The 116,008-nt window shown below is 40.0% G+C and overlaps 10 protein-coding genes and 1 pseudogene across 10 annotated transcripts; 9 read left to right on the top strand and 2 right to left on the bottom strand.

Moving 5' to 3' along the window:
- The first annotated feature begins 9,678 nt into the window (after positions 1–9,678).
- On the top strand, positions 9,679–10,620 carry LOC123645653 (olfactory receptor 1361-like). Its single transcript, XM_045562105.1, has one exon. The coding sequence runs from the start codon at positions 9,679–9,681 to the stop codon at positions 10,618–10,620; it is 942 nt and encodes a 313-aa protein (XP_045418061.1).
- A 6,570-nt stretch (positions 10,621–17,190) lies between these two features.
- On the bottom strand, positions 17,191–18,111 carry LOC123645652 (olfactory receptor 1N2-like). The gene has a single exon (XM_045562104.1). It carries the CDS (start codon positions 18,109–18,111, stop codon positions 17,191–17,193), a length of 921 nt encoding a protein of 306 aa, XP_045418060.1.
- A 9,574-nt stretch (positions 18,112–27,685) lies between these two features.
- On the top strand, positions 27,686–28,636 carry LOC123645651 (olfactory receptor 1361-like). The gene has a single exon (XM_045562103.1). It carries the CDS (start codon positions 27,686–27,688, stop codon positions 28,634–28,636), a length of 951 nt encoding a protein of 316 aa, XP_045418059.1.
- Positions 28,637–36,985: 8,349 nt separating this feature from the next.
- LOC123646111 (olfactory receptor 1Q1-like) lies at positions 36,986–38,065 on the top strand. Its single transcript, XM_045562779.1, has one exon. The coding sequence runs from the start codon at positions 37,061–37,063 to the stop codon at positions 38,003–38,005; it is 945 nt and encodes a 314-aa protein (XP_045418735.1). The 5' UTR covers positions 36,986–37,060; the 3' UTR covers positions 38,006–38,065.
- A 6,280-nt stretch (positions 38,066–44,345) lies between these two features.
- LOC123645650 (olfactory receptor 1J4-like) lies at positions 44,346–45,317 on the bottom strand. The gene has a single exon (XM_045562102.1). The coding sequence runs from the start codon at positions 45,315–45,317 to the stop codon at positions 44,346–44,348; it is 972 nt and encodes a 323-aa protein (XP_045418058.1).
- A 16,996-nt stretch (positions 45,318–62,313) lies between these two features.
- LOC123646108 lies at positions 62,314–63,295 on the top strand (annotated as a pseudogene).
- Positions 63,296–69,206: 5,911 nt separating this feature from the next.
- LOC123646113 (olfactory receptor 1L3-like) lies at positions 69,207–70,106 on the top strand. The gene has a single exon (XM_045562781.1). It carries the CDS (start codon positions 69,207–69,209, stop codon positions 70,104–70,106), a length of 900 nt encoding a protein of 299 aa, XP_045418737.1.
- A 6,812-nt stretch (positions 70,107–76,918) lies between these two features.
- Positions 76,919–77,881, top strand: LOC123646110 (olfactory receptor 1L3-like). The gene has a single exon (XM_045562778.1). The coding sequence runs from the start codon at positions 76,919–76,921 to the stop codon at positions 77,879–77,881; it is 963 nt and encodes a 320-aa protein (XP_045418734.1).
- Positions 77,882–82,856: 4,975 nt separating this feature from the next.
- On the top strand, positions 82,857–83,834 carry LOC123646109 (olfactory receptor 1L3). Its single transcript, XM_045562777.1, has one exon. The coding sequence runs from the start codon at positions 82,857–82,859 to the stop codon at positions 83,832–83,834; it is 978 nt and encodes a 325-aa protein (XP_045418733.1).
- Positions 83,835–103,706: 19,872 nt separating this feature from the next.
- LOC123645648 (olfactory receptor 1L6-like) lies at positions 103,707–104,744 on the top strand. The gene has a single exon (XM_045562100.1). The coding sequence runs from the start codon at positions 103,809–103,811 to the stop codon at positions 104,742–104,744; it is 936 nt and encodes a 311-aa protein (XP_045418056.1). The 5' UTR covers positions 103,707–103,808.
- A 3,559-nt stretch (positions 104,745–108,303) lies between these two features.
- LOC123646112 (olfactory receptor 1L6) lies at positions 108,304–112,784 on the top strand. Its single transcript, XM_045562780.1, has 2 exons — positions 108,304–108,377; positions 111,840–112,784. Exon 2 carries the CDS (start codon positions 111,849–111,851, stop codon positions 112,782–112,784), a length of 936 nt encoding a protein of 311 aa, XP_045418736.1. The 5' UTR covers positions 108,304–108,377; positions 111,840–111,848.
- The last annotated feature ends 3,224 nt before the right edge of the window (positions 112,785–116,008 follow it).

The following is a 116,008-nucleotide window of genomic DNA, read 5'->3' as shown; positions in this document are numbered from 1 at the left end:
TGCATTTGTGAACAAAATAAAGCAGTATTTGGAGAGGGAGATGGATAGGGAGTGAAGGTAGGGCTATTTTAGGTAGGGAGGTCACAGGACACTCATTCTCTATCAAAGCAAATTCAGTTGTGTCATGCTGAAGTTTATCTTTGCATTGTCTTGCAAAAAGAGCAAATCTAGGAGGAATGTTGAACCCAGTTGGACAGAGTGATTTTTTTTTTCCTCTGGGCACAGAATGAGAGATACATCCTCCCTAGCTCATGACATACTATCATCGTCAGTCTGCACAAGTTTCCCCTTTTTGTAAATTGTTTTTCCCTTCTTTAATCCCCTGACCTAAACCATGTTTGTACAGAATGGGCATCCATTGTTAAGTATAAACTTTATGTTTTTTCTAATTCATCTTTCACATGTTTATCCAAAAATATCTATGCGTAACATGTTAATTTTTTATACATGTTTTTCCCAGTCACATCTAATTACCTAGCAATAGAATATCAAAGTGGCCTCCATTTCTTGCTACAAAAAGCTCTGCAGTGAAAGTTCTTATATCAGCAAAATGCTAAATGTTTAGAGCAAGCCGATTCATCCATACCTGTGAACAGACATATTACAAAGAAACTTTCAAGCATTTTAAAATCTTGGTTATTTATCTATTCTTGGCTATCATAAAAATACATGCTCGCACCAAGATGTTTAAAATAACTTCCTTAGAGTCCACATATTCTTTTGCACATTGTGAATGGATGTGATACATTGGAATTTTCCCATACTGAAAAACGTTGGTTATTTACATATTAAATAGTTTAAAAATTAAATGCCTATATTTGTATTGTAAGTTACTAAGCATTTTTAAATGTCAGTTTTCTAATGTGTAAAATCAAACACAAATATCTACGTTGTCATGAGGATTGAATGAGATAATGTATTTAAAGGACTTAGAAGAGGGACAAAAACACTGTAAACCTCAGAAAAAGCTATTGTTTACCTAAGTGCCTGTATAGGAATAACATTCATCGGGTGTTGGGCAGATGGGAGGGGGGAGGAGGGGATGGGTATATACACATATAATAAGTGCGATGTGCACCGTCTGGGGGATGGACACGCTTGAAGCTCTGACTCGGGTAGGGCAAGGGCAATATACGTAACCTAAACATTTGTACCCCCATAATATGCTGAAATAAAAAAGAAAAAAAAAAGAAAAAGCTGTTGTTCATTATCAACCTCAGTGTCATCTTCCCTTGTCTGCTATTCCTGGATGGTCTCCAAATTAATTAATTCACATGCTTGAGATATCATAACCCTTACTGCCTGTGAGACTAATTTCATGGTTTTTTAAAGATTTTATAGAAGAAATATTTGCTTATGCATTAAATGATTTGAGTGAATCAGTAATTAAGGTCCATAATAATAACCAATATTTATTGAAAAATTGTTAGTATCAGGTACATGATAAGCATCTCACTAAATCTCATAATAAGGGATTAGGAGGCACACGTGCTTACTATTAGCCTTTCACAAGCACAAGGCTTAGAAAGGTGAAGTGATTTTGGTCGGGCACAGTGGCTCATGCCTGTAATCCTAGCACTCTGGGAGGCTGAGGTGGGAGGATCGCTTGAGGTCAGGAGCTCGAGACCAGCCTGAGCAAGAGCAAGACCCCGTCTCTACTGAAAATAGAAGGAAATTAGCAGGGCAACTAAAAATTAAAAAAATTAGCCAGGCATGGTGGTGAACACCTGTAGTCCCAGCTACTCAGGAGGCTGAGGCAGGAGGATCACTTGAGCCCAGGAGTTTGAGGTTGCTGTGAGCTAGGCTGACGCCACGGCACTCTAGCCAGGCAACAGAGCGAGACTTTGTCTCAAAAAAAAAAAAAAAAGAAGGTGAAGTGATTTGTTCAATGTCACTTAGGAAGTGAATAGTAACGAGGGTTTGAACCCCAAACTTCCTTACCCCCCCCACACGCATGATTGTGATATATATCTCATTATATGTGTGTGATGTAGCACTATGTTTTCCTCATTTTGATAATTTTCTATTTGAATTACCCCTCCCCCACCAAACACAACTGACACACTTTCTCATCCTATGTTGGGAATCTATCCTTGTAGTTGCTAGAGAGATGACTCATCTTTCTGCGTTGTAAAGATGGTGGGATTTGAAAAATTCAATACCTGTGAGTGGCCACAATCAGGTGGGTAAAATGGGCCGTGCATGGCTGGGGCGGTCAGGGCCCGTCTGGGTGAGCAGTTGTCATGGTGCAGTGGACAGTGCCCTGCACTCGAGACAGAATATGTGGGTTTGATTTGTCCTCTATCACCTGCTCACAAGCTGATTCTTGATCTTTTATGAATAGCTAGTGAGATACCATGTCTGAAAAGCAGTTTGTCAAACACAGATTATTATTCAAAAATGAATCATTCATGAAAGGGCTGCCTGTGGAATGTAGAACAAAAGAAATGAGTGGAGATTGGGTTGAGGTTGGATGCTCGAGTCTAGGTTGCAGGCATGAGGATCACCCATGCTTATGACCAGAAAAAAGGAAGACGGTTTTAGACCTGAGAATCAGGGAGAATGGTTCTAAAAGCAGGGGGTGAGTGTGTGAGGCTGGGAATACAATAGGTTTTTTTCTTTTATACTGATGGGGTTTTTCTTCCCCCAAAACATGTGGCATTGATGGCTGAGATGTCAAGTTGGATGGACCTAAAACAAAAACCAGGTGAACATTTCAGTTGGACCCTATGACTTAATAATTCATGAGATATTTGAAACTATCAGAAAGGGAAGAGGAAGTGCCAAACTGGGTTGGAGTGGCCAAGTGGATGGACAGCACTGAGGCTCACCTCCATATCCAGAGGCTTTTCTTTGCTTCCAAGTTTCTTCAGAAGCCGATCTTCTGCACAATTCACATCTGTGAATTAATTCCAAGTCTGCTTCTCAGCCAGTGCTCAGCTTCCTCATGTTTCTCCTCCGAACTTCTGGGCCGATTAGCAAGGAGAATGGGAAAGGAGTGAAGAACTGCTACACTGCTCTCACGGGGTAGCATATTTTCCTTCCCTGGCCTCAAATCCCCATTTCTTTCCTAATCTCTGGTCCTTTCCAAGCTCCACATCTCAGAAGGTGGAGATACCCTGAATCAAGTGGCAAAAACTCTCTTGATTGTGGAAACTCAGTCATTTTCATGTGTTTGAGTTCTGTCCTCCTGGCCTCTGGGGCCCTTGTTAGGTTGAAAGAGTTGTGGTGTACTGACCTCTCAGGGGGGTTTGTCCTGTGGTCTGTTTAAGTGGAGAAGGCAGGATGGGAATCACAGTTAGCAGGGCTGACTCCAAGGAGACAGAGGATCCCTGAGGTTTCCTGTTGAGATGTTGGGACTAATTTCAGAGCTTCTTAACTTCACTGCAACATCTCAAGGGCATGTTTCCATTTCATTGAGTAATGGTTATCAAGGGTGGATAAAAATTTATGTGGGGGAATATTTTTATGTTTGGGAACTTTTATGTATGGCCTTTCTAATGGGCATGTAGTGGTATCTCATTGTTGTTTTAATTTAAATTTTCCTAATGATATACGAGGTAGAGCATCTTTTCATATGCTTATTTTCCATCTGTATATATTTTCCATCTGTTTATTAAGGTCTTTGGCCCATTTTTTAATTAGGTTGTTTGTTTTCTTATTGTTGTATTTTAAGAGTTATTTGTATATTTTGGATAACAGCCTTTATCAGATATGTTTTCTGCAAATATTTTCTTCCAGTATGTGGCCTCTCTTTCTATTCTTTTAGCATTGTCTTTCACAGAGCAGAAATTTTTAATTTTGATGAAGTCCAGCTTGTTAATTCTTTCTTTTATCGATCATGCTTTGGTGTTGTATCTAAAAAGTCATCACTAAAACCTAGATTATCTAGATTTTTCTCCTGTGGTATCTTCTGTGAGTTTTATAGTATTGCATTTTACATTTAGGTCTGTGATCCATTTGATTTAACATTTGTGTCTATGAAATAAATATGATGTTAATTCAGGGAATGGGGTGTTTACAAAGTCATTGGAAATGTTATAGAGTCACAGGTTCCAGGAATAGCCTTGCCAACAATAATAATCTGACTCACTTTGAGTACTTCTGTCTCTTACCCAATCAGGATGGAGGAGAATTGGAACGGTGCTATTGACGCTATTGAAATCAAGAGCTTGTTAGTGCAGCTGCAACCCAGGCATATATTAGAAATCAGCATCCAAACTACTTCGTGATTCCCACTAACTTGACTGTTCACAAAAAGTGGCTTCCCGTGGCCACTCCCAGTGCAGGTGCCTCTCAGCGCAACGTACCCGGCAAGTGCACAGTGCAAGGCTGCTGCAGAATAAAATGTTCCACCAATACTTCTGACAGCAGAAAGAGCAAAAATACAGGATGCCTTCCACCTCATTTCAATATTCTAAACTTTATGTAAGTTTATCTAATTGATTCACATTGAGGACTCCAAATGTAAAGGAGTCTGAAACACGTATTCTTTTTTCTTTCCAGCCTTTGACATACAGATAGGCTCACTAGAGCCAGGTCAGAATGGATGCAGAGTGCCAACTGCCATTGCTCAAACACTTACCAATAAAACCATTAAATAATAACTTTCTCTTTCCCTGAGTTGATATGTCTGACCTATAATGTTAATAATTTAGGTTTTCCTATGGTCAAGGCAGAGGAGCACCAGTGCTAAGATATTTATTACAGGCTCCATTTTAAAAGGTATATAGATTGATGCAGAAGATCATAAAATGCCAAGAGCACCCAAGAAGAATATGGGAAAGGAATTCCCAGAAAAAGGGGAAAGGTTTCAATTACCAAACTAATTTATTCTAAGTCCACTGATAATATACTCCCTACCCCATTGTCCATTAATAAAAAAGTGATTGTTGTGTCGTATTGGGAGGGGGTTAAACATGTGAGAAGACTGCTGGTGTCACGGTTTCTTTGCATTGTATTTGTTTTTCATTTTTGGCTTGTTAACAAATATGTACTTTTGTTCTAGGCTGGAGATACTATACCATGCCATGGCTCAATAAAACTACTAAAATCACCCAAATAATAACTATATCAGTGTTTTGCTTTCTTTCAAGTGATCACACACATTAGGACCTCAAACGATCAGTTGGTTTTCATTTATAAAGTCAAGCAATATTCAGTGTCTCTAATGCCAGTTTCAAAAAGCATTTGATTGGGCTGGGTGCGGTGGCTCACGCCTGTAATCCTAGCACTCTGGGAGGCTAAGGCAGGAGGATAGCTTGAGGTCAGGAGTTCGAGACCAACCTGAGCAAGAGCGAGACACTGTCTCTACTAAAAAATAGAAACAAATTATCTGGCCAACTAAAAATATATATAGAAAAAATTAGCTGGGTGTGGTGGTGCATGCCTGTAGTCCCAGCTACTCGGGAGGCTGAGGCAGAAGGATTGCTTGAGCCCAGGAGTTTGAGGTTGCTGTGAGCGAGGCTGACGCCATGGCACTCACTCTAGTCCGGGCAACAGAGCAAGACTCTGTCTCAAAAAAAAAAAAAAAAAAAAAAAAAGCGTATGATTGAACATTAAATGTAATTATAATGGCTTATATTTCTGTAATATTAGTGACAAATATTATACTATCATTGTAAGTTAAAGCAGTTATGGTTAAGTAAAAAGGCTGGCCATTATAACTAGAAAATAAGTTGAAAAATCTTTCTAGGACTCGTGTTTCTAGCAATTAGGCAAACTAAATACACAGAACACATTTCTACTTCCAAATTCCTAGGTATATACATTTCCCAGTAAGGAAAACAAGAAAAATTCTATCCTTAAGGGCTAAAAACATCAAGCATCTGAGGCACAGACTGAAGCAAATAGTGTGGCATTAGCAAGCCCCAAGCAGTGCCCCATTCTCTGAGAGTTCACAAGTAGAACAGGAATCCCACTTGGAAACAGCAGTGCACCTCCTCTCTTTAGGGATTCAGAGACAATTAGTCTCTGTTCCCACTATTAAGTCTGGGGCCTCCAAACCCAGTAAATATTCCCACCTGAGTCCCCTAGGGCCTTACAATTCCACTTATTACGACTCCAGAAATCTACTCCACAGGTGCCTACAACATTGCATTTCACTTCCATTGCATAAGGGGAAGATCTGAGCCTCCAGATGGGGCTGTGATGTGAATTTGCCACTGTCCAAGAGGAACGTGTCAAGGCTGCAGAACCCACAGCTCAGTAGTAGCCTCAGATTGGTCATTACCATGGGGTAAGTGCTGAATCAGATAGATCAGAGTTCAAGTCTGGGCTTTTCTGCTTACCAGCTGAGTCACCTTGGACAAATTACTTTACCTCTTTATACCTTAGTTTCCTTATCTGAAAAAAGAGTTTATCTTATAAAATAGTGAAAATCCAGTGAGATAAGAGAAGTAAAGCACTTTGGGCACAGTGCCTGGGCAGGATATTAACAGTCAATATTTGTTAACTCTTCTTGCTGTTGTCGTGGTAATCGAGATATTCTGTGATTTTCCCCTTACCTAACAAATGACAGGGGCAGGATTTACACCCAGGTCTGTCTTACACCAGAGTCTGCACTCTTGAGCACTAAGTTATCCCACGCCTTGTTATAGGGGAAAAAAGACTCAAGAGAATAAAATTAAACTGGAAAATCAACAGGCAGCTAATCTGTGTCTTTCTGGAACATCAGTCCTCTTGACTGCTCTTTTCTCCAAGTTTTTTCCAGTTTTCTGTCTGCAGTTACACCTCAAATGTTTATGCTGTGGTGGCCAGGACACTGCTTCTTTTACCAACTCTACAAGAATTTATGTCTTCAGAACTCAAATTACTGGCTAAACTCTCAGTAATTCCAAGTTTTGAAAAGACAACTCAACTGACTCAGTTTTGTTCAGCTGACTCCATGGTTCAATCACCTGTGGCCAGAGGGCCAGGGCCGTATTTCATGTAATTATCATCTTCTCTCCATTCTCCAACCACCCTGATCTTCTCATGCTGGTCAGGCCCTTCACTATAATACCTTGAGACTTTCACATATGCTGGAAAGTTTATAGCCCCACTCTTCCTGCTTTTACTCTTGTTATAGCTAATTACTATTTTAGGTCCCAAATTATATTTAACCTTCTCAAAGGTGTTATCTCTGAACTCCAATCAAAATTAGGTCCTCCAGTTATGCTTTCTCAGTGGCACTACCATACCTCTCTTTGCCAATGCTGATCAAAGTTTCTGACTATATACTTACTTGTTTAATTGTTTATTTTCAGTCTCCTCAATTAGGCTGTAAGCATGGGAACTGTGCTTGTTTTGATTATTCTTAATTATCCAGTAAGAACAGGCATTCCTGGCATTCAATAAATATTCAGGTAGGCAATCAACAGATATTTGAATATACGAAAAATTAAAAACACAGCTCCCTAGACCCACTATGGAAGCATTCTACAGAACGAATCAATTCCACAAAGTTACATTCCCCAAGTAGTTTACGAACATGTGTAGTACCCATGAAAGAAATGAAAGTCTGTCTGCCTCAAGGGTGGAATTGCATCAGGGACTAACTTCCAAGGTTTGGCAGAAGAAAGATCTTAATATGAATATTGATTTATCCCCTTATTAGCTGTGTGACTTAGGCTGATCAGTTAGCCTCTCTGACCTCTGTTTCCTGATGTGAAAATGTAGGGAAAAGAGGTATAGCACCTAGTTTGTGTGGATTAAATGATGTAAATCATTGGCACACAGTAAACACATCATAAATGATTTTTATGGTGCCAACCCGATGAATTGTCCCTGAAGCCTTTGGCTTTTTCGTGCTATCCTCTTCTGGAATAATTTAGAATTATCCACATCTCTGGCGCTCCCCCCCCACTCAGTTTTCTTATGTTTCCAGGACATTCCAGGTATTCTGCCATTTGAAAACTATTCTAGAGATCATTTATCAGATATTTTTAGCTATATATTTTTTTTTGTCTTTCTGTGCCTGGTTTATTTCACTTAAAATAATGTCCTCCAGATCTATCCATGTTTCTGCAAATGACAAAATTTCCTTCTTTTTCATGGCTAAATAATATTCCATTATGTACATACACCACATCTTTTTTATCCATTCATCCCTTGATAAACACTTAAGCTGATTCCACATTTTAGCCACTGTGAATAATGCTGCAATAAACACTGAAGTGCAAATATCTTCTGGTTACATTTTATGTCTTTGCCTCACCCAAGCGAGGTTTAGAGGCATGCCCTTCCCCTCTACAATGCTCACCGTGTCTATGACCAATTAGTTGTGAGTTTGCCCCCACCCAGTCCCTGTGGAATATTACTACTGTGTGAGTACCATAGTGTTGATCAGTTAGTACCAATTTGACAGCGAGTACATGTGGAGACTATGCGTCTGATCTTGTGATACCTCCCTGCGGATAATGGGCTCAAGATCAATTCAGGAAAATATAAGAGGTACTAGATCACTGTCATTTCCTATAATTGAATAATATTCCATTGTATACATATACCAAATTTTAGTAATTTTTAAAGGCCTCCATTGATAGAGGAAATCAGCTTAATTCTTTCCTGTTTACTTCAAAGGATTTAAATATTTATACCCTGAAGGGTGCAGCTGGAGGAGTGAAAAGCCTTTTATTACAGGGCCCAGGTCCAGCATGTGCAGTTCCTCAGACAGGTCAGCAAACTCTCTAAAACGCAGCCTACATCCCTCCACTTCCTGTCCCCCAGCTTCCACCCTGGGTCCTGGATGAGTTTCCTTGCTGGCGTTTCCTCCCTGCGTGCAGTCTTGCTCCTGCCATCCTTCTCCACACAGCAGCGGGACAATCTTTCCATGTCATAAATCAGACCACGGCCATCTGCTGCTTTCCCACCCATATGTCCCGAAATCCCCACGGGGCTCTGACTGTCCTGAGAATAAAGTCCAGACTCCCTAATCTGCACTCCACGGCCATAAGTCACCTGTCCTGCCCATCCTTCACTTCCTCTCCTACCACACTCCTTTGCTCACCTTTTTTGAGCCACACTTGCCTCTTTCCTCTCCAAATACATGTGCTCATTCTCAAGTCTGCGCTTACTGTTCCCACTTCTAAAATACTCTTTTAGACAATTCTTTTCCTTGGCTGTCTCCTTCTTATCCATTCCTTCATCCCTCCTTGAGTTATTTGTTATCCATTCAGTTTAAAGTAATCTGCTAACTGTCACTATATTTTGTCTTCATTTTAGCACTTCTTTTTTTGTTTATGTGTTAGTTTATTACATACCTCCTCTGATGAAAATATTATCTGCACGAGGGAAGAAGCCTTGCCATAGCCTTACCACTATTCTATTTCTCTGGTACCTAGAGCAGGTACACGTATTAAACACTCAGTGAGTGTGGAGTGAATAAATGAATTAGTTCCAGTTGCCTTATCAGAGGCAGGTGAGTAGAGAAGTTAAGATCAAAGACTCTAAAGTCAGAATTGCCAAGATTTAAATTTTACCTCTGCCTCTTTCTAGGAGACACAGTTCTCTCATCAATCAAATGGACATAACAATAACTCTCTCATAGAGATCATCAGGTTTCAATGAGATAATTCACAGCTATTAATATTCTGATGTCACTTTTATTTTATGCTTTTGTTTCCATTGAGACAATATTAGAGCAAGGAAAGGTTTTGAAATGTCATCCTTGATTTTATTCTTTAGTTACACAGTGACATGAAACTGGGAAACCACACCAGTGTCTCTGAATTCCTCCTCCTGGGCCTCTCTGAGCAGCAGGAGCAGCAGCCTCTCCTCTTTGGCATCTTCCTGAGCATGTACCTGATCACCGTGGTGGGGAATATTCTCATCATCCTGGCCATTGGCTCCGACCCGCAGCTCTACACCCCCATGTACTTCTTCCTGTCCAACTTCTCCCTCACTGACCTGTGTTTATCATCTACCACCGTCCCCAGGATGCTAGTGAGCATCTCAGCTCACAGACGTACCATCCCCTATGGGGGATGCCTGTCTCAGATCCATTTCTTCCTGTGGTTCATTGGTCTAGATGTCTTCCTCCTGGCAGTGATGGCATATGACCGGCTGGCGGCTATCTGCCATCCCCTCCACTACACCTTGGTCATGAGTCCCAGACGCTGCACCCTGCTGGTGGTCACATCCCTTGTTCTTGCCCATTCTTACTCTCTAACCCACACCATTCTCCTAGCTCAGTTATCCTTCTGCACCGACAATGTTATTCCCCACTTCTTTTGTGAACTTCTCCCCCTGTTGAAACTCTCTTGTTCCAACACTTATGCCAACCAATGTGTGCTGATGTACTGGGGAGGGGCATTAACCATCTCGATCCCCTTGCTAATCATCATTTCATATGTTCGCATCGTGGCTGCCATTGTGAGAGTCCCGTCAGCACGTGGGAAGTGGAAGGCCTTCTCCACCTGCGGCTCCCACCTCTCATCAGTTTGCTTGTTCTACGTGTCTGCTATTGGGGTGTACTTCATTCCTTCCACTGCTGACTCAGCCAGCAAGGACAGGATAGCAGCAGTGATGTATGCTGTCGTGACTCCCATGCTGAACCCGTTTATCTACAGCCTGAGAAACAAAGACATGAAGAGTGCCCTACGGAGATTCCTGAGCAGGAGGGCACTGCAATCTCCATGAAGCCAGAAACATTATTTTGCGAATTCAGGGGAAATCAACCTGTAGAGTTATCTTGGTGCCTGAGTTCAAATCCTGAATCTTCCACCTGCTAGCTTTCCAACCTAGGACAAATGAAATAACCTCATTGAGTTACAGTTTCCCCACTTGTGATCTCTATCGTAGTTTTGAACTATACATATCTCTAATATATATATATATATGGTGTCCAGAAAGTATCCAGCCATGTAATAGGTTCTTGTTATATTAACAATGGCTGGATACTTTCCAGATAGCCCTCATGTATGTGTGTGTGTATGATATATGTATATGCATATCATACATACATATATGTAAGTTTGCTTGTTCCAGGTCTTATTCTTAGATGTTTATTATCTTTAGCAATATTCAACATATTCTTTAGAGGTAAATATTTTCATCTTTTTCATTATACAGAAAAAAAAAGGCTCAAAGAGGTTCAATTACTTGCCTGAACTGAAGTTACACACACTAGTAAGTGGCGGAGCCAGAATTTGAATCCAGATATCTGATTCCAAAGTGCATACTCTTAATGATTACAGTATGCCTAAATGGACAGGAAATCTACATATTTCCCTCAATTACATCATTTTCTTTCTTTTCTTGCTTTCCTCGCTCCATTCACATATACTGCTCTAATCAACATTTTCTCTCAATAGGAGCAAGTGATTTGAAGATGGGACAAGGCAAATAAGATGCTAGGGGATAAAAGCTTAAAAGCCTTCAAAGATCCTGACACCTCCCCAAGGGAGTACACCCTCTGCTCGAGCATAAGTCTCTAGTTTGATATTCTGAAATGACTTACAGATCAAGCCATAGTCAGAAATAAGAGTACTTGAACCATATTATTTTGGCTCTCACTGAGCTTTCTTTCCCACTGAACAATTCAGCACTATGTTAACAGTCTATGTTTTTGTGTTTTATTTTGTTTTAAATATAATATTATATTTTGATGTGATATAAAAGGTTTAATGACTTTCATCCTAAGATATTTTCCTTTTTTTATATTCTTGTTATTTCAGCATATTATGGGGTAGAAATGTTTAGGTTACATATATTGCTCTTGCCCCACCCAAGTCAGAGCTTCAAGCATGTCCATCTCCCAGACGGTGAACCCTGCACCCATTAGGTGTATACATACCCATCCTCTCCTCCCCTCCCATCTGCCTGACACCCGATGAATGTTATTGCTATATGTACACTTAAGTGTTGATCAGCTAATACCAATTTGATGGTGAGTATATGTGGTGTTTGTTTTTCCATTCTTGGGATACTTCACTTAGTAGAATGAGGTCCAGCACTATCCAGCATAATACAAGAGGTACTAGATCACCACTGTTTTTTTGTGGCTGAGTAGAACTCCCCAGTATACATATACCACATTTTATTAAACCACTCAGTGTCCTCTGTTAAATAATAAACACGCTACTCTTGTGTTTATATTGCTTCATATATCTATTGCTGATGGAGGGAAACACTAGAGTAGTGTTTCTAGACACTGGCTGCACACTAGAATTGCCTGGAGAGATTTTTTAAAATAAAAATACTAGGGCTTCTGTCGCGCCGCACTCGCCTGCAAGGACGACGCAACAAACTGGAGTTCTTCCAACAGCAGTTTAATGAGGCATCTAGTCTAGTTACATGGCGAGAGACCCCGAACAGGAAGGACAGTGGGCTTATATACCATTGCAGGTAGTCGTGGCGGGAAGTGATTGGTAGAAGGCCCTGACAAGGCTCCCAGCAATGATTCTATTGGCTATGTGCTCACCCGTAATCAGAGACCGCTCCCAACAGCTCCCCCTTTTGTTTTGCAACACAAGCTTTGGGGACTCCAACCTCAAGGTCCGGATCCAGGGGGTGGAGTCCCTGAAGCAGGTGCAAAGGCCACCGTCTCCGGTGCAATGAGCAGAGACTCTGGGAGGTACAACGGCTGGTAAGGGGGTGACACGCCACAATCTGGTGCAATGGGGAAACCCCTCAGAGTGCATGGGCCATGTCACGCTGTGCGAGAGGGGAGGCAGTCTTGACCTTCGGAGCGTAACATTTGTAGCCAGATGCCAGGGGATTGACCACACTCGAGGGCGGCTAGGGCTTGGGTAACCACCACTCGGTCCCTGCGGCGCTGTGCACAAACGCGCAGGAACCCCCAGATCACGAAACCTGCTCCCAGGATCCCCATGAACCCTAGCGACCCCAGGCCAGCCCAGTCCCGAAGTCCTCGGACTATTGACTGAAATGTAGGAAAGAGACCATTGGTCACTGTCAAGTCCAGGCGTGTGGAGTTAATGTGGGTGATCTCCAATTGCAACTGCCGGGTCAAGGTGGTAAATTGACTAGACCAGTGTCCTGTCAACATAGCAGATAATTGACGAGACTTGTTGGCCGCGGCGGAAGCATTATCAAACGGTACCGCGGTAATGCATAGTCCTGTGAAACGCCATTCGCAGCCCAGCTGTGCCAGCTGCCATAAGGCATCTATTTGCTCCTGGACCAAGTCCACACGTTGGTTCAGTATCATGATACCACCCTTCAGGTGCGCGTTGATGGCGGATTGTGTGTCCAGAGCTGTAGCCACAGATGCCGATAGGTTGTTCAGCGTCTGTACTGTCTGAACAGAGCCTACCGCTGCAGCCGTAGCGGCTGCCAGTGCGGCAGTCACTGCCAATGTGGAAATTACAGCTGCAGTAACGCCAAAATCTCTTCGCTGTCGGAAAAGGGTCAAGGAGCTAGGAGCCTCCACCGGCCAAGGAATATGCCGAGGCATACGGGCAACAATTGCCATGGACTGGCTGGAGGCATTCCAGCAACGGGCATAGGAGCAGTTTGCCGTGGAGCAATTGAGAACACCAGGACCAGAGGAAGTAGCAGTGATCCAGATAAAAGGGGGCCAGAGGCAAACAGGTGTGGAGGGGAAAGACAGATTACGCTGCTGAATAGCGTGGACCGACGTCTCAAATGTTGAGGAGGAGTTCCATGTAAGATTGGCAAGGCCCAAAGAGGCATTAGTAGCGAACAGCCGGGGGAAGATCTGGGCATCATGGGTCACCGGCATCGGTCTCGGGAACACCGACAGGATGGCCCAGCGCCGGTCCGTCGTCACCGATGCGGCCAGCAGCAGAAAGGTCAGGAGCAGCAGCATCCCCGGCAGCGGACGCCCCATCATCTGCATCCTCCACATCCGCCAACCGCTGCACTCGCCGCGTTAAGCGTGCCGGGACCCACACTGGATCAGGAGTGTCCTGCGGGAAAACACAGACAGCTCCCCTGGACCGGCTCACAACCGGATCCGGGCCTTTCCATTTGTTAAGCAGGACATCCTTCCACAAGACCTGCTCTGATAAAGGGGAACCAGGGTTGGCATGGCGGTCCGCAGCAGAGCGCCCCTGATCATCCAGCAAAAGAAAATTTAAAGTGAACAAGGTGAGAGAGAGCACAGGCTTAGGGGTACGTAAGCCCAAAGGGCTCGTCCCCGTCTCCCCCTTTTGTTTTTTGAGATAGGCCTTTAAGGTGCCATGGGCACGCTCTATGATACCCTGGGCCTGGGGGTTATAGGGAAGGCCCGTGCGGTGCTCCACGCCTAGGCGTGTGCAGAATTGACGAAAAGCTTGTGAGGTATAGGCAGGGCCATTGTCAGTTTTGATAACCTGAGGTTTACCCCAGGCAGCCCAAGCCTCTAAGCAGTGGGTGATGACATGACTTACTTTTTCACCTGTCAAGGGAGTGGCATGAATTATGCCAGAGCAGGTATCAACAGAAACATGGACATAGCATATCGGCATCCCAGGCAGGCTGGCCCTGCTGCGCGTTCTGCCGAGCTTGATTAATACAGGCTTCTTGATATATGGATTTCCAATCTAAATATTGCCCCATGGATAGACAGGCCCGCGCGGTACCAGCCCAATCACTGGGGGTCATGGCATGCGCACTTAGCCGTTCCAGTAGGCCACGGGTGTAAGCGGCATTGCACCCATAAGCCTTGACAGCTTCAGCCAAAGCTTTTAGTTGCTTGTAATCTAGGTGTTCGTGAAAGCGATGTTCATTAGCGTCCTCAAAGACGGGGAAAGCAAACTCCCTCTGTATCTTCTTTCTAGCTCGGGGAGGCACAAACGAGGTTCCGCCCTCCATATTTAGAGGGGCGGATCCCGCAACGGGAAAAGGAGGGGCAGTAGCGTACGGGGGCGGGCGATTACGCTCCGCCTCATATCTAGCCGCCGCCTCCTCCAGCTCCGCCTTCTCCTGCGGAGACAGCCCCTCCTCCGCCTCGCGAGAACGCGAACAGGAAGAAGAGCGAGACGATGAAGAAGAACAGGAAGAAGAAGGACGAGAGGAAGAAGAGGAGGAAGCTGACATGTGGAGGGAGGCCATTTTGAGAGCCACCTCCTCCATGTCCCTTTCAGGCGGCGGGCGTCCCCGCCGTTCCTGTTTACCCGCGGACTTACGTTTCCTTTCCGGCCTTTTCCTCGGCCGCCCCGGCCGAGCCGGACCCACTTTGCCTCTCTCAGACATACTATCTTGATAATCACTGAGTACTTGCTGACCTTCCCGGACCGGACCGCTGCAACGGTCGTCCTCTAAACAGGAGCGCACCAGTGCCCACACAGGGAGAACACACTCCCAAAGGGGACCAGACTCTCGGGCACGGCGAAGGTCCTGCTCTAGCTTATCCCAACTCGGAATCGTTAAAGACCCCGAGTGGAGAAACCATGGGGCCACCCGGTCCACGTCCTGCACAAAATGGCGCAGGACACGGTCAGGGATACGAAGCTCCCGGGCGGCCAGAAGACCCCGCAGGGCCCGCAACAGGTGACAACTAGGAGAGTTCCCCATGGGGTAGGTCACAAGCACCCGGTGCCGGCGTCAGAAGAGGGCAGGGGTCCAAAATAAAACCGCCCCAGCTGCTGTGGTTCTGAACTCACCTCCAAAGAGGTCGTCTCCGCCGGTGCGAGAAGTTCCCGGGTTTCGGCACCACTTGTCGCGCCGCACTCGCCTGCAAGGACGACGCAACAAACTGGAGTTCTTCCAACAGCAGTTTAATGAGGCATCTAGTCTAGTTACATGGCGAGAGACCCCGAACAGGAAGGACAGTGGGCTTATATACCATTGCAGGTAGTCGTGGAGGGAAGTGATTGGTAGAGGGCCCTGACAAGGCTCCCAGCAATGATTCTATTGGCTATGTGCTCACCCGTAATCAGAGACCGCTCCCAACAGGCTTCATCTTCAGAGAGGTGTGTAGTGAGATTTGAGTTGTCAGTATTTCTTAAAAGACCCAGGTCATAATGATATGCAGTCATAACTAAAAAACATTGACACCTAAAAGAAGACACAGAAGCAAAAAGATAGACTCAAACAAGAGACTTTATGGAAACTGGACAGAAGATGCTAGGGCGTGACACATTTTCAGTGTAGAAATCATTTGCTAAGGGATCATTTCAAAGGTTGGATTGGGCTGGCTCCATGGACCAGCACGGCCTCTATTGCAAATAGCCTGTTCCTATGGAATCCTCACTCTCCCTCCTTCTTCACCCTTTCAAGTACTCACACTCTGAGGCCAAATAAAATATCACTTCATGGGTAAAAAGTATAACTAATCAACTCCAAGTAGGACTATTTTTCTTCCTTCTGGGCTCCAGCCCTTATTATGGCAACGCTCACAGTCTGACTTGAGAACCTCAAACTGATCACGTGTCTGTATCAGCACTTTAGGACAGAAATGGTATCTTACTCATTTTTACATTTAGCAACAGTGCATAGCACATTACCTGGCACATGATGGTTCTCTACACATACATACAGGATTTGTTGATCACGAATTTATCTCGTGGTACAAACATTAGTATTAGAAGCAGGATACATTAATAGTAGCAATGACTTACTAGCTAGAGTTTCTCCATCTCAAAACTGATAATTATACTTTCCACTTCAAGAGGGTCAACATGAGGGAAGCAAATAAGGTAATACATATCAACAGCTAAGTACATAGAATGAAATAAATATTAACTTCTATGGGGAAACCATCTTGACCACACCTGTGTTGTGATGACTTGCAAATATGCACAACTACCTGCCACATTAGGGTGAGTTCCTAAAGGGCAGAAGCTTCCTTATCTCAATAGCTCTCAGGCCTAACACAGTGCTTGGCAAAGGGTAGCAATAAAGAAATGCTTGTTAAATGGTATCGTGAAAAATATTCACATTTATTAAAATATCTAATAAGTAAAATAAAATAAAAATATTCACATGTATTAGAATATCTACAACTAAATTAAATTTTGATTGATCTTGCCCCAGAAAGATTGAGATCTCCCTAAAGCAGCAGAGTAAAAAGTGTAAAAATTATATGCAATGCATAAAAGCCCTCCATGAAATTATTATCACAGTACACTAAGCACATGCAGATTCGGATTTGAGCTTAAGGGGCTGTTTTTAGGAGAATTCTTCCCTAAAAGCTAAGCACAGGAGGGGGAGGGAGGGCTATTGTTTCCTGAGCAGGTCGGCCCTCCAGGCGTAACCTCCAAATGTGGACATAAGGTTAAAGTCCTCGAGAGAAAAGTGCATTCAGGTCAAAAGCCTTCTGAGTGCTGTCTTCATATCCTTGTTCCTGAGGCTGTAAATGAAGGAGTTCAGCATTGGGGTCACCACTGTGTAAAATACAGCTGCAACCCTGTCCTTCCCCTCTGACTGTGATGAAGGGGGACACAAGTAGACACCAATTGCAGCACCATAGAACAAGAAGACAATGGTGAGGTGGGACCCACAGGTGGAGAAGGCCTTTTGCCTGCCAGAGGTAGACAGGACCCTGAGGACAGTGGAGACGATGCGTGCATATGACAGAATGATCAGGAAGAGAGGACAAGTGAGTATCACGGAGCCCACAGTGAACAGGGCTACCTGGTTGGTGCTGGTGTCTGAGCAGGAGAGCTGTAGCAGAGGGACAACATCACAGAAAAAGTGACGGATGGCGTTACCTGCACAGAAGGAAAGCCTAGCCATGAGCAGGGTGTGTAAGAGGGCAGCGAGGTTGGTGAGAAGCCAGCATGCTGCAAGAAGGAGCAGGCACACAAGTGGACTCATGAGTGTGGAGTAGTGAAGTGGCCTGCAGATGGCCCCATAGCGGTCGTAGGCCATCACCCCCAAGAGGAAGTCGTCCAGTGCCCCAAACATCATGAAAAAATGCATCTGAGCCAAACATCCTCCATATGGTATGGTCTGACCATGTGGCTGGATGTTCACCAGCATCTTGGGGACTGTGGTGGAAGAAAAACAGGCATCAGCAAAAGACAGGTTGGCCAGGAAAAAGTACATGGGGGTGTGGAGGTGTGGGTCAGAGCCAATGGCCAGGATGATGAGCAGGTTCCCTACCACGGTGGCCAGGTACATGGCCAGGAAGATGCCAAATAGGAGACACTGCTGCTCTGGCTTCTCAGAAAGACCCAAGAGGAGGAATTCAGAGACACTGGACTGGTTATTTTTGTCCATTCCTCCACTCTCTTGAAAAAGAGGAGAGATACATGTCAGAACCTGTAGAGACAGTGGCACTGATAGCCCTCTTTAGTAGAGACATCCCTCACCCAATTCACCTATGTCTACAGCTGAAGTCTGTGAACCTTCCTTCCAGGTTCTGCCCAGTGTTCCCAACAGCTCAACCCCCCCTAGGAAGGGAGAACAGGCAGGCAGAGTGATTAAAACACAAAAGCAAGGCCAAGGATATCATTGGAGAGATGAATTTCAAGTTACTTTCATCCTTGCTGTATGTTCACTAACATCCACATTCCCTGGCTTCCAGGTGCTCAGCTCACCTGACACACAGGCAACAAGAGCTGCCATTTTGCACTGTAAGTACTACATCACAAAGTTTTCAAAACTCAGTAAAATTAAGTCACTTGTGCAGTATCACAAAGAGGGTAGTAGATACAAGTTGGGACTCTGAAGTACCAATACAATACAGTCACCTCTGATAGAAACCTCTTTCTCAGCAGAGGCAGACATAGGTGGCTCACTTTGTAAGGGCACAGTTCCCACTGCTCATCTCAGGAAGGTCTGAGAGACGGGAGGCATGAACGCTGACTGGGACCTTTGTAGGTCTCAAAGGGAAAGCACAGCCCTGCCCCTTGCTGGTAGTCCTCACCCTATTTTACTGTCTAACTAGCGTTCACTAACAAAGGAACCCACCTTGCTACTGCAGTTCTTTCTTTTGGTCTCAAAGTGCCCAGGGGTCTTCTGGGTCTACAATGAAAGAGAAGGATCGAAGGATCCAGGGCTGCAGGTTGCATTGGGTCGGATATAAAGCAGCTACCTCGATTTCAGTGATGGATGTCGTATGTTCTTTGTGCACATTGTCACAGGACTATTTCTAGGTTCTGAGCCTCTGGAGTACGATTCCCCTGGCTGCTCCTCAGAGACAAACAAGGAGTAATTGCTCTAGCTTCACACTTTGGTGCCCTGTGCTCAGCACTCACCACGGAGTATATAAGAAGGGAGTGGACAATATAAACTGGTGGTTTTCCATTTAACAAGTTTATCCTCAGGGATATGTGTGTATCTCTATTCTGGGGTTTGCTCTGGGGTATCTCCTGGGAAAGCCAGGTACTCTGGCGGAAGAAAATCAGAACCACAGGTGGACTACAGCAAGCTTTGATTCCAAACCCGGCCAAAAGGTGTCCGGGCCCTGCTACCTTAGGGGGGGCTGTTTGACTTCTCTGAGTCTCTGGGTTCAAGTTCTTGCTAAGATGGTGACTAATTTACCTGTTGAGTCCCACCCACTAAAATAATGTGGGAGGAAGTAAGGTAAACCAAAAATCCAGGAAATCACAAAAATGACATCAACAGTGAGCAGGAAAACAGTTACCAACTGGAATGTGGTGTGGGTACAGAAGACATGACTGAGACTTGGCATTAGGAAGGGGTCTGTTGCTTCCTTATGAGAGGCTATTGGGGCAAAAGTGGATTAAAGTATATTTTGCCCCCTTCCTGCTTTCCTTTGGGCAATCACGGCCTTCCCCTTGCTGCAGAAATGGGTGACAGGTTCATATTTCTACACAAAAGTCTTTCTGGAGGAAGAAGTTGAAGAAAAGTATAAAAGACCTGAGAAGACCATAAGCTCTCACCTACGGCTGGTCTTTAGGGTCAGCACAAGCAGGAAGTGAAGGCTAACATCACTGTAGAGGACATGGTTAAACACGGAAGGAGAGCCTTAACACGGAGTCAGTCTGCAAAGACCTGGAGACTCTGTCTTGCTTTCTATCTATCTCTTGATTGATCAACTGATCAATTTATTTATTTATTTAGGCTACTGGCATTTAAGGATATCTGAGTCAAACAAATAGGTATAGGATAGGGTAGGAAGAACAGTTTCGCATTTCCCACATCACCCCTTCCCCACCCCAGGCAGCACAGCACGCAGAGAGACACCATCCACGTGGGAGAAGGAGAGGGGAGTGAGCACAGGCCTTTACCCTGGGCTCCAACATCGGGCCTCCTAAATAGTAAAACCCAGCACCAGGCTGACCCCCACGGCCCCTGACCCCAGGCTGGTACCAGTGAACTGAACTGCCAGACTTCCCTTGGTACCAGGCAAGAACCCGTAGCCCCTGCCAAGTGGACTTGATCTGCGGTCCACATCATCACTGGCTAACAATAGCATCTTGGCTCCAGACAAACCGTAGTGGCAGACAAGCCTCAGTAGCCACAGGCTTCAGTCACACCTCAGTGATAAATTTTAACTTTTTATAATAGGTTTGTATACATTTTATGGTAGTAAATGATAAAAAGAATAGTATCTACATGTATATTATGCATTCATGACATATGTAATTTTCCTATTTTTTATATTTCTAGGCTATGTACTTTGTGAGTTTTTTCAACTTGTTGCGCATCTCCAAAAAAATTTCCAATGTATTTATTGAAAAAACTCTGAATATAAATGGACCTGCACAGTTCAAATTCCTGTTGTTCGAGGGTCAACTGTATTTTGTTGAGAATTTTTACATCTGTGTTCATCAGGTATATTGGCCTGTAGTTTTCCTTTTTTGTTGTGTCCTTGTCTGGTTTTTGTAGTAGGGTAATGTTGGCCTTGAGGAATGAGTTTGGAAGAACTTTATCCTTTTTGCTTTTTTGGAATAGTTTGAGAAGTATTGATATTACTCTTTCTTTAAATGGTTGGTAGAATTCAGTAGTGAAGTCATCAAGTCCTGGGTTTTTCTTTGATGGAAGACAAACAATACATACATAATAAGTGTGATGCACACCGTCCAGGGGATGGACATGCTTGAAACTCTGACTCGGGGAGGGGGTTGGGAGGATAAGGGCAATATACGTAACCTAAACTTTTGTACCCCCATAATATGCTGAAATAAAAAAAAAAAGAAATATCAAAAAATTAAGTACAACCACATGAGCATTACATTAAATGTAAAAGGACTAAATGCTCCCAATAAAAGACAGAGATTATCTGACTGGATTAAGTTCCTATGTGTACAAACACAAGCACAAAGTACATGCCATTTACAGAAAATAAATGCTGAATATAAAGATACAGAAAGTTGGAGGTAGAGAGACAGGAACACTCATACACTGCTGGTGGGACTGCAAACTAGTGCAACCCCTGTGGAAAGCATTATGGAGATACCTTGAACAGATTCAAGTAGACCTATCATTCGATCCAGCAATCTCATTATTGGGCATATACCCAGAAGAACAAAAGTCATTCTATAACAAAGACACCTGTACCCGAATGTTTCTAGCAGCACAATTCACAATTGCAAAGATGTGGAAACAACCCAAGTGCCCATCAATCCATGAATGGATTAGTAAACTGTGGTATATGTATACCATGGAGTATTACTCAGCTATAAGAAATAACAGTGATAGGACATCTCTTTGGTTCTCCTGGAGAGAGTTGGAACCCATTATATTAAGTGAAGTATCCAAAGAATGGAAAGACAAGCATCACATGTACTCACCAGAAAATTGGTTTCCCTGATCATCACCTAAATGCACATCGGAGAAGGATACCAACTGGATATCAGACTGAGATGGCAGGTGGGGGGAAGGGATGGGTGTATGCCTACATGATGAGTGCGTTGCGCACCGTCTGGGGAATGGTCATGGTTGAAGGTGCTGACTTGGGGAGGTGGGGGGGGTAGGGGATGGAGGTATGACTACATGGTGAGTGCCAGGCGCACTGTATGGAGAGTGGACACGCTTGAGGCTCTGACTCAGGGGGATGGGCGGGACACGGACAATGTATATAGCCTGAGCTTTTGTACCTCAATGAAGAACTGAAAAAAAAAAAAAAAAAAAAAAACCTGGAAACTGATGAAATACGAAGAAAAAAAAAAGTTGGAGGTAAAAGTATGGAAAAAATGTCATAAACACTAATCACAAGGAGGCAAGTGTTACTCTATAAATATCACTCAAAATAGATTTTAAGACTACAAGAGCTAAAGAAAGAAATTTCTCCATGATAAAAGGATCAACCAATCAAAAAAGCAAAAACAATCCTATATGTGTATGAACCTAATAACTGAGCTTTAAAATACATGAAGCAAAATTTGACAACTAAAAGAATACAAAAAAATACATGACTAGAGATTTTATGACCCCTTATTGAGCAGGGCCTGACAGTTCCCTATATCAAGATCAAGTATAATATTTGAAAACAATGGAGTTAAACAAGAAAACAATAATGAAAATAATAATCAGAAAATCACCAATTATTTGGAAATAAAGCTATGCATTTCTAAATAGCCCATGAATCAAACAACAATATCAAAATGAAGTATCACGTAGAAAATATTAAAACCAATGCTAATGAAAATACAATATATCAAAATTTGTGAGATGCAACTAATAGTGTTTAAAAGAAATTCCTAGCTCTAATAATAGGAAAAAGGGGTTAAAAATCAATGGTGTCTACTCCCACATTAGGTAAGAAAAAAAAGCAAAAGAAAGAAAATAATATGGACAAATGTGAAAAGCAATGAAATAGAAGCAGGCATACAATAGAGAAAAATCAACCAAACCAAAATTTGATCTTTTGAAAACATTACTAAAATTAACAAACTCCTACTACCAAGATTGATCAAAGAAAAAGACGAAAACGAAAGTTATAATTTTTGCTGTAATCTGACAAAGAGGACATCACCAAAGATAATAAATACATTAAAAGGATAATAAGTGATTTTAAATTTACTATAAAGTTAAAGTATGCAAGACAGTGTGGTATTTGCATGAAAATACACATCACACCAATGAAAGATTAAATAGAGTCCAATTATGGACCCACACTTATCCGGCTAATTGAAAAAAAGATTTTTTTTCCAATGTAAAATCTAAACACAAAAGATAAGATTTTAAAGCTCCTAGAAAAAAATGTTAGTATCTTCACATTCTTGAGTTAACTATATTTCATAAAGAAGACACAGTTTCCTGAAATCACCATAAAAGAAATAATGTGTAATTGGACTTCATCTAAATTAAAATCTTCTCTACCTCAGAAGGCAATGTTAGAAAAACAAAGAATTGAGTCATAGACTGGGAGAAAGTATTCACAATACATATAGCTGATGAAGAAGTCACATATAGAATATATGAATTAAGAATTCCTACTAATCATTATTAGAAGACAATCAACCCAATAAAAATGGGCACACAACTTCATAAAAAGAAGATATATGTAAATGACCAATAAGCAGATGAAAAGTTGCTCAATGTCATTAGTCAATGGGAAAATGTAAATTAAAATTACTGCTAATGAAAGATAGTGCTTCGTACACTCTACGGTGGCAAAATGTTAGCTATAAGACTTCTATTGAGAGAATATTTTGTTTTCTGAATTATTTACCTGAATAAACCAAAGTCCAAAGAGGATAAGTGAACTTCAGAAACTCACAGAGCAGTTCATTTAGAGTTTGAGGACTGAGATTGGCAATGAAACAGATTTTTCTTGCAATGAATACTTTAGAGACTGGTGTTCCCACATGTCTCTACAAAACCACTGGCAGAGAGCTCTGGGGATTGTGTCAGATGCTACATGCAAATATCTTCTCTTTTCCTGGGTTTCTGATCACTCTGGCTGACTCAGGATCTGGGGTGACCTGCTCTTATTTCTCCTTCCTTGGAGCAGAGGAGGGTTCCATGTCCCAGGAGTCCCTTCTGCCTTAAACAGAGGAAGATGCTGTCTTTTCATCTGGCCCTCGAATACGGCTTCTCCACTCTTAACAAGTGAGAACCTAGAGCAGAAGACTCAAACCCTTGCCTTAATATGAATAAATGAGGAACTCTTCTTGTCCCAACGCAGGATTGAGAGTAAGTCATTGGTCACACTTCTCATATGTTGGTGAATCAAGAGAAGCAGAATGGTCCATCAGAAATAGTTTCAGGAATTCTGTTTTTGATATTAGTTGTAGTGTTGATCTTGGATAGATTTCAGCAGCCCTTTAAGATTCTGTTTTCTCATTCATAAAATCAGGGAGTTTTATTAGATGGCTTAACGTTTTTTTAATCCCTAAAGGGCAGAGTGGCTAGGAAGGTAGCTTTGATCAGAGGACCATTTTATTTGTGATCTCTTAACCCCTAGTCCCTGAATCTAGTTTCCTGAAATTGCCGTACATCCCTGAGAGAGGCTTGACAGGTAGATGGAGTGTGTCAGGTCAAGTTGGCTAAGTTTTCAAATGTGGAAAAGCAAGAGATTTGGGGGAACGTTATCAAATTGGGAAGGATCATAAAGGAACAACCAGATATGTTCATATTAAATCTGAACCCCAAGCACTAATTTTCTCAGCATTCTTTTCTAATTAAAACAATATTTAGTTCAAATGTAAAATGTAAACAAATCATGCATTCAGTATTTGTATAAACATACAATTGATTAGACTGACTAATTCAACATCCAGCAATACTTTTTTTCATTTTCACAATTTTGAATATTTTCTATGTACTAGAACCTATGCTAGGCAACCTAAGATCTTCATTAAGGGCCATCTGTTTTATTAATGGTTTCTATAGGTAAAAGGCAATGCTTATAACTAAATAATTACATCATACAGTTTTATCTTAGCTTAAAAATTATGTGACTGCCCATATATCTACTATCTTATTCAATAGATGATTAATAAGAACATACTAAAAAGAAACAAGATGAATAGAAATGAGTCCCTGGCACTCAGGAACACATAGTCTAATGGGAATGCGTCCCCAGTTACAAGGCAATATGTCAAGTGTTCTACCAGAGCCCCATATAAAGGGATGTGGGAGCACCAAACATAAAACAATGAACTCCAACCAGAGTATGGAACATATTCTCAGAAATTGACACCTGAGCTCTTACCTGGTGGGGAGGAGGAAGAGACATCCAGGAAGGTGGAATAGCAGTAGCATATCATAGAGTCAGGAAGATGAGTTGTTTGGGGACTGTGAGTGGCTTCCTGGGTGAGAATGTGGGATTGCCTGGCATAAGAGGAAAATGTCATGGATAGATAGTTGGAGACAGAATCATGAAGGGCTGATTATGCCATGATAAAAAATAGCTTGAGCAACTTCCAGATGGCAGTGAGGAGCATCACAACAGCATGTAATGCAGATTCAGTTATCCCTCTTCCCAGAGAGGGAAACTGAGGTTCAGAGAAGTTACATGAATTATTCAAACCCATGTTATTAGGCTTGATGCAGAAAACTAATTAAGTTTTTCTTTAAGCAAACTGAAGATTTTTGTCTTTATTTTGCTGAACCTGAATATTCTCCTTAGAAAAAAATGAGTTCAATGCAGTATTTTTAAGTGTATAGATACAGTGGAGATCAGATTTTGAGGGGAGACTATAAGAAATGCTCCCAGGTTGGCTTAGACCCATCAGCCAGGGTGTTAGAGCATCTGTCATAATAATAAAATTAGAACCAAAGGACATATCTGTTCTCAAAAGTCAATTGTACAAAGTTTTATGAGTTTACTTGCCCAGAATATCAGAAGAATTCTGAGAATATTAATTCATCTTTATAAATTTTTCATTTGGAATCAATGTAATAGGTCTACATGTTTTTATTAAATAATGAAATTCCTGAAAGTGTGCATTCTTTGAGCAAGAAAAAGTTCAAAGTGGAATAAATGTTTGCTTATTTTGAATTCTTACTATAAAAGTGAAATAATTGAATGAATGTAACAAAATATATCACTGTACATCCTGCTATCGGCTTAGCTTCTGAATTTGGACTTGGTTGAAATCAGGGGAAGAAGAGATAGAGATATCAGAAAGGAAGGAGCCTGGGGCTTTCAGGATAGCTCCACCTCAGAGTAGAAATTATGGTTCTAGCCCATTAGCTTTGCAAATATAGAACTGGACCTTGTCCAGACATTGGATTGGACCAGAGTGGACTGACTCACATCAATCACATTCACAAAAGATTGAGGCATAAGCCAAAAATATCCACATCCTCATTTGCTATACGAGAACTGGAACTGCCAAACTGAATGGACATTTAAATTCCCTGACGTTGCATCCTTTCCTTGTGGAAAATATGCACAAGGCTGAATTAGAGTCAGAAAGTGACTTGGTGAATGTTGAAAGGCAGCGCAGCAGAGTGGTTAAGAACTTAGGCTTTGACTTAGATAAATTTCACTTCAATACCTAGTTGTGTGGACTTCAGCAAGTTATGTCACCAATCTCAGTCTCTACATCTTTATATTAAAGGTAGTCATGGTGCAGGTGCACAGGTTTATCGCTTAAGGGAATCCGGTGCCTGGCAACAGCTGGTGCTCAGCCAGTGCTAGCTCTTGTTATTACTCTGACTTTTTTCATAGAGGCAGAGCAAGGGCTGTGGATTGGATAAACTTAATGCCCAGTATTATCTCCTTATGAGAGCCTGGTATATCCTCACCGTGGCTACTATGGAAAAAAAAAGATATGCAAATCACAAATCAGGGTAATCTCTGAGCAGCGCTAGAGACAAACTAAGGCATGGCTCTGGGGGCAAACTAAGAATTTGATGCCTTCTATTTAGAAAACATATAAATTTAATAAATAAATAAATATAATAAGGCCATTTTAGAGTAAAGAAGGGTTTAGGAGCTGGAATAGACAGTCTAAAACTTAGGTTTTTAAATCCAAAGGGCCAGTAGAAGAGGAGCCAATCTGGGTGGAGAAGAACCTGTGAGTGAGGAGCATCGGGGTTGTCAGAGGGAAAGCACGGGTAATTCCCAGGCACGCTGGGGGAAATTGGAGCAGTATTTTATGTGTGCCCTATAGCTTTTCTTAGGGAAAGCTGGGAACATCACTCCAGAGTAGACTATGATGAAAAATTCTTGCTCTAAAACTTATTTTTGTTATTATTTCCACAGGGTCAAAGCCATTTGATTTTTGTTCTTCTACTTATCAGAGCTGCCTTTCAGAGAATAGACCCTGGCTAACTTGTAAGAACTCTGGGACTCTCAAAACTTCCATATTGGCTTCTGTATAACTGTGTTCCATCACAGTTAAAAGTAATCTTTTCATTACAAAGATAACAAGTGCAGGTAAAAATCTGAGTAATACAGAAGTTGACACCTATCACCCTTCAACCCCAACTCACTCTTCAGAAGTAAACACCTTTGGCGTATGTTCTTTCAGACAGTGTCCTTACATAGAAACATTTCTATGTTTTAATTTTACTAAAATGGAATTATAAATAGACAAACTGTTCTGGTGTTTTACCTTTTTACTTAATGTATTATTTACTTAATTATATTATTTTTAAGTGAAAATATTAGTGCATACTGCTAGGATATGGACACTTCAGGGCACACTTTTACATGGCGGCTGACGTGCATCATGGGGAAAGCTGAAATCACTGGAAGGAGCCTTAGATGTCTGATCAAGAGCTGACACCAATCTATAACTGGACAAATGGTCTGCTGCAAACTTTTTTTTAATGTGCAAATTATAAATTCAAACTTTACCGAAACAGAATTGTTTAAACCAAAGCATTTTTTAAAACGGGGATTTGAAGTACTTTTAATGCAGTATTATTTTACTTTTCTGATATTTATATTCTAATAAAATTTATTTCACACAGAATTCCAGATATGTACAGAAGCAACCAGACCAGCATCTTTGAATTTCTTCTCATGGGCTTCTCTGAGCACCTGGAGCAGCAGCCTCTCCTGTTTGGGCTCTTCCTGGCCATGTACCTGGTCACCGTGGTGGGGAACCTGCTTATCATACTGGCCATTGGCTCTGACCTACACCTCCACACCCCCATGTACCTCTTCCTGGCCAACTTGTCCTTTTCTGATATTGCTTTTATCTCTACAATAATTCCCAAGATGCTAGATAATATTAGCTCAGGAACTAAACTGATTTCTTATGGCGGGTGTCTGACACAACTCTACTTCTTTGGCCTATTTGCAGATCTGGACAACTTTCTCCTGGCTGTGATGGCACTTGACCGCTACGTGGCCATCAGCCAACCCCTCCATTACACTGTTACCATGAACTCCCAACGCTGTGTCCTGCTGGTGGCTGGGTCATGGGTGATCACTATCTTCCATGCCCTAGTACATACCCTCCTCGTGACCAGGCTTTCCTTCTGTGGTCCCAATATCATCCCCCACTTCTTCTGTGATCTGGTCCCACTCCTGAAGCTGGCCTGCTCCAGTACTTATGCCAATGACCTGGTGCTCACCCTTGTGGCAGGAACACTGCTGATTGTGCCCTTTGTCTGCATCCTTACTTCTTACTTTTACATTGCATTGGCCATCCTGAGAATCGATTCCCCACAAGGTAAGCAAAGGGCCTTCTCCAGCTGCACCTCCCACCTCTCTGTGGTCTCTCTGTTCTACAGCACAGCTATTGGTGTCTATTTATGTCCTCCAGCATCCCACTCAGATGGGAAGGACAGAGTCTTCTCAGTAATGTACACGGTGGTGACCCCCATGTTGAACCCCTTCATCTATAGCCTGAGAAACAGGGATATGAAGGGGGCGCTGGAAAAGCTACTCAGAAAAAAACACCCTAACACTCTTTTAGGAACTTAGGATCCTAACTCTAAGACTCAGAGCTGAGAGTTTCAAAGTGGTCTTCTGAGAGCCCAACCACTGTAGCTTCCCTGAGCCTAAGACTTCTTTGCTGTCACGTTTACATGTTGAAATACGGGTTGACATCTGAGGACAGGGTGATACTAGTAACCTGTAATCATGTTTGTGAAGTGTCCAGGCTCTGAGTAGTTCACTACCTGCTCTCAAAATGGTTCTTCCTTATTTTTGTTAGATGCCAAAGAGAAGTCCACAAGTGGGGGACTTATATACATATAAAGTGAAAATAGAAGTCTAAATTTTTGTTTGGCTCAAGTTCTGAAGGAACTATGGAAGATTTTTCTAGCCCAAGAATATGGGATTCATTACATATGATAGAATGAAATAAAAAGGAAATATTCTGATAGTTTACACTTGAACAGGCGATGTTCTATAGAATAAGAAGGGGAATTTAACTTAAGTCCTGGGTTCCAGTGCAGCCCTCACATTAATGAATTGTGTGACAGCTACATAACTACTTGAGAACTCTGCACCTTGGTTTCCAAATTTATAAAACAAGTGATTGGACTATGTTAGTCTAAGGACCCCGACACATACCCCAGTTCTAATAGTATTTAGTGTTATAGTGACAAGAACTCAAGACTTGAACTCATAAGTTACAAATCAGGACCCTAAGTCCACCACTTTTACATCATGTCACTTGAGACAACTTCCTTCTCTCCGAGTTTTCGTTTCCCTACCTGTAAAACTGGAAGAACAACTACAGCATAGGATTACTCTGAGTGATAAATAATATGTGAACTTACTCTGGATCACAGTAGTTGTTCAACAAACATTTGTTGAATCTAAGTCTTCAGAGCTATTATTTATGCTAATAAATCTTAGGGCTTTCCTTCTGTCCCTTTGTTGGTGCAACCCCCAATCACTCGCACCCCTGGAACCCATTTCCAGTCTTCTTACCTGTTATCAAGAATCTTCTAGGTGATTAGTTTCTCTGGTATATATTTTGGGGGTTTCTTCTGAATGCGGAAGTGGAGAATCCTTTAAGAGGAATTCTCCCAGTAGTTATTTAATTCCTCTATGTTTGCCTCACATGGGTATATGAAAAAATACTCAATATCATGAACTATCAAAAATGCAAATTATAACCTGTTAAAATGGCTATTATCAAAAAGTGAAAAGATAACTATTGCAAAGATGTGAAGAAAAGGGAACACTTGCACACTGCTGATGAGATTGTAAATTAGTACAGCTATTATGAACAAAAGTACAGAGGTTCCTCAAAAAATTAAAAATAGAACTGCCATACTATCCAGAAATCCCACTACTGGGTATATATCCAAAGATCATTAAATAAACATGTTGAAGAGACACCTGCATTCCCATGTTCATTACAGCATTATTCACAATAGCCAAGATATGGAATCAACCTGAGTGTTCATCAACAAATGAAGGGATAAAGAAAATGTGGTATATGTTAAGTGAAATGAGCCAGGCACAGAAGGACAAATACTGCATAATCTCACTAATGTGTTGAATATAATAACATCAAACTCATAGAAACAGACAGTAAATTATTGGTTACCAGAGGCTGGGAAATGGGGAAATTGGGGAGATGTTGGTCAAAGGGCACAAAATTTCACTTAGGAAGGAGGAATACATTTAAGAGATCTATTGCACATCATGGTGACTACAGCTAATAACAATATATTGTATATTTGAAAATTGATAAGAGTATATTTTAAGTTTCTCACCAAAAAATAAGTATGTGAGGTAATGCATATGTTAAGTAGCTTGATTTAGCCATTGCACAATGTATACATATATCAAAACATCATGTATTATACTATAAATGTATACGATTTTACTTGTCAGTTAAAATATAAGCTGAAAAGAATGATGGCATCAATATAGCAGACCAACATTATCTTCTGTAAAATGTCCACATGTCAAGGCCCCTTCAGACTGTAACAGAGAGCATGAACATTATTTAATGCTGTTGGTTCCATGTGCTCCCAACTTTATGTTTTCATTCAGACTAAAAAGAATGCATCTGCCACTTTAAGAGCTGAATATCAAGATCTAGAGGCAGTGATCATTTATTCTAGTAATGACACCATATTTGAAATAGCAGCTGTGATCAGGAATATCACTTTCTTTTTTTTTATTTTAGAATATTATGGGGGTACAAACGCTTTGGTTACATAAATTGCCTTTGCACCACCCGAGTCAGAGCTACAAGCATGCCCATCCCCCAGACAGTGTGCACCACACCCTTTAGGTGTAAATTTACCCATCCCCTCCTCCCCCCTCCTACCTGCCTGACACCTGATGAATATTACTTTCATATGTGCACTTAAGTGTTGATAGATTAGTATCAATTTAATGATGAGTACATGTGGTGTTTGTTTTTCCATTCTTGTGATACTTCACTTAGAAGAATGGGCTCCAGCTCTATCCAGGATAATACAAGAGGTAGTTTACCATTTTTTATGGCTGAGTATTTCTCCATGGTATACATATTCTTAAGTTTACAGTAGTCCACTGAACACACCATGATTCATATGGTTTTTAAAGGGACCACACTAGTGAATTAATAGAGGTATAGTGGGCACCATCACCCAAGCATCATGTAAGTCTTTGAAGATAGCATAATTTCTGCCATCCCACCCAGGATGTTATGTGCCTCTGATTTGCTGTGTTAGCTCGGAGTGGGGGCAGTTTCACAGGCCTCTACTTGGCTTTTCCTATCACTATGACTCACCAAGAGAATTTATAAAAGTGCAGATCTTCGTGTTCTATGCTGTTATTTATACCTTTCAGAGGTTTTCCCTATTGCTGCTGGAATAAAGAGCCAGCACGTTTACATGGTCCGCAAGGCCCCAGGTGACCCAGATTCTGCGTCTTCTTTAGCCTCACCTCATAACGCTTACGTTTTTCTCTTGTGCTTTTTAACTATGCTTCTCTGTTTTGACAAATATGCCAAACTACTCTGGCCTCAGGAACCTAGGTTCTTCCTGCCTGAAATATTTCCTCCTCCTCATCTTCTCCCTAACTCCCACTTATTCCTTAGATCTCAGGTGAGGCCCCATATCCAGACTGATCTCCCAGGTCCTCCCTGGATGCTCTCCTGGGATCAGCTGAGCTGCCAAGCCATAGTCACCAATACTGATGTTAGAACCACTGTCTCATGGGCCCCACTCCCCAGACAGGGCAGTGAAGTTGGACAGTGACACACCTGGGACTCCACACTAGTGAGAACATGGAATCGAAGCAGAAGCACCTGATAACACTTCAGCCTCCAGCGCCTTCCCCAGACATGTCCTCTTGTCCCGAAAACCAGAAGCACCAACCACTGGGAGTCTGGTGCTCTGCCCTCAACCACTCCCTGATGCCTTTCTTTCTGCTGTGCTGGGCCATCTCCTCTGTCTTCCCTGGGTGGTCTGCTCTGTGCTGCTGTCCAAACAAGACATGGTGACACATGCTGCATGAAGGCGGGTAGAGGCACCAGGCTCAGCCCACACCAGTCCAGCTGAGGGTCCACGGTAAGGCGCTTGGAGGGCTCCACACCAGCATATGGCAGTTTCTGAACCTTAGACAATTCCTAGACAGGCTTTCAGTAATTTTGGGAGGGAGGACTATCTTTCTCAAAATTCTTTGCACAACAGGATGAGTATCATGAAGTTTGTCTTTGACCCCATAAGTCTTCTTGTTTTTTCTTTTTCCACCCTTCAGAGGGTATCTTCTCTACACCATCCTCAATAACACTGTATCTTAGTGGGCCCTCTCGCTTTCCCTTATTAAAACCTGTCCACAAAAAAAGTATGAATGATTTACATAGTCAAGAGTAATTCCTTTCAGGGAAATTTTCCATGAGTCAGAGAAAATAACTAAAGGACTCCAGAGAGTTTCAACCAGTTGGGGAGGTATGATGAATAATCAGACTTAGGTGACCCAGAAATCATCCTCTGGACATGGTTGTCATCTTTGTCTTCTCTTAACAACTGGACCCAGACTTTTCTTCCCAATTCTGGGAATTAACGATCAAGCAGGAAAACTCAGAGAATAGATTAAGTTGTGTTATCCAAGTGCCTTCTCTATTTTCAAAGTGCAATCTATGGATCAGATTGTCAGCAGTTTATAGGGACCTATTCTGGGATAGGGAACCCAGGTTCCTACAGTAATTTAAAACAAACAACTTCTCACTGTTTCATAGGGCTTTTAAAGGGCCTTCACATCTATAGTTTCTTCTGTCTTTTAAATAAACCTTATTATTGAAAGCAGTTATTATTCTTCCCGTTTCCCAGATGAAGAAATTAGGGCCCCCAAGAAGGGAAGTGATTTTTCTAAGGTCTCAGAAAATTTTCATGGCAGACCTGGAACCAAAGCCCAGATCTTCCATTTCCTGGGTCAAAACTCATTCCCGCACACCACACTGCTGTTTGTTTTTTATCCATACCCTTTTATAAAGCAAGATTCTCCTCTAGTAGTTCCCCATTCTTGGCTCCCCACCTCCTTGCCCACACCACAGTCCTCTCCTCTGCCCATATGCTACACTGTGGGTCAGGCAGGATAATCTCTACCAGCCACGAGGATGACAAGGAGGACGCCAAGGTTCCAGGAAGCTCCCCTCCAGCCACTTCTGGGACTCCCTCCAGCCTCATATGTAGCTTTGTTATCACAGGAGCTATCGGGACATTGGCCCAGGTAGCAGCCCCAGGCTGCTAATTGCCAAGTAGAGCTCAGTCCATTCTTAGGCCTTCCCTAGACGTGAAAAGAGACATCCTGTGTTTCTTATATCACAATCTCAGGGCCACCTGGTGCCCAGCGCTGGAGGCTAAATTGTGAATTATCATCTGAAGAGTGAAATTACAATGACAGGCTTAAAAGAGAAAACAAACACAGAAAGAGAATAGAGTCCAGGTGTTAAATGGATGAGGTATGAGAGGAAGGGAATTTCTTCTGGGTTAGACAGATTTGTGATCAACTTGGATCCAACCCTACTGTGACCTTGACGAAGTTCACCCATTTCTCCAGTCCTCAGTTTCATGATCTGAAAATGGGAATAATAATATCCACTCTCTAGTTTTATAATGAGGATTAGACTAGAAAAAATATGATAGGTACTTATCATTGGCCAAAGCACAGGATAGTGCAGTGGAAAAGCAAGAAACAAAGAGGAAAGTAAAAACTAGAATAGTGAGAGAAAACTTAAGAGGTGGCAGAGCCCCATGGTTAAGAGCCATGGACTTTGAGGTCAGACAGAACTGAATTCACATTTCAGTTCTACCACATATGAACTCTGTGACCTTGAGCATGCCATGGAATTCCTCTGAGCTTCAATTTCCTCATCTTTAAAGTGGAGATAATAATACTTGTTTCACAGAATTGCTGTGATCACATGAAAAACACATATAAAGCTCCTGGAATAATTCCTGGCATATAGTAAGTGCTCAGTAAATGCAGCTACCACTTTTAATCCTCATTCATCATCATACCATATTGAAATCAATTTAGGATATTCAATATCATATTATGAATTGCTACTTTTTTATAATTGAAAAACCTATTTGTTCTTTTGAGTTGTATCATCATGTCTTTTACTTGAGCCATCAAAGCAGACAGACCAGGAGTGATAAATATAATAAATCTAGTTCTGTGGAGAAGCTAAATAAACGAAACGGGCAGTCAGGCATGTATGAGCACTCAAGGTATCCAGACATCAGTGTGAAGTCCAGCCACCACTTAACACTAAGTCATACTGAGCAGATCACTTTACCTCCCCAAGCCTTGGTATTCCCACCTGTGGAATAAGGATAATTAGTGATTGTTGCAGGGACACATAGCTAGACATGTCCTGGGACTGCCATAAGGATAATATGAGATGATATATATAAAGTGTATGTACATAAAAGTATATGTAAAAGTATACATAAAAATGCCTTACACAGGGACATTTCTTAACTGTTTGCACTTGTTCTCCCAATAACCAAATTGCAAAGTCTATGAATTATTTGAATAGCCATAAACACAGCTTATTTGTGAACTGCCAACTCTGATCCCCATCTCAAAGGGGCTATTTGGTTATTATCTATGACCAGATGAACTCATTGTGACTATCCTGTAATGAAAGATGTGACTCATAGAAACTTGCTTAGTTCTGGGAACCACATTTTTGAGGACAGGTTCACAGTAGAGGACAGGCTCACAGTAGAGAGACCTAGATGCAGAAAAATCCAGAGACTCTATGTTTAACAAGACTGAAAAATTGATTGAAAAAAATGGCAGCCTTTACTGAATACTTGCCAGGGACCAGGTACTCTCATTTAATCCTCGTAACAACTTTAAGAGTACTATACTATTAACATCACCATTTTACAGATGAGAAAACTAAGGCTGGGCTTTTAACCACTGCACAGTGCTGCCTTTGCTGGTTGATGTTTACATTTCTCGAGGGTTTTCATGTTGAGGGATAATAGCCTTGTTCTGTGAGATCCCAGAGAGTCAACCTTATTCCAGTGGACAGAGATGAGAAGTAATCATACTTCAGCTTCTCCTACAAAGGAATAAATGCTGACAATTACAGCTTTCTGCCACTGGAAGCATTCAAGAGGAGGAAGGATGTTCATTTTCCCAAGATCCTATAAAAGGAGGTTGAACATTGATTTGGTTTGGTTAAATTTATGATCTTTATACTTTTTGCTCAAATACTCTCTAATCAAAACCTATGAACTTCTTAAAATGGGCATACGAAATTATTCATCAGATGCTTAAATAGTTGTAAGGATATAATATATAATATATAGTAAAGTTTTAAGACAAAACTTTACATTGTTTCTTTCTTTTTTTAAGTTCAGGATATTATGGGGGTACAAACATTTTGGTTAATGTAATGTGTTTGCCTTGCCCAAGCCAGGGCTGCAAGCATGTCCTTCCCCCATACAGTGCACTCTGCTTCCATTAGTTGTGGGTTTACTGCCCCCCCCAGCCCCCAACCTGACTGGCACCCTATGAGTATTACTAGCATGTGAACACCTTAGTGTTGATCAGTTAGTGTCAATTTGATGGCGAGTACATGTGGTGCATGTTTTTCCATCTTTGTGATACCTCACTTTGAAGGATGGGCTCAATCTCCTTAAAATACATCCAATGGCATCTAAACACCGGAGTGACTTGATAGTCATATCATCCATTTTTAAAATGCAAGAACAAAGATGCCCTTAATCACCATAAGTTTTACATCATTCCTTTTCAATTTAAACATGTATTTCCATTTTTCTTCCCCTATGCAAATTTTATCCTATTGTAATAAATCTTTATGCTGAAAAGTATTTTATAACCACCTGCCTTACTTTTCTCAATGAAAAAAAACCATAAAATTTAAGTTATTTTGAATTTCTTGTGATCATAAAATTTTAAGAGTTAAAAACCATCAGAAAAGGTCATCTGAATTATTGTTACAATTAGTAGTAGTAAACAACAGACCAAAATTATGTAATTATTAAATTGCTTCAATCATAAAGTTGCTAATGTACACCTATTTTGACCTATAAAAATGGTAACTTCATATTGTAATATGTCACAAATTTTGAAAATATTTATTAGACCTAAATAATATGGTTTTAATTAAAGGTACCTAACAGAATACTGGCTTTTTTTTAGTTCATGTATCCAGAAATGAGTATTATTTATTACTAGAAAAAGTCAAAATCAGCATCAATTCTATTACTATTTGTTTTTCATTTGTTACATGGGAGACAGGATAATGCATAAGGTGACATCTCAAAGAAAAGATGAGTTTAGAAAAAAGAAATATGGAGATTAAGAAACCTATTCTGCTAAAACCATGTCTGTGCACTCTTTGAGAACTCTTTGGGAGTCAACAAGGGAATGTATCCCACAAAGTGAAACTTGCTGAACCAAATGTCCTCTGACATCCCTTTCAGCAGGCAGATTCCTTGGTTATATATTAACAGCTCATCAACAGGCCTTACTACCATGAATAAGATGTCTTGGTTTTAATTTAAGGAATTCGATCATATAGTGGCTAATAGTATAGCCATTGGAGCCAGATAAACATGACTTAAATTCAGATTTTGCCCTTTATGAGCTTAAACTTTGCATGCCTCAGTTTTCTAATGTGTAAAACTGAAATAAAAATAATAATAATAGCCTCAGGGGTTATTGATTTAAATGTGATAAGGCAGAAACACCCTTGGCTCAAGGTAAATGCTCTGTAAATGTTAGCTGTGATGATAGTAATGATGTTAATGATAATGAAAAATCCATATTATTTTGGAAAATTATTAGCACTTGGTTCCTTTATCAGCACCATGTGTAGTTGATCTGGGGACACAACAGTAACTAAAGAGCCTGTTCCTATGTCCAAGTCTATAAAAATCATTCTTTTTGTTCTTATGGCAACAGATGGACAATACCAGCAGGACCAATGTGTCCCATTTTGTTCTCTTGGGCATTTCTACCCACTCAGAAGAGCAGATCCCACTCTTCCTTCTTTTTCTACTCATGTACACAATCAGCATTTCTGGCAACTTTGCCATCATCACACTGATTATCTCTGCTCCCCACTTCCACACCCCCATGTACATCTTCCTCAGTAACTTGGCCTTAGCGGACATCTGCTTCACCTCCACCACTGTGCCCAAGATGCTGCAGAATATCTTCTCCCCTACAAAGGCCATTTCCTACATGGACTGCTTAGCCCAGACTTATTTCTTCATTTGCTTTGCAGCCATGGAAAACTTCCTTCTGGTTGCTATGGCCTACGACAGATACATCGCCATCTGCCACCCTTTCCGTTACCCTGTGATTCTGACCAGAGTACTGTGTGCCCAGATGGTGGCCATGTGCCATGTCCTCTCCCACCTTCATGCCCTACTGCACACCTTGCTCCTGGGCCGGCTGATCTTCTGTGCAGATAACAGGATCCCCCACTTCTTCTGTGACCTCTACCCTCTGATGAAGATCTCCTGCAGCAGCACCCACCTCAACACCCTGATGATTCACACAGAAGGTGTTGTTGTCATCAATGGAGCTCTGGCCCTCATTATTGCCTCCTATGCCTGCATCATCTCAGTGGTCCTCCGGATCCCCTCAGCCAAGGGCAAGTGGAGAGCCTTTTCCACTTGTGGCTCCCACATCACGGTGGTGGCCATGTTCTATGGCACCCTCACATGGGTCTACTTCCGGCCCCTTTCCAGCTATTCAGTGACCAAGGGTCGCATTGTGACAGTCATGTACACAGTGGTGACCCCCATAGTGAACCCCTTCATCTACAGCCTGAGGAATGGGGATGTCAAGGGAGCCTTGAGGAAATGGATGAACAGAATATGGACTTCTTTCTTTAGATAAAACTCCAAAACACAGTTCAGAGTTTTTCCTATGATTCTGGGTAAACAATTTTGTGCCTCACAGATCGGCTCCCTTTAAGACTTCCCAGAAATATCTAAATTAAGTCCATATCATGGATTTTCTGATTAGATATTGTCCTGAGATAACTCTTAAACCCAAAGGAATCACCATGAACTTAAGTAAAACACTAGCATTGCTTCAACTATAATTAAAGGTGTTCTCTGTGCCTGCAATTAAACACCAGAGTTGTAATTCTCAGAGTTCTTAGATCCAAGCAACAGAAACCAATTCTGGTTTATTCATGAAAGATTGGAGCTTATTGAAAAGATAACTGGGGCTCATGAATTTCCAAGGCTCAAAAAATGTACAAGAATAAGAAAGGTCATATAGTCAGAACCACAGTTGTAATCATGTCCCAGAACTAGTCTGTAGCCAGCAAACTCTGTTCACTGCAGCTTGCACCCTCACCAACAATGCCAGCAACAGTCACCGTGCATAGCCCTCGGAGGCCTAAAAGCTGGACATTAGCATCCCCAGGAAGAACTGCCCACTTCTTATTCTTTTCACCACTATCTCTAAATTCAAAATAAGGACGTGTAACTGATTGGCCAAGAATTGGTCACTTGCCTATCTATACTCTAGCTTCCAGGGAGAGCAATATTGGTGTCTTTATTTTCCATAAGTTTATATAAGACACGTGAAATGGGGTAACTGCTCCAATATGGGAAGGGGGACATGATGACAATGTCCACTATATGGGGTCAGAAGTTGTAGATTCTCCGGAATTAAGCACTGCCATGCTCTCCAATTTGCATTTTCTTAACCTTCTTTAGCTGCACTGTTCAGGTATACCTTAAATTCCTTTTGTCTCAGCAGGCTCCAGATGGTTCCCACAGCTGGTTCGTGGAACTCATCTAACACTGGGTGTTTGTCTGCTGACCAGTCAGTGCTGGGCATGGGGAACAGATTCAGGAGTCAAGATATCTATTCAAATGTCGATTCTTCAGACTCATGGGTCAAGAGGAAGATGTGAGAGGGGCCTCCCCGGACATGGGGCAGAAGATTCAAGTGCAGACTGAATTAGTCCATCTGTCTGTACGAAGTTTCTCTTACAGGACAAGAGTAGTTATGACACTGGGGTGAGAAGGAGCTAAAATTGTGGTAATTTTGTGTAATGTGCTAGAAGGGTTTCTTGTAACCTATATAGAAACCATAGTCAAAATTTATACCATTGAAATAGGTATAAGAAGGTATATTTCTTAAGTCTTTGTCTCCCCAAAGCATGCTGGTTTGGACAATAAATTATATGGACACCCTAGTTATAAAGCCTCTTCTGACCACCATCCCAATTCCCCAGCACAGGTTGACTAGATGTACCTCTCTGTGTCCACACCACTTACTCTATGAATCTTTCCCTTCATTTCATTGCTCTCATTTGTTTACAGTCTGTCTCCCTCTACTCTTTTATAAGCTCTTTCAGAATATGTATCCCAAACATGGGGCACAAGTTATGGCACATAATACATTGTTAACAAATAGGCATTAAATAAATTTAAGAAATAAATGAAAATCCCACAGCTGGTAGAATGGTGATCAAAAGTCACACTGACAACACCAGGCAAATACATTTCCTGATGACCACAGCACATTGTGGTTGTCTCTAAGCCTCCATGATTCATGTTGCTTCGTGCAGTCCTTGTTCACTCACAAACACACCAAGTCTCAACTTAGCCTTTGGGTATCTTAAGTCCAATCACTGGAACTGGCACTCAGGCTTGAGCTTTGGTTATTTTCACAGGGGTTTGGACATCATGTCATTCCATTCTTGAACACTGAGCATTGGACTATGGTTATTCTCCTTTAGAACCAGATTAAAACCATTTTATTTCCTCATCCAGCATCTCATTTGCCCCTTACACTTCCTATCCCGTTTCATTCATGTTGCTGACATTCCATCTGGCCTTGTGCCGAAGTCTGGTTGATGTGTCTGGGTAACTTGCCCAGCTGGGGACTGGTTAACAGCCAAGAGAAGCTCCTGGACGTGGGGAAACAATAGATGTTGGTGTGGATGCGGTAAAAAGGGAATACTTATACACTGTTGGTGGGAATGTAAATTAGTATAACCTCTATGGAGATCAATATGCAGATTTCTCAAAGAACTAAAAGTAGATCTACCACTCAATCCTGCAATCTCACTACTGGGCATCTACGCAGAGGAAAAGAAATCATTATTTCAGAAAGATACCTGCACTTGTGTGTTTACTAAATGCAGTACAAAGAACTGATGAGCTGAGTTCAGCCTAGAGTACTGACCCACAGAACTGTGAGCAATATAATCATTGTTATCTGAACAACTAAATTTTGGGATGGTTCATTATGTAGCAATGAGTAACTTAAACAGGTTTCTTGGATGATTTGCATGAATCTTTATAATCCTATCATTTTTAAAATGGGAACGATAATGACATCTATTTCACTTGATTGCTGTTAGGATTAAACAAGATGCATAATTGCAATCATTTAGAATAGAGTCTGAAATGCTCAATAAATGCTATTTTGTATGAAAATGATAAAAATTATTAAGATTTAACAAAAAATGTTCACTGAAAGATTACAACCCGCAGCATGCATGACACACAGAATTCTTTCAGTTTCTCTCCTAGAGGTTTTATCTCCATAGAAATGCTTCTTATAGAATGCCCTAAATCATGTTGCACTCTGGAAATTGCATTGCTATGATGTGTAAAGTGAAGCAACAAGTGTTAAGAGAGTTTCTCCTTTTCACTCAGATCTGGGAGCTCATGAAGGAAACTGGAAGAGAAATTGGTCCACATCAAGAACTCACTTGATTCTCTCATAAAGCCAGATTTGTGTCCCTAAAAGTCAAATGTACAGGACATTCTAGAAGACCTAGAGAGCTGGAAAGGGTCAGTATAGTAAACTGCCCCTGCCCCGCGCCCAAGAAACAACCAACCAAACAAAAAAACTTTTGGTAGTGCCAACCCAGCCAATGTTTCCTTTTATTAATACTTTAAGCATCACACACTTGCATACAAAATGGTTGGCCTAGGGAGCTGTGTTTATATTATGTGTTCCCATCCCTTAGACATATTTGGTTAGACCATGGAGAACATGGTTCACATTCTCTCCCTGGGGCAGCCAAGCACAGGGAGGAGGAGAATAGGCTGGCCTGCAGAAAGAAACATGAATCTGATTTGCAATGAGACGTAACGTCAAGAACAAAGTAATTCCAGAGTGATGGACAGAGGATCTATTTTGGTTCCTATGGCTTTTCAGTTCCTGGTTTCCATTACATATGAGATCCTTGTGCCTCACATCTCCAAAATTTCAAAATTTCTTTGAAGTTCTTTCAAACAAACTTTTCTATTCTTGTTGATATACTCTATGAATTCTCTAGTGGTTCTCTCTCATTCTTTTATGACTTCAGCATCTGGTTATCTCTGTCCACCACTATTTATCATTTTTGGAAACATCTACATAAATGGTCTAACTAACGTCTTGAATTCTCAGTTTGGGACTTCTGTAGCTTCCACAATCTTTTACATTACCTCATCTCAGCCATCCACTCATGTGGTCCTATCTTAGATGTTGTCACCACCAATAATTACATCATCTGTGAAATCTTGATTTTAAACATCACAATTCCTATCAGCTTCTATTTTTTCACCATGTAGTGGCCCGATTACAGAACAGGGGATGAACACAGAAAGAAACACACAGACACACAAAGACGGTACAAGACTGCAGCGCCGAAAAGCACCAGTCGCTTTATTTTTATACTCCTTTTGTCCAGCAGCTACTTTCTGGTACCTGACTATCTTTAGAGTCCTGAGGTGATATGTCCCATTTCTTATGGAAATTGCTCAAGGAAGGTAGACATTTGCATGTTAACCTTTGGACCTCATTACCGGGTGCAGGACAATGAGACATGCCTTGGCTTGCGTGCAGGACCTAAGGCCCTTGGCTATTTTCCATAGGGAACAGTTTGTCTGTTTAATAAGCCATTCACCTTTAGCTCCAGGGAGCATTCAGCAGTCAATAGGCCGCATCCGGACCCATTGACTTCTGGCGTCAAGGAGTGTTCTGGACCTATTGACCTTTGGACCCAAGAAGCAAGTCCAGTTTCGCTGACTCTGGGCTCAAGCCAATTCTTGCCCAGGAATGGTCCCTACACACCGTTTTTAATTTAGTTATCAAACTCTGCCAATTCCCTGACATGATTGAGATCTATTACCCCTTTAAATTGTTTTTCATTATCTATAACCTAATTTATGCTCTTCCTTCCCACCCTAACAACCATAAACACCTTCTTGTAAACACCCTTGTTCTTTTGCCCCCTTTTGTACTACCTGGAAAATTTCAGCCCTGGCTAAATCCAGTGTTTTTCTCATTTATGTCTGTACATGAATACCTCAATATTGTTGGAGAAGATCACTCAATCATGCTGATTTGACTAATAATAAACTTGTGAACAAAATACCCAAATGGATACTCAATACTGGCACATAATCCTATAATATTCCTTCACTTTTCCAAACTCTAGAATGATTATTTCACATATTCTCTTCCTACAATTCTCTAAAACAACCCTGCTCCCACCACTTTCAGTTGAAGTTTCTTCAAGCATATGTCTTCTTCCCACCACCAAATCCACCAGCTCACCTACATTTGAATTCGCATATTCTGACTTCCTTTTTGTTACAGGGGAAGAGATGGCTCAACTCCTACATAAAATCATCCCCCAATAGATGTGCATCCCCTTGTAAGGACTTTGTTCTTGCCATTCATTACTTTCTCCCTTGAATAATTAATGTTTCATTTTTTTATTAGATCAATTCTATAAGCAAACAAACATACTTAATGTCACTACTCTTTCCAAAAATTATAAGAAACTTTCTCTTGATTCCATGTTCTCAAGTTATACAAAACTTTTTTTCTATCTCCTCAAAAAAACTATACTTAAAAAGTGTCTATAATCACAACCTCCACTTCTTTTGCAATTTCATCATAAAATGACTATAATTGGAATTTTTCTCCTTAACTGCTCTTATCAAAGCTTCCAATGAATCTACATTTTGCCAAATTTAATAATAATCTGTTCTCATTAATGACCTCTCAACTACTATATTTGAGAGATTGACCACTCCTCCATCCTGGAAATACTCTTTTTTAGGACTCTGACATACCAAACTTACCTGCTCCCTTCCTACCAACGTACACTTCTCAATTTTCTTTGCTATCTGCTCTCCCAGTCCTCAGAATGTTGGAGTGCCTACCCATCTCAGGGCTCTGCCTATAGTTCTCTTCCCTTTTCTATACTCTCTTACTAGGTGACTTTATCCAGTTCCACAGCTTCAAGGATTATGTGCATTTTATTGCCTCTGACATTTCTATTAAATATCTCCTGACAGGACCTCTCCATGAGCTTAAGGATTATGTATTCCACTGTCTCTAAAACATCTCCATTTGGATACCTAATACACGTCACAAAATTAACATGGGGAAAAAAAGTTGCTGATTTTGCCCCCCAACCAAATCTTCATGCTATTTACCATCAACAGATTTCCACATATAAATAAATGGCATAATGATTCCACATATTTTCACTATCCGTTCTTAATTACTCTTTTCTCCTTACACTTTACATCTAAACCATCAGTACTTCTAAACAGTTCTCCTTCTTATACTACCCAAAGTTGACCAACTGTTGTTGGTGTTAGACCACTGTGTAGACTCTCCTACAGTCTCTATTATTAGTGACCTACACTATCTTCTTTGGGGTAGCAAAATGGTACAGACAGAATAATTTTGTCACCACATATATTGAGCTGACTATGATTACTGTGAGTTGAGAGGTTGTTGAAATGAGAGAGACTATAAAAATATTACAATTTGAAGAGAGGCTTAGGCTATTTGAGGGTTTATTCAAAACTTTCTCTTCTGTATAATGGCATTGTAACTCACTTTGATTTCTCTCTGGAAGACAGCACATGCTACACCATTACTGAAATGATCAAAGTTATGCAAGCCATACTGATTTGTTATCATTTTGCTTAATAGTCCTCTGTGCTCCATGTTAGACCTGATAGATGAGAGGTTCAGACTTGGTGATTTAAAAATATCTTTTCAGTTTAAGTATAATGAGATTCTAGGTTGGTCAACAGAGACCAGAATCATTTACTTATGAACTGACTTGTCCCCAAATCCAACCAATAGGGAGCCAACAGGGAAGATTATTTCACAGGAATGTGATTCACATCAATTAGTAAGGGTATACTCCATCTATTTAGATCTTAACTCTTTGATCTCAGGAGATGTGCTACCATTTCCTGTTTGCCTGGGAGCCAGGTTGAAAGCTTCCTGAGATGCAGAGTTTCTTAAAAAGCCTGCAAAGAGCTCCTTTAACCTCCTGGTTCCTGAGGCTGTAGATTAGTGGATTTAGCATAGGGGTAACTACTGTGTAGAAGATGGCGATCTGACGATCCTGGTCCAAGTCATAGCTGGAGGATGGTCGGAGGTACATGTGGATCACAGAGCCATACAGGAGCAGCACAACCAGGATGTGGGAGCTACAGGTGGACAGAGCTTTGCGCAGGGCAGTGACTGAGTGCATGCGGGCTATAGCAACACCAATGCGGGCATAGGAACCCAGAATGAAGAAGAAGGGGCTGACCACCACAGCTACACCCTCAGTGAATATTAACATTTCATTGACCACTGGCCGGGTGCAGGAAAGCTGCAGCAGGGCAGTGATGTCACAGAAGAAGTGGGTAATCTGGTTGCCACAGAAGATTAAGTGGGAGACCAATACACTATAAAGGAGGCTGTTGAGGCTGACAACCACCCATGAGGTCAACGTTATGCACAGACAGAGGCGATGGCTGACAATGGTGGAATATCTTAACGGGTCACAGATGGCAACGTAGCGGTCATATGCCATGACAGCTAGCAAGTGGCCTTCCATGCTGCCCACAGCCATAAAGAAGAACAGCTGGATTATGCAGCAGTTATATGAGATGGTTCGATGCACAGACAGTGTGTGCACCAGCATCTGAGGAACAGTGATGGTTGTCAGAACTATGTCAATAAAGGAAAGCTGGCTGAGTAGGAAATACATGGGGGTCTGAAGCTTGGGGTCTGAGCAGGCAACAATTACTAATAGGGCATTGCCCATAACTGCAACCAGGTACATGGCAAGGACAAGACCAAAAATAACTGGCTGCATCTCCGGCCAGCTGGACAAGCCCAACAAGACAAATTCAGTCACTTCTGTCCAGTTTCTAATGGCCATAAGACATGGTCTACATCACCTGCAAAGAGGGAAGATCATAGTTGGAAAGGAAAGAGAAAGATGTCAAGCTCACCCAGACCTCAGAGTCCCTGCATCTTAGATGCACCAGTGGAGTAAGGATCTGGTGTATGTGGAAAAGCTCAATTTTGTTCTTTGGTAGGGGTGATCATATTCCGTGAACTCACTAAACTTACCTTGGATGAAAGTAGAACTGATTAATATAATCATTGATTCTATTAATTATTAATTTTTAATGAATAATATAATCTGCCAGTGGGTGGGATTGTCATGTCTTTTCAGCTCAGGTTTTCCCTATAGGCAGATTGGCAAGGTACACCAAAGAGGTAACTTTTGAGGTTGCTATACAAATAAAGATATCTGATGTAATACTATATTTCTACATGAATATGAGAAAAATCATGTTAAAATAGTATAGTGTATGTATACGAGAATGTATAACAAAAAGCAGAGGTCCCTTACACTATGCTTGCCCACCACCATGTTTAGTTTTAACTGTTCTGGTAGTTCATGCCTCTCTGCCTCTAAATAACATGCCATTTGCTTAGGCATCATGTTCATGTTTTCTCAATTTAAGATATCTATTGTCTCTTATTCTGAAAGGTGAAGTTTTATTGTGATTACATTATCCTTACTCTTTTGTCCTCCTTTCCCTAAATTTTGATGATTATTTTAGTTCTTCAAGTAGTTGCTTTTCTGCTTTAAATGGTATACTTAAATCTATATTTCTCATTCCCCCAACTTTAGCCTCCACTTCTCCTCTCACCACCCCTCTTACCTTGCCCAAACTTCAGAAAGCTGTACTTTCACTTGTATAATCTCAAGATTGAAAACATGTAAATTCTGAGTTGTAATCATAGTTGCCTTCCAAGTAAAATTTTAAAATTCATAAAGAACATTTATATTATTGTAATTATGTAAATATTATCTACTGCAGAACCAAAGATGTGCTACGGTCATATTTAATCTTTGATGAGTCCAGTGTTACACCCCAATAAAGGAGAATATTCCTAAAATTATTATAAAATTAGTATTCTGTGCTTGAAGAAAGTGGAGATATTTTGCTTGGAAAGAGGCAGGGATAGTCATCTTCAATTAATTGAGGGATGTTATATAGAAGTTAAACATATCTCAGGTGCAGGAAGCAGACCTAGGATCAATTTTTTAAAGATGAGGTGCTTAACTTCATATTGGAATCAAGAATAACTTGTTAATAATTAGACCTGTAAAAACTTAGAATGAGCTACTTTGATAGTTGATAGTTTCCTAGCACTCAAAATGTTCAAAAAGAGAACAAATAATGACTTATTGTGAATATTTTCAAGAATAAAACATTTATTTATCTAATAGTATCCCCTAAATTTCCAATCCCAAATTTTCTGTTTCTTTGGGTTCCATATTTTGTATCTGGCATTAGATTGAAGTTTCTTTCTTTTACTTGGAAAAAAATTAAAAATAAAATTAGTATTCTGTTCTAATACTTCAGTTCTTCTAAATAATACTACCCTTATATACTTTTAATTTCTTATACATTTTTCTCATATTTATGCATGTATGTATACAGACATATGTGTTTGCATATGAATACATATATACATACATTAACACATGCATATACACATTTTTTACCATCTCTTATTAGGCATTCTATCTTTTCCTTATGTGGCAGGAAGACTCTGTTAGCCTCCAGTGATTCCCACCCCCTGGCAGTATTAACCAATGGGATATGGCAAAGATGATGGGATGTCATCGCCATGATTAAATTGCAAACATTATAACTTCCACCTTGCTAGCAGACTCTCTTTACTCTTTCTGGGTTTGCACACTTTATGAGGAAAGCTGCCATGCTGTTTAGTTCCACATGAAAAAGTACTAAAAAAGCCTCCAGCAAACAGACTGCTCCTAACTGAGGCCCTCAATCTAACATCCCTCAAGGACCTGCATTTCCCCAACAACGATGTGAATTTGGAATTGGATCCTTCCCACTCTGAGCTATTAGATGAGACCCCAGCCCTGGACAACACTTTGATTATAGCCTTGAGGGAGACCCTGAAACAGTGGACCCGCTAAGCCATTCCTGGATTGCTGTGCAGTAATAAATGTGTGTTGTTTTAAGCTACTGAGTTTGTGGTAATTAGTTATGCAGTAATAGATAACTAATACCACTCGGAGTTCATTCTTTCCTTCTTGAGGACATTTTTACTTTGAGTCCACTTACATTCTCTCTCAATGTTAACGAACTGTTCTATAGGCCTGCCATGCCCCTGGCATCTCGGGATTTGTTATAAGTAGGTTATTCAGTATTTTATATTTTGTGTTTTTAAATTTTTTTATATTCAGTTTTTTTATGTTGGCTTTTCTCTGTTGTGTTACTGGTTTGTCATATCTGGTGCATTTGAGGTTGCTTGTTTTAGGTAGCAAGTGTCAATTTCTTACACTATTGTATTTGATATGCAACCTTTCCACATGGTCATATGGGGAGCTTGCCTTTATGCTACTCATCCCAAATAAAAATAAGGGCTTTCCTCCAGGATGCTAATAATCAGTTTGGTAACCCTAATTCTCTCTCTTTCTAGAAAAGAATTATCAAATTTCTATTGGATAAAATGCTAAGGCTATCCTAGGGAAGAGGGAAGGACATTTGTGAAGTGGCTGGCTTAGCTGTATTACAGGAAGACTTTTTCATTTTGGTTAATACCCCTATATTCTGCACCATGTCCCCATTCTTCCTCTCACCCTTCTCCAGAATTGGTTCCCTCTGGGCCTTAGGTCCCTGCCAGGAAGATCAGCCCTCTCCTCCATTATAATCCCTTCCTGGGTATTCTAGGGGATTTTTATCATATTGCTCCTTTCTGTCTGGCTCTTAGAAATCCACTAAAACATCACATCTTCTAATGATTTCCCTTTCTTCCCATTTATTATTATGTGGATTTCTTTTATTATTGTTTTGCTGCTATCTCTAGAGAGATGGAGGAACAATTACGTATTGTATGATAAATCTGATACCTTTACCCAAAAGCCAAAGAGTTAGGGATGGCTCTGGTTTCCTAAGATGTCTATCTCCACTATAGGAATTTAGTCACAGAACAGATGACATACTCAAGTCTTCTAGTAAGGAACATTTCCCCTGAGTTGTAATGAAGACACTAAAAAGCGATAAAACTTTATTGCCTTTTGAGCTCTTTTTGCTAGATAGTAAGTCAGACATTCACATTGTCTTTCATCATAAAAACAATCAATTCATTAGGCTTTTTTTTTTTTTTTTTGCATTTGTCACATTTTCCTGAAGTACATTCTAATTTACTTAGCTGGACTTTGGTTTTCCTAAATCTCCTCAAACATACATTTTCAGGTCAACTTTAACTAACAGATCTCATCAATAAAAATTTAATATCAGCTATGATGTATCATTTCATCACATAGCAAATTCTACAGTTCTGAATAAACCTTACTCTGATCCCTTAAATGGCAATTACATTAAATCTAATATAATAAGAAAACTGCTCCTTATGAGGAATGCAGTGTCTCAGAACAAAAAGGATTAAGGATGGATTAATAAACATTTGGAAGAATAGTATACCTCACTCATAATTAATGGAATATAAATTAATAAACATTATACCATTTCGTCTGTCAATTTGGGTTTTTTAAATAAATCATAGCTCCCATACTGGAGAAAATGTGAGTATTAACCTATAGAGGTGAGGTACAACTTAATGAAATCTTTCAGGAAAGCAATTGGCTACATAGATAAAGACCCTGGAGAATACTCACAATCTTTGACCAAGAAATTAATTTTGGGAGAATTTTACCAAGGAAATAATCAGAAATGATCATATGATCTTTGTACAAAAATATTCATCACAGGATGATTCAAAGTAGCATAAAACTTGGTTGTTCAATGTTATGGGACAAGTTAAATAAATTTCAGTACATTCATATAACATAAACTATGTAGCGATTAAGAACAATGTTTTAGATTATGTCTCAGGGTGTGATAACATTACCCACAGTATAAGCTTATGCTTAAAATGTGTAATTTTTATATACATTTTATGCTTAAAATATGCAATATATACAGTATGGTCATGGTTTACCAGATATGCATTAAAATGACCACAAGAAAATATACCAAAAACCTGAAGGGTAATTTCTAGATAGAAAATTTATAGAGGGTTTTTTTAAATTCAGGATTTTATTTATCCATCTTACTTTATATGGCCTACATTTTCTAGAATACGTAGATAGCACTTTTATAATAAGATAAAAATGTAATGTGATAAATAAGCAAGTAGATGAAAAAAGTATCAAATGACCGTTTCATCATCTATACTTTATCTAAGGGGAAAAGCTAATGCTAGATTATTATTTTGGTTTGACTCTTTATGGTTAGATTCTTTCTAGCTTTCCTAGAATAAAAAGACACAAATTATTTCAAATTCAAAAAGTATACCAATTACAAAGACAGCTGTAATTGTGAGATGCTAGAATGGTAAATTAGCTTTAATAAAGAATCAAGGCAGGGCGCAGTGGCTCATGCCTGTAATCCTAGCACTCTGGAGGCCGAGGCAGGAGGATTGCTCAAGGTCAGGAGATAGAGACCAGCCTGAGCAAGAGCAAGACCCTGTCTCTACTAAAAAAAAATAAAAATAAAAAAAAAATAAAAAAAAGAAAAATGGGAAGAAATGAACCGGACAGCTAAAAATATAGAAAAAATTAGCCGGGCATGGTGGCGCATGCCTGTAGTCCCAGCTACTCGGGAGGCTGAGGCAGGAGGATTGCTTGAGCCCAGGAGTTTGAGGTAGCTGTGAGCTAGGCTGATGCCGCGGCACTCTAGTCCAGGCAACAGAGTGAGACTCTGTCTCAAAAAAAAAAAAAAAAAAAAAGAATCAAAACTCCATTTTAAGGACATCTCTCTTGGTGCTTTCTTTACTCTAAAGGTCATACATGCAGCAAAAGCTTAAAAGAGAAAGAAAACTTACATTTTCCAGTGTCTGTTCTTTTTTCTCTATTTCTTCCTCTATCCTCTGTTTCAGTGGTTGTTGCTCAAGCTGTATGCTGTTATAGTACTATTACTCATGCAAGACATAGCCACACACAGTTGTCAACATGGATGTATAGAAGATGAAAGAGAAGAAGGGGTGGGAGGGAAGAGGGATGAAGTCCCTTCGTGGGGAAAAGATGAGAGACAACGTTCTGCAAGAAGGAAAAAGTAGCAAATACTGTAAATTTATCCATTATGAGGATGAGAATGTAATAACATAGAGAGTCCATTTTCTTCCAAGCATAGCAAAACTATTTTAAAGTAATTATATGCAATAAGAATAATAAGCAGTGGTAGTACTCTTGTTGGCTGATTTCTTCAAGGATTCATCTCTGTACCTGTCCTATTTTCTAATATCTCAACATTGCTCCCATTATAGCCCAAGCTCTGTGGATCCCGTTCAGGCAACTTTAAGGGATAAAGGATGCTGATGCTAGGGAAAGACAGAGAGGAAAAATTCTTTTAGGAGAGATATGAAGATGCACACAAAGACAGCAGCTGAACATCTCAATACAGTAAAGTAAATTGAAATCTGGAAGAACAAAAGGAAAAATCCCTGGAAAGGGACAGATAAGTGCCTCAGGTTTCTTACTTTCCACTTGGAGCTTCAGGGACACCTAGAGTGAGGAAAGAGGGAGAGAGCTAGAGTGCCAAGCCCCAGTCCTGCTTATTCTTAACTTTCCTCTTTGATGAGAGCACCAAGAGACAAGTTCTGAGTCTTTACTGGGCTTTTTTTGATGCATAATAGATGTACATATTTTCTTTGCACATGAGATAATTTGATATATTCATATAATGTCAAAAGATCAAATCAGGGCAATTGGTATATCCATCACCTTAAATATTTTTCTTTATGCTAGGAACATTTGAATTATTATCTCCTAGCTATTTTGAAATGTACAGTAGATTATTGTTAACTACAGTCACCCTACTGATCTAACAAACTATGTTGGGAATATGATCTGTTTAATGCATTCTTGATCTAAATTCTGTTTCTAGTCTGTTATGTTCTGTCCCCCCACCTTGGGTTGATGAATCTCAGATTTGACATAGGTCGAATCTGTGATATATACATAAGAACCTCCTTTTTTATTGTCTCAAAAATAGATCCTCCAAACTCTCACAACATAAATTAGGTCCTCTGTCACACATCTTGCACGTAGGAACCATAAAATGTCTCTCCATGTTGCACAGCTATATTCTTCATCTCAGTCTTCGAGTTTCCACTAAAACATGTAGATAAATTTTAAATGTTATGATTGACAATTCCTCCACCCTATTGCTTCCTTTGACTATAATATTTGTACCTCATCATACTCTATTTGGTTGTCTCCTTGGTGCCAATATAACACTATTTTCTATAAGAGGATTATGATTTATTATTTTCTATTCCCTTTCTATTTACTCTGAGGGTGGGGCATAACCTTAGTCTCACCTTTTCTCTGTATCTAACATCATACACAAAAATTAGGAAGTCTGGGCAGAGTTGCATGCCCTCTTGCCCATATCCTTACAAAATTAGGAATCCACTTTTTGCCGTGTTTTATAAAAGCCTTTCTACAAGGAAGCTCATCACAATGAAGCAGCCTTACTTACATGCTCTCACTCTGGGATTCTACTAACCCCAGGAGCATCCAAGTGTGTTCACATGAAATACTAACTGGAATGGGCTGAGCCCTTCCACCTTTACCAAATGGGGCTGTGACTCATTCTCCTTCCTGCGCCTGCTCATTCTCCTTCCTTATAGCTAGAGCTCACCAAGGCAAAACCATAAAACTTCTGAAAACAACTGTGCCTCAAGGGAAGGTCTACCCTTTGGGGGATACCATATCCTTCTATAACATCAACAGACAGGCAAGGAGAAACCCCAACGGGAAACCTATTCCCATTTCATCATCTCAAGAAGCCATCTTTCCTAACCTATTCTTTCTGTATTGAGTGTTTGCTATTAATTCAAACATCTTAAGTCACCTGACCTAGCAGTGCAAGTCATGAGGCTTCACAAGATAGCCATGGGCCAACTCTGACCACGTTATCATGTTTCCATCTTGCTCACCAATGATTTTCTCAGTTCCTGTCCTCACCCAGTTCCATCCTTTAGCTGGATTTAATCTAGCAATTTTGCTTATCTCTTTTATAAAAATATATATATGTTTTCCTCAGAATGGTGGATTTAAACAAGTCTTTGAGAAATAAACGAAACAGCAAGAGGCAGAGCATCATATTGAAAAATCTATGATTACATGCAAACGATAAAATTCTTGGTTTCATTTTAAAATATAATAATAATGACATATGGCTTATCAATATAGAGTACATGTCATAGAAAGAACCACGAATTGGTTACATAGCAGTATTATTTTTTCACCATTCATTTGCATGGAAGAAATTCAATCACTAGCTAGAAAACCAAACTAATAGTTGGTAAATATGGTCAAATGCTGGTGAAAACAGATAAAGATATTTTAATAAATATTCTCAAAAAATGGACTACATTTATCAAGATCCACAGAGTAGCATTTGTTATTTTTGTTTGCAGAGCATCTATTTGTGTTTCTATTAATAACAACAGCTTTACTTATCTTTTGGGGAGTGACTCCCTCCACCGTGGATGCAGACTAATGGCAATGTCAGACACCTTCCCACCCCAGAACTTTAGGTAGGGGACAAAGGGACAAAGTGGTTGAGTGTGATTCATTTCCACCAGTCTCACTCTAAGCAGAGAGTCCTGCATTCTAGACTGTATCTTCTCTCTTCAACCCACCCTATACCCCTGCCAATACACATAAAACTCCATTTTTATTTCTGCTTGATTAATACTCTATAAATGAATCGATCTAGACATTGAATTGCAACAGCTGCTAATTTCACCAAAACAGCGACATAACCAGACATTATGTCTTCCACTGATGGAATAACATAGGACCATCTATGAAATAGTATTCCTGTTCCAAAAATCAAACATGAATACAATCAAGCTTCTAGATCAGAATTCTGATTTAAGGAGAATATGAAGTACAGAGGAACATGTTAAGCTACAATATGGTGATAACATCAGACAAATCCAGATTGTGGAAAATTCCACAGAAAAATTGCACAATGTCTTTCACAAATGAATTGCAAGAGACAGAGAGAGGAAAGAAGAGGAAGACAAAGAGGAGGAGGAAGATAGAAGAAAGAGGATGAAAATACTAAAGAACTAATAAAAATTCATGAACCTTATTTGAATCCTGATTTTTAAAAACAGTAGAAATAATTTTATTACATTTATGAGACAAATGGATATTTCAACAATGACTGGACGTTTGGTGATGTTAAGAAATTGTAGTTAAAACTTTAGGTATGAATGGCATTGAGGTTGTATTTTTAAAAGTCCCTATCTTTTAGAGATTGGTATTAAATATGTGTGTTTGTGTATATGTGTGTGTGTATGTAAAATGATATGATATCTGGAATTTGGTTTGAGACAAAAGTGAGAGAAGTGGGTTGAAGTAGAAATGATGCAATATTGGCAAAGAGTTGATTTGATAATTAATAAAGCTGCATAATAGACACTATTCTTCTGTGGCTATTTTCTATCAGAAACATTTCTTCACAAAAAAGTTAGAATAAAATTACAAAAATACATATGTACAAAGCAACAAAAAGATTTCTTAGATATATAGGATTCAAAAAACTACCAGTTATCCATCAGGATTAAAATAGTTACTAAGAAAGAAACTCTAATGCTCAACATCATTAATCACCACAGAAATGCAAATTGAAGCTGCAATGAAATATAACCTCACACCCGCTAGAATGGCTACTATCAAAAAGATGAAAGGTAAGTGTTGGAGAGGATGTGGAATAAAGGGAACTCTTGCACATCATTGGTGGGAGTATAAATTATTATACTACAGTCATTATGGAACAATATGGAGGTTCCTCAAAAAATGAAAAAACAGAATGAGCACATGGCCCAGCAATCTCACTACCAGGTATATATCCAAAGAAAATATAATCAGTATGTCAAAGAGATATCTACACTCCATGTTCATTGAAACATTATTTACAATATCCAAGATCTGGAATCAATCTAAATGTCCATCAATTGATGAATGAATAAAGAAAATGTGGCATATATAAGCAATGGGATACTCTTCAGAAAGAAATTCTGTCATTTGTGACAACATGGGTAAGCCTGGAAGATATAACGCTAAGAGAAATAAATCAAGCATAGAAAGATAAGTACTTATCTCACTTATATGTGGAAGCTAAAAAGAGTTGAACTCATAGACATAGTGAGTAGATTGTTGGTTACCAGGGGCTGGTGGGATAGAGGAATATTAAGAGATGTTGGCCAAAGGATACAAAATTTCAGATAGATAGGAGATATAAGTCCAAGAAATCAGTTTCTATCAAAAGCAAAATCTACTATTTTGTAGAAATGGAAAAGCTAATCCTAAAATTCATGTGAAATTGCAAGAAACCATGAGTAGAAACCATGAGCAGCCAAACCAATCTGGAAAATACAAAAAGAACAAAGTTGGAAAACTCACACTTCCCTATTTCAAAAATGACTGCAAAGCTACAATAATCAGAACAGTGCAGTACTGACAAAAGGATAGACACATAGATCACTAGAATAGAATTGAGAGCTTAGAAATAAGTTCATATCCCTAAGATCAATCGATTTTTTTTTACAAGTGTGCTAAGAACATCCAGGGAGGAAAGAACAGTCTCTTCAACAAATGGTGCTGGAATAGCTGGATGGATCCTCACCTCACACCATATACAAAAATTAATTCAAAATTGACCAAAGACCTAAGTATAAGAGCTAAAAGTAGGGAACCCTTGTTCACTGCTGGTAGGAATATAAATTGATACATCATTATGGAAAACGGTATGGAAGTCCCTCAAAAACTTAATAATAGAGCAACCCTATAACCTGCTTCTGGTTTGGGCGAAGGGAGGAATACAGGAGCTATTTGAAGCAGCAAAACTGTCCTGTAGGATACTATAATGGTGAATACATGTCATTATGCATTTGTCCAAAACCATAGAATTTACTAAACCAGGAGTGAACCTTAATGTAAATTATGGGTTGAGGAAATGATGTCTCAATGTAGGTTCATCAATTGTAACAAATACACTACTCTGGTGTGGATGTTGATGGTGGGTTGATAGAGTTGATAGTGGCTGTGGGTGGGGAGGAGAAGGGTACATGGGAACTCTCTGTACTTTCTGCTCTATTTTGCTGTGAACCTAAGACTACTTTAAAATATTAAGCTTATTTTTTAAAAAATAAAATAAAAACTGAATGCAGTCATGTGAGAGACAAAAAATCATGGTAAGTCTCTCAGTATGTATGGAAAGGCATCTAAAGATATGTTTTTTTCCCCAGAGTATGTTTTTGTCTGCTTTGTCAAAGATTAGATTGCCATATGAAGATGGTTTTATATCTGGATTTTCTGTTCTGTTCCACTGGTCGGTGTCCCTGCACTTGTGCCAATACCATGCAGTTTTTTGTTTTTTTTTTATTTCAGCTCTTCATGGGGGTACAAAAGCTCAGGTTATATACATTGTCCATGTCCCGCCCATCCCCCTGATTCAGAGCCTCAAGCATGTCCATTCTCCAGACAGTGTGCCTGGCACTCACCATGTAGTCATATCTCCATCCCCTACCCCTACCCCCCACTTCCCCGAGTCAGCACCTTCAAGCATGACCATTCCCCAGACGGTGCACAACGCACTCATCATGTAGGCATACACCCATCCCCTCCCCCCACCCCCCGTCTCAGTCTGATATCCAATTGGTATCTTTCCCCGATGTGCATTTAGGTGATGATCAGGGAATCCAATGCAGTTTTAATAACCACAGCCTTGTAGTATAGTTTGAAGTCTGGTAAATTAATACCTCCCATTTTGTTTTTATTGCCTAAAATTGCTTTTGCTAAACGGGGTCTTCTCTGGTTCCATACAAAGCGTAAAATTGTTTTTTCTATATCTGTAAAAAATGATGTTGGTAATTTAATAGGGATTGCATTGAATCTGTAGACCACTTTGGGTAGTATAGACATTTTAACAATGTTGATTCTGCTGACCCACGAGCATGGTACGGTTTTCCATCTGTTTACGTCCTCTGCTATTTCCTTCCTCAGTGTTTCATAGTTCTCCCTGTAGAGGTCTTTTACCTTCTTAGTTAAATATGTTCCTAAGTACTTTATTTTCTTTGTTGCTATTGTGAAGGATATTGAGTGTTTGATTTGGTTCTCAGTTTGACTGTTCTTCGTGTATATGGATGCCTCTGATTTGTATGTATTGATTTTATATCCTGAGACTTTACTGAATTCATTTATCAATTACAGGAGTCTCTTGGTTGAATCCTTGGGGTTTTCTAGATATAATATATCATCAGCAAAGAGTGAGAGTTTGATCTCTTCTTCCCCCATTTGGATGCCCTTAATTCTGCTCTCTTGACTAATTGCTCTCACAAGGACTTCCAGCACTATGATGAATAGAAGTGGAGATAGTGGGCAAACTTGTCTGGTTCCAGTTCTAAGTGGGAATGCTTTCAATTTTTCCCATTCAGTATGATGTTGGCTGCGGGTTTGTCATATATGGTGCACACCTTTTACCTCTCAAAAAAATCAAATCACAGTGGATAACAGACTTAAACCTAAGGTGTGAAGCTATTAGATTTCTAGAAGAAAATGTGGGAAAAACTGTTATAGACATTGGCCTAGGCAAAGAATTTATGAAGAAGACCCCAAACGCAATCACAGCAACAACAAAAATAAATAAATGGGACCTGATCAAATTAAAAAGCTTCTGCACAGCCAAAGAAACTGTCACGAGAGCAAACAACCTACAGAATGGGAAAAAATTTCGCATGCTACACATCCGATGATGGGCTGATTAACTAGAATCTATTTAGAACTCAGGAAAATCAGCAAGAAAAAATCAAACAACCCTATCAAAAAGTGGGCAAAGGACATGAACAGAAACTTTTCAAAAGAAGACAGAAGAATGGCCAACAAACATGAAAAAATGCTCAACATCTCTAATCATCAGGGAAATGCAAATCAAAACCACAATGAGATATCACTTATCTCCAGTGTGAATGGCCTTTATCAAAAAGTTCCAAAGCAATAAATGTTGGTGTGGATGCAGAGAGATAGGAACACTTATACACTGTTGGTGGGACTGCAAACTAGTGCAATCTTTGTGGAAAGCAATATGGAGATATCTCAAAGAAATACAAGTAGATCTACCATTTCATCCAGTAATCCCATTACTGGGCATCTACCCAAAAGAACAAAAGACATTCTATAATAGAGACATATGCACTTGAATGTTTATAGCAGCACAATTCACAATTGCAAAGATGTGGAAACAACCCAAGTGCCCATCAATATATGAGTGGATTAATAAAATGTGGTGTGTATATATATATATATATATATATATATATATATATATATATATATATATACCATGCAGTACTACTCAGCTATAAGAAACAATGATGATATAGCACCTCTTGTATTTTCCTGGATAGAGCTAGAACCCATTCTACTAAGTGAAGTATCCCAAGAATGGAAAAATAAGCACCACATGTACTCACCATCAGATTGGTTTCACTGATCATCATCTAAGAGCACATTTAGGAATAACATTAATTGGGTGTTGGGCAGATGTGAGGGCCAGGAGGGGATGGGTGTGTACATATATAATGAGTGCAATGCGCATTGTCTGGGGATGGACATGCTTGAAGCTCTGACTCGGGGCAGGGAGGGCAAGGGCAATATACGTAACCTAAACTTTTGTACCCCCATAATATGCTGAAATAAAAAAATTTTTTTAATTGTGTGACAATGGTGATACTAGCTACCAAAATCTCTGGGATATGGCAAAGGCAGTGCTAAGAGGGAAATTTATAGCACTAAATGCCTACATCAAAAAGACAAAAAGATAAAAAATAAACAACCTAATGTTATACCTCAAGAAACTAGAAAAACAAGAACAAATCAAGCCCAAAGCTACTAGAAGAGAAGAAATAACAAAGATCAGAGCAGAACTAAATGAAATTTAAACCAAAAACAATACAAAGTATCAATGAAATGAAAATTTGATTCTTTGAGGATAAACAAATTCATAGACCACTAGCTAGATTAACCAAGAAGAGAGAGGATTCAAAAATGCTCAATCAGAAATGAAAAGGAGACATGACAACTGATACCACAGAAATACAAAAGATCGTCTGAGACTATTCTAAACAACTTCATGCATACAAACTAGAAAAATCTAGAGGAAATGGATAAATTTCTGGAAACACATGATCTCCCAAGCTTTAATCAGGAAGAAACAGAAATCCTGAACAGACCAATAATGAATAGTGAGATTGAATCAGTGATAAGAACTCTCCCATCTAAGTAAATAAAATTAAAAAAAGAAATCTCCCATCAAAAGAAAAAAAAAGGCTAGAACCAGATGGATTCACAGTCTAATTCTACCAGACCTACAAAGAAGAACTCGTATGCATCCTACTGAAACTGTTCCATAGCATTGAAATAGAGAGAATCCTCCCTAACTTATTCTATGAAGCCAGTATCACCCTGATACAAAAGCCAGGAAAGACACAACAACAACAACAAAATAGAGACCAATATCCTTGATGAACATAGATCAAGGATATTGGTCTCTATTTTGTTGTTGTGCAGAAGAAAGAAATTGGATCCCTATCTCTCAACATATACAAAAATTAACTCTATATGGACTAAGACTTAAATGTAAGACCTGACACCATAAATATTCTTCTAGACATTGGCCCAGGCAAAGAATTTATGACTAACATCCCAAAGCAAATACAACAATAACAAAAAATAAATAAATGAGTGGACTTAAACTAAAAGGCTTCTGCACAGCAAAAGATATAATCAACAGTTTAAATTGACATGATATGCAATGGGAGAAAATATTCACCAGCTATACATCTCAAAAAAGTGTAATATCCATAATCTATAAGGAATTCAAAAAAAGCAGAAAGAAAAAACCAAATAATGCCAACAAAAAGTGGGCAAAAGACATAAACACATATTTTTCAAAAGAAGAGAAACAAATGGGCAACAAACATAAGAAAAAAATGCTCAACATAACTAATAAGGGAAATGCAAATTAAAACCAGAATGAGATACCACATTATCCCATCACACTGGCCATTATTAAAGAGTTAAAAAAAACAATAGTTGCTGACATGGATTTGGTGAAAAGGGAATGCCTTTACACTGTTGGTGGGAATGTAAATTAGTACAACTTCTATGGAAAACAGTATGGAGATTTATCAAGAAACTAAAAGTAGATCTATCATTCAATCCAGCAATCCCACTACTGGGGATCTATTCAGAGGAAAAAAAGACATTTCATAGAAAAGACATCTGCACCTGTATGTTTATCATAGGATAATTCACAATTGCAAAGATATGGAACAAACTTAAGAACCCACAAACTTATAAGTGGATAAAGAAAAAAATACATATATATGTGTGTGTGTGTATGTGTATATACATATATATATATATATATATATATATAATGGAATATCACTCAGCCATGAAAACCAATGAAATAATGTATTTTTGAACAACTTGGATGGACTCGGAGCCCATTATTCTAAGTGAAGTAACCCAGGAACAAAAAAACAAATACCACATGTTCTCACTTATAAATGGAGCTAAGCAATCAGTATGCGTGGTCATCTAGAGTGATTTAATGGACATTGGAAATTCAGTAGGGGACGAGCATACAGGATGAAAATTTACTTATTGGGTACAATGTACACTATTCAGGTGATGGGTATATTAAAAACATAGACTATCCACTACACAGTTCATCCATATGACAAAAACCATTAATACCTGTCAAACCTCTTTAAAAAAAGAAAGAAAGAAAAAGAAGCAGAGAGTAGAATGGTGGTTGCCAGGGGCTTGGAGTTAGGGTAAATGGGGAAATGCTAGTCGAAGGGTACAAGCTATCAGTTATAAGATGAGCAGTCTCGGGGGATTTAATGTACAGCATGATGCATATAGTTTAACAATACTATATTGTTTACATAAAATGTCCTAAGACAGTAGATCATAGGTGTTCTCACCACACACACACACACACACACACACACACACACACAATGTTAACAATGTGGTGATGGATGTGTTAATTAATTTGAATGTGGTAATCATTCCACAATGTATACATCCAGCAAATAATCACACTGTACACCTTAAATATATATAATTTTTATTTATCATCTATACCTTGAGAAAATTAGGGGAGATAAGAAAAAAAGAAAGAAAGGTAGGTGACTGAATTGTAAGATGGAATCAGAAATCAGTAAGTGACAGAAAACAGGTAAGATGTAAAAGGCAGGGCAATTGCAGACCCTGATGTATGGATTCTGTGGGCTTCCATGAATCAATAGGAGCAAAATTTCTGAAGCTGGTGGCATTCCTTAGTGAGATAGCAAGGAATGGAGATCAAATATGTCATCATCAGACTTGGAGATTGCCTAATAAGGAAAGGGGGACTTATGGTTGAGTTCAAAGGTCATGACACTACCTTTTGCTTGAAGGTAGTCATAAGGTAATTGACACTAAACTAGTAGCTGTATATAATCTTGGGAGGGTTGGGAAAGAAGGTACCAATGATGTCGGGGCACACTGGGGTAGTTGTCCTATAAGAAATGGAGACAATAAGCGGGGAGCCAATTAGAAATGGACCCAGGTAGCAACACCCACTACTCTGTCCTCAGTGCTATTTGGGACATCTCCCAGGTAAGCCCTCAATAAGCTGCGAATGGCCAGGAACAGAAAAGTACTGTCCATCTTGGATACATATGCCAAGCTAAGCAGATGTTGCACAACACCTAGAGGTTCTGAGAGGACAGTGCGGCCACCTGGGGAGTGAAAACACTTGCAACCCCTCTGAATCATTGGAGACCGTTCTGCACAAAGTTAATGAATGTGTGTTTTCTTACTCTCTCCCCCACCAAACACCAGGGACTTAGTGGCAAAGTCTCAGAAGATACTCCCATGAGGAAAGCAGGGGCTATGAGTATGTACAGCTTGTGAATGACAGTAAGAATCCAGGGAAGGAGCATTCAGAATCAAGAAGCATTTGGAGACTTTCTCCAATTAGATACCTTTCTGTTTGCTTTCTCTAGGTGCAGATTTGTTTTCCTTTTGACCAATCATTTCATGGAACAGAAATGAGAGGAATGAATACATGAGGCAAAATATCAATGTCCTTTCTAGGTAAGAAGTCAACTTTGAGAGTGTCTGCTGAGAGAGTGGAAATATCTGATCTCTGAGAGATAATTAATGACACTAAATTAGAGAGCTAACTTATGTTCATCCCTAGTGCAGATTTTCTATATTCACACTCTTAAGGCTGGAACTTCCTTTATGCCAGTCTACTTCTGAGTCACATTCCCCTGACCTTGGGATATGAATTATGAGCTGAAGAGAAGGGAAGTTTATGAGACAAGCTTCTTACACAAGTTCACTCCCTGCTCACACTTTGTCTCCCCCTATCTTTCTTTTGCCCATAACCATCTGAAAACGAAGAACAGGCCCACTGAAGACTGATTTGATGGCACCTTAAGCTTGGACTTCCTAGCCTCCAAAAATGTGAGAAATAAATATTTCTTGTTTAAGCTACCCAGTCTATGGTAATTTCTTATGGCAGCTTGAACTAAGACAGATCTCCACTAAAAGATTTTTTGAAAAGTGAAAACACACATTCAACTCTAATTTTTCAATACTGAGGAAGAAAATTAAACATGAGAATAAATCTCTATTAATAACTATTCAGTGAAAGAACAAGATGAAAAGATGCATGTTGTAGATGACATAAGAACTTCTAATTGACAATGTTGTTTATCTTTAGTGCATACAGTCCATGGGAATGTCGAACCTCACAGGACTTTCTGAGTTTATCCTCCTGGGACTCTCCTCTCGGCCTGAGGACCAGAAGCCACTCTTTGCCCTCTTTCTTATCACATACCTGGTCACCGTGGTGGGAAATATGCTCATCATCTCGGCTATCCACTCTGACCCGCGGCTCCAAAACCCTATGTATTTCTTCCTAAGCGTCTTGTCCTTTGCTGATATTTGCTACACAACAGTCATAGTCCCCAAAATGCTGGTGAACTTCTTATCAGACAAAAAGACCATTTCCTATGCTGAATGCCTGACACAAATGTATTTCTTCCTGGCCTTTGGAAACATAGACAGTTACCTCCTGGCAGCTATGGCCATTGACCGCTACGTAGCCATTTGTAACCCCTTCCACTATGTCACTGTTATGAACCACAGGCGCTGTGCCTTGCTACTGGCCTTATCCATCACTTTCTCCTGTCTCCACTCCTTGCTACATGTCCTCCTGATGAATCAGCTCAACTTTTGTACATCAAATGTTATCCATCACTTTTTTTGTGATGTCAACCCTGTCCTGAAACTGTCCTGTTCTTCTACGTTTGTCATTGAAGTTGTGGCCATGACAGAAGGGCTGGCCTCTGTGATGGCTCCTTTTGTCTGTATCCTCATCTCTTACCTTAGAATCCTCATTTCAGTTCTCAAGATTTCCTCAGCAGCTGGAAAACGCAAAGCCTTCTCCACCTGCAGCTCCCATCTCACTGTGGTGACCTTGTTTTATGGAAGTATTACCTATGTCTATTGTCAGCCCTTGTCCAGCTATACTGTCCAGGACAGAATAGCAACAATCAACTACACTGTGTTGACACCAATGCTAAACCCATTCATCTACAGTTTAAGAAACAAAGACATGAAACAGGGCTTAGAGAATTTGTTAAACAAGATTAAGTTTCAAATGCGTAGGTTTCCTTCCTTCTACAAAGGCCAACTAAATTTGTGGACCCTGATTTGCAAGGGGGGGGTGTATGAGTTGTGTGTGTGTGAGAGAGAGCATGTGATGCAACTCCTTTGTGGAGAATGCTCTTTCATCAATTGTAGCTACACTTTGCAATTTTGTGCCCTGTGGTCTCTAGTCACCCCAGGACTGGACAGTTCAGATGTCTTGATACTGATACTTCAATCATAGACTTGCTCTATAATATCTCTCCATTCCAGGAAATCATTCCATTGCCTTTACTCTTGCCACATTTATTTGGAGCCTCCCATATTCCTTCTATTTATCAATTAAACCAAGGTTGGTCATTTGAACTAGCCCAGAATGTTTGTATACATCTATATATTAATAGAAATCTAACTATGCAAAGATATTTATGGATACATAGGTACTCTATTCTATCAGAAGCTGTCAGAAATTTTTTGCAGATGTGTAGGGGAGGGTGGATAGGTATTATCATCTCCCATCAGATTAAGGGCTCCCCAACTGCTGAGTCTGTGTTCCTTGATCATGCCACGATACAGCTATAGTACCTTTTCTTCATTCTCACAAGAGCTGGATGGATGTCCTGGGCTGTGGGGGTCATAGATTCTCAACGACTGACACCAATCACCTCATTGACTGTCCGGTACAGAGCTCTATGTCTCTGCATGTGTTTGGTCTCTACTCTTCCTTCTTTCATATATTCACAGCATGTTCATCTCCTGGCTCTTCTTGCCTGTGTGCTCTTCTCTCTAGAGATGCTTGTATTTCCATAGTCTCTTACTGAATTTGTTTCAGAATAAAGGAAGGTTTACTCCATGTAATTAGAAATGTTTCCTATGGGCACTGGAAGCAGAGTCAAAAATCAGTGGATATAAACTACTAGTACGGATTATTTGTAGCCATGGATGTTGACTAGAGCTTGCTTTGGGATTGGCAACTGGCTTTCAATTCTTCTTGTAATCTCTAATGAAAACTCCGTGGAGATGTCACCCTTTGCCACCATGGGATGGTTAAATAAAACATTATTTTCCCATTAAATTCAAAAATCTCCATTATCATGTAGTAAATTGCAACATTCACCTACATCTTTTTCCTAACATGTTATTTCATTCCACCAATGTAATCACCTCTACTTGTGTCAAACCATAATGTTTGATGGTTATAGCTTTTTAAAATATATACTAAAGTAATCGTTCCTTCTTTGAATCTTACCTTTTATAAATACAATTGACAATCCTCACACATTTATTTCTTCATGTGAACTTTTTTAAGACTGATACTTTTTTTTCTTTTTACCAACTATTTTTATGTATGGTGTCAATATGAACATATAGAGTTTGAATTTGGTTTAGATAGATATATTGATAGATCATCTCAACCACTCTCATGCTATATATGTTAGATGACCATATGTTTATATAAATATATGATTTGTATATTGATTTGCTTAAAGCTGACATTTTTATGACATTATTTTCCCATCCGAGAAATTTTATATCTTTCCCTCTACTCATACATTGATCCTTCCTACAAACTGCATACACTCTGTGGTCCTCTAGCATTTGTTTGACTGCCTCAAATGACAGAGAATGCACAACACAATGGGATAACCTATCAGAGAAATGAAAATTAAAATTACAATGAGATCTCACCTTACACCTATCAGAATGGCCACAATTAGTAAGTCAAAAACCAATAGATGCTGGCACAGATGCTGTAAAAACAGAATGCTTATATACTATTGGTTGGAATGTAGATTAGTATGACCTCCATGAAAAATTGTATGGAGATTTCTCACAGAACTAAAAGTAGATCTACCTTTAAGTCTGGCAATCCCACTACTAGGGATCTACCCAGAGCAAAAGAACTCATTTCATAGAAAAGACATCTGACCCTGTACATTTATCACAGCAGAATTCACAATTGCGAAGACATAGAACCAACTTAAGTGCCCACCAAGTGATGAGTGGATAAAGAAAATGTGTGTGTGTGTCTTTGTGTGCTTGCGTGTATGTATATACTGACCACGGAATATGACTCAGCCATGAAAAAGAATGAAATAGTGTCTTTTTCAGAAACTTGGATGTATCTGGAAGCCATTATTATAAGTGAAGTAACCCTGGAACAAAAAACCAAATACCACATGTTCACACTTATAAATGGAGCTAAGCAATGAGTATGTGTGGTCATCTACTGTGACTGAATGGACATTGACGACTCAGTAGAGGAAGGGCATGCAGGACAAAAAATTACCTATTGGGTACAATGTACACTATTTAGGTGATCAGTATATTAAAAGCTTAGACTCTCCACTATGCAATTCATTCATGTAAGAAAAAACCATTTTGTACCCCCTAAATCATCACCTAAGAGCACATTTAGGAATAACATTAATCAGGTGTCGGGCAGATGTGCGGTGGGGAGGGCATGGGTGTATACATACATAATGAGTGTGATGCGCACCGTCTAGGGGATGTACATGCTTGAAGCTCTGACTCGGGGCGGGGAGGGTAAGGGTAATATATGTAACCTAAACTTTTGTACCCCCATAATATATTGAAATAAAAACAACAACAACAATAACAACAACAAAAATCTACCAAATTTTTAAAAAGTAAGAAAGAAAAAATAAAAGAAGAGAGAGTAGAAGGTGGTTGCCAGGATTTGGGAGTTGGTTGAAGTGGAGAGATATTCCTCAGAGGATACAGACTTTCAGTTACAAGATGAGCAAGTTGTGGGGATTTAATGTACAGCATGATGACTATAGTTAATAATACTATCTTGTCTACATAAAATTTCCTAAGACAGTAAATCATAGGTGTTCTCACCAAACACACACACACACAATGTTAACAATGTGAGGTGATGGATGTGTTAATTAATTTGAATGTGCTAATCATTCATATTGTATACCTTGAATATATATAATTTTTATTTATAATTCATACCTTAAGAAAATCAAGGGACAGAAAACATATTAAAAAATGCTCAACGTCTCTAATCAATAGAGAAATGCAAATCAAAACCACAATGAGATATTACCTAACCCCACTGAGATTGGCCTCTATCAAAAAAATCCCAAAACAACAAATCCTGGTGGGAATGTGGAGAGACGGGAACACTCTTACACTGCTGGTGGGACTGCAAATTGGTGCAACCTCTGGGGAAAAGAATTTGGAGATTATCTCAAAGAGTTAAAAACAGAAATACCGTTCAATCCAGCAATAGCACTATTAGGCATCTACCCAAAAAAGCAAAAGACATTCTATAATAAAGACATCTGCACCCGAATGTTTATGGCAGCACAATTCACTATTGCAAGGATGTGGAAACAACCCAAGTGTCCGTCAATTCATGAGTGGATTATTAAAATTTGGTGTATGTAAACAATGGAATATTACTCAATTATAAGAAATGACAGTGATCTAGCACCTCTTTTATTTTCCTGGATTGAGCTTGAGTCCATTATCCACAGTGAGGTACCACAAGATCGGAGGAATAGCCTCTACATGTTCTCACCCTCAAATTGGCACTAACTGATCAACACTATGGTGCTCACATAGTAGTAATATTCTACAGGGACTAGGGCGGTGGGGGACAAACTCACAACTAATGGTCCTTGTGTGCATTGTAGAGGGGAAGGACAAGCCTCTAAACTTCATTTGGGTGAGGCAAAGACATAAAATGTAACCAAAACGTTTGTATCCTCATAATACCCTGAAATAAAAAGAAAAAAGAAAATCAGGGGAAAAAGAAAAAGAGAAAGAAAATGAGGTGACTGAATTGTAAGATGGAACCAGAAATCAATAAATGACAGAAAACAGGTAAGATGTAAAAGGGAGGGCAATTGCAGACCCTCATGTGTGGATTCTGTGGGCTTCCATGAATCAACAGGAGTAAAATGTCTGAAGCTGGTGGCTTTCCTTAGTGTGATACCAAGGAATGGAGATCAAACATGTGCTCATCAGACTTGGAGATGACCTAATAAGTAAAGGGTGACTTATGGTTGAGTTCAAAGGTCATGACACTACGTTTTGTTACAAGGCAGCAATAAGGTTGCTGGTACTAAATGACTGGCTGTATCTAATCTTGGGAGGGTTGGGAAAGAAGGTACTGATGGTGTTGGGGTGCTCTGGGGTAGCTGCACATTGGAGAAATCGAGGCACTAAGAGGGAAGCCAAATAGAAATTTTATAGGTTCAAGGGGGAAAATAGGTTCACAGGTAGCAATACTTACTACTTTGTCCTCAGTGCTATTTGGGACATCTCCCAGGTAAGCCGTCAAAGAGCTTTAAAGAGCCAGGAACACAAAAATACTGTCCATCTTGGATACATGCGCCAACCTAAGCAGATGTTGCACAACACCTAGAGGTTCTGAGAGGACTTTGGGGCCACCTGGGGAGTGAGAACACTTGCAATCCCTCTGGATCATTGGAAACCGTTCTGCACAAAGGTAATGAATGTGTGTTTTCTCACTCTCTCCCCAACAAACACCAGGGACTTAGTGGAAATGTCTCAGAAGATGCTCCCATGAGGAAAGCAGGGGCTATGAGTACGTACAGCTTGTGAGTGATGGTAAGAATCCAGGGAAGGGAGCATTCAGAATCAGGAAGTATTTGGAGACTTTCTACAATTAGATACATTTCTGTATGCTGTCTCTAGGCACGGATTTGTTTTCCTTTTGATCAATCATTTCATGGAGCAGAAATGAGAGGAATGAATGCATGAGGCAAAATATCACTGTCCTTTCTAGGTAAGAAATCAACTTTGAGAGTGTCTGCTGAGAGTGGAAATATCTGATCTCTGAGAGATAATTAGTCATCATTGGACACTAAATGAGAGAGCTACCTGATGTTCATCCTGACTGTAGATGTTCCATATTCATACTCTCAGGTTAGATCATGCTTTATGCCAGTCTACTTCTGAGTCACATTCCCCTGACCTTGGGGTATGAATTATCAGATAAAGAGAAGGGAAGTTTAGGAGAGATATTTCTTACACAAGTTCACTCCCTGCTCACACTTTGTCTCCCCCATCTTTATTTTCCCCATAACTGTTTACATCTCATCACTGCTCTTTAGGTGATTTTCTTGCTTCCATTGCAAATGATGTGGAAAGAAACATCTTGATTTAAAAGAAAGGTTATTCTTCAACCACAGACTAGAGTTGACTACCACATTATGATATGGATGTGCGTCAGCCACAGAGAATCCTTAATCAGAAGATGACCTGAACCTGATTCGTAGTCTGTGTCTGTGGTTCCTGTGATGATCAGCCACAAAGTAAAGAGGAGGACAAAGCTATCGAACTCTCAATCCTAATATCTCTCTCTCCCTCACCCACTCCCTTCCCTCTTTCCCTCCCTATGGTCTCTATAGATCTTGCAATGGACTGTATGTTTGTGTCCCCTCCCACAAATTCATATGTTAAAACAACATGTCCAATGTGATGGTATTTGGAGTTGAGTCTTGGGAAGTAATGAGGGCCTGAGGGTTAGAGCCCTCATGATGGGATTAGTGTCCTTATAAGAAGAGCTGCTTCCTCTCTCTGCTTCTGCCAGGTGGGGATGCCATGGGAGTATGGCCATCTGAAAATCAAGAAACAGGCCCTCACCAGACACTGGATTTGATGGCATCTTGGGCTTAGACTTTTAGCCTCCAGAAGTGTGAGAAATAAATATTTGTTGTTTAAGCTACTCCACCTATAGTAATTTGTTATGGTAGCCTGAACTGACTAAGGCAGATTCATACCCGCAAGATTTTTAAAAGGAAAGCATACTTGCAGCTCTCATTTTTCCATACTCAGGAAGATAATTAAACATGAGACTAAATGCTATATTAATAACTCTTCAGTGTAAGAATAATATACAAAGATGCAATTTGTAAATGACATAAAAACTGTTAATTGACAGTGTTGTTTACCTTTAGGTACATACAGTCCATGGGAATGTCGAACCTGACAGGACTCTCTGAATTTATCCTCCTGGGACTCTCCTCTCGGCCTGAGGACCAGAAGCCACTCTTTGCCCTCTTTCTTATCACATACCTGGTCACCATGGTGGGAAATATGCTCATCATCTCGGCTATCCACTCTGACCCGCGGCTCCAAAACCCTATGTATTTCTTCCTAAGTGTCTTGTCCTTTGCTGATATTTGCTACACAACAGTCATAGTCCCCAAGATGCTGGTAAGCTTCTTATCAGACAAAAAGACCATTTCCTATGCTGAATGCCTGACACAAATGTATTTCTTCCTGGCCTTTGGAAACACAGATAGTTATCTTCTGGGAGCTATGGCCATTGACCGCTATGTAGCCATTTGTAACCCCTTCCACTATGTCACTGTTATGAACCCCAGGTGCTGTGCCTTGCTGCTGGCCTTCTCCATCACTTTCCCCTATCTCCACTCCCTCCTATGCATCCTCCTGGTGAATCAGCTCAACTTTTGTGCATCAAATGTTATCCATCACTTTTTTTGTGATTTCAACCCCGTCCTGAAACTGTCCTGCTCTTCTACCTTTGTCAATGAAGTTGTCACCATGACAGAAGGGCTGGCTGCTGTGATGGCTCCTTTTGTCTGTATCCTCATCTCTTACCTGAGAATCCTCATTTCAGTTCTCAAGATTCCCTCAGCAGCTGGAAAACGCAAAGCCTTCTCCACCTGCAGCTCCCATCTCACTATGGTGACCTTGTTTTATGGAAGTATTACCTATGTCTATTTTCGGCCTTTGTCCAGCTATACTGTCAAGGACCGAATAGCAACAATCACCTACACTGTGTTGACACCAATGCTAAACCCATTTATCTACAGTCTAAGAAACAAAGACATGAAACGGGGCTGAGAAATTGTTAAACAAGATTAAGTCTCAGATGGGTAGATTTCCTTCTACAAAGGCCAATTAAATTTGTGGAACCTGATTTGCCTGGGGTGTGTGTGTATGTCTGTGTGTGTATTTGTGTGCCGGTGTGTGAGACAGCACCAGATACAACTCCTTTGTGAAGAATGCTTTCATCAATTATAGCTACACCTTGTAATTTTGCAACCCATGGTCAGTCATCAAAAGATCGGACAGTTCAGATGTCTTAAAACTGATGCTCCAATCAAAAACTCACTCCAGGCTGGGCGTGGTGGCTCACACCTGTAATCCCAGCACTCTGGGAGGCCGAGGCGGGTGGATCGCTTGAGCTCAGGAGTTCGAGACCAGCCTAAGCAAGAGCGAGACCCCATCTCTACTAAAAATGGAAAGAAATGATCTGGACAACTAAAATATATATATAGAAAAAATTAGCCGGGCATGGTAGCGCATGCCTGTAGTCCCAGCTACTTGGGAGGCTGAGGCAGTAGGATCGTTTAAGCCCAGGAGTTTGAGGTTGCTGTGAGCTAGGCTGACGCCACGGCACTCACTCTAGCCCAGGCAACAAAGCGAGACTCTGTCTCAAAAAAAAAAAAAAAAAAAAACTCACTCCAGGCCGGGCGTGGTGGTTCATGCCTGTAATCCTAGCACTCTGGAAGGCCGAGGTGGGTGGATTGCTCGAGGTCAGGAGTTCGAGACCAGCCTGAGCAAGAGCGAGACCCCGTCTCTACTAAAAATAGAAAAAAATTGTCTGGCCAGCTAAAAATATATATAGAAAAAATTAGCCAGGCGTGGTGGCACATTCCTGTAGTCCCAGCTACTCAGGAGGCTGAGGCAGTAGGATTGCTTAAGCCCAGGAGTTTGAGGTTGCTGTAAGCTAGGCTGACGCCATGGCACTCACTCTAGCCAGGCAACAGAGCAAGACTCTGTCTCAAAAAAAAAAACAAAAAAAAACAAAAAAAAAACAAAAAAAAAACTCACTCCATATCTTCCCCTTCCAGAAAATCACATTCCCTTTACTCTTTTCATATTGATTTGAAGCCTTCCATACTTCCTTCTATTCAGCACGTCAGGCATATTTGGTCCTTTGAACTAGCAGAGAATATTTGTACACATCTGTATATTAATAGAAATCTTACAAATGCAAAGATATTTATGCATACATAGCTACTCTATTCTGTTTGAAGCTGTCAGGAATTTTTCCAGATGTGTAAGGCTGGATGGATAGGTGTGTCTCACCTCCCATCAGATTAAGGGCTCCCCACCTGCTGAATCTGTGTTCCCTGATCATGGCATGGTACAAGTATGATCCCTTTTTTTCATTCTCACAAGAGCCGGATGGATGTCCTGGGCTGTGGGGTCATAGGTTCTCAACAACTGACACCAATCACCTCATTGACTGTCAGGTACAGAGCTCTATGCCTCTACATGTGTTTGGTCTCTACTCTTCCTTCTTTCATATATTCACAGTACGTTCATCCCTGGTTCTTCCTGGGGCTTCCTGCCTCTGTGCTTTTCTCTATAGAGATGCCTGTATGTCTATAGTCTCTTATGTCAATTTGTTTCAGAATACAGGAAGGTTTACTCCATGTAATCAGAAATGTTTCCTATGGGCACTGGAGGCAGAGTCAAAAACCAGTGGATATAAACTACCAGTAGGGATCTTTGGTTAAAAAGTCAATGGCTATAAATGACTAGTAAGGATCATATGTAGCCATGGATGATGAGTAGGGCTTGCTTTTGGATTGGCAACTGACTTTCATTTCTCCTTATACGCTCTAATGACGACTCAGTGGAGATATCACCCTTTGCCACCATGGGATGGTGAAACAAAACATTCTTTTCACATTAAATTAAGAAATGTCGGCCGGGTGCAGTGGCTCACGCCTGTAATGCTAGCCCTCTGGGAGGCCGAGGCGGGTGGATCACTTGAGGTCAGTAGTTCGAGACCAGCCTGAGCAAGAGTGAGACCCCGTCTCTACTAAAAATAGAAAGAAATTATCTGGCCAGCTAAAATATGTATAGAAAAAAAAAATTAGCCGGGCATGGTGGCACATGCCTGTAGTCCCAGCTACTCGGAAGGCTGAGGCAGGAGGATCACTTAAGCCCAGGAGTTGAGGTTGCTGTGAGCTAGGCTGACGCCACGGCACTCACTCTAGCCCGGGCAACAGAGTGAGACTCTGTCTCAAAAATAAATAAATAAATAAATAAAAAATAAAAAAAAAAAGAAAGAAATGTCCAGTATTGTAAATTCCAATACATACTTAAATCTATTTCCTAACTCACTATTTCATTCCACTAATTTAATCATCTCTACTTATGTCAAACCATAATGTTTGATGGTTATAGCTTTTTAAAAATATACTAAAATATCTCTTCATTCTTTGAATCCTACTTTTGAAAAATATGATTGAAAATTTTTACCCATTTATTTCTTCATGTGAAAAAAAAATTTTTTTTTTTTTTTTTTTGAGACAGAGTGTCACTTTGTTGCCCTGGCTAGAGTGAGTGCCATGGCATAAGCCTAGCTCACAGCAACCTCAAACTCCTGGGCTCAAGCGATCCTACTGCCTCAGCCTCCCAAGTAGCTGGGACTATAGGCATGCGCCACCATGCCAAGCTAATTTTTTCTATATATATTTTAGTTGGCCAGCTAATTTGTTTCTATTTTTTTAGTAGAGACGGGGTCTCACTCTTGCTCAGAGCTTGTCTCGAACTCCTGACCTCGAGCAATCCACCCGCCTCGGCCTCCCAGAGTGCTAGGATTACAGGCGTGAGCCACCGCGCCCGGCCAAAAAAATTTTTTCTTTGAGACAAAGTTTCACTCTGTTGCCAGGGCTAGAGTGCCATGCTGTCAGTCTAGCTCACAGCAACCTCAAACTCCTGGCATCAAGTGATCCTCCTGCCTCAGCCTCCCAAGTAGCTGGGACTACAGGCATGTGCCACCATGCCCGGCTAATATTTTTCTCTATATATATTTTTAGCTGTCCATATAATTTCTATTTTTAGTAGAGACGGGGTCTCGTTCTTGCTCAGGCTGGTTTCAAATTCCCGAGCTCCAACAATCCACCCGCCTAGGCCTCCCAGAGTGCTAGGATTACAGGTGTGAGCCACCACGCCCTGCCTGAAAATTTTTAAGAGGGATAACTTTTCTTCTTTTTACCAAGTATTTTTATGTATGGTGTCAAACAGATATTACAGAGTTTGAATGTGGTTCTGTCCTTAGATGTGGGGTGAAAAAGCTTAGATAGATAGGTCGATAGATCTTCTGAACTGCTCTCATGCTGTATGTGCTAGATGACAACATATATACAAATATATGATTTGTATAATGATATGCAGAAATTGACATTTTTATTCTATTAGGTCTTCTGGTCTATCAAATTTTATATCTTTCCCTGTACTCATAAACTGATCCTCCCTACAAACTGAACAGACTCTGTGGTCATCTAGTATTTGTTTCACTGCCTCAAAAGACAGAGAACTCACAATACAATGAGATAATCTTTCAGGGAAATGTAAATTAAAAATCACAGTGAGATATCATATTTCCCCTGTTAGAATGGCCTCTATTAATAAATCAAAAAAACAATAGATGTTGGTGCAGGTACAGTGAGAAGACAACACCATATATTATTGGTGGACATGTAAATTAGTACAACCTCAATGGAAAACTGTAGGGAGATTCTCAGAGTAAAGTCCAGCTACCATTCAATACAGCAATCCCACCACTATGGATCTACCCAGAGGAAAAAAACTCATTTTACACAAAAGACACCTGACTCTGTATGTTTATCGCGGCACGATTCACAATTGCGAAGACATGGAACCAACTTAACTGCCCACCAACTGATGAGTCGATAAAGAAAATGTCTGTGTGTGTGTGTGTGTGTGTGTGTGTGTGTGTGTGTGTACACACCATGGAATACCACCTAGCCATGAAAAATAATGAAATAATGTCTTTTGCAGCAACTTGGATGGAACTGGAGGCCATTATTATAAGTGAAGTAACCTTGGAACAAAAAACCAAATATCACATGCTCTCATTTATGATTGGAGCTAAGCATTGAGCATGTATACTCATCTACTGTGACTTAATGGACATTGAAGACTCAGTAGGGGAAGTATGTGCAGAATGAAAAATTAATTATTGGGTACAATGTACACTATTTAGGTGACAGGTATAGTAAAGCATAGACTCTCCACTATGCAACTCATCCATGTAACAAAAAGGATTTACACTCCCTAAATCTATCTAAATTTAAAAAAAGAAAGAAAAAAAGAAGCAGAGAATAAAATTGTGGTTGCTAAGAGATGGGAGTAGGGGGAAATGGGGAGATGTTGGTCAAACTTTCATTTACAAGACAAGCAAGTTCTGGGGATTTAATGTATACCATGATGACTATAGTTAATCATACTATATTGTCTATATAGAGTTTCCTACGATACTATATCATAGTGATTCCCACCAAAAACACACACACACACACACACAAACACACAATGGTAACCACATGTGGGGATGGATGTGTTAATTAATGTGAACGTGGTGATCAGTTCACAATGTTTGCTTATATGAAATCATCACATTGTCCAGCTTCAATATATACAATTTTTATTTGTCAATTATGCCTTAATAAAATAGGGGAGAACATTAAAAAAAAACAAAGTGACATGATCAAATTGTAAGATGTAATCAGAAGTCAGTAAGTGACAGGAAATGGACAATACGGAAAAGGCAGGCTGTATGGATTCTGTTCGCTTCCATGAATCAACAGGAGGAAAATATCTGAAGCTGGTGGCTTTCCTTAGTGGTGATAGCAAGGAATGGAGATCAAATATATGAGCAGCAGACTTGGAGATTGCCTAATAAGGAAAGGGGGTGACTTTTGGCCATATTCAAAAGTTGTGATAGTACCTTTCTTGTTAATCATAAAGCTACTGATACTAAACTAGCAGCTGTATCTAAACTTGGCGGGGGTTGTAAAAGAAGATACCAGTGAGCTTGCTGTACTCCGGGGTAGTTGTCCTACAAGAAATGAAGGAACTAAGTGGGGAGCCAAATTGAAACGGACCCAGGTAGCAATACCGACTACTCTGTCCTCAGTGCTGCTTGGGACACCTCAGGGAGCCCTCCGTGAGTTTGGAAGAGCCAGGAACAGACAAGTATTGTCCATCTTGCATACCTACACCAAGCTAAGCAGATATTGCCCAACACCTGGAGGTTCCAAGGGGACTGTGGGGCCACCTGGGGAGTGAGAACACTTGTGATCCCTCTGGATCATTGGAGACTGTTCTGCACAAAGTTAATGAATGTGTGTTTTCTCACTCTCTCCCCAACCAAACGCCAGGGACTTAGTGGCAAAGTCCTAGAAGATACTCCCATGAGGAAAGCAGGGGCTATGAGTACGTACAGCTTGTCGATGAGGGTAAGAATACGGGGAAGGGAGAAATCAGAATCGAGATGGTTTTGGAGACTTTCTACAATTAAATACTTGTCTGTTTGCTGTCTCTAGGCACAGATTTGTTTTCCTTTTGATCAATCATTTCATAGAGCAGAAATGAGAGGAATGAATGCATGAGGCAAAATATCACTGTCCTCTCCAGGTAAGAAATCAACTTTGAGAGTGCCTCATGAGAAAGTGGAACTATCCGATCTCTGAGAGATAATTACTCATCACTGGACACTAAATGAGAGAGCTACCTGATATTCATCCTGAGTGTAGATGTTCCATATTCATACTCTAAGGTTAGATCTTGCTTTACGCCAGTCTACTTCTGAGTGACTTTCCCCTGACCTTGGGGTATGAATTATCAGCTAAAGAGAAGGGAAGTTTAGGAGAGAATCTTCTTACACAAGTTCACTCCCTGCTCACACTTTGTCTCCCCCATCTTTATTTTCCCCATCACTGTTTACATCTCATCACTGCTCTTTAGGTGATTTTCTTGCTTCCATTGCAAATGATGTGGAAAGAAACATCTTGATTCAAAGAAACATTATCCATCAACCGCAAGCTAGAGATAACTACCACATTATGATCTGGATGTGGGTCAGCCGCAGAGATTCCTTAATCAGAAGATGACTTGAACCTGATTCATAGTCTGTGTCTGTGGTTCCTGTGAATATCAGCCACAAAGTAAAGAGGAGGACAAAGGTATCGAACTCTCAATCTTAATATGTCTCTCTCCCTCACCACTGCCTCCCTCACTCCCTCCCTATGTTCCATATACATCCTGCTATGGACAGTATATTTGTGTCCCATTCCCCCAAATTCATATGTTAAAACCCTAATCCCCAATGCAATGGTATTTGGAGTTGGGGCCTGTGGGAGGTAATTTGGTCATGAGGGTTGGAGCCCTCATGATGGGATTAGTGCCCTTACAAGAAGAGCTTCTTCCTCTCTCTGCTCCTGCCAGGTGAGGATACCATGGGAGTATGGCCATCCAAAAAAATCAAGAAACAGGCCCGCACCAGACAGTGGATTTGATGGCATTTTGAGCTTAGACTTCCCTGCCTCCAGAAGTTTGAGAAATAAATGTTTGTTGTTTAAGCTACCCCATATAGGAATTTGTTATGATAGCCTGAACTGACTAAGGCAGATCTCTACCTGAACAATTTTTAAAAAGGGAAAGCATATTTGCAGATCTGGTTTTTCCATACTCAGGAAGATAATTAAACATGAGATGAAATGCTTTATTGATAGCTGTTCACTGTAATAACAATATAAAAAGATGCATGTTGTAGATAATACAAGAATTGCTAATTGACAATGTTGTTTATCTTTAGTGCATACAAGTCCATGGGAATGTCGAACCTGACAGGACTCTCTGAATTTATCCTCCTGGGACTCTCCTCTCGGCCTGAGGACCAGAAGCCACTCTTTGCCCTCTTTCTTATCATATACCTGGTCACCGTGGTGGGAAATATGCTCATCATCTTGGCTATCCACTCTGACCCGCGGCTCCAAAACCCTATGTATTTCTTCCTAAGTGTCTTGTCCTTTGCTGATATTTGCTATACAACAGTCATAGTCCCCAAGATGCTGGTGAACTTCTTATCAGACAAAAAGACCATTTCCTATGCTGAATGCCTGATGCAAATGTATTTCTTCCTGGCCTTTGGAAACATAGACAGTTACCTCCTGGCAGCTATGGCCATTGACCGCTATGTAGCCATTTGTAACCCCTTCCACTATGTCACTGTTATGAACCGCAGGTGCTGTGCCTTGCTGCTGGCCTTCTCCATCACTTTCCCCTATCTCCACTCCCTCCTATACGTCCTCCTGGTGAATCAGCTCAACTTTTGTGCATCAAATGTTATCCATCACTTTTTTTGTGATGTCTACCCTGTCGTGAAACTTTCCTGCTCTTCCACCTTTGTCATTGAAGTTGTGACCACGACAGAAGGGCTGGCTGCTGTGATGGCTCCTTTTGCCTGTATCCTCATCTCTTACCTGAGAATCCTCATTTCTGTTCTAAAGATATCCTCAGAAACTGGAAAATGCAAAGCCTTCTCCACCTGCAGCTCCCATCTCACTGTGGTCACCTTGTTTTATGGAAGTATTACCTACGTCTACTTTCAGCCCTTGTCTAGCTATGCTGTCAAGGACCGAATAGCAACAATCACCTACACTGTGTTGACACCAATGCTAAACCCCTTTATCTACAGCTTAAGAAACAAAGACATGAAACGGGGCTTAGAGAAATTGTTAAACAAGATTGCATCTCAGATTCTTAGGTTTCCTTCTGCAAAGGTCAATTAAATTTGTGGAACCTGATTTGCCTGGGGTGTGTGTGTGCATCTGTGTGTTTGTGTGTGTGTGTGCCTGTGTGTGAGACAGCACCTGATGCAACTCCTTTGTGGAGAATGTCTTTCATCAATTGTAGCTACACCTTGTAATTTTGCACCGCATGGTCTGTCATCAAAAGATCGGACAGTTCAGATGTCTTAAAACTGATGCTCCAATCAAAAAATCACTCCCTAATATCTCCCCATTCCAGAAAATCACATTCCCTATACTGTTTCCATATTTACTTGAAGCCTCCCATATTTCCTTCTATTCATCATTTCAGGCATTTTTGGTCCTTTGAACTAGCAGAGAATATTTGTACACATCTGTATATTAATAGAAATCTTAAATATGCAAAGATATTTATGCATACATAGCTACTCTATTCTGTTTGAAGCTGTCAGGAATGTTTCCAGATGTGTAAGGCTGGATGGATAGGTGAGTCTCACCTCCCATCAGATTAAGGGCCCCCAACTGCTGAATCTGTGTTCCCTGGTTATGCCATGGTACAAGTATTGTCCCTTTTCTTCATTCTCACAAGAGCTGGATGGATGTCCTGGGCTGTGGGGTCATAGGTTCTCAACAACTGACACCAGTCACCTCAGAGCTCTATGCCTCTACAAGTGTTTGGTCTCTACTCTTCCTTCTTTCATATATTCACAGTACATACATCCCCTGGCTCTTCCTGGGGCTTCCTGCCTGTGTATTCTTTGCTAGAGATGCCTGTATGTCTATCGTCTCTTATGTCAATTTGTTTCAGAATAAAGGAAGGTTTACTCCATGCAATCAGAAATGTTTCCTATGGGCACTGGAGGCAGAGTCAAAAATCAGTGGATATAAACTACCAGTAGGGATCTTTGGTTAAAAAGTCAATGGCTATAAACGACTAGTAAGGATCATATGTAGCAATGGATGATGACTAGGGCCTGCTTTCGGTTTGGCAACTGGCTTTCATTTCTCCTTATACTCTCTAATGATGACTCAATGGAGATATCACCCTTTGCTACCATGGATGGTTAAACAAAACATTCTTTTCACATTAAATTAAGAAATGTCCAATATTGTAAATTCCAGTATATACTTAAATCTATTTCCTAACTCATTATTTCATTCCACTAATTTAATCATCTCTACTTGTGTCAAACCATAATGTTTGATGGTTATAGCTTTTTAAAATATATACTAAACTAATTCGTCCTTCTTTGAATCCTACTTTTCAAAAATATGATTGAAGATTCTTACCCATTTATTTTTTCATGGGAAATTTTTTAAGACTAATAATTTTTCCTCTTTTTACCAACTATTTTCATGTATGGTGTCAAACAGATATAAGAGAGTTTGAATGTGGTTCTGTCCTTAGATGTGGGTGAAATAGTTTAGATAGACAGGTTGATAGGTCATCTGAACTACTCTCATGCTATATATGCTAGATGACCACATATATACAAATATATGATTTGTATATTAATATGCATAAAATTGACATTTTTATTCAATTAGGTATTCCCGTCTATGAAATTTTATATCTTTCCCTGTACTCAATCTTTGATCCTCCCTGCAAAGTGAACAGACTCTGTGGCCATCTAGCATTTGTTTCACTGCCTCAAAAGACAGAGAACTCACAATACAATGAGATAATCTCTCAGGGAAATGTAAATTAAAAAGCACAATGAGATATCATATTTCCCCTGTTGGAATGCTCTCTATTAATAAATCGAAAAAACAATAGATGTTGGTGTAGGTGCAGTGAGAAGACAACACTATATATTATTGGAGGGAACGTAAATTAGTACAACCTGAATGGAAAACTGTAGGGAGATACTCAGAGTAAAAGACCATCTACCATTCAATATGTCAATCCCACCACCAGGGATCTACCCAGAGGGGAAAAAACTCATTTTACAGAAAAGACACTTTACTCTGTATTTTTATCACAACACAATTCACAATTGCAAAGACATGGAACCAACTTCACTGCCCACCTCCTGATGAGTCGATAAAGAAAATGTGTGTGTGTGTGTATGTGTGTGTGTGTGTGTGTGTGTGTGTGTACACACCATGGAATACCACTCAGCCATGAAAAAGAATGAAACAATGTCTTTTGCAGCAACTTGGATGGAAATGGAGGCCATTATTATAAGTGAAGTAACCTTGGAACAAAAAAGCAAATATCATATGTTCTCATTTATGATTGGAGCTAAGCAATCAGCATGTATGCTCATCTACTGTGACTTAATGGACATTGAAGACTCAGTAGGGGAAGTACGTGCAGAATGAAAAATTAACTATTGGGTACAATGTACACAATTTAGGTGACAGGTATATACTCTCTCTAAAAGCATAGACTCTCCAATATGCAATTCACCCATGTAACAAAAAAGATTTATACCCCTAAATCTATCGAAATTTTAAAAAAGAAAGAAAAAAAAAGAAGCAGAGAATAAAATTGAGGTTGCTAAGAGATGTTAGTTGGGAGAAATGGGGGGGATGTTGGCCAAAGGGTATAAACTTTCAGTTATAAGACAAGCAAGTTCTGGGGATTTAATGTATACCATGATGACTATAGTTAACAATACTATATTGTCTACATAGAGTTTCCTACGATAGTGCATCATAGGTGTTCTCACCAAACACACACTCATACCCATTGGTGACCACCTGTGGTGATGGATGTGTTAATTAATGTGAATGTGGTGATCAATTCACAATGTCTGCTTATATGAAATCATCACATTGTACAGCTTCAATACATACAATTTTTATTTGTCAATTATGCCTTAATAAAATAGGGGAGAACATTAAAAAAAAAAGAAAGTGAAGTGATCGAATTGTAAGATGTAACCAGAAGTCAGTAAGTGACAGAAAATGGACAATATGGGAAAGGCTGCTGTATGGATTCTGTTCACTTCCATGAATCAACAGGAGTAAAATATCTGAAGCTGGTGGCTTTCCTTAGTGGTGATAGCAAGGAATGGAGATCAAATATATGAGCAGCAGACTTGGAGACTGCCTAATAAGGAAAGGGGTGACTTGTGGTCATGTTCAAAAGTTCTGATAGTACCTTTTTTGTTAATCATAAAGATACTGATACTAAACTAGTAGCTGTATCTAAACTTGGGAGGGTTGGAAAAGAAGGTACCAATGATGTTGGTGTACTCTGGGGTAGTTGTCCTACAAGGAATGAAGGAACTAAGTGAGGAGCCAAATTGAAACGGACCCAGGTAGCAATACCGACTACTCTGTCCTCAGTGCTACTGGGGGTGGGGACTCCTCCCAGGTGAGCCCTCAGTGAGCTTGAAGAACTAGGAACAGACAAGTATTGTCCATCTTGCATACCTACACCAAACTAAGCAGATATTGCCCAACACCTAGAGGTTCCAAAAGGACAGTGGGGCCACCTGGGGAGTGAGAACACTTGCAATCCCTCTGGATCATTGGAGACCGTTCTGCACAAAGTTAATGAATGTGTGTTTTCTCACTCTCTCCCCAACTAAACGCCAGGGACTTAATGGCAAAGTCCTAGAAGATACTCCCATGAGGAAAGCAGGGGCGATGAGTATGTATAGCTTGAGAATGATGGTAAGAATCCAGGAAAGGGAGAAATCAGAATCAAGAGGTATTTGGAGACTTTCTATAATAGATACCTTTCTGTTTGCTGTCTCTAGGCACAGATTTGTTTTCCTCTTGATCAATCATTTCATAGAGCAGAAATGAGAGGAATGAATGCATGAGGCAAAATATCACTGTCCTCTCCAGGTAAGAAATCAACTTTGAGAGTGCCTCATGAGAAAGTGGAACTATCCGATCTCTGAGAGATAATTACTCATCACTGGACACTAAATGATAGAGCTACCTGATGTTCATCCCTAGTGCAGATTTTCTATATTCATACTCTAAGGTTAGATCTTGCTTTACGCCAGTCTACTTCTGAGTGACTTTCCCCTGACCTTGGGGTATGAATTATCAGCTAAAGAGAAGGGAAGTTTAGGAGAGAATCTTCTTACACAAGTTCACTCCCTGCTCACACTTTGTCTCCCCCATCTTTATTTTCCCCATAACTGTTTACATCTCATCACTGCTCTTTAGGTGATTTTCTTGCTTCCATTGCAAATGATGTGGAAAGAAACATCTTGGTTTCAAAGAAAGATTATTCATCAACCACAAGCTAGAGAAAACTGGCACATTATGATCTGGATTTTGGTCAGCCACAGATAATCCTAATCAGAAGATGACCTGAATCTGATTCATTGTCTGCCTCTGTGGTTCCTGTGATGATCAGTCACAAAGTAAAGAGGAGAACAAAGGTATCGAACTCTCAATCCAAATATCTCTCTATCTCTAACCCACTGCCTCCCTCTCTCCCTCCCTATGGTCTCTATAGATCTTGCTATGGATTGTATGTTTCTGTCTCCTTCCCCCAAATTCATATGTTAAAACATTAATGCCCAATGTGATGGTATTTGGAATTGGGGCCTGTGGGAGGTAATTTGGTCATGAGGGTTGGAGACCTCATGATGGGATTAGTGTCCTTATAAGAAGAGCTGCTTCCTCTCTCTGCTTCTGCCAGGTGAGGATGCCATGGGAGTATGGCCATCTGAAAATCAAGAAACAGGCCCTCACCAGACAGTGGATTTGATGGCATCTTGAGCTTAGACTTCCCTGCCTCCAGAAGTTTTAGAAATAAATGTTTGTTGTGTAAGTTACCCCACCTATAGTAATTTGTTATGGTAGCCTGAACTGACTAAGGCAGATCCCTACCTCAAAGATTTTTAAAGGGAAAGCATACTTGTAGCTCTCATTTTTCCATACTCTGGAAGATAATTAAACATGAGACAAAATGCTCTATTGATAGCTGTTCAGTGTAAGAACAATATAAAAAGGCGCATATTGTAGATGACACAAGAATTGTTAATTGACAATGTTGTTTATCTTTAGTGCATACAAGTCCATGGGAATGTCGAACCTCACAGGACTTTCTGAGTTTATCCTCCTGGGACTCTCCTCTCGGCCTGAGGACCAGAAGCCACTCTTTGCCCTCTTTCTTATCACATACCTGGTCACCATGGTGGGAAATATGCTCATCATCTCGGCTATCCACTCTGACCCACGGCTCCAAAACCCTATGTATTTCTTCCTAAGCGTCTTGTCCTTTGCTGATATTTGCTACACAACAGTCATAGTCCCCAAAATGTTGGTGAACTTCTTATCAGACAAAAAGACCATTTCCTATGCTGAATGCCTGACACAAATGTATTTCTTCCTGGCCTTTGGAAACATAGACAGTTACCTCCTGGCAGCTATGGCCATTGACCGCTATGTAGCGATTTGTAACCCCTTCCACTATGTCACTGTTATGAACCCCAGGTGCTGTGCCTTGCTGCTGGCCTTTTCCATCACTTTCCCCTATCTCCACTCCCTCCTATACGTCCTCCTGGTGAATCAGCTCAACTTTTGTGCATCAAATGTTATCCATCACTTTTTTTGTGATGGTTACCCTGTCCTGAAACTGTCCTGCTCTTCTACCTTTGTCATTGAAGTTGTGGACATGACAGAAGGGCTGGCCGACGTGATGGTTCCTTTTGTCTGTATCCTCATCTCTTACTTGAGAATCCTCATTTCAGTTCTCAAGATTCCCTCAGCAGCTGGAAAACGCAAAGCCTTCTCCACCTGCAGCTCCCATCTCACTGTGGTGACCTTGTTTTATGGAAGTATTGCCTATGTCTACTTTCAGCCGCTGTCCAACTATACTGTCAAGGACCGAATAGCAACAGTCACCTACACTGTGTTGACACCAATGCTAAACCCATTCATCTACAGTTTAAGAAATAAAGACATGAAACGGGGCTTAGAGAAATTGTTAAACAAGATTAAGTCTCAAATGGGCAGGTTTCCTTCTACAAAAGCCAATAAAATCTGTGGACCCTGATTTGCATCAGGGGGCAGGGGCAGTGCATGTCTGTGTTTTGTGTGTGAGTGAGACAGCACCCGATGCAACTCCTTTGTGAAGAATGCTCTTTCATCAATTGTAGCTGCACCTCGTAATTTTGCACTCTGTGATCTATGTCATCCCAAGTCTGGACAGTTCATATGTCTTCACTCCATAATATCTCTCCATTCCAGGAAATCCCATTCCCTTTAATTTTCTATATTTATTTAGAGTCTCCCATTTTTCCTTCCATTTATCAGGTCAGCCAAGTTTCATAATTTAAACTGTTAGATAACTATTTTACACAGCTATGTAGAAGTCACGGATGGAAAGATATTTATTCATACATAGCTACTCTATCCATCTGAATTCTCAGTAATATTTTGCAGTTGTGTAGTTTAGGGTGGATAGCGGTGTCTCACCTCCCCATCAGACTAAGTGCTCCCCAACTGCTGAATCTGTGTGCCCTGATCATGCCACGATACAACTATGGTCCTTTTTCTTCATTCTCACTAGAGCTGGATGGATGTCCTGGGCTCTAGGGTCATAGGTTCTCAACAACTGACACCAATCACCTCATTGACTGTCAGTAACACAGCGCCATGCTGCTACATGTGTTTGGTCTCTACGCTTTCTTCCTTCAGATACTCAAGGTGCGTTCATCCTGTGGCTCTTCCTGCCTATGTGCTCTTCTCTCTAGAGATGCCTGTATGTCTATAATTTCTTATTTCAATTTGTCTCAGAATAAAGGAAGGTTTATTTCAGGTAATGAGAAATGTTTCCTATGGGCACTGGAGGCAGAGTCAAAAATCACTGGATATAAACTATTACTAAGGATCTTGGTTCAGAGCACCTGATATAAAGACGCTCTCGATTTACTTGGGGAATAAATTATTAATATATGATTTAGAAATGCATTCAGATGAATTATTTTACACAATATCAATTTTTAAAAAGCAGTATAGTGATTCTCCTTCTTTTCTGATGTTATATTTTAATAGATGGAAATATCTAGGTCAAACAAATTAGCCTCTCTTGATATTTTAGACAAGGAGCACATGGATGATCCTAAAGCATTAAATGATAGAATAAGGTGTTGGTGATCTATTACACAGCATGTTGACTATAGTTAATAATAATGCATCATATATTTTAAGTAGCTAAAAGAATGAATTTTAAATGTTCTCACTATAAAGACACAGTAAGTAATTGAAGTGATAGATATGTTATTTAATTCCACAATATATACATTTATCAAAACATCACATTGTCCCCCATAAATATATATAATTATTATTTATTAATTAGAAATAAAATGGAACTTTTTTCAATTTATTTATTTATTTCCATTTTCTAAAATTTCAGAATATTATGGGGGTACAAAGATTTTGGTTACATATAGTACCTTTGCATCACCCAAGCCATAGCTACAAGCATGCCCATCCTCCATACAGTGTGCTCCATACCCATTAGTTATGAGTTTACCCATCCCCTCCACCCCTCTCCCACTTGCCCAGCATCCAGTGAATAGTTCTTCTATGTGAGCACCTAAGTGTTGATCAGTTAGTACCAATTTGATGGCAAGTGCATGTGACGCTTGTTTTTCCATTCTTGTGATACTTCACTTCGAAGAATGGGCTCTAGCTCCACCAAGGATAGTATAGGAGGTGCTGGTTCACCATTGTTTTTTATGGTTGAGTAGTATTCCATGGTATACATATGGTATATACATGATATACCACATTTTATTAATCCACTAATGTATTGATGGGCACTTGGGTTGTTTCCCCATCTTTGCAATTGTGGATTATGCTGCCATTAAACATTCAAGTGCAGATGTCTTTATTATACAATGTCTTTTTTCCCTTTGGGTAAATGCCTAGTAGTGGGATTGCTGGATCAAATGGTATTTCTATATTTAGTTCTTTGAGATATCTCTAAATTACTTTCCACAGAGGTTGTACTAATTTTCAGTTCCACCAGCAGTGTATGAGTGTTCCTATCTCTCCATATCCACACCAGCATTTGTGGTTTTGGGACTTTTTGACAAAAGCCATTCTCACTGGAGTTAAGTGATGTCTCATTGTGGTTTTGACGTGCATTTCCCTGATGATTAGAGATACTGAGCACTTTTTTATATGTTTGCTGGCCATTATTCTGTCTTCTTTTGTAAAGTTTCTGTTCATGCCCCTTGCCCACTTTTTACTGGGGCTGTTTGATTTTTTCTTGTTAATTCTCTTAAGTTCTATATAGATTCTTGTTATCAGCCCTTTATCGGATGTGTAGCATGCAAATATTTTCTCCCATTCTGTAGGTTGTCTGTTTGCTCTCGTGATAGTTTCATTGGCTATGAGGAAGCTTTTTAATTTGATCAAGTCCCATTTATTTATTTTTGTTGTTGCTGTGATTGCCTTTGGGGTCTTCATAAATTCTTTGCCTAGGCTGATGTCCATAAAAGTTTTCCCAACATTTTCTTTTAGAATTCTTAAGGTTTCACATCTCATGTTTAAGTCTGTTATCTGTCATGAGTTGATTTTTGTGAGAGGTGAGAGGTGCGGATCCAGTTTCAATCTTCTGCATGTGGCTATCCAATTTTCCCAGCACCATTAATTGAATAGAGATTCTTTTCCCCAGGGTGTATTTTTGCCTGCTTTGTCAAAGATTAGATGACAAGATGAGGATGGTTTTATATCTGGGTTCTCAGTCCTGTTCCAAAGGTTTTTGTGCTAGTACCATGCTGTTTTGGTTACTATAGCCTTGTAGTATAGCTTGAAATCTGGCAGAATGATGCCTCCCAAATTGTTCTTTTTGCTTAAGATTGGTTTGACTCTATGCAGTCTTCTCTGGTTCCATATGAAGCATAGAATTGTTTTTTCTAGATCTGCAAAAAATTATGATGGTATTTTGATAGGGATTGCATTGATTCTGTAGATCACTTTAGGTAGTATGGACATTTTAACAATATTGATTCTGCCAATCCATGATCATGGTAGGGTTTTCCATCTGTTTACATCCTCTACAATTTCTTTTCTCAGTGTTTTATAAGTCTCCCTATATAGGTCTCTCGCCTCCTTAGCTAAATATATTCCTAAATGTTTATTTTTCCTTGATGCTATTGTGAAAGGTGTTGTGTCTTTGATTTGATTTTCAGCTTGACTGTTACTGCCATATATTAAAGCCACTGATTTGTGTGCATTGATTTTGTATCCTGAGACTTTACTGAATTCATTTATCAATTCCAGGATTCTGTTGGTGTCCAATGGTAGCAGAAGAAGTCAAACTCTCACTCTTTGCTGATGATATGGTATTATATCTAGAAAACTCAAAGGATTCAACCTAAATAAAACTTTTAAAAAGAGTCTTTAAAGCCCTTTGATTTTGTCACATTTATCTTTAACCTAGGGCAAGGCAGAAGCAAGGTGAGGATATATTGCTCAATTCATTTCATTATTTTCTGTATGACATATTAATTTTAACTTCCATACCAAGTCTGATCAATTGATAAAGACTCTTTCATTGCAATAGTGAGAAAATTTATGTGCCTACCACTGGGCTGAATGAAGAAGGATGAATGAAGCTTTGTTAGTCTGTCATGGGCATGGTAGGAACAAGAAGACTAGTACATATAAGTTAATTTTTGCAGCCATCACAGGCCTCAAGACTTGGGCATACAAAAGTGAAACTTTATTTCTGTAGTTTCATTTCTATAGTTTAATGTTATTTTTAGCTTTGAAGCTTCAGTCTACTTAACTGCAACCCAATTCTGAATTTTTCTCAATCCAGTCCAATAATTTCCCAGTGACTTCCTTTGTTATTTAGCCCCATTCATTCAATTCACACTTCTCATGGCTATCATTGCTCCCTCCAATCCTGCTTTTAAACTCTCAAGACTTATGCAACTTCCCCTTGATGTCCCTAATATAAAAGCAGGGTTTTTTAAGTCTAGTCTCTTTTGGTCCTATGCTAGAATCTGTTGTTAACATCTGCCCTTGTTGCAGCCATTTGTTACCCTGGGGTGGTTAAATAAAAGAAATTTAAAAATCTTCAGTATTGTATAGTAAATTCCTATATATACCTAAATCTATTTTCTAACTCTTTATTTTGTTCCACTAATTTTATTATCTCTACTTGTGTCAAACCATAATGTTTGATGGTTATAGCTTTTCAAAATATATACTAAAGTATATATTTCTTCTTTTATTTCTACTTTTCAAAAATATTGACAGTCCTAGCACACTTATTTCTCCACTTGAAATTTTTAAAAAGTGATAAATTTTTTCCTTTTACCAACAATTCTCATGTGTAGTGTCAAACAGGAATTAGAGGGCTTGAATTTGAATTTGGCTCTGTTCTTAGATGTGGGATGAGAGAGTTTAGATAGCTTGATCAGTCAATGCGATAGATCATCTCAACTGCTCTCATGCTATATATGCTAAATGACCATATATACATATGTATATATACAAATATATAATTTGTATGCCAATTTGCATAAAACTGACATTTTTATGGTATTAAATCCTCCCATCCAAGAAATTTCATATCTTTCTCTATAGTCATACTTTGATCCTTCCTACAAACTGAACATGCTCTGTAGTCGTCTAGCATTTGTTTGCCTCAAATGAGAGGGAAATCACAACATAATGTAATAACCTATCGGAGAAATGCAAATTAAAACCACAACAAGATAACAACTTACCGCTATCAGAATGGCCATTACTAATAAGTCAAAAAACAATAGATGTTGGCATGGATGCAATGAAAAGGGGATGCTTATACACTTTTGGTGGAAATGTAAATTTATACAACCTCTGTGGAAAACTGTATGGAGATTCCTCAAAGAACTCAAAGTAGACCTACCATTCGATCCAAAATCCCACTATTGGGTATCTACCCAAAGGAAAAGTCATTATATCAAAAAGACACCTACACCCAAATGTTTATCATAGCACAATTCACAATTGCAAAGATATGGAATCAACCTAAGTGCTCATCAACTAATGAGTGGATAAAGAAAATGTGGTATAGGTATGCCATGGAGCACTACTCAGCCTTAGAAAAGAATAAAATAATATCTTCGCAGCAACTTGGATGGAACTGGAGGCTTTTATCCTAAATGTAGTATCTCAGGAATAGAAAAACAAATACCACATGTTCTCATTTATAAGTGGGGGCTAAATGATGGGTATATATGGTCATAAAGTGGTGTAATGGACATTGGAAACTACAAAGGGAAGAGGATAGGAAGGGGGTGAGAGGGAAAAAAAACTACCTATCAGGTACATTATATACTCCTCTGGTGATGGGTATACTAAAAGCCCTGACTTTGGCATTATACAAGTTATGCATGTAAAAAAAAAAAAAACACTTGTACACCCTAAATATATTGATATAAAAAAATTTTCTTGGTCATTCTTAAACAATTTCAAGAGAAAATTTAATAAAAGTTAATCAATTCCACAAAAATCTGGATATTTTTATTGTATATATTGAAGGTGTACAACATGATGTTTTGATACACATATACATAGTAAAATGATTACTATAGTCAAGCAAATTAATATTTCCATCAACTTATCTAGTTAGCTTTTTCAGTGTGCTCAAGGTATCTGAAATCTCTCTTAACAAATTTATAGTAAAAATACAATATGGCTTAATTGAATTTATAGATACATTTGAGGGTATGCTCATCCTTATCATATTGAATTTTCCCATATGACAATATAAAATATTCCTATAAATATTTTGGTCTTTTTTTAGAGTCCACTCAGAAGCTTTTACTTTATCCCTATAGGTCTTCTAAAATATTTCACTGTTCTACTTATGTTTACTTATACTATAGCAATGAAGGAGTCTTTATCAATTGATCAGAGTTGGTATGGAAATTAAAATTAATATGTCATACAGAAAATAATGAAATGAATTGAGTAATATATCCTCACCTTGCTTCTGCCTTGCCCTAGGTTAAGGATAAATGTGACAAAATCAAAGGGGTTTAAAGACTCTTTTTAAAAGTTTTATTTTGGTTGAATCCTTTGGGTACATTCTTTTGGGTAGATGCCCAATAATGGGATTGCTGGATCGAATGGTAGGTTTACTTGAATCTGTTTAAGGTATCTCCCTATTGCTTTCCACAGGGGTTGCACTAGTTTGCAGTCCCACCAGCAGTGTATGAGTGTTCCTGTCTCTTTGCATCCACACCAACATTTATTGTTTTGGGACTTTTCGATAAAGGCCATTCCCACTGGAGATAAGTGATATCTCACTGTGGTTTTGATTTGCATTTCCCTGATAATTAGAGATGTTGAGCATTTTTTCATGTTTGTTGGCCATTCTTCTGTCTTCTTTTGAAAAGTTTCTGTTCATGTCCTTTGCCCACTTTTTGATAGGGTTGTTTGATTTTTTCTTGTTGATTTTCCTGAATTCTAAATAGATTCCAGTTATCAACCCTTTATTGGATGTAACATGTGAATATATTCTCCCATTCAGTAGGTTGTCTCTTTGCTCTTGTGATAGTTTCTCTGGCTGTGCAGAAGCTTTTTAATTTGATCAGGTCCCATTTATTTATCCCAGTTCTTTCACTGACTCCTTCCCATCTGGATCAGCTGTTGCTTCCCACCTTTCGGTTTTCATTTGGAATATAACACACCCTGTTTTGACTCTGCGCCAGTAAGTACTATTTAGGAGCAAGGCAGATCACAGCTGCTGCCTACCAGCCTGGACGTGTGCACTTCTATGGTTGCTCAATCTGCTGCTAGGGGGAGCTGCTAACATACTGTTCAGCGTTCTTCTACCACAGTTGGGAGGCTGCTCCTGATAAGAGGGGTTACTTGGTGAGCCTATTGTGGCCTCTTGCCAGGATTTTTCTTCCCTAACTATGGACCCCCTGTTGGCAGCCAACCAGACATGGAAATCCAGCCCTGAGTTATGATCCTACTGGATGACCTAAACCAGTCTGACAAGCAGAGTCACTGGGCTGTCAAATATTGATCTGCGCTAAGGCTCCACAGATTCACACTAGTCACACAGGGAAAGTGGCTTTTCTTGTCTCTCCCTACCTCCAGGGGTGGAGCCTACTGCTTTCCGCGTGAAAGTTGGCTAGGGGAAGGGAGTGGTGCCTCTGTCCACCGAGCGTCCCAGCGCCTGTAAATCCTACAGGTGTTAGCCTCCCATGACTTGTATTCAAAATTCAAAGTATTCAAAATTCACCCATTGAAACGGGCCTGGCTAGCTGACCATAGGTTGTAGAAGTGCGGAGCTTGTTGTGAGAGTCCCTGGGCTGGGGGAAGGGGGCGGCCCAACACCATAGCGCAGGGCAGTGTCTGAGTTGTGGACCCCGAAAATGGGAACCACCTGCCGGCAGAGCGCTAGCACTGGGGACGACTGTTCAGATTGCGGAGCTGAGTCATCTGGATGCCCTGTTGTCTCTTTTACGTCACCCTCCTGCAATCTCACACCTGTCCAGCAGGAGCTCTTGCTCTTTCTGACGCAGCCTGAGCCGGCCTATTTGCCCGCAGCAGTGTCCAGGTTAGAGTCCCGTTTTTAGTGTTCTCCTCCATTGTTCTGGACCTGCTGACTGCCAGAGGCAAGTTACCTGTCTCCTAACTCCCTCCAGTGGTAGCTCAGACCAGTCCCTCCCCCGCACAGAGCTCTGGGGAGTTCAAGATGCTTCCCGCTATCGTCTTCTCCACAAAGCCCAAGGTCTCCTGCCGCGATTTTGCTCCACTTCAGGCAGGTCCCTGTCTGAGTGGGGGTTGAGGTCAGTGGGAAAGCGGGACGTTCTCCTGTGGGTCAGATCCCACTGCACTCGCTGGCCAAGCGGGGCAACTGTCTCACACCCCGCTCTATTCTCTATTGTGTGTCTCACACTCTCCAGATTTTGCGATCCTATCTCCCATTCACCATTTTTTTCCTGGATTGTGTGTCCCACACTGTTTTTCTGCCGATTCACAACGCTGTTCTTGCGGGGGAGCGCTCCACTCGTGTGTAGCAGACCGAGATCTACGCCTCTTTCTCTGGGAGCAGGAATCCAGGAGGTCACCTTTACTGTGCCATTTTTCTGTCCTCCAGTGTCCTACATTTCTTACCAATAAAATGGTCTCAGTGTACAAGAACTATTGTGAGGAGTAAATGGATTATACATATGAAGTGTTTAGACCAGTGCCTGGTTCATAGTGAGCATTTAGTGGTTGTTGCTGATGTTGTCGTTGTCACTGTTACTTACCTCCTCCTTTGATAATGCCTAACATGATCAGATGGAAGACTTGGATTTGAACATCATAAGAAGGTAAACTGAAGTTGTTTTATCCAGAGCATGAGTTTATTTTAACACTATTTAAACATAACAAGTTTACAAGCATTGTAACTCTTCATAGCTTTGCAAGGGATGCAGGGCCCAAAATCCAGAAAACAATAAAGTGTTACCTTACTCCCAGTTTGCCATTGTATCTTGAGCAACATTCGCCTTAGCAACCTCATCAGAAGAGGTACCTGGGTCTTAGAGTAAGGTCCAAATTTTCTTGAGTTCCCTGGCTAGAATGTCTTCTAATAATTTCCAACACTTAGTGATAGAAGCACATACTTTTTATCACATAATTTTAACAAATTTAAAGATGTCACAAGATGTCAACCAATGTACGTTAAGTAATCATGGTAAAGGAAAGATAACTACGTGACTAATTCTAAATCCCAAGTGCTTACCTAAATACCATGAGAAAGTGGAGATGTCTGAGGCCAGAACTGAACCTGTGTGAGGCTGATATCACCAAGGACATCCCTGATTCCCGGCCCTCACTCCCTTTTTGCTCCTATTTCAGGAGATTTCTGAACCTTAAGAGAGAACATGTTTCTCTGACTAGGTAGCAGGATGGGTGTTCCTGGGAGTCTGTTTCTCTGCACCAGGAACTGTGTTGGGATCAGCTGTGGCCATGGTTACGTTGAGACTGACTCAATGTGTTAAAAGGCTCCAGGCTTAATTCCCAATCACCCAACACCAAGGAGAAGCCAAACTTTTATCTCTGGACTCCATTTAATTAGGCTATCAGTAGCCAACCTGGCTGGTTAATTAGCATCAAAGAAAAAGAGCCCAGAGGTTCAACAGTGAGTCTTCCCTAGAGCCTCGTTAAGAAAGCTGAGATTAGACCTGTCCCTCAGAGGCAGCTTCTGCAATGATGGTAGCTCAGAAACTTTTCTGACAACAATGTCTGAGTGAGGCTTCCTGGATTTCCCCCTGGGTTGCTCTCAAGGGACCACATTCTACTTTAATTTTAGAACAGGGAAAGAAGATGCCACAACGGAGAACTTGCCTCTTCCCATCTGAGGCCAATCCTCCAGGGCCGAATTGGAGGGAGCTCCTGAGCAACCAGTTTTAGAGTGAGAACATTTTTAAACCAGTCTTAGTCAGAACGTTTACCCTTGTGTTCTTTGAATAACGTTGTTCTTATTTTATTTTTTTTTTTTTTTGAGACAGAGTCTCGCTTTGTTGCCCGGGCTAGAGTGAGTGTCGTGGCATCAGCCTAGCTCACAGCAACCTCAAACTCCTGGACTTAAGCGATCCTCCTGCCTCAGCCTCCCAAGTAGCTGGGACTACAGGCATGCGCCACCATGCCCGGCTAATTTTTTCTACATAGATTTTTAGCTGTCCAAATCATTTCTTTCTATTTTTGGTAGAGACGGGGTCTCACTGTTGCTCAGGCTGGTGTCGAACTCCTGACCTTGAGCGATCCACCCGCCTCGGCCTCCCAGAGTGCTAGGATTACAGGCGTGAGCCACCACGCCCGGCCAGAATAACGTTGTTCTTGAGGCATACAAATCAATTCCCCATTGTTTTTGATCTCCTAATTAAAAACCTATGTAATAGTGTCTACTTTATCTAAAGTGTGGTTCTCAGCTCCTCTGCACATTTGGAATCACCTGGGGAGCTTTTAAGAAGATCCTGATGCCAAGGCCACACCCCAGACCAATTAAATCAGAATCTCTGAGGATGCAACCCAGGAATCAGTATTTCTGAAGGTCCCAGGTGATTCCAATGAGCAGCCAAGGCTGAGAATCACTGTTTTTTTAGAGGGCCCTCATTGGCTTTGTTAGAGCCAATGTTGTGATTTTAGGGTTCAGCAAATTACTGAACTTCTTCCCCTATCTCCTAGGCATGTTTTTATCTATCATAAGTTTGGGGGTTTGGGGGGCTTTTTTTAGTTTGTTTCTTTTTCGTGTGTGTGTGTGTGTGTGTGTATCATCATTTGATATGGAGAGAAGACACAGAGAAAGCACTTTGTTAAAAATATTTTAATTCTATTTTTCTGGTCTTCCATATTTCTATTTTCAATTTAAAATTTTTTTAATTTCAGCATATTATGGGGGTACAAATGTTTAGGTTACGTATATTGCCTGTGCCCCACCCAAATCAGAGCTTCAAGTGTGTCCATCCCCCAGGACGATGCACACTACACCCAGTAGTTGTGTATATACCCATCCCTTCCTCCCCACCATCTGCCCAACACCCGATGAATGTTATTACTATATGTGCACTTAAGTGTTGATCAGTTAATGCCAATTTGATGGTGAGTACATACGGTGCTTGTTTTTCCATTCTTGGGATACTTCACTTAGTAGAATGGGTTCCAGCTCTATCCAGGATAATACAAGAGGTGCTAGATCACCATTGTTTTTTGTGACTGAGTAGAACTCCATGGTATACATATACCACAATTTATTAATCCACTCATGTATTGATGGGCACTGGGTTGTTTACATATCTTTGCAATTGTGAATTGTACTGCAATAACCATTCAAGTGCAGGTGACTTTTTGATAAAATGACTTCTTTTCCATTGAGTATATACCCAGTAGTGAGATTGCTAGATTGAACAGTAGGTCTACTTTTAGTTCTTTGAGAAATCTCCATACTGTTTTCCAGAGGGGTTGTACTAATTTGCGGTCCCACCAGCAGTGTATAAGTGTTCCTTTCTCCCTGCATCCACACCAGCATCTATTGTTTTTAGACTTTTTAATAAAAGCCATTCTAACAGTAGTAAGGTGATATCTCATTGTGGTTTTAATTTGCATTTCCCTGATGATTAGTGATGTTGAGCACATTTTTATGTTTCTTGGGCATTTGTCTATCTTCTTTTGAAAAACTTCTGTTCATGTCTTTCGCTCATTTTTTAATGGGGTTGTTTGGGGTTTTTTGTTTTTCTTGCTGATTTGTTTGAGTTCTTTGTAGATTCTGGATATTGGCCCTTTATCAGATGTATAGATTGCGAAAACTTTTTTCCCATTCTGTAGGTTGTCTATTTGCTTCTGTTGATTAGTTCCTCAGTTGTGCAGAAGCTTTTTAATTTAATCAAGTCTCATTTATTTATTTTTGTTGTTTTTAAGAAACTGCCAAACTTTTTTCCAGACTGGCAAAAGCTTTCTTTAAATTGCCTTACATTCAGTTTTTCAAAATTTCATTAATTGGTCCAATCCACATTTATAAGTGCCTGTACTATTGGCAATCCAAAAGAGGACACAAAGAAGAAAACAACCTATACCCTTCCACACGATGAGCATGTGTGTAGGGCATTACTTACATTATATTAAAATTCTTAATTAAAATATTGTTCCAGCCCTTCCACAATATGTAGCATGGGACTCAGTAATTTGTGGGGTTTTGCTGTTAATTCTCTTTTGGGAGAGACTATTCTAAGTGAGATTTTTTAACATGATCATATAACTAGTAAGGCAGGACAGGGATTTGAACTCAGACATTAACTCCAAAGCCCATTCTCTTACCTCACATTGACTTCCTCCACTCTTCCCCAGTTCTCTATCCTGCTAACAAACCCAATATTCCATGCTTTCTGTGCCTTCACATGTCATCACACCAACCTCAGAATCATTCCTCTCTTCCTAAAGGTTAAGAAACTCACCCAAGATTACACAGCTAGTGAGTGTAGAGCTGGAATACAAAGTAAGACAATGCATTTGCAGAGCTTACCTCTTACGCTGTACACCAGAGTTCAGAAACAACTTACCACTTACTTCATACTGAGTAAATTCTTACTATTAATAAGTTCTTTAAAAGTAAAAATTGTGGGTCTCCTAGAAATATACCCACATAAATATAATCAACTGATCTTTGACAAAAGAGAGAAGGCATTTGATAATAAAGAAAAGACAGACTTTTCAACAAATGCTGCTGGGAAAACTAGACATGCACATGCAAAAATAAATGAATCTAGACACAGATTTTACACCCTGCACAAATATTAATTCAAAATAGATCACAGACCTAAATGTAAAATGTAAAACAGTAAAACTCTTAGAAGATAACATAATGAAAACCTAGATGACTTTGGCATAGTGATAACTTTTTAGATATAACACCAAAGATGATATCCAGAAAGAAATAATTGATAAGCTGGAATTAATTAAAATTTAAAAATACTTCTCTGGTAAAGATAGTTTCAACAGAATAAGAAGACAAGCCACAGACGGGGTGAAAATATTTGCAAAACACATACTAGATAAAGGACTCCTGTCTAAAATATACAAAGATTTCTTAAAACCCAACAATAAGGGGTAAATTCACACCTAATGGGTATGGTGTTCAATGTCTAGGGGGTGAGTACACTTATAGCTCTGACTTGGATGGTGCAAAGGCAATATGTGTAACCAATGTGTTTGTACTCCTGTAATATTCTCAAATTAAAAAAAAAACCAACAATAAGAAAATGAGTAACCCTATTGAAAAATTGGCAAAGACCTAAACAGACACCACATCAAAGAAAATATACTGATGGCAAATAAACGTATGAAAAATGCCTCACATCATATGTCATTAGGGAAAAGCAAACTAAAACAACAAGATACCACTACATAGATAATAAATGGGCCAAAATCAAGAACAGTGGCAATATCAAATGTGGGCTAGGATGTGGAGCAATAAGAATTCTCATTCCTTGCTAGTGGGAATGCAAAATGGTATAGTCACCTTGAAAAACAGTTGACAATTTCTTACAAAACTAAACATACTTTTACCACATGGTCCAGTAATCCTGCTCTTTGGCATTTATGCAAATAAGTTTAAAACTTGTGTCCATACATAAACCCCCATAGACATTTATAGCAGCTTTATTCCTAGTTGCCAAAACTTGGAAGCAACCAAGTTTTCCTTCAGTAGATAAGTGAATAAATGAACTGAGTTACATCCAGACAACAGAATGTTATCCAGTGCTAAAAAGAAATAAGCTATCAAGCAATTAAAAGACACAGAAGAACCTTAAATGCATATTACTAAGTGAAAGAAGTCAATCTGAAAAACCAATCATACTGTATGATTCCAACTATATGACATTCTAGAAAGGGCAAAACTACAGAGACAGTAGAAATATCAGTGTTTATCACAGGTTAAGGGGAGGAGGAGATGAACAGGTGAAACATGGAAGATTTTTATGGCAGTGAAACTATACTGTTTGATACTATATTGGTGGACACATGGCATTACACAGTTGTCAAAACCCATTAGGATATACAACACCAAGAATGAACCCTATGTAATCTATAAAGTGGGTGATAATGAGGTGTCAAAATAAGCTCACCAATTGTAACAAATGTGCACCTCTGGTGTGGGTGCTGATGGGGGGAGGCTGCACTTGTGTAGGAACAAAGAGAGTAACTCTCTGTACTTTATGATCAATTTTGTTGTGAAACTAAAACTCTCTAAAAAAAATAAAGTCTATTTAAAAAGAAAAATAAAATATCTATCTAAAAGTTCTGATTGCTGTGCCATTTATAGATGAGGACAATGAAGGTTAGTGAGAAAAAATAATTTGTCCAAATTCACCCATTTGGTAATTAGGGAAACTGGGATTCAAATATAAGCAATCTGACCTAAGAAATTGAAGTAATAAAATGTTTAAGAAGGTAAATGAAACAAAAACAATTAAGGCTCAGAAAGGTTAAATATTTGCAAAATCTACACAGCTTGTCAGATGCAGAGCCAGCATCAGAATCTATTCCATCTGGTCTCTGGCCTGAACCACCAACTCCTTCCCCACAACTCTACACCTGCAGTTAGATACAGTCACACATGCAGACATAGAGCCTCAGGGATGTTGGGGGCCATCACTTCTCTTTCCAGGTATGCACACCTAAGACTAAACACAGACATGCATAAGATTACACACATGTACATGGACTACATACATGGGCATAAACACATATGTGCATAGAGCACACATATGTGCATGAACACATTTCCACTCCTGCTAGTGCATGGCTCTAATTCCCTTCCCTGGTGTAAGAGGCTACACTCTGGAGCCTAGGCTACCCACAGAGCTCAGTGAGGGCATCAGTAATGTTCTTTCCTCCTGGGAAGACCACAGGGCCAATCGTCCCAGGGCTCTGGCATACAGAGAAGACAGGCCCCTGGGTCTCCCTTTCTGTCACCAATTCCCACTGGAGGTGGAGAAGAACCATTACCTTCCTGAGACTAGATCTGTACCTCAAGAGGCCTCCTTCCTCGGAGATTCGGAGCCTGATCTTAACCCCCTGGCAGGCCTACAAACCTCTTTAGAATCCTGAATCTCCTCTGTCAAGCTCACAGGTAGGCAGGCTGAGGGGTCTTTGGTAATAGGGACTGTGGGGTCAACATCTTCGTGTACTCTTCTTCCCTTTTCCTGATTCTGTCTTCGCTCCTTCATCCCAAAAGCCAGAAAACATGGTATTTTCTTATATTTTTTCCTCTTTCTGTTTTTGATCAAGTAAACATTTGAAGTACCCACTCTGCTCAAGACACTGTCCTAGGCACTGTCTCCTGCCCTTAAAGGGTCTAGCCCACATCCTGGAACACAAGACCCACAGAGTTATCTCCTCCAGGAAACTGGATCAACAGGGGGACAAAACGACAGAAAGTTAGGAAAATGCAGGAGTTAAGAATACACACTCTGGGACTGGAAGCTACCACCATCTGGCTGGGTAACTCTAGGCAGGTCACTTCTATTCTCTGTACCTCACTTTTGTTATCTGTAAAAGGGGGTGTTGTAAAGACCAAATGACATAATGTAGGTAAAATTCTAGAGCAGTGCTGGGCAGTAGTAGGAAGGCATATTCAACTCATGATGAGGCAGAATTTTCTAACTCAGATTTGTTCCACAAGGGACTGGGCCACCTCCAGATATTTGAGCTCCCCATCTCTGGAACTGTGGAAATTGGACACTTTCCTGGGATGCTGAAATGACAAAGGGGAAAGGCAGAAGTGTCTAAAACCTCACGACGCCCAAAGCTCTCTGAGAATCCACAGCCCCTGTCCTCATATTCCCAGATACATAGTCTTTACTTTCCATGTTAAGAGCTACATTTTTTAATACTGGCTGGTCACAGGTAAGTGAGGCACCAGCAGGAATTGAAAACTTTAAAGTTTAACTCATTGAATTATTGAGAGAGAGAGGCAGAGCCAGGCATCCTGGAAACAAGTGGTTTCCAGAAGAGAGGCAGAAACAAAACCTGGAAAAGAAGTTAGCTGAGAACAGCCCAGACCTGGATAAATTGGTTCAATCATGAATCTGAGGGCCTAAGCTGCCCAAGAAAACTTACAACCTAAACTAAGTAGGCAACGAGCAATTAGGCTGAGATACCACCTTCTCTAAAGCCAGAAAACATGAGGTAAATCTCTAATCTGACATAGGAATAAAAGCTATGGGTAGAAAGGAGAGATTTCAGAGAACTGAAAAGAGAAGGACCCAGTCTAAAAAGGACCCTGCCGAATCCTTAAGCAGGACACACCTTTCCAGGAGGAGGATGCACCCTACACTGCCAATCTGCTTGTCTAACTGCTGACGCTGAGAGGAGGGTAGACAGGGAGAAGCTGGGTTTCCAAAATCCTGAACCCAGGAGAGACCCTAAGACCAGGTGCTGTTGCTGCAAATCAGACAGCTGTTGTTTATTCAAACCTGACAGAGCTGCGGTCCAAAGTTTCCGACAGCCGTTCCTCTCTGAAGGCAAGAAGAGAGGAAAGCATATGGCTTTGTGGAGGGGAGGCTGAAAGGAGTAGGAAGGAAGGAAATCAAAAGGATCTCAAGTGTGGGAGCAAAGGATGGAGAAGGAGGAGTGGCCAGCAAGGAGGCTCAAGGCACTGAGCACTAAGAGGGACTCTGTGTGCAGAGGACACCCCAGCTTTGTTCTGTACTGCATGTGTGTGGTCTGGGGAAGAGGCCTGATAGAGCAGTTTAAAATACATAATTTGGAGTAAGGTGTGCCTGGGCTTGAGTCTTAGATTTTACCACTCACCAGCTCTGTGACTCTCTGAACTTCAGTTTTCTTATCTGTAAAAGGGAGAAATGAGTGTGCTTACATCATAGTGTTATTGTGAGGATAAAATGAGGCAAGTGCTAAGGACAGATCCTGCCTAATAAATTTTAGCTGATTTTTTTCCTAAACTGGTTAAACTACTTACTTTCTGACTGTCCTTGCTCATTCAGAGGAGCAGGAGCATGGGTGATGGGAAGCTTCCCACCAGGGCACAGCCCATCCTGCATTTTTATCCAATTTGGAAAGTGCATTCTGTGCTACCAGTTTGTGCTCCCTTATTCCATGTGAGCTAGTGACTAAGAGAATGACCCTGCATGAGTGACGGGTGAGTAAGGAAGGAAACATCAACCTGAGATTACAAATGTCCACAATGTGGAAATTCAAGTGGAGAAAGTTGAGAAGTATAGAAATAGTCTATATTTCCTGTCTGTCAAGGAAGGGAGTAAATACTCCTAAAGTGGGATGGTGTGATCTAAAAGGCTTAGAAAGACTCCCAGTCCCTCCTGGTCCTTCCCAGCCACTAACTGATGGCAAGACCCATCATTAAAATGTCATTCCTCTAGCTTATTGTGTGAGCAATAATGCTAACCACTTATACCAGGGGTTTTCCAAACTCTCACTCAACTGTTATTTGAGTCTCCAAATGACAGTAGTAGATAGGGCAGAAAGTGGCACACACATGCATGCACACCATCATCTATATGAAAGTGAAATGACTTGCCTAAGGCATGAGGAAATACACAATGTTGTCAGATCCAGCTACATGGGAAGGAGCTAAGCTACTGCCCCTGAGTAAAAACACATAGATTTGGGAAATTCCAAGTTCAAGCCCAAGGTGATCACATAGCCCTTCACCACCAGGGCAAACTCTCTCTCAGCAGTGAGGCTGAAAGACACAGAGAAGGAAATGGGGAACGAGTGCAGAGTCAAATGAATACATTCCCCAAGAGTAGGGTGAAGGGCAGGTGTCTCAGATTAGAAGCACCTATGAAGATTTTCAATGATGATAAACCCCAAATTAGCATTTCATATCTCAGAATCTATTCTACACCATAGACATTCTCTCATGAGTGCCAAACACATAGATACACAAAAATGACCACTGTAACAGTCTGTTGGGGTGGAGTATTATGGATAGTATAACCCCAATTCTGTATTTAGTGTGTATATAGATCTATATAGAGAAAAAAAAATTAAAATTAGCACGTGACTCTGTGGTTTGGGAAGTAAAATTATAGGGAAATTTCACCTTTTTACTTATAACATTAATACAAAGAATCATGTGTCCGTTAATTTTAAATGCAAATAATATAATCTCACCACAAAAATATGATAATAATATGGGGTGATGCATATGTTAATTAGCTCTATTTAGCCATTCTACAATGTAAACATATTTCAAAACATCATATTGTACATCCTAAATACACTATTTTTATTTTGTCAAATAAATGATATATAACATAAAATTAAATATGGAATTTACTCCTCACTCCATCCCTCCAATCTCAATTCACAAGGTAACTACATACACGTCGACACACACACCACGATAAACACAACATATAAAAGAGATTATTTGCTTTACAAGAGTAGGATCACTGTATGTGCATTGTTCTGCAACTTGCTTTTGCCATCTTATAAAATACCACAGGCAGTACTTGAATAGATATAGCTTGTCAATGAATAGCTCCAGCTCTGCCATCAGACTGCCTGAATTCAAATCCCAGCTCTACCACTTACTGACTGTGGAATCTGGTAAATTATCTAACTTTGCTAAACTCTAATTTTTAGTCTGTAAAATTGGAATAATTATATTGCCAATCACTTAGTATTTGGAGAAAATAAAATGATAAAAACATGCAAAGCACCCATCTCAGTGTGTGGCATAGTGCTAATAAATGTGGGCTAACATTAGCCATCTTATTTCTTTAGAGACTGCAGGATATTGAGCAATAAAAATGTACCATACATTTAATAATTCACCTACATGTGAATGTTTAGGTTGTTTCCTCTATGACTTGTTTTGTTTGGTTGGTTGGTTTGCTTTGGTATTATAAGGAATGCTACAATAAAAATGTGTGTACATCTCTTTTATTACAAAAGTATGACTATTTCTAAAGGATAGATTTCTGTAAGTAGAACCACTGGATAGAGATGCAGATTTTCCATTCCAGTAGAGACTACTAAAAAGTCTATACTGATTTACACTCTTATTACCAGTGTATGTGAGGGTCTATTTCCCTTTGGATATTATTCTCAAAAATGTACTGCCAATCTGATGGGTGAAAATTTTATTTCAGTCTAATTTGTATTTTCTGATTACCAATGAGTTCGAAAATCTTGGCATATGTTTTCTTTGGTAACTGTGTTGCAGATATTTTCTTTGAGTTAATAGTTTATATTTTGGCCTTGCTTATGGTCTCTTGATGTAATTTTCACATTATGAGTGCAGTATTTTTTCACTCTTGCTTTTACATTTTATTTCTTGTTTATTTCTTGTTCCCATCCTGAGACCATAAAAATATACTCTTTGAATTTTGGCTAATACTAATTTTATGGTTTGTAATTTTTTATTTTTAGATTAGAAAGTATGAAAAGTCATTATTTTGAAGTGCCACGATACTGTCTGGATTTTATTTTTATGTGTGGGTTAAATAGAAATCTAGGCTTATGTTTTCCAAATATTCCAATTATTATAAATATCTTTTATTTAATAGTCCATCCTTTTTCCATTTCTATGAAATAAATCTTTATTATATATTAAGTTTAATATATCATGATCTAAATACATGTATAAATACGGGTACATAAAATTTTTTTTATTGAGAAATGTTTGGCTTTTTCTGTGTGTCATTATCTTATTGTTTTTCATTATTCTTTGCTTTGATTTGGAGTTAGAAAAGCTTGCTGTCATTATTCTATTTTTTTCAAAATTATCTTATCTGCCCTTAGCCATTTAATACTATAGATGGATTGAAATAACTCATCTTGGTTACAGATTCTATTTCTAGTATTACTTCTATTCTAACTGGTATCCTTGGACCAAAATATTATAATTAAAGTATCCAGATCATATTAGCCAAAGAGAAATGCTTAAATAAACATTAAGCAGTTTTTCTTTGAAGACTTAAGGAAGTCTCCCCTGAATGCTGTACATACCAAGGAGCACTGATTAATTCTGATGCTTATTTTTGTCCTATCCCAATTATCACTATCACTATGGAACTACGAGCAACAGAGAAAACTGAATGACAAAAGCTCATTCATAGGGATTCCTTGTAGGAAACCATTATTATTCTATGTGGGATCCAGAAACCACTTCCCCTGACCAAAAAAATTCAAAATCTGAGCGGTTGGTAAAGACACAACCTAAGAAGAAAATTTAAAAAGTGAAAGGAAAAGAACTCAGACAAATTAGGTTACTTAGAAGTTCCCATGAATTTTCTATGGAGAACATATAGCTTTTAATTTAGAAGGCACTTTGGAGAGTTTTAACTTTTACCTTGCTGAATTTTACTATCAGTTTCTCTATAGTTTCTCAAAGTAAATATTCTTTACAAACATAACAATTGCAGTCGGCTACTTCTAGAGGCTTGAGGATACAGAAGCAGCTGTCTTGATCAAATTGCCCTTTGCATCTCTCCTACGGCTTCTCCAATCCCTATCCAGGAAGCCCAGAGACATGGAGTTAAAGAACTATAGCAGCAGTGCCTCGGGCTTCATCCTCCTGGGCCTCTCCTCCAACCCTCAGCTGCAGAAGCCCCTGTTTGTCATCTTCCTCATCATGTACCTGGTCACCATGGTGGGGAATGTGCTCATCATCCTGGCCATCCACTTTGACTCCAGGCTCCATACCCCCATGTACTTCTTCCTCAGCAACTTGTCTTTCATGGATATCTGCTTCACAACAGTCATTGTGCCCAAGATGCTGGTGAATTTCCTCTCAGAGATAAAGGCTATCTCCTATGTGGGCTGCCTGGTCCAGATGTACTTCTTCATGGCCCTTGCAAACACTGACAGCTACCTACTGGCCTCCATGGCCATTGACCGGCTGGTGGCCATCTGCAAACCCTTCCACTATGATGTGGTTATGAGCCCACGGCGTTGCCTCCTCATGCTGTTGGGTTCTTGCACCATCTCCCACCTACACTCCCTGTTCCGGGTGCTACTCATGTCTCGCCTGTCTTTCTGTGCCTCCCATGTCATTAAGCACTTTTTCTGTGATACCCAGCCTGTGCTAAAGCTGTCCTGCTCTGACACATCCTCCAACCAGATTGTGGTCATGACCGAGACCCTGGCTGTCATCGTGACCCCCTTCCTGTGCATCATCTTCTCTTACCTGAGAATCATCGTCACTGTGCTCACAATACCCTCTGCAGCCGGGAAGTGGAAGGCCTTCTCCACCTGTAGCTCCCACCTCACTGTGGTGGTCCTGTTCTATGGCAGTGTCATCTATGTGTATTTCAGGCCCCTGTCCATGTACTCAGTGGTGAAGGACCGGGTAGCCACAGTCATATACACGATAGTGACACCCATGTTGAACCCTTTCATCTACAGCCTGAGGAACAAAGATATGAAGAAGGGTTTGAAGAAATTAAAGGACAGAATTCAGTTATAGAAAGTACAAATGACGGAGTGTCATCACTGGGAGATGCCCTAAGACATTATCAGCTTATCCTTCCTTCCTAACCATTTTCCACAGGGCACTCAAAGAGGTCATGAAAAGTGGTGTTTGATGGCAGTAAGATCATTGACCTGGGAGCAAAAGTCTTGGTTTGTATCAGTGACTTTGACCAAGTATACATTCCATCCCAGCCTAGGTACTGCTGGGAATCCAGATTCAGGAAAACAGCTTCTGCCATCCTCAATAAACTGGCACCCATATAGTAGAATTAAGTTTTTCTATAAATAACTCTTCTATTAATATAAGCCTGACAACAGACATCACTCAAGGAGTTACAAATCCTATTAGTTTGCAAAAGTAGAAACCATGTGGGTTTGGTAGCAAACTGGGAAAGAACTCTCTGGAAGGATAACTTAAGTTCATCCTGAAAGATGGACTGATCGTCCCAGTAGAAATTTCAAGAGATGAGGAAATGCTCAGAGCATTTCACATAGTAAAACCCACCCAAGCATGTAGAAGAAATAAATATTGGAAGCTTTTTGAAAGACAGTAAAAAAAAAAAAAAAAAAAAAAAAAAAAAAAAAAACCTCTATAACGCTTGTCCAATTTGAGAGTAAGGAGAATGAGGCTGGAAAGATAGAGGACTCTACAAGGCAGATTTACTCTCCTGACCAACACTCAAGAGTCAAGATAGTGTGAATGCTCTATATTCAATTCCCTACCCATTCCCTCTTAGTTCTCCTTTTCTCTATATGTGCATCATCCTCACTGAACTGCACTTTATATCCTAGTCAAAGCAACTATGTCAGTGAGGAAAATCTAGATTGTGCTGTGGAGACAAACAACCTCAAAATCTTAGGACCTTATAACCAAAGGTTTATTTCTCATTCTCATTGCATGTCCACTGTAGAAAAGTGTAAGGGTGCTGCTCACTTTCAATACTCAGCAATCAAAGATTATGGAGCAGTATCATTGAAAACATTCATCATCACTCTGTCAGAAGTTGAGAAATAATCTTAGCGAACTTACAGTGACTGCTGAGTACTCTCTTCCGGAAGTGACCCACAACACTTCTGACCAAAACTCATTGTGCAAAAGTAATCTCGTGACCCAACCAAACATAGGGATCCAGGAGGCACAGTCCAACTATGTGCCTCTAAGATGCAGAGCCAGAAGTATTTGATAAACAGCACTGGTGAATATTACACAACCATGTTAACACACAAACACATCGGTCTGAATTACTTGCTTTATCAATCCTCCCTGAGTAAGTTACTGTCAACAGCAATAGTAAAAGACTTATACTCTCTTTGGAATCCCTCTGCCTCAATTATTTCAACAAGTTCTCACAACCACCACCTTCTGGGTCACAAGCTTGTTCGTGGTAGGACCTGAAGTTGAATGTAAGTCTTTTGGCCTTAAAGATATAGCAAGAGGTGTATGACAGTCTAATGGAACACAGGGACACCAAGGCTCCAACCTCCAGTGTCCTGCCATTGCTTTCAGTAAGTCCTCCTACCTACAATGAAGTAACCAGCAAGCTAGAAAGAAATATAAGCTGTAGTAGCCTTCATATTTGCACAGCATCACCTGGTTTTCACCACTATATTCCATCAAGTATTTGGTTTGGGGATGCTGGCCTAGAAGATACGTACACTTTCCACTTCCCTTAGTTATGTGCCATACTTTTCTCATGCTTAACTAGACACTTTAGAATGTGAGAGATGCCTAGCATATATTAAATAAATAAAATTATTAATTGCAACCTATAGTAACTTATAAAGGTAAGTCCTTTGACCTTAAGAGCTCTAATATAACTTTTTCATTCTGACATCAGCCCCAGATTTCTTTTCCTCAGCAAAAGCATGGCCACTAAGAAATTAAGATCTTTTATGAAAAATCTTAGTTACTTCCAAAAGTTCAAACTGAAAGAAATTCTTGATAGCAAGAGTAGAAAAGTATTATACACCTAACCAACCAAACATCACAGCTTAGCCTAACCTAACTTAAATGTGTTTTGAACAGTTACATTAGCCTACAGTTGCCAAAATCATCTAACACAAAGCCTGTTTTATAAGAAAATGTTGAACATCTCATGGAATTAATTAAATGCTGTACCAAAGGTGAAAAACAGAAAGGTTGTATGGGCACTTGAACTACGGTTTCTCTTGAATTCGTATCATTCACATTGTCGTAAAGTTGAGAAATCTTAAGTTGAACCACTATGAGTCCAGAGCTATCTGTTTAAGTTCACCAGTGGTAACAAACAGGCCCCTCTGGTGGGGGTGCTGGCAGTGGGTGAGTCTGCCTGTGTGTGGAAGCAGAGGGTAGATGGGAACTCTCTGTACTTTCTGATCAATTTTGTTGGGAACCTAAAACTTCTTTCAAAAATAAAATCTATTTAAAAGGAGAAATCAAGGGAAAAAGAAAATATCCATCTAAAACTTGTGACCACTGTGCCATTTATGGATGAGGACAATGCGAGTGACTGAGAAAAAAATAAAGTATCTAAATTTACCCATTTAGTAATTAGTGAAACTGGGATTCAAATATAAGCAGTCTGACTTAAGAAACTGAAGTAATAAAATGTTTAAGAAAGGCAGATGAAGGCCGGGCGCGGTGGCTCACGCCTGTAATCCTAGCACTCTGGGAGGCCGAGGCGGGTGGATCGCTCGAGGTCAGGAGTTTGAGACCAGCCTGGGCAAGAGTGAGACCCCGTCTCTACTAAAAATAGAAAGAAATTATCTGGCCAACTAAAAATATATATAGAAAAAATTAGCCGGGTATGGTGGCGCATGCCTGTAGTCCCAGCTACTCGGGAGGCTGAGGCAGGAGGATCACTTAAGCCCAGGAGTTTGAGGTTGCTGTGAGCTAGGCGGATGTCACGGCACTCACTTTAGCCTGGGCAACAAAGCGAGATTCTGTCTCAAAAAAAAAAAAAAACAAAGAAAGAAAGGCAGATGAAATTTTTAAAAATTGAGGCTCAGAAAGTCTAAGTATCTGCAAGCTACACAGCTTGTCAGATGCAGAGCCAGCATCAGAATCCAGTGAGTCTGAATCCAGAGCCTGTACCTCAACCACTTTCCCCTAACACTGCACCTACACCTAGATACAGTCATACAAGTAGGCACACAGCCTCAGGGATGTCGGGGCCACCACCTCTCCTTCCAGGTAGGTACATATAAGCCTACATACAGATATGCACAAGACTATACACATTTACATAGAATACATTCATGTGCATAAACACATATGTGCAAGGAGCACACGTGTGCATGAACACATCTCCAGCCTTGCTGCTGCATGACTCTAATTCCCTTCTCTGATGTAAGTGGCTACACTCTGGTTTCCCACAGAACTCAGTGAGGGCATCAGTCATGTTCTCCCCTCCTGGAAACCACATGGCCAGTCATCCCAGGGCTCTGGAATATGGAGAGGACAGGCCCCTGGGTCTCCCTTTCTATCACCAATTCCCACTGGAGGTGGAGAAGAACCATTACCTTCTTGAGGCTAGATCTGCATCTCAAGAGGCCTCCTTCCTTAGAGATTCAGAGCCTGATCTTAACCCCCTGGCAGGCCTACAGACTGTTCAGGACCCTGAATCTCCTCTAACAAGCCCACAGGTAGGCAGGCTGAGGGCTCTTTTGTAATAGGGACTGTGGGGTCAACATCTTCATAATCTTCATCCCTTCTCCTGAGTCTTTGCTCCTCCATTTCAAAAGCCAGGAAACACGCACTTTCCCTACATGTTTTCCTCTCTCTCTCTCTTTGATCAAATATCAAACACTTCAAGTTCCTCCTCTATTCAAGATACCGTTCTGGTCACTGTCTCCGGCCCTTAAAGGGTGCCATCCAAATCCAGCAACCAGAGACCCACCGAGTTATCCCCTCCATGAAAGAGAGAGAGAGCTAGGCATCTTGGAAACCAGTGATTTCCATAAGAGAGGCAGAAACAAAATGTAGGGCAGAAGCTAACTGAGAACAGCCTAGAGGTGGATAAACTGGGCTCAGTCATGAATCTGAGGGACCTAAAGCTGTTCAGAAGAGCTTTCAACCTAAACTAAGTAGGAAATGAGCAATTAGGCTGAGATACCACCTTCTCTAGAGCCAGGAAACATGAGATAAAGCTCTAATCTGACACAGGAAAAAAAACAACAGGCAGAAGGGAGAGATATCAGAGAACTGAAAAGAGAAGGACCCAGTCTAAAAAGGACCCTGCCGAATCCTTAAGCAGGACATAGCTCTGCAAGGGGAGGATGCACCCTACACTGCCAATCTGCTTGTCTAACTGCTGACGCTGAGAGGAGGGTAGACAGGGAGAAGCTGGGTTTCCAAAATCCTTTGCCCAGGAGAGACCCTAAGATCAGGTGCTGTTGCTGCAAATCAGACAGCTGTTGTTTATTCAAACCTGACAGAGCTGCGGTCCAAAGTTTCCGACAGCCTTTCCTCTCTGAAGGCAAGAAGACAGGAAAGCATATGGCTTTGTGGAGTGGGAAGGAAGGAAATCAAAAGGATCCCCAGTGTGGGAGCAAAGGATGGAGAAGGAGGAATGCCCAGCAAGGAAGCTCAAGGAACCGGGGGGGGGGGGGGGGGGCAAGGGCAATATACGTAACCTAAACGTATGTACCCCTATAATATGCTGAAATAAAAAAAAAAGAAATCTACTCAATGGAGGTAATTCTATATATAAGGTGTACCAAAAAATAAGATGTTTTTAATAAGAAAAATTATTAAAAAACAGAATGTGTTCTTATTAAAATATATATAACTTTGTCTAATTCAGAGGTTATTTAAAGGTTGAATCAAAATAAATTTAGAAAGAAAATAAAAACAAAATTCCACTTTTAAATAAGAGAAAGATGTAAAAAGGCAATGAATATAAAAAGTTTTTTTTAGTAAGAAAGGTTAAACAGAAAGAATAATGTAAAGAAAGAATCTTGCATGAATTTTTTTGTCCTAAAATGACTGGTTATTTAGGAAAAAGAAATGTTAGGACAAAACAGAAAGTTTTTAGGCATGTTTTGTAGATAATATATGGTACATGCAGGTTGGGATAAAGTTTATAAAGGGGAATTTATTAAGGAATTTTGTATGTGGTCCAGTTGGCTATAATTAAAAAAAAAAAATTTCCTTGGCTAAAACAAAGATTTCTGTTAATACTAATTTACTCTTAATGAAAAAAAAATTTATTTTGTCTGTCCTGAGCCATTTATTCCTCCAGATCAATTTTAGAAAACCTTTCACAAGTTTTATTTAAAATTCCTTTGGGTCTTATTAGAGGTACAATGAAATTTATTAACTTGAGAAGAATTGACATTTTAAAATATTGAGTCTTCCTTTTTAGGAATATAACATCTCCATTTATTTACATCTTCATTTTGTGTTCTGCTATAGTTTCTTCAGATAGGTCTTACTCATTCCTTTTTCCCCTCAGCTCTACTCCTAAGTAATTTTTAGACTTTCTTGCCACTTTCAATTGAAACTTTCTTCAAATTACATTTTTCCAATACAAGAAAAATACTAATATTGCTATATTTATCTTGTATCTGGCCATTTTGGTAAAGTCTTCATAGATTTTAAATTTTTTCAGATGACTCTCTTGGATTTTCTATCCTTTCTAATGTTTATGCCTCCTATTCCTTTAGTTTTCCTTTTTCACTGGTTTAGACCACGGTCTCAGCAAAGTAGCTTAACAGCGATAACAGAAACCATCCTTTCTTTATCTTTTCCATAACATTGGTGAACATAAGACTGTTAGACTCTGAGTTTTCTATAATATTTCTGAATATCTGAATGTTTAGAATGAGAACTTCATAGCTTTATAATTGCAAAAATTTATACATTTAAAGAACTAATCTCAGTAACATAAGCTATTCCTGGTAGTACTGCTATTTTGACTAGCATCCCTGGATGAAAAGCTGTCCAGATCATATTATCCAAACAAAAAGGTTTAAATAGACATTTAAGCATGCTTTGCTCTGAAGACCTAAGGAAGTACCATCTAAATTATGTGGATAACAAGGAGCATTGATTAATTCTAATGTTCATTATTGCACTGTCACCACCATCTCTGCAAATATTAATATGAGCAGGAAGGGACCCTGAGTGAAAGAACCTCATTCATGGGGATCCCTTGTATAAAAGTATCCTGATTCAAGGTAAGATCCATAAACCTCTTCCTCTGGGACAAAAAAAAAAAGAGGCTAAAATTTTGTCCAGAGACAACATGAGAAGAATCTTCAGAAAGAGAAATGAGAACTTAGATAAATTAGGCCACATAGAAGTTCCTAAGAACACATGAAAAACCTTTAGTTTCTAACTTAGAAGGCAGCTTGGAGATTTTTAACTGTCCTCTTGTTGAACGTTTCTATCTGTTTCTCTGTAGTTTCTTTTATTTTTTCTTTTTTAAAAATTTTATTTATTTATGTCAATAGATTTAGGGGCTAAAGTGGTTATTTTAGTTACATGGGTGAATTGCATAGTAGGGAAGTAAGGATTTTTAGCATACCCATCACCCAAATAGTGCACATTGTACTCAAGAAGTTATTTTTCATGGGTCACCCCCGTACCACCTCCCCCGTTCTGAATCTCCAATGTCCGTTATTACACTCAGAATAACCATGAATACCCATAGGTTAGCTCCCACTCATAAATGAGAACATGAAATATTTCTTTTGCCTTTCCTGAGATACTTCACTTAGGATAACGGCCTCCAGTTCCATTCAAGTAGCTACAAAAGACATCATTTTATTCTTTTTTATGCCTGAGTGGCATTCCATGGTATATGTGTATGTCTCTGTGTGTGTGTGTGTGTGTGTGTGTGTGTGTGTGTGTGTGTGTGTGCGCGCGTGTGTGTATCACATTTTCTTTATGCATTCATCAGTTCATGGGCACTTGGGTTGATTCCATGTTTCTGCAATTCTGATTCTGCTATGATAAACATTCTCTCTGTAGTTTCTTACATATTCTTTTAAAACCATAGAAAAAACAGTGAGCTATTTTCAGAGGCTTGAGGATATAGAAGAAGCTATCTTGATCAAATTGCCCTTTGAATCTCTTCTACGGCTTCTCCAAACCCTGTCCGAGAAGTCCAGAGACATGGAGTTAAAGAACTATAGCAGTAGCGCCTCGGGCTTCATCCTCCTGGGCCTCTCCTCCAACCCTCAGCTGCAGAAGCCCCTGTTTGTCATCTTCCTCATCATGTACCTGGCCACCATGGTGGGGAATGTGCTCATCATCCTGGCCATCCACTCTGACACCAGGCTCCATACCCCCATGTACTTCTTCCTCAGCAACTTGTCTTTCATGGATATCTGCTTCACAACAGTCATTGTGCCCAAGATGCTGGTGAATTTCCTCTCAGAGATAAAGGCTATCTCCTATGTGGGCTGCCTCATCCAGATGTACTTCTTCATGGCCTTTGGGAACACCGACAGCTACCTACTGGCCTCCATGGCCATTGACCGGCTGGTGGCCATCTGCAAACCCTTCCACTATGATGTGGTTATGAGCCCACGGCATTGCCTCCTCATGCTGTTGGGTTCTTGCACCATCTCCCACCTACACTCCCTGTTCCGGGTGCTACTCATGTCTCGCCTGTCTTTCTGTGCCTCCCATGTCATTAAGCACTTTTTCTGTGATACCCAGCCTGTGCTAAAGCTGTCCTGCTCTGACACATCCTCCAGCCAGATTGTGGTCATGACCGAGACCCTGGCTGTCATCGTGACCCCCTTCCTGTGCATCATCTTCTCTTACCTGAGAATCATCGTCACTGTGCTCACAATACCCTCTGCAGCCGGGAAGTGGAAGGCCTTCTCCACCTGTAGCTCCCACCTCACTGTGGTGGTCCTGTTCTATGGCAGTATCATCTATGTCTATTTTAGGCCCCTGTCCATGTACTCAGTGGTGAAGGACCGGGTAGCCACAGTCATGTACACGATAGTGACACCCATGTTGAACCCTTTCATCTACAGCCTGAGGAACAAAGATATGAAGAAGGGTTTGAAGAAATTAAAGGACAGAATTCAGTTATAGAAAGTACAAATGATGGAATGTCATCACTGGGAGATGCCCTAAGACATTATCAGCTTATCCTTCCTTCCTAACCATTTTCCACAGGGCACTCAAAGAGGTCATGAAAAGTGGTGTTTGATGGCAGTAAGATCATTGACCTGGAAGCAAAAGTCTTGGTTTGTATCAGTGACTTTGACCAAGTATACATTCCATCCCAGGCTAGGTACTCCTGGGAATCCAGATTTAGGAAGATGGTTTCTACCATCCTTAATACACTGGCAATCATATAGAAAGGTAAAGTTATCTCCAAATAACTCTTCTATTAGTATAAGCTTGACAATGTCCAGCAGTCAAGGCATTATAAATTCTATTAATTTTCAGAAAAAGAAACTAAATGGGTTTAATAGGTAATTGGGTAAGACTTCTTAGAAGAATAACCTGAGGTCATCTTGAAGAATAGACTGAATTTTGACAGATGAAGTTTCAAAAGGTAAGGAAATGGGCTGAGCATTTCAAATAGTATAAACCACCCAAGCATATAGAGGCAATAAGCACTGCAATGTGGTTGAGGGACAGTGAAAAGCCCTGTGAGGTTTGCTCAATCTGAAAGTAAGGAAAATGAGGCTGGAAAGATAGAGAAATCTACAGGACAGATTTACTCTCCCCACCAACACTCAAGTGTCATGACAGTGTGAATACTCAGTACCCAGCTCCCTTCCCCTGCCCTCTTAATTTTTCATTTCTCCAATTTTCCAGCATCCTCGCTAAGCTTCCCTTTATATCCTGGAAAAAGCAAGTATATCAGTCAGGAGAATCTAGGTTGTGGTGTGGAGACAAACAACCTCAAAATCTTAGGACCTTAAAACCAAAAGTTTGTTTCTCATTCACATTGTATGTCCACCATAGAAAAGTGCAGGGGTGCTGCTCACTTTAAATACTCAGCAATTCAAGATTATGGAGCAGTCATCCTTGAAAACATTAATCATCACTCTGTCAGAATCTGAGAAATACTCTTAAATATTTTACACTGGCAGTTGAATACTCTGTTCCAGAAGTGACCCACACCACTTCTGACCAAAACTCATTGTCCAAAACTAATCTCATGACCCTATCCAAACCCAGAGATCCAGGAAGTACAATCCAACCAAGTGCCTCTACGACCAACCAAGTGCCTCTAAAATGGAGAGCCAGAGTATTTGATCAACAGCATTAGTGACTACTGCACAACTATATTAACACACAAACACATCAGTGTGAATTAGTTATTTTATCAATCCTCCCTGAGTAAGTTACTATCAACAATAATAGTAATATAAGACTTATACTCACTCTCTGGAATCCTTCTGCCTCAATTACTTCATCAGGTTCTCACAACCGCCAGCTTTTCTGGGTCAGAAGCTTGTTAAAGGCAAAGTCTGAAGTTGAAGACAAGTCTTTTGGCCTTAAAGATAGAGCAAAAGATGTATGAGAGTCTAATGGAACACAGGGACACCTAGGCTCCAACCTCGAGCTCCCTGCCATTGTTTTCACTGAGTCCTCCTAATTATAAGGAAGTAACTAGCAAGCCAGAGAAGAATCCCAATGCAGTAGCCCTCATAGTTTTACAGGCAGGCACACCTGGCTTTCACCACTATCTCCCAATGATCACCTGGTTTGGAGGATGCCGGCCTAGAAGATTTGTATCATTTCCACTTACTCTATTTATGTGCCATAGTTTTCTTATGTTCAACCAAATACAATAAGCTACTTTAGATTCTTGTGATAGATTCTTTGTATATATTAAATAAATAACTTCATTAATTACAGCTGCCACGAACTTATTAAGCTAATTATGTCCTTTGGTTCTGAGAACACTAACTTACTTTTTTATTTCTGACCTCACACTGCCTTCATCCCCAGACTTCTTTTTATTAACAAATCCATGGAAACAAATTCACAAAAAGACCTTTTATGAATAATCCTACAGATATTATCAAAAGTTCAAACTAAAGGGAATTCTAGATAACAAATAACAATGAGAGTACATTTTGGAATAAAAGAGTTCCCAGTCTGGCCCTCAGGTAAGTCCAAAACTTCTCAGTCAAAGTGAGAGTGTTTTCTCTGTTAGAATATGGGCCCAGGATTTTGTTGAGAATATTTGCATCTATATTCATAAGGGATATTGGGCTGTAGTTTTCTTTTTTTGTTGCATCCTTTCCTGGTTTTGGTATCAGGATGATGTTGGCTTCATAAAACATGTTGGGGAGGATGCCTTCCTTCTCAATGTTGTGGAATAATTTCTGCAGGATAGGCACCAGTTCTTCTTTGTAGGTCTGGTAAAATTCAGGTGTGAAACCATCTGGTCCAGGACTTTTCTTTTTAGGAAGATTTTTTATTGCTGCTTCAATTTTGGTACTTGATATTGGTCTGTTCAGGAATTCTATTTCTTCCTGATTGAGCCTAGGGAGGCTGTGTGTTTCTAAGAATTTGTCCATTTCCTCCACATTTTCAAGTTTATGTGAATAGAGGTTTTTATAATATTCATAGATGATATTTTGTATTTCCATGGCATCAGTTGTAATTTCTCCTTTTTCATTCCTGATGGAGCTTAACAGAGTCCTTTCTTTTCTGCTTCTCATTAATCTAGCAAGAGGTGCCTCAATTTTGTTTATTTTTTCAACAACCAACTTTTTGTTTTATTAATCTTCTGTGTAGTTTTTTATTATCAATTTCATGTAGTTCTCTTATAGACATTGGCCTAGGCAAAGAATTTATGAAGAAGACCCCAAAGGCAATCATAGCAACAACAAAAATAAATAAATGGGACCTGATCAAATTAAAAAGCTTCTGCATAGCCAGAGAAACTATCACAAGAGCAAAGAGACAACCTACAGAATGGGAGGAAATATTCATATGTTACACATCTGATAAAGGGCTGATAACTAGAATCTATATAGAACTTAGGAAAATCAGCAAGAAAAAAATCAAACAACCCTATCAAAAAGTGGGCAAAGGACATGAACAGAAATTTTTCAAAAGAAGATAGACTAATGGCCAACATACATATGAAAAAATGCTCAACATCTCTGGTCATCAGGGAAAGGCAAATCAAAACCACAGTGGAATACTACTCAACTATAAAAAACAATGATGATCTAGCACCTCTTGTATTTTCCTGGATAGAGCTGGAACTCATTCTACTAAGTGAAGTATCCCAAGAATGGAAAAATAAGTACCACATGTACTCACCATCAAATTGGTTTCAC

Source organism: Lemur catta, chromosome 10 (assembly GCF_020740605.2).
Source record: "Lemur catta isolate mLemCat1 chromosome 10, mLemCat1.pri, whole genome shotgun sequence".
Lineage (NCBI taxonomy): Eukaryota > Metazoa > Chordata > Mammalia > Primates > Lemuridae > Lemur > Lemur catta.
The sequence above is the reverse complement of the archived record's forward strand: the minus strand, read 5'-3'. Positions and strand labels throughout refer to the sequence as shown.

Excerpts from the sequence above, each read along its gene's own strand:
- LOC123646110 (XM_045562778.1), top strand. The coding sequence starts at position 76,919 with ATGGGAATGTCGAACCTGACAGGACTCTCTGAATTTATCCTCCTGGGA.
- LOC123645652 (XM_045562104.1), bottom strand. The coding sequence starts at position 18,111 with ATGGACAAAAATAACCAGTCCAGTGTCTCTGAATTCCTCCTCTTGGGT.
- LOC123645653 (XM_045562105.1), top strand. The coding sequence starts at position 9,679 with ATGAAACTGGGAAACCACACCAGTGTCTCTGAATTCCTCCTCCTGGGC.
- LOC123646109 (XM_045562777.1), top strand. The coding sequence starts at position 82,857 with ATGGGAATGTCGAACCTCACAGGACTTTCTGAGTTTATCCTCCTGGGA.
- LOC123645648 (XM_045562100.1), top strand. The coding sequence starts at position 103,809 with ATGGAGTTAAAGAACTATAGCAGCAGTGCCTCGGGCTTCATCCTCCTG.
- LOC123646113 (XM_045562781.1), top strand. The coding sequence starts at position 69,207 with ATGGGAATGTCGAACCTGACAGGACTCTCTGAATTTATCCTCCTGGGA.
- LOC123645650 (XM_045562102.1), bottom strand. The coding sequence starts at position 45,317 with ATGGCCATTAGAAACTGGACAGAAGTGACTGAATTTGTCTTGTTGGGC.
- LOC123646111 (XM_045562779.1), top strand. The coding sequence starts at position 37,061 with ATGGACAATACCAGCAGGACCAATGTGTCCCATTTTGTTCTCTTGGGC.
- LOC123645651 (XM_045562103.1), top strand. The coding sequence starts at position 27,686 with ATGTACAGAAGCAACCAGACCAGCATCTTTGAATTTCTTCTCATGGGC.
- LOC123646112 (XM_045562780.1), top strand. The coding sequence starts at position 111,849 with ATGGAGTTAAAGAACTATAGCAGTAGCGCCTCGGGCTTCATCCTCCTG.